The 144,179-nt window shown below is 45.5% G+C and overlaps 2 long non-coding RNA genes across 2 annotated transcripts; one reads left to right on the top strand and one right to left on the bottom strand.

Annotated features, from left to right (window-relative positions):
• Nucleotides 1-63,471: 63,471 nt before the first annotated feature.
• Nucleotides 63,472-69,559, bottom strand: LOC141094937 (uncharacterized). The gene is made up of 3 exons (XR_012233210.1): nucleotides 69,337-69,559; nucleotides 64,710-64,863; nucleotides 63,472-64,620 (listed from the first exon to the last, which is right to left on the bottom strand). It is a non-coding gene; the product is annotated as an uncharacterized lncRNA (long non-coding RNA).
• Nucleotides 69,560-70,957: 1,398 nt separating this feature from the next.
• Nucleotides 70,958-113,097, top strand: LOC141094936 (uncharacterized). The gene is made up of 3 exons (XR_012233209.1): nucleotides 70,958-70,981; nucleotides 111,596-111,704; nucleotides 112,533-113,097. It is a non-coding gene; the product is annotated as an uncharacterized lncRNA (long non-coding RNA).
• Nucleotides 113,098-144,179: the final 31,082 nt, after the last annotated feature.

Below are 144,179 nucleotides of genomic sequence, written 5' to 3'. Positions count from 1 at the left end.
CTCATCTGACCTGAGAACATTCTTCCAAAACATTTTAGGCTTTTTCAGGTAAGTTTTGGCAAACTCCAGCCTGGCTTTTTTATGTCTCGGGGTAAGAAGTGGGGTCTTCCTGGGTCTCCTACCATACAGTCCCTTTTCATTCAGACGCCGACGGATAGTACGGGTTGACACTGTTGTACCCTCGGACTGCAGGGCAGCTTGAACTTGTTTGGATGTTAGTCGAGGTTCTTTATCCAACATCTGCACAATCTTGCGTTGAAATCTCTTGTCAATTTTTCTTTTCCGTCCACATCTAGGAAGGTTAGCCACAGTGCCATGGGCTTTAAACTTCTTGATGACACTGCGCACGGTAGACACAGGAACATTCAGGTCTTTGGAGATGGACTTGTAGCCTTGAGATTGCTCATGTTTCCTCACAATTTGGTTTCTCAAGTCCTCATACAGTTATTTGGTCTTCTTTCTTTTCTCCATGCTCAATGTTGTACACACAAGGACACAGGACAGAGGTTGAGTCAACTTTAATCCATGTCAATTGGCTGCAAGTGTGATTTAGTTATTGCCAACACCTGTTAGGTGCCACAGGTAAGTTACAGGTGCTGTTAATTACACAAATTAGAGAAGCATCACGTTTTTTTTCAAACAGTGCCAATACTTTTGTCCACCCTCTTTTTTATGTTTGGTGTTGAATTATATCCAATTTGGCTTTAGGACAATTCTTTTTGTGTTTTTTCATTTAAGACAAATTAAATGAAGATAATAATGACAAAGAATTTGTGTTTGCAATAATTTTCAAGAAGAAACTGAGTATTATCTGACAAAATGGCAGGGGTGTCAATACTTTTGGCCACAACTGTATGTGTATATACACACACTGCACATACACATGTACTGTATATACACACACACTGCACATAAGGTACATACCAGCCTGTCTCTTCTCAAGTTCCTCAAGATTCCCACAGTTAAAGGAACTTTTTTGTGCAATCAACACTGTGATGTCACCAGAGGTCCATAAGCAGTCTTAACCTCGGAATAGAAATGCTGGGGATCCCTAAGAGTGTGGGATCCATAAGCAATTGCTCAGTTTACCCTCCTCCCAACACTGGCACTGACTTTAACTAGGGCTTATTTTTGGAGTAGGGCTTATATTTTGAGCATACTCCAAAATACAAGAAAAAAAATAATAGGACTTATTTTCATAGAAACACAGTATAAAGAAGAAAGAGAAATAGAAAGTCCACTTGAGACCTTCCCCGGTCCCAAAACCTTAAAACACTGTGAAGCCGCTCAGGGTCCTATATGCCTCAAGCAAACCAAACGTGGTAAACAATAGAGAGGAGCGAAACTACTGAGATTTGAATTTGTCAGAGTCACTCAAATTTGTCAGTGGAATTCGATTCTCATCAAAGTTTTCCAATACAAATCAAATGTTCCTTATTATGTTGTGGGGTCTATTAATAATGGAGTGAACAAAAATACCTCACAGCTTATTTGCCCTAGTTGCCGCAGCCCGCTTTCCAGTGTTCCGCACTTCCTCTTGTGTCTCCTTCTCCTCCTTCTGCAATCTTCGCTTAGTATTGGGCTTCTGGTGCCGAGTAGGCCTCAGACGTCACAACTATGTCTATGCACATCTTGACTAGAGATGCGCAAACCCAAACAGTAAAGTTTGGCAACCGTATTGAACACCTACTGCTTTTTTTAGGCTGGGGGGGAATATCCGTGGCCCCTTACCAGCCTGAGAATACCAGCCTCCAGCTGTCTGCTTTAGATTGGTGGGCTGTCAAAAATGGAGGGGACCCCACAACGTTTTTTAAAATTACAGTTGGAAGGAACCTCCAGGATCATTGTGTCCAACCCCTTGTTTGATGCAGGACTCACTAAACCATCCCAGACAGATGTCTGTCCAGCCTCTGAAGACTTCTATTGAAGTAGAACTCACTACCTCTCATGGTAGCCTTTTCTACTTATTGATCACCCTCACTATCAAAAAGTTTTTTTTTTCCAACATGTAATCTGTATCTTCTCCCTTTCAGTTTAATTCCATTGCTTCTTGTGTTTCCATGTGCAAATGAAAATAAAGATGATCCCGCTATACTATGACAGCACTTCAAATATTTGTAGACAGCGACTAAGTCTCCTCTTAGCCTTCTTTTTTGCAAGCTTGTAATACCATGGCCGCTGGGGGGTAGCTTCTGCGGTCACTCCAGTACTCACTGTGCTGGAGGCTGTTTCATCACCCGTATACTGTTCACTCTGGGGACTCAAATGACTGCAGATGGAGGCTGGAAACAACTTTAACAACTCGGTTTTATTCTCTTCAGGGCACAGCATATCCACAATGGCTACCGGACTCTTTACTCGATAACAGCAATACATATGCATCTACAGCAGTACGTTACTTCTTCCTTCACTTCACACGTATGAACCACGCAGACAAGCTGACACATCACACGGACACATCACACGGAGCACGATGAACACGGAACTCTTCCCTTCTTCCTGAGCCCGACTTCAGCCCACGAAGGTACCTGACTTATCCGTTACAGCTCACCCCTTTACGGCACTGTTGCTCCTGTTCATGTCCTAGGTTCGCAGCTCACTAGACTCTCCATAAAGTTCCCGTATTCCAGCTGCTACTTCCACAGGGGGCTCACCCACGGACCTCCCTGGCTTGCACTACTCCAGACACGGGCTGGATTCAATAGATTGGCTTGGTTGTCACTTCAGCTCTTCCTTGCTAGCTGACTTGACCACTGCGACTCCTTCTTCGGTCTCCCTAGCCCTGCAATTCCCAGTCTCTAACTGCAGAACCTCCAGCGACTTCCTCGCTGGCTACTGCTGTAGGCATTCGCTGTGCTTCACTTCTGTCCAGTATAGTTACCCCCCACGGCTTAACTAACTCTGGAGGGGAAACTATCTCCCTTTTGCTCCTGTCTGGCCACTCCTCTAAGTTAACCCTTCTAATGGTCTTCTCACTAGTTGAGCTCAGTGCCCCCATCTAGTGGCCCTTTTCTAATATAACACCTACCTAACAACCTAATGTCATGTGGACGCAAACACATACATGTACATGACATGCAATGGCGGATCCTAATAGGGGCGGATGGGGTGGTCGCCCCGGGCCCAAGGTTTTTTGGGGGTCCAGGGGCAGGGGCAGGGGCGGGCTGGGCCGGGTGGCAGAGAGGCAAATGCCACCCGGACCGCTCCCCCAGCACCTGTACAGGGCCGGCCGTGCCCTGTGCTGCCTGTGTCGCCGCCGGCAGCAGACAGCCGCCCGCGTCACATTCTATGAGGGGCCGGGAGCTGTGCACGGCCGTCACCTTGACGGCTGCTCAGCTCCGGCTCCCTCCGGCTGTACTTCCGGGTCAGATGTCGGGCGTGCGCGATGACGTCATCATGCACGCGCCGACATGTCCCGGAGGATGCTGAAAGCAGAGGCGCTGCTGGGGAGCGAGCCGGCTGTGAGGTAAGTATGGGGAACTTTTTTTATTTTTTTTTATTTATAAAATGAATTAAATGGGGGAGGGGGTGAGTGGGGGCTGTACACAATGAAGGGGGGGTGACTGGGGCCTGTATATGATGACGGGGGGGTGACTGGGGGCTGTATATGATGAAGGGGGGTGAGTGGGCGCTGTATATGATGAAGGGGGGGTGACTGGGGGCTGTATATGATGAAGGGGGGTGACTGGGGGCTGTATATGATGAAGGGGGGGTGACTGGGGGCTGTATATGATGAAGGGGGGTGACTGGGGGCTGTATATGATGAAGGGGGGTGAGTGGGGGCTGTATATGATGAAGGGGGAGTGACTGGGGGCTGTATATGATGAAGGGGGGTGACTGGGGGCTGTATATGATGAAGGGGGGTGACTGGGGGCTGTATATGATGAAGGGGGGTGACTGGGGGCTGTATATGAAGAAGGGGGGTGACTGGGGGCTGTATATGAAGAAGGGGGGTGACTGGGGGCTGTATATGATGAAGGGGGGTGACTGGGGGCTGTATATGATGAAGGGGGGTGACTGGGGGCTGTATATGAAGAAGGGGGGTGACTGGGGGCTGTATATGATGAAGGGGGGTGACTGGGGGCTGTATATGATGACGGGGGGGTGACTGGGGGCTGTATATGATGACGGGGGGGTGACTGGGGGCTGTATATGATGACGGGGGGGTGACTGGGGGCTGTATATGATGAAGGGGGGTGACTGGGGTTGTACAGGATGAAGGGGGTGAGTGGGGGCTTCACAGGATGAAGGGGGGATGAGTGGGGGCTTCACATGGTGGAATGGTGGCGGGTTTTCCGTATGGACCCGCAGCAAACCAAGTGCTGCGGTCCGTACGGCTGTCAATTCCCGCACGGGGACCGCAGCGCTCAGGTGGGAAGGGGGGTACAGGGGCCCAAGTTTTATGAACAGCCCCGGGCCCATAGTCCACTTAATCCGCCACTGACGACATGCATACTGCACACAAAATATATAACAGCATCAATATTTGCAGGGCGAAGCCCTTGACCTTCTTAAAAGCTAAACGTTCCCAGATTCTTTAACCCCTTTCCGATATCGGGCGTAATAGTACGCCGATGTCGGTCTCCCTCACTTTGATGTGGGTTCCAGTGGTGAGCATTTAACAAGCACTTCCGGCAATCGCGCCAGAAATACGCACACCGGTGACCTGTGCCACGTGATTACGCGTCACCAGTGTGTTGGCATGACAACCGGAGGTCTCCTGGAGACATCTATGGTTGTCAGTGCTGGATTGCTGTGAGCGCCACCCAGTGATCGGCGCTCATAGCAAGTGAACAATTCTACTACGTCGAGGAGATCTGACCATCGCCTCTATGTAGCAGAGCCGATCGGGTTTTGGCAGCTTCTAGCCTTCCATGGAGACTATTGAAGCATGCTAAAGGTAAAAAGAAAATGTTTTTACAAATATTTAAAAAATATAAAAGTTCAAGTCACGCCCCTTTTGCCTCATTCAAAATAAAACAATAAAAATAAAATCAAACAAACACATATTTGGTATCGCTGGGTTGAGAATCACCCGATCGATCAATAAGAAAAAAAGTAAACCTGATCGTTAAACGGTGTAAAGAGAAAAAAATCAAAACCCCAGAATTACGTTTTTTTGGTCGCTGCAACATTGCATTTAAATGCAATAACGGGCGATCAAAAGATTGTATCTGCACCAAAATGGCATCATTAAAAATGTCAGCACAGCACGCAAAAAATAAGTCCTCACCCAACCCGAGATCACGGGTATCGGAAAATGGCACAATTTTTTTTAACAGAGTTTGGAATTTTTTTCACCACTTGGATAATAAAGAGCCTAGACATGTTTGGTGTCTTTGAACTCGTAATGACCTAGAGAATCATAATGGCAGGTCAGTTTTAGCATTTAGTGAACCTTTTAAATAAAACAGACAAAAAACAAGTGTGGGATTGTACTATTTTTGCAATTTCACCACACTTGGATTTTTTCCCGTTTTCTAGTACACGACATGGTAAAACCAATGCTATTGTTTAAAAGTACAACTTGTCCCGCAAAAAACAAGCCCTCACATGGCCATATTGACAGAAAAGTAAAAAAGTTATGTCTCTGGGAAGGAGGGGAGCGAAAAACGAAACCGCAAAACCGAAAAAAGTTTTGGGGGTTAAAGGGTTAACTGTTCCCTGTAGGACATACTTTGCAGTCCGCTCACCATACTGATAGCTTTTCTCTGAACTTGTTCCAGTTTTTCAATGTCTTTTTTAAAATGTGGTGCCCAGAACTGGACACAATGTTGCAAATGAGGAGTGGAGGGGAATAGTTACTTCACGTGATCTAGGCTCTATGCTTCTCTTAATAAATCGTAGAATTGTTTGCCTTTTTTGCTGCTGCATCACACTGTTGACTCAAGTACATTCTGGGATCTATTAGTATACCCAAGTCTTTTTCACACGTGATATTGCTTAATTCAATTCCTCCCATTTTGTAGATGTAATTTTAGTTTTTCTTGCCTAGATGTAGAATTTTGTATTTTTCCCTGTTAAATACCATTCTATTAGTCGCTGCCCATTGTTTAAGCTTATCTAGATCCTTCTGAATCCATTTTCTGTCTTCTCTAGTGTAAGGCTAGCTTCAGACTAGCGTTTTTGCCTGCAGCACACGGCGCTGCTAAGCCCCGCCCCCTGCTGCGCCCCCTCCGGTCATCTCCGCCTAGTGTCGCACATCACTGCTTGCGATCTGCACACCCTATCTTTAGCATAGGGTGCGCAGACCGAGCACTGGCCATGCGCTAGTAGGATTTTGCGCGCACTGCACCCTTTTGACGGTGCGCCGACATGCGCCGAACGCACCATGTTGCATTTTGGTGCGCTCGGAGCATGGTCAAAAGGGCACAGCGCACGCAAAATCCTACTAGCGCATGGCCAGCGCACGGTCTGCGCACCCCATGCTAAAGATAGGGTGTGCAGATCGCATGCAGCGATGTGCGACACTAGGTGGAGATGACCGGAGGGGGCGTGGCAGGGGCGGGGCTTAGCGGCGCTGTGCGCTGCGAGCTAAAACGCTAGTCTGAACTAGCCTAAGGCTGGGTTCATACTGCGCTATGACAATCCGTTTAATGAATCATCAGCGCTAGCGGTATAGCATAACGCATATCGCGTTATGCTATAGCGTTAACGCAGCCCATCAACGCTATGCATTGATAGGGCTGGTTAACGCTATGTGAACCCGGCCTTAGCTATCCCTCCTAACTTTGCACCATCTGCAAATTTGATTATTTTATCTTCAGTTCCCTTATCTAGACCATTTATAAAAAAAATGTTGAGCAACACTGGGACCAAGACAGAGCCTTAAGGTATCCCACTGGTCAGATTCAGTCTTCTGCCAGAAATCACCATCATATCAGAGTCTCAAATCTGTAATCCCGTGTAGTTTTAATCTAAAATTGTGTGAAGTCTAAGGGTCATTTTACCTTGGAATTATTTTGTAAATTAACCCGAAAAGTAATAGACCCCTATAATGTTCTTAAATGTAAAAAACTAGAACTACAGACTCCCTGGTCGGCAGACCAACACGAGTACAATGACCATGAAAATGTGGAAAGCAAACTCAAGTTGACCTCACCCCCAAACCCAGGTACAGTTGAAACCTGTGTAGGGCTTCTCTTTTCACAAGTATGACAACATTAAAAAACATAGAAGGGAGAGATCGTTCAATGATATGTTATCATAGTACTTTTGCAAGTTATCCCAAAAAGTGATAGAGTCCAGTCATCTTCTTTAAGATCAAATTCAACTTTCTGGAAAATCTAGACTCTCTGTTGCTGTGGTGGGCCACAGTAGCTCTGCGTAGGACCTAATGGTCATGTTACTCTAAACCTGGAACTTGTGGACGAGATACAAGTCTTTGTGTAGGCCATTTAAATGTACAAAGCTCAGCACTTGGTAATTCCAGACTCGGACCCATAAAAGTGATTAGTACTAAAAAACTAGTAAACAAGGAGGTCTAACCATCCCATGCCATACTGCTCTTCGAAAAAATACAAATAGGTATAACATACCAGGGATAAATGTGTGAAGTATTATGGATGCTTACATGGAGAACATCTGTTCTACACAGTTGTTACAGTGAAAGAGGATGATTCTAGATTTAAACATAATTTTATTTGATTTTGAATTTGATAAAATATTTGCAATTTGCATTCAACAACTGCAAATTTTCCCACAGTCTGTGTTTACTGTGAGTCAATTGGTGCATGACACGGTGGTGAAACACGGGTCACAATCATTACAGCTAGAACCTAAATTAGCTTTCTGCATCTAACAAATGATCCATAATTGCTGAAAATCACCCTATTTTTCACTGTCAAGTTTCCTATTATTCAGAGTTGTACGTCCATAAACTCAGTGCTGGGAATACAGCCGCCACCATAGTCACCTCTTCACTTTGTCTTTTTATTTGTCTTTTTAGTTGTTGTGCCAGTGGATTGATATTCTGTACATTTTTCATAAAAAAGAGATTTGTCCCTTTTAGAGTAAACAGGCAAAACAAAATAAGCAAGATGAAGAATGTACATAGTGCCGAGTGATTCAGAGGAAAGTGGATTCTCATCTGATCACCCACAGGTGTGGAAGGAGAATGTCACATGAAGTAACAGGATTAAAATGTAAGAAATTTAAGATAAAGTGAAAAATAAAGAGATAAATAGAATAATAAAAAATAATAATAAATAAATTCAAATATTAATTTTCAAATTAAAGCAAATCACAGGTCTACAAAAAAGATTTTTTGTAATCATCGCAGGTGACTTTGTACTTTTCTGAATCATCTTTTTGTCCTGGTTTAAAAAATGTATATAGTTTTTCTGTAGCACGTATAGTTTCCATGGAGCAGCATCATTATTATAAGGTATAGGAAATATACTGGCGACATTAAGAAACCAGTAATCTACATATCAGAAAAAAATGCTTCACCTTTCTGAGCCAGCTGGCACGGGAAGGGAAAAGAAGGGGAAAGACATAGAACTGCAACCTAAGCTTCCATAAGAGAGAGAAGGATCAGTACGGAACGAAGGAGTAGGAGAACAGAGAGGACGTGGTTTGGAAGAGGAACCCTGCCTATAGGTTCTCAGTGCAAGGCCGGGTCCCGGTCCCCGAGGTTTTATGGACACTTATGGTTCTGCAGCAGACACCGGTGGAGTAGTTGGCTGTAAATGCACTACTCCCATCTAAGACTTGGGGCACAACAGCAACACGGATAGAGAGCCGGGACTCAGGAGAAGGGAGTCCCCGAAGCAGGCTACAGCTGTCTACCATACGAGTAGAGTTCTTGGGAACATCTGAGAGGAGGAACTCCAGAGTACCACGGTACTGGAGATCTTCACACTTTAAGGCGCAATAGAGGAGTCGTTCAGGAAAGGTACATGTTGGCGGAGTGTTGGAGAGGAGCTTTCCATCTGGCATGGAGGTTGGCTGAGTCTCTGACCCGGAGGACACGGTGCGGAGGCAGGCACCCTTGTGTACCGCAGACTGTGAGTAAAGCTTTGGAACTGCAAGCCTCGGTGTCCTCCATTCATTCTTACGCCAACCTGCTCAGCACCGCTACATCTGGGTACCATTCTTTACACTGCCTGCGCCTTTCCACAACCATTACCACTACACTGCCCTGGGACATCAGCCCTGCCTGTGGAGGGCTATACCATCACTGCTGCACCCTACCATCTGTCCCAGAGGATCTGTCTGCAGCGCCGACTTAACACCTCCCTTGCTGAGCACCACAGGTGGTGTCACGAACTATTCCATTCTATTAACTACATTCCCCCATTACTTGGGCGCCCAGGGCCACAGACCGGGTCACCGCTGCTGTGACACATTCCCCTGACACCGGCCCGGTACCGAGTACCCCACAGTCCTGGGAGGGCGACCCACTTATATTGTATAACATCCAAAACCACTGACAGATTTTCATAGCTTTCCTTTAGATGACATGGGTGAGCAATAGGGATTGATGGTTTCATATCTCCATTTTGAAGCAACACTGCTTTCAAACTTCTCTGGCATGAGTCAATAAACAATCGCCAATCTGCAACAAAAAACCTTTGATTCAGTTCTTCAAAGAGGCCATTCACATTGTTACAGTACACCAATGGTCCATCAACTGTGAAAAATTGTGTTAAAGTGTTACTTCTGTTTTGGTAATAACACACTTTAACATCATCATGTAGAAGATTCTTCTGTTTCAATCTAGATGCAAGAAGTTCAGCTTTATCTTTTGACAACGAAAGGACTCTGATGAGATCATTAAATTCATGTTGAGTAAAGCGTTCTGGCTGCTCGGCTGCTCCATCAGGTACATACTCATCTTGACTTGAGGTCTCCATGTCTTCACCAGTAGCTTCAGCTCCATAGTCTTCATATCCTACTTCATTTTCATCCAATCTAGACAACGGTGGTACAGAAACTGGCAAGGTACCATCATGTGGAACTGGCCTAATTGCAGATTCAAGTTCAGGGTAATTAATTTTATGTTTGTTCTTTGTAGAAAATCCCTTCAGTTTGACAAAACAAAAGCAGCAGTCATCACTATGATTTTTGGGTTCTCTCCGAATCATGGGAACAGCAAATAACATAGCCACTTTCCCCATATTCAACCAGTCACAAAGACCATTTGAACAACTTATGCATATTGCACGAGGGACCCAGCTTTTGTCTTGATCACCAAGTGGACTCTTAAAGCACATCTGGTGCATCTTTTTAATATCACGAGTAGTGTTGAGCATTCCGATACCGCAAGTATCGGGTATCGGCCGATACTTGCTGTATCGGAATTCCGATACCGACTTCCGATATTTTTTCAATATCGGAATTCGGCATCGGAATCGGAAGTTCAGTTGATTGACGGCCTGACGTCATCATGATGCGCGGTGTGTGCGCATCATGATGCGCCGTCATTTCGGGCCTTCCGGGGGTCTCTGCCGGCCTGCCGGGGGGCTGTGCCGGCCTGCCGGGGGGCTGTGTGGACTGCCCGGGGTCTGTACCGGCCTGCCGGGGGGCTGTGCCGGCCTGCCGGTGGTCTGTGCACCCTGTGGGGGTCTGTACCGGCCTGCCGGGGGGCTGTGCCGGCCTGCCGGGGGGCTGTGCTGATGTCCGGGGGTCTGTGCAAGCATCGTCCGATGGGACTACAAGTCCCATCGGGCGATGCCTGCTACCATGACAGTGATTGACACATTAGCCAATGATGGGACAGTAGTAGTCCCATCATCCGGCTAATGTGTTAAATGTTAAAAAAAAAAAAAAAAATACTACATGCATGCTACATACATACTACATGCATGCTACATATATACTACATACATACTACATACATGCTACATACATACTGCATGCTACATACATACATACTACATACATACTACATATATACTACATACATACTACATACATACTGCATGCTACATACATACTACATACATACATACTACATACATACTACATACATACTACATATATACTACATACATACTACATACATGCTACATACATACTACATACATGCTACATACATACTGCATGCTACATACATACTACATACATACTACATGCATACTACATATATACTACATACATACTACATACATGCTGCATGCTACATACATACTACATACATACTACATACATGCTACATGCATGCTACATACATACTACATATATACTACATGCATGCTACATACATACTACATATATACTACATACATACTACATATATACTACATACATACTGCATGCTACATACATGCTACATACATACTACATACATACTACATACATACTACATGCATGCTACATGCATGCTACATGCATGCTACATACATACTACATGCATGCTACATACATACCACATACATACTACATGCTACATACATACCACATATATACTACATACATACAATACATTCATACAATACATACATAGACATACAGTACATATAACATAGAGTAACATACTTACCAATACTTGTCACATTGTTCCCCGAAGCCATTGTCTATTCCGGGATAAATATTAACATAACAAACCACAAAAATACTCACCCACGATCCGAAGCAGTCCACGAGTGTGTCCCACGACGATCTTGGGTAGAGAACTGCAGCATCAGATGATGCTGCCGTTCTCTACGGGCTGTAGGAATCCAATGACGGAAGGTAGGTATCCTTCCGCACTGTATTCCTCCGCCACTTAAAAAAAAAAAGTCCCTAGTCTCACTTTATGCCATTGCTGTGTGGGAATTTCCCACACAGCAATGGCATAAAGTGAGACTAGGGACTTTTTTTTTTTTAAGTGGCGGAGGAATACAGTGCGGAAGGATACCTACCTTCCGTCATTGGATTCCTGCAGCCCGTAGAGAACGGCAGCATCATCTGATGCTGCAGTTCTCTACCCAAGATCGTCGTGGGACACACTCGTGGACTGCTTCGGATCGTGGGTGAGTATTTTTGTGGTTTGTTATGTTAATATTTATCCCGGAATAGACAATGGCTTCGGGGAACAATGTGACAAGTATTGGTAAGTATGTTACTCTATGTTATATGTACTGTATGTCTATGTATGTATTGTATGAATGTATTGTATGTATGTAGTATATATGTGGTATGTATGTAGCATGTAGTATGTATGTGGTATGTATGTAGCATGCATGTAGTATGTATGTAGCATGCATGTAGTATGTATGTAGTATGTATGTAGTATGTATGTAGTATATATGTAGTATGTAGTATGAATGTAGTATATATGTAGTATGTATGTAGCATGTAGTATGTAGCATGCATGTAGTATATATGTAGTATGTATGTAGTATGTATGTAGCATGCATGTAGTATATATGTAGTATGTAGCATGTAGTATGTATGTAGCATGCATGTAGTATGTAGCATGTAGTATGTATGTAGCATGCATGTAGTATATATGTAGTATGTATGTAGTATGTATGTAGCATGCATGTAGTATGTATGTAGCATGTAGTATGTAGCATGCATGTAGTATATATGTAGTATGTAGCATGTAGTATGTATGTAGCATGCATGTAGTATATATGTGTTATGTATGTAGCATGTAGCATGCATGTAGCATGCATGTAGTATGTATGTAGTATATATGTGGTATGTATGTAGCATGCAGTATGTATGTAGCATGCATGTAGTATATATGTAGTATGTATGTTGCATGTAGTATTTATGTAGTATGAATGTAGCATGTATGTAGTATGTAGTATGAATGTAGCATGTATGTAGTATGCATGTTGTATGTATGTAGCATGTAATTTTTTTTTTTTTTTTTTTTTTTACATTTAACACATTAGCCGGATGATGGGACTACTACTGTCCCATCATTGGCTAATGTGTCAATCACTGTCATGGTAGCAGGCATCGCCCGATGGGACTTGTAGTCCCATCGGACGATGCCTGCACAGACCCCCGGAGCCTGCACAGACCACCGGCAGGCCGGCACAGCCCCCCGGCAGGCCGGCACAGCCCCCCGGCAGGCCGGCACAGCCCCCCGGAGCCTGCACAGCCCCCCGGCAGGCCGGCACAGCCCCCCGGCAGGCCGGCACAGCCCCCCGGAGCCTGCACAGACCACCGGCAGGCCGGCACAGACCACCGGAGCCTGCACAGACCCCCTGGCAGGCCGGCACAGCCCCCCGAAAGGCCCGTACAGACCCCAGAGAGGCTGTACAAGGGCAGGAAAGGGTTTTTCTTATTCCGATACCGGAAGTCCCATAGACTTGAATGGGACTTCCGGTATCGGAATCGGCGATACCGATACTTTTTTTAAAGATCGGCCGATACCATCCGATACGATACTTTGAAGTATCGGACGGTATCGCTCAACTCTAATCACGAGTGATTGAATGTACTTGGCCTTTTTGGTGTAAAAGAACCGCACACATAGCAGAATCTGCTCGGATGATTGATACACTGTTGGGGCATTTTTCTCCTTTAAATCAGATCAAACAGTAGAGTAAATTCAGTTCAATGGTGGTGACAAACTAAAACAAAAATGCGATGAGCTGACCGACTATATGCTGATATTTCGCCAGTGATGACAGAGGCAGCTTGTATTTAGAATTGAGTTTACTGGAGGTAATCTGGTAGACAGCTATATACAGTTGTGAGGTAAATAGGTCAACCTATTCCTTACAGATGAATATTTGCAGACAGGCAGTTTCTCCGTGTGATATTTGCTGCTTTCAGGTTCTCTATCTGTGGAGACCCTCACTCAGATACACCTCAGTGGCTGAGCTGTTTTCTTCCCTCTGAGGTGACTTGCCCTCCCAGAAATGCAATGTAAATCCTCTCACAATGGCGGCTGTCCACTTCCTTCCCTTCTATCTCCCTGTGGCAGGGTTCAGATCCCTGTAGAGGCCTGTCTCCTGTCAGAGTCTCACATACCAGTCCTTGCTGCCATCACCATCTTTTTCTAACTGACTCAAATCTTACCACCTCATAACAGTTAGCTCCTCCCCATAACATGTGACTTCCCGAGAAGCAGTCATTGGTTGACTACTCTGTCAATACTTCTTCCCATAGAACTCAATAAAACATATACTGATGTTTTCCCTAAAAGAAAATTCAAAATTAAGTAAGACAAGCAAAGAAATGGGAATAACATAGGAAAAACCACATACATTGAAAATGCAGAAATAAGGTAATAACAAAAATACTTCTATCTCAGAAACTTTATGTGATAGAGCAAAACTAAGCATATTTTTGGAATCAGCACATCAAACTCCATAAAACAGACACATTACCTGTTCTGCCTTCATACATGTTGACACAGTGTGCAATCTAGCATACAGCATAAACCACCTTCTACCTTCCAAAATAAGCAGATCGTTCTCTGTAGTCTAACTTGTTTATTGGTGAAGAATATAGAACATGCGGTAAAACTATAAAGAGATTACTGAACAACATCAAAACATTAATATGTTAAAATAGAGGTACACCATTCGGGTACCACATAAAGTGTATGGGACAGGGGCGTAACTAGAACTGATTGGGCCCCATAGCAAACTTTTAAACGGGCCCCCTCAAAGACACACCCCCTCAAAGACACACCCCCTTCAAGACATTCCAAGAGGTCCATGCGGCAGGCAGCTCTGCAGAGAGCTAATAGACAGCGAGGGCTCAGGGAAGGGGCGGGACTGAACTAGTCTGAAGCAATACACTCTGTGACTGGCTGCAGGCAGGGAGGGGGGTCTGTTATGAATGAGTCGCCGATGAGGAAAAAACAAAAGCAAATTAAGCCCAGAAAACCGGAGAGGTTGGTAACTAGCGGACTGCAGACCCCTGATCCTATCCACAACAACTAGCAGTAGCCGTGGAGTGTGCCTACGGTGGTCCTAGACGCCTCGTCACGGCTGGAGAACTAAATAAGCCTAAAGAAACAAAAGGGAAAATCTAAACTGCCCCAGAGCAGACCCCAAAGCAATAGACAGCCCTCAAAATGTATTGTCGGTGAAACAAGATGAAAACACAAACACAGATAGAAAGATAGGCTGAGCAAACGATGGAGCCCTCACTAACTAGAAAGGACAGGAAAGAAAAGCTGCTGTCTGCAATCACGCAAAAAACCCTGCCAAAAAATGTCCAACACGTCTGATAGAAAAAGGCCCTGAAGTCGCTAGACTTCAATTCCCTATATCATCACTCAGGTATATTCTGAAGACAGAGCAAAAGAGATCAACTGATCAGAGACAAAATGGGGATTCAGCGCAGTCCCAGCCAGGGCTGGCTGAACACCAAAACTAAGTAAACCAGACAAAAACTCATATGAACAATAGCAGAGAAAACTTAGCTTTAGGAAGGCAGGAACCAAACTGTAAACCAGAAGCCACAGTCAGGAAAAATCACCAGCAAGAAACTAGGGAGTCGGCTGCCTTAAATCCAATCAGAAACTCCTGATGTCCAATCGTAGTCCTCTTCCTCAGGTGGCTGGTCTCTGCCATTTAGATCAGCTTCATTACCTCCCTTCACCAACAGAGGGAGTCCAGATAGAGAACTCACTACTCCTCTGTCAGCACAGCCAGCTCCATATCCCTCACCAGAAGCCAGAGGCAAACCCGAAAATGAGCTCACAACAGTACCCCCCCCTTGAGGAGGGGTCACCGAACCCTCATCCACGCCACCAGGCCGATCAGGATTGGCCCAATGAAAAGCACGAACCAATCTATCGGCATGAATATCAGAGGCAGAGACCCAAGAATTGTCCTCCTGGCCATAACCCTTCCACTTGACCAAATACTGGAGTCTCCGTCTAGCCAGACGAGAATCCAGTATTTTCTCTACCTCATATTCCACATTACCTTCAACCAATACAGGGTCAGGAAGTGCCACCATAGGAACTACTGGCTCAACATATTTCTTCAACAGCCACTTATGAAACACGTTATGGATCTTAAACGTAACAGGAAGAGCCAATCGAAAAGAAACCGGATTAAGAATCTCCAAAATCTTGTAAGGTCCAATAAATCTTGGCTTGAACTTTGGAGAAACCACCTTCATAGAGATATTCTTTGATGACAACCAAACCATATCACCCACTTTAAACCGGGGACCAATGGTCCTATGCCGGTTAGAAAACCGCTGGGCCTTTTCCTGGGAGAGAGACAACTTATCCACTACTTGGTCCCAAATCTGCTGCATTCTCTCTACCACAGTGACAACACCTGGGCAGGCTGAAGATTCCATTTGCCCTGAAGAAAATTGAGGATGAAACCCAAAGTTACAGAAAAAGGGCGACATCAAGGTGGCAGAACTAGCTCTACTATTTAAAGCAAATTCGGCCAAGGGCAAAAATGAAACCCAATCATCCTGATCAGCAGATAGAAAACATCTCAAATAGGACTCCAAAGTCCGGTTTGTTCTCTCCGTCTGCCCATTGGTCTGAGGGTGAAACACAGGGGAGAAGGACAACTGAATTCCCAGCTTGGAACAAAAGGCTTTCCAGAATCTGGAAACAAACTGGACTCCTCTGTCTGATACAATGTTCTCAGGAATCCCATGCAACCGAACCACCTGTTGTAAAAACAAGGGTACCAACTCTGAGGAAGATGGCAACTTTGGGAGTGGTACAAGATGGACCATCTTAGAGAATCTATCACAAATCACCCAGATAACAGTCATTCTCTGAGAGATAGGAAGATCAGAAATAAAATCCATTGAAATATGGGTCCATGGCCTCTTAGGCATTGGCAAGGGCATCGACAACCCACTAGAGCAAGAACAGGGTTTAGACCGGGAACAAGTCCCATAGGACTGCACAAAATTCCTGACATCACGAGATAAGGCAGGCCACCAAAAAGACCGACTCACCAAATCTCTGGTACCAAAAATACCTGGATGACCAGCCAATGCGGAGCAATGAACTTCAGACATCACTCTCTTCCTCCACTGGTCAGGAACATACAATTTTCCCATAGGACAACGCTCAGGTTTGTCCTCCTGGAATTCTTCCAGAGCACGTCTCAAATCGGGCGAGATGGCAGAAAGAACTACCCCCTCACCTAGGATGGTAGTAGGCTTGGTCACAATAGCAGAATCAGCAAAGAAACTCAGAGAAAGGGCGTCTGCCTTAACATTCTTAGTGCCTGGAAGAAAGGAGACCGCAAAATCAAAACGCGTAAAAAAACAAGGCCCACCTAGCCTTTCTAGGATTCAAGCGTTTGGCCGACTCCAGGTAAATCAAATTCTTGTGGTCAGTGAGGACCACAACTTGATGTCTAGCTCCATCCAACCAATGCCTCCACTCCTCAAATGCCCATTTCATGGCTAACAATTCCCGATTCCCCACATCATAGTTGCGTTCAGATGGGGAGAACTTTCGGCAAAAGAAGGCACAGGGATTCATTTTAGACGTCACCGGATCTTTTTTGGACAAAACAGCTCCTGCACCAATCTCTGAAGCGTCTACCTCCACCTGAAAAGGAAGTGAGGCATCAGGTTGCCGCAAAACCGGAGCAGAAGTGAACCTCCACTTCAGCTCCTGAAAGGCCTGAAACAGCCTCTGAAGACCAATTCAGCACATCAGCACCCTTCTTAGTTAAATCAGTCAGTGGTTTAGCAATACCAGAAAAATTAGCTATAAATTTACGATAAAAATTAGCAAATCCCAAAAACTTCTGGAGAGCCTTCAAAGAAGTGGGTTGAACCCAATCATAAATGGCCTGTACCTTGGCCGGGTCCATTTCAATAGTTGACGGAGACAAAATAAATCCCAAAAATGAAATCCTCTGTACACCAAAAAGGCACTTAGATCCCTTAACATACAAGGAATTTTCCCTCAAAATCCGGAACACAGTCCGAACATGTTCCACATGAGAATCCCAATCCTTGGAAAAGATCAAAATACCGTCCAGATAGATGATCAAAAACTTATCCACAAAGTCCCGGAAAATATCATTCATGAAGGATTGGAAGACAGAAGGGGCATTAGTGAGCCCAAAAGGCATCACCAGGTACTCAAAAAGTCCCTCCGGAGTATTAAACGCCGTCTTCCATTCATCCCCATGCTTGATGCGAATAAGATTATACGCCCCCCTGAGGTTAAGTTTAGTAAACCAGCAAGCACCTTTAACTCTGGAGAATAAATCAGAAATCAGGGGTAACGGATACTGAAATTTAACCGTAATTTTGTTGAGGGAACGATAGTCAGTACAAGGCCTTAATGAACCATCTTTCTTGGCCACGAAAAAAAAAGCAGCACCTAAGGGCGAAGAGGATGGTCCAATATGACTCTTCTCCAACGACTCGTTAATATAAGATCGCATAGCCTCGTGTTCGGGTACAGATAAATTGAAAAGTCGACCCTTGGGAAATTTACACCCAGGTCTCAACTCAATTGCACAGTCATAACTCCTATGAGGAGGCAAAGATGCAGACTTGCTCTCACTAAATACATCATAAAAATCAGCCAAATAGTCAGGAACATCATGCGACTGGGGAGAGGTGGAGAAAACAGGAGTGTCGCCAAGAGCACACCGACAACCCCAACTCACCACAGACACAGATTTCCAATCCAAAACCGGATTATGGATTTGCAACCAGAGAAAACCCAGAACAATGGTATCATGTAAATTATGCAACACCAAAAATCTGCAATTTTCTTGGTGGTCTGGGGCGACCCGCATTATCACCTGGGTCCAAAACTGAGGTTTATTCTTCGCCAAAGGAGTAGCATCAATACCCCTCAAAGGAATAGGTGTTCGCAGAGGTGTCATAGGAAAACCACAACGTTTAGCAAAATCCAAGTCCATCAGATTCAAGGCCGCTCCTGAATCCACAAAAGCCTTCGCGGAAACTGTGGATAAGGAGCAGATCAGAGTAATTGCCAAAAGAAACTTAGGTTGTACACCACCCACAGCAAATGTGTGTGCAAAACGTTTCTCTCGTTTAGGGCAGACAGAAATAACATGAGAGGCATCTCCACAGAAAAAACACAGCTTATTACGCCTTCTAAACTCCTGATGTTGCGCCCTAGACAAAACTCCATCACATTGCATAGGTTCAGACATTTGTTCAAAATGTGGCAGCGCCTCCCGTGTAGTCTTGCATTCACGTAAACGCTGATCAACTTGAATGGCTAATGACATACAATCGTCAAGACCAGAGGGAACAGGAAATCCCAATATAGTATCTTTTAAAGTCTCAGACAAACCCTTCCGAAAGAGAGCTGCCAATGCACTATCATTCTATGTAGTAAGGACCGCCCACTTTCAGAATTTCTGACAGTATAACTCTGCAGGATCCTGACCCTGGTTCAATGCCAATAGGGCTCTCTCAGCTTGATCAATAGCATTAGGTTCATCATATAACAACCCCAAGGCTTGAAAAAATGCATCCATATTTGTCAAAACAGGATCTTCAGGTGTCAAAGAAAACGCCCAATCCTGGAGATCGCCGCGCAGCAAGGAGAGGACAATTTTAACCTGCTGCGCAGAGCTCCCCGATGAGTTAGGCTTCAAGGCAAGAAATAATTTACAATTATTCTTAAAATTCAAAAATTTAGACCGATCCCCAAAAAACACATCAGGAGCAGGGATCCTTGGTTCAACAGCATGTGAATGAGTGAGATAGGCAGAAATTCCCCGCACTTCAGCAGCGAGCTGCTCCACACGATCAGACAACTGCTTAATCTCCATCAAGGAGAAAAAGAAAAAAAAATCCTCCTACGGCCCCAGAGAAAAAGAGGAGAAAACATATATATATATATATATATAAAAAAAAACAATTCTGAAACTTTTTATTTATTTTTTTTTTTACAATTCTCTCCTGCTTTTGAGTACCCTAGAATCTGCAGTATGGCTGGTGATTCTGTTATGAATGAGTCACCGAGGAGGAAAAAGCAAAAGCAATCTAAGCCCAGAAAACTGGAGAGGTTGGTAACTAGCGGACTGCAGACCCCTGATCCTATCCACAACAACTAGCAGTAGCCGTGGAGTGTGCCTACGGTGGTCCTAGACACCTCGTCACGGCCGGAGAACTAAATAAGCCTAAAGAAAGAAAGGGAAAATCTATACCGCCCCAGAGCAAACCCCAAAGCAATAGACAGCCCCCAACATGTATTGTCGGTGAAACAAGATGAAAACACAAACACAGATAGAAAGATAGGCTGAGCAAACGATGGAGCCCTCACTAACTAGAAAGGACAGGAAAGAAAAGCTGCTGTCTGCAATCACGCAAAAAACTCTGCCAAAAAATGTCCAACACGTCTGATAGAAAAAGGCCCTGAAGTCGCTAGACTTCAATTCCCTATATCATCACTCAGGTATATTTTGAAGACAGAGCAAAAGAGATCAACTGATCAGAGACAAAATGGGGATTCAGCCCAGTCCCAGCCAGGGCTGGCTGAACACCAAAACTAAGTAAACCAGACAAAAACTCATATGAACAATAGCAGAGAAAACTTAGCTTTAGGAAGGCAGGAACCAAACTGGAAACCAGAAGCCACAGTCAGGAAAAATCACCAGCAAGAAACTAGGGAGTCGGCTGCCTTAAATCCAATCAGAAACTCCTGATGTCCAATCGCAGTCCTCTTCCTCAGGTGGCCGGTCTCTGCCATTTAGATCAGCTTCATTACCTCCCTTCACCAACAGAGGGAGTCCAGATAGAGAATTCACTACTCCTCTGTCAGCACAGCCAGCTCCATATCCCTCACCAGAAGCCAGAGGCAAACCCGAAAATGAGCTCACAACAGGGGTCCAATATGTGCTTTGCTCTGCACAGCAGGCACAGAAATGCAGCGTAGGCTACGAAATCATAGTGGACATTTTTTTCCGCCGGGGCCCTGGATCCCCCCCTACACCAGTGGTCCCCAACCTTTTTTGCACCAGGGACCGGCTTCAAGCAAGACCATTCTTCCGTGTCCCGGCAGGGCGGGGATGGAGGTGTGACAGGGGCGGGGCTTTGGTCATAAGGGGGTGGGGCTATGGACGCGGTTGTAGTTTAGCAGTGCATACTTATCATTTAATTATAACATTTATAATGTAACTCAACTCACCATAGGTTTTGAATGAGTGGGAGTACCTGGTTTGTTTCTGTTTCAGTGGGAGCACTGGGCTACTTCTACTGATGACCGTCACTTCTAATGATGATTGGAACCTACAAGGAAATGGAGCATTGAGCACTTAAGAAAAATTGTACTGGAGTACTGTTCATGCTGATTATTTTCTAATCATCAGAAAATGTATGTGTGGTTCCCCCCGTCCTGTCCAGCTCTGTGTGTCTCCCCCTGTTGTATGCATGGCTCCCCTGTCCCATCCTTGTATACATGGCTCTGCTCCCATCCTCCCATCCTTGCATACATGGCTACGCTCCCACTCTCCCATCCTGTATGCATGGCTCTGCTCCCACTCTCCCATCCTGTATACATGGCTCCCCTCTCCCATCCTGTATACATGGCTCCCCTCCCACTCTCTCTCCCTTGTATATATGGCACTGGTCCCACTCTCCCTCCCTTGTATATATGGCTCCGCTCCCACTCTCGCTCCCTTGTATGCATGGCTCCGCTCCCACTCTCCCTCCCCTGTATACATGGCTCCCCTCCCACTCTCCCTCCCTTGTATGCATGGCTCCACTCCCACTCTCCCTCCCCTGTATATATGGCTCTGCTCCAACTCTCCCTCCATTGTATATATGGCTCCGCTCCCATTCTCCCTCCCCTGTATATATGGCTCCGCTCCCACCCTGATCCCCTGTATATATGGCTCCGCTCCCACTCTCCCTCCCCTGTATATATGGCTCCACTCCCACCCTCCCTCCCTTGTTTATATGGCTCTGCACCCGCCGGAGCGCCGCAGTAATGTAATTAAATTGCACTACCGGGTAGCGCTGATCGGAGCTGGGGACCCGGGCCCCTACATGGGCCAGGCCCCATAGCAACCATTTCGGGCTGCTACCCCAGTAGTTACGCCAGTGGTACGGGACAAGCACATAGGAGAGAGAGGAGACAGTGAGGTTCTCCGCCACCTCCTTACTCAGTCTCCATCCAATGCTGCAAAGAGACAGCTTTACCTCTGCATCATTGGAGGAACACAGGGGCACTGAAGTTATGATGCTGAGTCACTTCTCGAGGACAAGCCAAAAGTCAGGGAAGTCAAGAAGCTCGAGGTCAAAAGCCAGGAGGGTACGTCCTAAACAGAGGGAAAAGACAAAAAAGACAAAAGACGAGGTCACGATACCAGGAGGAAAGCGGCTCAGAGTAAAGGGACCAGGAACAACGGGTGGTCAGAATGAGGTGCAAGGTCAGGCAACAAAATATCCACAAACAGTACACAAAGCACAGAGAGACAAACCACACAAAGCTGAATGTAAAGCCCCCTTCACACATAGCGAGATCGCTAGTGATATCGCTAAAGCGTCACTGATTTTGTGACGCAACAGCGATATCGCTAGCGATCTCGCTACATGTGACACTTACCTCCGACCAGCCACCCCGCTGGATATCGCTGATCACACAAGAATGGGATGGTCCATTTTCTCATCGCCGGCTTCCTGCTGGCGCCGACGAGCGACGGGGGCAGAAGACGTCAGCAAAGCTGCGTGTGACAGGTAAGTAACGACCGCTGACCACTGCTGCATCGCTGGTGAGATCTGCCTGTTTGGCAACTCACTAGCGACCATTTAGCGATGCACCAGCGATCCTGACCGGGTCGTATTGTTGTCGGGATCGCTGGTGCATCGCTAAATGTAACGGGACCTTAAGTCTGGCAGAGATCTGGAACTGACAGCCCAGCTAAGTAGCTGGGCAGTCACCTGGGACAGGACACACCTGAAAGCAATCCAGAACCTCCCAGTCTCAGAATAGACAGCCAAGCCATCAATCAAAACATTGACAGCTCAGCATGCTGTTGCACCTGACTGGATGACTGAGCTGTCAATCAAAGTACTGACAGATTCAGCACGCCCCTGCACCAGATTGGATGGCCGAGTTATCAATAGCTGCATCCCAGACATATTGAGGGGTGAAATCGTGACTGAAGTTTAAGTTGTCTAAGTTGGCCACCGCTCATAGACTGCACAGTTGACTGGAATCCAGTAAACAATAAAATTTAAAAAAATCCTTTATTCTTGAAAACACAGAGGTTTTACAATACCACTACACTGCATAGTTACTTGTTTTTACAATCACTTTGCAATTTTACCAATTTATTATGATGAAATTAACCCTTTAAAGCAATTATGCATCCTACATATTTAGAAAGGATGTGTAACATTTTTTTTGCTGGAAGTGCTACTTTAATGCAATCATTCAATTTTCTGTATTATTTTATTACTGTTTTGTATATTCTAATAATCTTTTATTTTATTATCTAAATAATCATGATTTTCTTGTATCTAGTTATTCATTCTATTAGTATAATTCTGTATTTATTTCTTCTATTCTCATGATTCCGTATATTTTTTTTTGTTGGACCTGCTCTGTCTGTCATTGAGACAACGCCAATTTCTTCATATTGTTGCCAAGCTAAAGAGGAACTGGCCTGGAAATAACCATCTGGGTCCATGGTCATCTTCCCATTGGGCACTGGTTGATGTTTCTATGTAACTTTCTTTGTGTGACAGTAACAGAGGTCTCACAAGTCACAGCGAACCTGGGGGCTGCCCCTCTTAATCCTCAATATATGACTAACTAATTTAATTAAAATGGATCTTACATTTCATGAAGTAAGGGGGAGGACGATGACAACAACAAGGCCGCTGGGCCGAAAAACAAAATTAGAAAAAAATGATGCTATATATGCCGATGTCTGACAGGCTAAAATCCGTTCTGTAAATGATCACAAGTGGACAGCAACGGCTTAAGGCAACCCCAAAAGATGGAGCAATTAGTGTCAGGATTCGGGTGCGATGCATCGGGAACATGCACCGTTGTGGGCAGTAAGATCTCGTCCTGAGAACCCGGGGAAACATAATTAGTCATTTCATTTGTGTGGTTCAAAAATCACATTTGTCAAACATTCAAAGTAAATAAGGACAATTGTAAATGTTATTTTCTATGTAAATATGTCACCAGCCCTTAAATATTTACTCCCCAATTAGAAGGGAATTTCAATGTTGATTCTGGATTTAGAAATGTATGGTCTATTTTTATATATATATATTTTTTACTGTTTGTGTTATTGATATGTATAATATAGCAGATGTGTTACTTGTAAATTTACTTTATTTCCCCAGGTGCAAACAGACATGTTTTACCAGGTTCATGATAGTTTATTATAGGGCAGCGAGGTAGCACCGATGTACATAATGGAGAGGGGGTATAAATCACCATGCCGCACGCCGCAATACTTGTCTTTGCCAGGCATTCTCAGGCTGAGACAGAAGAGTATGCTGTATGTCTGTTGCAAAAGGCATAGTCAAACCATTTGGGCATAAGTGTAAGGCCTACAGCCAGGATTAACCCACAGCTCTTAAAGGGTACTTCACACATAGCGAGATCACAGGTTTTGTGACGCAACAGCGACCTCGCCAGCAATCTCGCTACGTATGACACATAACGGCGACCGGCCCTCCACTGCGATATCGCTGATCGTGCTTGAATGTCCTAGGCCATTTTTTGATGGGTGGTGTCGCGCCGGCCAGCGCACATCGCTGTGTTTGACACCATAACAACGACGAGCGACCTCGTTGGCGACTCAGAACTCAGGGGCGCAGGCATGATTTTGCTTTGTCTTTTCAACGCCCCCTCAGCTTCGATTGGTGGGCGCTACTGTGCTATCATTCTCTGATTGGGCGACCTCGTCATCAAAGAAGACAACGTACTAGCGCTTCCATCCTTTGTTACAGAGCGCTGTGGATCGTATTATACGGTTTTCAGACAGGGATGCTGAAGCAAACTGCGTAGTGAAATCCACGAATAATAACGCACTAGCGACCCCGTGTCAGTGACTGTGGATCCACGAATAAATAGCGCACTAGCGACTCAGACAGGGACGCTGAAGCAAACTGCGTAGTGAAATCCACGAATAATAACGCACTAGCGACCCCGTGTCAGTGACTGTGGATCCACGAATAAATAGCGCACTAGCGACTCAGACAGGGACGCTGAAGCAAACCGCGTAGTGATAGCGCAGTAGTGGCCACCAATCGGAGCAGAGGAGCATGGAAAAGGCAATGCTGAAGCACGCCTAACGAGGTCTGAGTCGTCAGAATAGCTGCTGTGTGACAAGGTCCCAACGACCGCAGAGGTCGTAATACGGATCGCCGTATCATTGTTGCTTCATTGAGTAGATCTGCCTGTTTGACAGCTTACTAGTGGCCATGTAGCGACGCACCAGCGATCCTTACAGGTCGTATTGATGTCGGGATCGCTGGACCGTCGGTATGTATAACGGGACCCTAAGTTAGATGTGTGCAAGAATTTTGAAACACAATAGTCGCATTCAGTAGATGAATGACAACCAAACCCGTCAATTTTGGCGGGACAAGCCAACCATCTTTGTGCAAAGAGGTGTTAAGATTCTGGGGTCAGATGTCATGGCAAAGAAGGATGGGCCAAAGTGGATTTTACATGTCAGACCCTATGAGCTCAAGGACAATAAGCAGCTGACTTTGGTTTTAGGAAGCGTCTCACTTCCCTCTCCCTATTGAAAGAACATACCGTGACAAATCGCACAGGGGAAGTGGGTGTAGACTTCGCTCACCTCGGGGGAGGGGAGAGAAGGACCCAGCAGGGAATGGTTATCTGGTGCCACCACTTGCTCCAGGTCAGTCAGGGAACTGCACCGAGTGCAAATAGTTGCCGGAAAGGCTTCCCTTATTGGTACGAGTTATTGAGGCGCTCCCAGTGAGGGTGGATATATATTACCAGTCCAGGTTGAGGATATGTATATAAACCTCCCGACTGTCACTTCCCGAGTTCCTCACTAAAACAGTGCGGTCTGCTGCCACCAGTTCCTCAATCGAAATAAGCCCCGTCCGTCAGCAGGCTTATATCAGGTCAGAAACCAACCCAGGTAGCGTATAATAACCAACGGAGCATGCGGACATGGGGCTTCGTGTATCGAGATAAAAGAGCAGCCCAAGATTAATTTTATATTTAATCGCCAAAAGGCGCACTAGAAATATACAGGCATATATTTACAGAACAATATACAGGTATATAGAGTGTAGTACAAGAATAGGATATAGATAGTTTGCAATTACCATGTTATGTAGCTTGTGACCACAGCGAGGCCCTGAAGGATTACAGGTCTAAATCTTAGTTACGTGGTTTCCTTGGCCGTGTCAGCTAACGGATCCTCCTGCCAGTAGAAACCTAAGCTCAAAATTAGGAGCTATCTCTTATCTCCTAGGCTGCTCCCTCCCACACTCTGTGCGCACCCCTGGGCTTGTGCAGCCTGTCTCCTCCCATCTCTGAGAGTATGATTTTTCAGGTAGAACTGTGGATGGCCCTTAACTTTCTGCCCGTAGCTCCAAAAGGGTCAGTGGAGCCACCACTGGGTTCCACTGGATTATATCTGTGCAGAGAGAGACCAAATATGCCTACCGTATGTAATTCCTGGTAGCTATGCTTCATAACTCCATAAAGCAGAGTGCTACAGGTGGCTGACAGGCACAGGTATGTGGGGGAAAGAATGTTGGTTCCGATTATGTGCTTGGCTAGTCTCAGAGATATGGCATTCTGTTATTATAGGTCATTTTCCAGATTCAATACCTCAGAGCCTTGCTGTGACCTGTGGTGTGTGAGTTAGACAAAGGAATCCAATTTGGCTGTAGCTGCATTAGAACTCAAACCCTTGTGCTAATTGCTAATCACTGAGCTTCAAAGGACTCGTCCTTGGAGTTAATTAAAGGAAAACAATGACCTTGTGGAATCCTAAGGGTGGGGGCACAATTCAGGAGTGGAGTGACATGTCCTGAACCTTTAATCCAAAATGGAGTCTCCCTCGTATCTAACACCTCCCTGCTTTAGAGGGCGCAAGGGGGTATCACACTCCTGTGTTCCACCGCATGCCCTTCCGCAACCTCTCCTTGCCGGGATAACCCACCAGCATTCCCATGGTCGTGCCCCCTTTTGTGGCGAATGGTGAAATGTTATTGCTGGAGCGCGAGGCTCCTGCATAGCAACATCTCATTCGCCCCGGAGACAGTGTGCAACCAGCTGAGGGGGTTGTGGTCTGTCTCCATGATGAAGGGGTGCCCATACAAGTAGGGTTGCAGATGCTGCAGGGTCCATACAATTGTCAGGCATTCCTTTTCCATCTTCTAGCAGGCCATCTCTCTCGGAAATAGCTTTCTGCTCAGGCACAGGATGGGGTGCTCCTGGACCATGGTGTTGACCTGGCTGAGCACAGCACCAAGGCCAAAGTCGCTGATGTCGGTCTGTAGTACAAACAGCTGCACAAAGTCAGCAGCTTGTAGTACTGGGGAGCTGGAGAGAACGGTCTTGAGTGCCCGAAAAGCGGTCTCGCAGGCGACTGACCAGTCTATTGCGAGAAGCAGCTTTTCTTGGTCAGGTCCATCAGGGGCTTGGCCAGGGTACTATAGTGTGGAACAAACCTCGTATAGTACCCAGCGGTCCTGAGGACGGACATCACCTGTTTCTGGGTCCTGGGGGTGGGCCAGGATGTGACGGTATACACTTTCCAGAGCTCTGGCTTCAGAACCCCCCCGCCTACCCAGTGACCCAGTGACCCTTTTCCGGCTTGATGGTCAAACCTGCCCAGTGGATCCGCCTAAGCACCTGGGTCAGATGAACTAGATGATCCTCCCATGTGGGACTGAAGATAGAAATATCTTCCAGGTACGCAGCCGCATACCCTTCAAGTCCCTGAAGCAGCATGTTGAATGCATCACAGTGGACTCGTAAAGTCCAAACGGAGTGATAAAGGTAGAGTGCTCCCAGGCCTCGTGGGTCAGAGGGATCTGCCAATAGCCCCAGACAACTGATCGAGCAGGTCATCGATGCGTTGCATAGTGAACACATCGGTGTCCGTGATGGCGCTGAGACCCCGGTAGTCCACGCAGAACTGGGTTGTTTGGTCCTTTTTGGGGACGAGGACTACGGGCGACACCCACACGTTGTTGGATGCCTGGATCATCCCCAGCTTCAGCATCTCATCAATCTCCTGGCGCATCTGCTGCTGCCCCTTGAGAGAGAGACCCAATATGCTGGCCACCGGATCGGGGGGTGATCCCCAGTGTCCATGTGATGGACAGCCAACTTGGTCCTTCTGGGAAGGCTGCTGAACATCTCCCAGGAAGGGGTGTAGCGTATCCGCCTGCTGGGACAGTTGGTCCTCGGAGAGCTGGTGGCCAACCTCTATGTCCTCAATGGATCCACCCACTTTGAGTTGGGTGAGCAGATCCAGGAGAGTTTCAGCCTCTCCTTCCTGGGGAAGGGTGCACACAGGGGGCGAAGGCCTCCCGCTCATGATGGGCCTTCATCATGTTCACATGGAAGGCCTTCTTTCTTCCATGGGCAAAAAAGAACCAGTAGAATTGGAAGGAAGCACAGTAACAAGGAACGGAAAAAGATGTAAAAGCACACAATCTAATATATAAAGCTCAAAGTGTGTATGTATGTATGTATGTGTGTGTGTGTATGTCCGGGATAGGCATCCGCACCGTCGCAGCTACAGCCAGAAAATTTGGCACAGTCACACGTCTGGACCCCAAGAGCGTCCTAAGCTATGTTGTGAGGCGAAATTTTAACCCCGCGCGTTCCAATTCACCAATCAATTTTGCCCCTATCTACATACTGGGGGAAAAGTGTGTGTGCGTCAAGCCCCGCCCCTCATTATGATGTCATAATGCCCCTATCTACATAATGGGGAAACAGTGTGTGCGTATCAAGCCCCACCCCTCATTATGATGTCACAATGGTTGCCATGGCGACGCTGATGTCATCATGCCCCACCGCTAATTATGATGTCATAATGGTTGACTATGGGATGGAGGATGAGTGACGGGTATATGGGCACGGGACTATGGGATGGAGAATATGTTTGACGGGTATATGGGCACGGGACTATGGGATGGAGGATGTGTGATGGGTATATGGGCACTGGACTATGGGATGGAGGATATGTATGACGGGTATATGGGCACGGGACTATGGGATGGCAGATATGTATGATGGGTATATGGGCACGGGACTATGGGATGGAGGATATGTATAATGGGTATATGGGCATTGGACTATGAGATGAAGGATGTGTGATGGGTATATGGGCACTCGACTATGGGATGGCGAATATGAATGATGGGTATATGGGCATGGGACTATGGGATGGAGAACATGTATGATGGGTATATGGGCATGGGACTATGGGATGGAGAATATGTATGATGGGTATATGGGCACTCAACTATGGGATAGAGGATATGTATGATGGGTATATGGGCACAGGCCTATGGGATGGTGGATATGTATGATGGGTATATGGGCACGGGACTATGGGATGGAGGATAATTATAATTTGTTATAACTAACCACAGTTAGTTACTATGCCCGGGCAGCGCCAGGCTCTTCAGCTAGTATATAATAATAAAAGTTCTTCTACGGGCATGGTCTAGGATGCCCAGGTACGTGATGTCATTGAGCTGCTGGTGCACGAGGTATGGGCCCTCCCAGGCTGCTTGAAGCTTGTCCTGTGATACGTGATATGTGATACCCACACTTTCTGACCCACCTGGTAGGTCCTTTCATAAAAGTTCTGGTCATACCAGCGCTTCTAGTCAGCCAGAGCCTGGGCCATATTGTCCTGCACCAGCCGCGACAAGGCCGTCATTTTGTCCCGGAAGCGCATGACGTACTCAACAACAGACACTCCACAAGGTGGCCAAGTCTCCTTTCCATGCCTCTTTCACCAGTGCAAGAGGCCCTCGTACACGCCACCCATACTGCAGCTCGAAGGGGCGAACCCTGTTGAGGCCTGTGGAGCCTCCGGTAGGCAAATAGTAGGTGTGGGAGGTACCGCTCCCAGTCGCTCCTATGGGAGTTAACCAACATCTTAAGCATCTGCTTGAGGGTGCCATTGAAACACTCACACAGACCATTAGTCTGTGGATGGTACGGGCTGGCCACCAGATGTTGCACCTGTATTTGCTTCAAAGGGACTCCATCAGCTGCGACATGAACTGGGTCCCTCGGTTGGTGAGTATTGTTGCACCTGTATTTGCTTCAAAGGGACTCCATCAGCTGCGACATGAACTGGGTCCCTTGGTCGGTGAGTATTTCCTAGGGAAATCACACTCTGGAGAAAATCTCCAGTAAAGCAGTGGCCACCTTGTTGGCCTGAGTGGATGACAAGGCTACGGCTTCCGGGTACCGGGTGGCATAATCCACTACTGTTAGTATGTAGCATTTACCAGAGCGTCTGGGGACAGACAGTGGTCCAATGAGATCTACAGCCACCCTCCGAAAAACCTTGTCAAAGATGGGCAATTGTTATGAATGGGTCACCGAGGAGAAAAAAAAAACAAAACACGCTAAGCCACAGAAAACCAGATGCCTCGTCACGGCCGGAGGACTACATAAGCCTAAAGCAAGAAAAGGGAAAACTAACTGCCCCAGAGCAGACCCCAAAGGAATAGATAGCCCCCACACATGTATTGATGGTGAAACAAGATGAAGGCACAAACACAGGCAGGAAAATAGGCTGAGCAAATGATGGGGCCCAAACTAACTAGACAGGAAAGGAAAGGCAAGTCACTGTCTGCAACCTGCAAAAAACCCTACAAAAATAATGTCCAACATTTCTGATAGCAAAATTAACCCTGAAGTCACTAGACTTCTCCCACTATATCAGCACTCTGGAATATTCTGAGGCAGCGCAAAAAGAGACCGAACTAGTAAGGGACAAAAAGCCAATTGGCAAAATACTGATAAATAAGAGTGGAAATTCAGCTCAGCCCCCAGCCGGGTCTGGCAGACCACACAAAAAACTGAATAGATCAACAAAATCAAGTGTGAACATTAGCAGAAAAACTTAGCCTTAGATGACTGGAACAGAGCTGAAAACCAAGAGCTAACAAGCCAGAAGGAATCACCAGCAACTGAATAGGGCGTCGGCTGTCTTAAATCCAATCTGAGAATCCCGAGATTCAATCATCATCCCCATCCTCAGGTAGCAGATCACCACCGATCAAACCAGCCGCACCACCTCCCGACACCACCAGAGGGAGTTCAGAAGGGGAACCCGAGAATGAACTCACAACAGGCAATGGCACCAGTGGGGCTTTGGGTGCCGCTCCACATTCCCCACTCTCTGACAGGTGTCACACGAACGTAGTCAGCCACATTGGCCCCCATTTTAGGCCAGTAGAAATGCTGGGCTAGCCTGACCTTGGTCTTAGCAATCCCTAAGTGTCCGGCCATTGGAACCTCATGAGCGATCCACAACAACTCCACCCAGAACAGATAAGGTACCACTAACTGTCGGTCCCTAGGCCACGCCTCTGGTGACTCTTGCTGAACCGACACCCAGTACAGCTGTCCCTGGTCCCAGACCACCCGCTCAAGGTCTGAGTCCATGAAAGACTGTGCCGCCTGCTCCTTAAGGGCCTTCAGGCTGTCGTCAGCCTTCAACGCTGCCTGAAACCCCTGACTAGAAGTAGCCAGAATGGACAAAACTGCCACATCTTCTGTCAGTTCCCCGGGACTTTTCTCCAGGCCTCCCTCTAGCTCAACCGCCACTTGGTCGGAAGTCGGAAGGCTTACTTTCCTAAAACTGCTGGGCCTGTGAGAAGAATCAGCCAGAGATGTTCAATGTGAAATATTGAGTATCTGTGATTTTTGTAAGTAGTCACAGTCTATCCTGGATTTGGAAGTCAAGAAACATACCAATGTTACTTATGACCCATATTAGGCATTATATGTCATTAAAGGCCCCTTTACATTCAGCGATGCACCAGCGATCCGACCAGCGATACGACCCGGTCAGGATCACTGGTACATCGCTAAATGATCGCTAGTGAGCTGTCACACAGGCAGATCTCACCAGCGATGCAGCAGCGACGCAGCGCACGATACTCACCTTTCACACACAGCGATCCTGACGTCCTCCCGCCTGCCTCCACGCATCGCTCGTCAGCGCCAGCAGGAAGCTGACGACGAGAAATGGAGCCGGACATTCTCGCGCGATCAGCGATGGACAGCGGGGGAGCCGGTCGGAGGTAAGTATCACACATAGCGATATCGCTAGCAATATCGCTATAACGTCACAAAATCGGTGATGTTATAGCGATATCAATAGCGATATCGCTATGTGTAAAACCCCCTTAAGGAACATAATATTTCCATTAAAACAACAACTCCCATGTCAAGCAAGAGAATCAATAGATTATGTGTTTGCATTCACTAGATCTATGATCAAGCCTTACACTTTACTTTAGCCAAGTGACCCTCCCCCCAAAAGCCATGCCTCAAGCGATCCTATTCAGATGCCCCCAGTGGAATTCACTGTCCCTTGCTGGACACCTGGGACCTGCATCTGTCCATTTCTTCCATCTGGGATCTTGGCTAGAGTAGACACGAAAGATTCATCTGCGTCCGAGCAGGAGAAACCACCAAACACCATCCAAATGCCAGTCTGTGCCACATACACAGTGCTGTGCAGCCAGGCGTTATAAGAGGCCTATGAGCTTCCCAAGTGGTATACAGCAGAAATAATAGAAGATTCTCTTTCCAGAAATTTACCCTTCCACTGCCGGCTGGCTGTTTTGTTTTTTTTTAAATCCTTGTATTCCCAAACCAGGGACATTTGGGTTGAAACTCCCTGAGCTGTAAATGATGCACAGATGGAAACTATTGGCATTGGATGGGCGGTGATTCCCTATGAAACCATGCTGTGTAGAAACAAACATGTGTGAGGTTGTAGTTGGGTACAGTAAGAGCCAAACTCAAGGTTAATGCTGTACAACCGGACAAGGTGTGTGTAAAAAAAACTCCAGTGACAACAAACATACACTATATAGACAAAAATGTTGGGACACCTACACATTACACCAACAGAAGTTTTTATGACCTCTCATTATAAACCCATAGGCATTAATATTGAGTTATTCACCCATTTGCCGCTATGAACCAGAATTTGTGCACTGTTTCGAATCATGCTGGAATTGAAAATTGCCTTTCACAAACTGTTCCCATAAACTTGTCCAAAAGGACTTGTATGCTGAGACTTTAAAGGGAGTCCATCAGCCCCAAAATGCATTATAAATAAGCTATGCAGTGTTGTGGGGGACTTAGCCCCTGGAACAACAACTTTTTAATTCATATTGAAATGAGGAGGCTCAAGTGTATCATGAGGCTACGTTCCCAGGATCCGGAATGGGCAGCGGCCCTGAAAGACGCGCCACATATCAGTTTCCACGGGTGCACATAAAGTAGATGTATAGTGGACATGGGGTTTCTATAAATTCCATCCTCCATGCTGTAACATCTGCGGTTTTGACGCACTATCTGAATGCTGCAATTGTGTGTGCAGCCGTGCACTCATGCAGTGGCCAGGCACGTTCTCTTCAGTGTCTCCTTTCTCCTGACGCCACTGGCTGCACTTCTGGGTGTATTAGTACGTGTGGCAATGGGATTGAATGAAAAACTCAAATCCAATAACTAAGACTCAAATGATATCAAATCACATCATACTCCACCCTTTCCAACATTTAACCCCTTCCCCCCAAAGCCTATTTTCACCTTCCTGACCAGGCCAATTTTTACAAGTCTGACCACTGTCATTTTATGAGATCATAACTCTGGAACACTTCAACGGATCCTGGTGATTCTGAGATTGTTTTCTCGTGACATATTGTACTTTATGATAGTGTTAAAATTTCTTTGAGTTCTTTGATTTCTATGACTTGTGTTTATTTGTGAAAAAAAATGAAAACTTGGCAAAAATTTCACAATTTTCAAACTTTTAATTTTTATGCCCTTAAATCAGAGAGTCATATCGCACAAAATAATTAGGCTACTTTCACACATCAGGTTTTCGGCGTCAGGCGCGATCCGGCGTCATGCCGGAGCGCCGGATCCGGCAAATATTTCGTAAAACCGGATGTGACGGATCCGTTTTTTTGCCGGATCCGTCTTGTTCTTGACAGACAAAACCGGATCCGTCTCATCCGGTTAATCCGGTTTTTGTTCCGTTTTTCGACGGATTACGCCGGATCCGGTTTTTAAAATCGCCCCTTGTGGCCTTCCGAACGGGATTGGCTACTGAAAAACTATATATAGCGTGTTCCTACAGCCCTTCTTTGACAGGTTGTAGAGGAGAAAGTGCAGGTTGGAGAGAAGAGCAAGTTACTGGCGAAGATGGATGTTGTGATTGGAAATATTTTGAAGAATTTGGCGGATTTTACAGCGGAGGCGAATCGTTTGAGGGTGATTGTTCTGGAGAAGGAGAGAGCGAGACAGCAGCGCATCAGGCATCGTAGACGACGTTTGTGGATCCACCCCATCACAGCCAAGAGAATGACGCGTGGGGTCTATTCTACACTCTGCATGGACCTTAGACGAAACCCGGATAAATTTTTTGGATATGTTCGGATGAAAATGGAGAATTTTGATTACTTGGTGGAGCGCATTGCACACCTCATAAGAAAAGCAGACACCTATTGCGGCTTCTCTGTTTCACCCGCAGAGTGTCTGATGGTGACTTTAAGGTAAGCCACATTTATTGGATGTGCTCGCATCAGAGCACACTTTCACTGCAATCTTGTTGGTGGTAGTTTGTATCTCCAAGTGTTATAGCTGAGTTTTGGTATGTAATGCTGTGATTTAAAACTAATTGATTGTTTTTTAATTCCCCACAGATTTCTTGCAACTGGAGAATCCCTTTCGTCACTGCAATTCCAGTACAGACTCGGGATTTCCACCATATCTGGAATAGTGAAGTACACATGCCGTGCACTGTGGGACTCCTTAGCTGAAGAGTTTTTACCAGAGCCCACAACAGAGAGGTGGATTGAAATTTCAGAAAAGTTTCAACAGATATGTCAGTTTCCGAACTGCTTGGGCGCTGTGGACGGGAAACATATCCGCATTGTAAAGCCAGCCGGATCGGGATCGGAATATTTCAATTACAAGAAATATTTTTCAATTGTCCTCATGGCCATCGCTGATGCGGAATACAAATTTATTGCTGTTGATATTGGGGCCTATGGCCGCTCCAATGACTCTCAAGTTTTCAAACTGTCTGCCATGGGGCGTAAACTGTATGGAAACACCTTCCAGTTCCCACCCCCTAGACCGCTGCAGCAAACATCTGGTCCACCTATGCCATTTGTCTGTGTAGGGGATGAAGCCTTCCAGCTGTCAGAACACCTTTTGAAACCGTACTCTAGCAGAGGATTGACAAGAACAAAACGCATTTTTAATTACCGCCTCACAAGAGCAAGAAGAATGGTTGAATGTACCTTTGGTATTCTGACAGCCAAATGGCGGGTCCTATTGACTGCGATCAACCTCAAGACAGAAACTGTGGACGAGGTGATCAGAGCTTGCGTGGTACTCCACAATTTTGTTATCTGCAAGGAACCCATTTCCATTGAGGACACCTCTGAAGAAACCACCTTGCAAGATTACCATGACATTACCACTAGAAGTTCTGTGACGGTTTCAGTAATGAGGGACAATTTTGCACTATACTTTATGTTACCTCAAGGCAGAGTACACTGGCAGGATGACAGAGTGTGAAAGATTTGTGCCCTTAACCAAACTTGTGTACCTTCTGTACCAACAGTATATACCTTTGCCAACCAAAGTTGGCTATCTTGTCATGGTCTTACTATTTTTACCTTTAGGCCACAGGTGTGTACCTGGTTGTGTTTTATGCAAAGTATTTCACCTTGTAACAAAAGTTGTGTACATTGTTAGGAAATCACCAACAATAAACACAACTTTTTAGGTGAAATACTTTGCTTCAAACACAACCAGGAACACAACTGTGGCAAAAAGGTAAAATTTACCCACAGTTATATACCTGGTTTTGAATACATTTTTACCTTTGAAATACCCTGTATTTAACCTTTTTTTTAAACATAGTTCGCCGCAGAAAGAAATGACAGACAACCATTGTGAAACGATAATTAAACTTTTATTTAAAATATTTTTTTTTTGTAAAATGTTTTTAATGTGCAAAAAACTTTTTTAATAAAGGTTTTAAAACCAATAGGCATTTTTATTAAAAAACACATTATAAATCTGTGTAGTGTGGGGTGGAAATACTGCTGGAGGGGCTGTGGGACACTTCGACACTGGGAGTGTGGAGAGAGGACTGGGATCGTGGTGGGGAAGGAACAGTTAGAGGTGAAGGTGTGGAAAAAGCTACAGAATGGGTGGACATGTGGGAGGCAGAAGAGGTGGTGGGCGGTGGAGTGGACGGTTGGGCAGGGACTGTAGGAGCAGATGATGTTGATGGCAAGTTGTATGGGGAAGGAGTTTGGTACGGGGAAGGAGTTTGGTACGGGGCAGGTTGCTGGAAGTGGGGAGATGTCTGGTACTGGGGAGGTTGCTGGTACTGGGGAGGTTGCTGGTACTGGGGAGGTTGCTGGTACTGGGGGGGTGGCTGGTATGTAATAGGAGGGGGAGGATGGAAAGTGGCTGGAGGGGGTGCAGGTGGAGGAACTATTGTGGTGGGAGGAGGAGGTTGGGAGGTAACGTGCTGGAGAGCACCGTGGCATGAATGCATTACATGTATCTGCTGGGTAGGAGAGAGCGTTTCCATGCGCTCCACAACAGACCTGAAAAAGGTGTGGTTTGGCGAAGATCTTGCTTCTGAATGCATGGTTTGCAGAAGTTTCTTCACCTCCAGAATGCTGGAGTTGATCTGCTGAAAGCCTGCGGAGATTTGCTCTGACAAGACTTTTAGACAGTTCTGGAAAGATGCATTCAGATGCAAGAACTCTGGCGCATAAGTCTTTTCCTGACCCCTCTGCCGCTGTCGCCCAGTACTGGCAGGTGTACTAGAGGTGGCAGGGGCAGAAGGGTGGGGTAAAGGGAAAGCGATCTCCTCACCAGCAGCTTCATGTAATGTAGGCGGCCACGATGCTCCTGTGCTGGTGGATGGGACAGATGGGTCGAATGTGTGGGAAGGCTGGGAAGGTGCAGATGTACCGGGGCGGTCGAAGTGTCCCTCGGTGCCGGTCTCCTCAGGGATCGCCTCAGAAGGGTCCAATCGTGCAGGCTCCCGAGTGCTGCTCACCGTGCTGTGGAATAAAGAGAAAAAAAAACAATTTAAATAGTGACATGGTATGGCCCTGGCTGAAAAAAAAAAGTTACATCTAAACATTTTTTTTCACATGTGGTGTGTAATATTTACCTTCTGGTGACCATTGTTTCCCGGAGGAACGACAGGGCTTGTGCGTACTTGTACTTGCTCCTGCGTCCTCCAGATCCACTTGGGGCCCGCATCTCTTTATTGAACTCCTTCTTGAAACGATCCCTCACAGACCGCCACCGCTTCACAATTCTGTCCCCTGAAACGAGAAAGGAGTGGTTAGTATACAACATCAGTGTTTCCCAAACTCCAGTCCTCATGGTCCCCAGGGGTCATGTTTTCAGGATTTCCATAGTAAATGGAAATCCTGAACACATGATCCGTGGGGACAACGAGGACTGGAGTTCGGGAAACACTGGTTTACATCAAGCAACCGGTACTGGTTCCATGACAATTGTGTACAAGATAATTGTGTACGGACAATTGTGTACAGAAAATTGTGTACAGGCCAATTGTGTCCAAGGACAATTGTGTACAAGGACAATTGTGTACAGGGCAATCGCCTTGTACACAATTGCCTTGTACACAATTGTCATTGTACACAATTGGCCTGTACACAATTGTCTGTACACAATAGTCCGTACACAATTATCTTGTACACAATTGTCCTGTCACCACCGGTACTGTATATACTTACGCTCTTTAATCTGGGCCCGAGCATCGAGGTCCTCCCAGCGGTCCACAAGGAGCGAACAGATTTCCTCCCAGAGTCGTCGGGTAACGATCAGGTCAGCATGGCGGCGGTCAGCCATATTCCATAGCGGCTCCCTTTCTCTGACGAGATCGGTGAGGTGGTCCACATCAATCCCTCCATCCTCACCGTCAGAGTCGGGAGCACGCTGTGAAGGCTGTTAAAGAAAAAGACAAAAATAACATAATTAGCTTCCACAAAAGAAATGAAATAAAAAGTGCAAAAAAACAAAGCAAAAATATTTATACTTACACGCTGGTGACCGCCGCGTTGCTGTCGCCGACGACCCTGGGAGGCACTGCGAGGACCTCTTGGCCGAGCACCAGATTGGGAAGACTAGAGAAGAAAACAAAAAATGTTATGTCTTTGGATGTAGGCATTTGTTTGCTGTGTGTGGTCTGCAGAACATTGTTTTCTATGTGTTGTGTGTAGTGTGATGTTGTGTTTCTGCGTTTGATGCAAAAAACTTACCAATTGTGAGCCCACTCCAGGTGTCTGTCCACCCCTTCCTTCTACTTCTGGGAGCTCCTCTTCATCTTGTGATTCCTGTTTTGAAATAAAAGGCAATGAATAGACATATATTACAGAGATGATGGATTTTGGAAATAAAAACTTACCGTCAAACGCTGACGATGCGAGAGAGGGCTCCCAGAAGAAGATGTGCTGTCTTCCTGCTGGCCAGACTCCATGCCTGTGGGTGGTGTTACTGCTGCTGCCAGTGCTGCCACTGTTGCTGCTGCTGCATCTCTTGGGCGGCTGTTGAATAAAGAGAAACAAAGGGCCAATGAATATCTTGATATTCCATGGCCCTAGTTTGGAGGAATGGGGGATTTGATAATTACCATCTCTCATCTGCTGCTGGACTCCCCTCCCGTTGTTCAGCATGCTGCTCCATTTGGGGTGGTGGTGGTGCTGATGGTGCTGCTGCAGTGGTCTCCTGCCTTCTCCTGTGCCTGGTTGCTGTCTTGGGTGGCATGTTGGGTATGGCTGAGGGTCCCACTGTCATGCTTTTATATATGTGTCTTGTGGGCAGAGCTACTGAGCATGCTCAGACCAAAAAAAACGGATCCGGCGCATTGCGGCGCTCATAGGCTTTCATTGTGTGAAAAAGCCGGACACGCCGGATCCGGCGTGTCCGGCTTTTTCGCCGGAGACAAAAAACGTTACAGTAGCCGTTTTTTCCAGACGCCGGATCGCGACACATTGCCGGATCCGGCGAAAACCGGATGAAACGCATGGCCATCCGGCTCGATCCGGCTCTAATGCAAGTCAATGGGGGGGAAACCGGATCCGGCATTGCATTTCGCCGGATCCGGTTTTTGTCAAAAGCGCCGGATCGCGCCTGACGGCGAAAACCTGATGTGTGAAAGAGGCCTTAATAAGTAACATTTCCCACATGTCTACTTTACATCAGCATAAGTTTTGAAATATAATTTTTTTGTTAGGAAGTTATAAGGGTTAAAAGTTGACCAGCGATACCCTTATGAAGGTAAAAAAGGCAAAAGAGGGACTTGAAAAAATAGTAGATCAAGGTGTTACCATATACAGGGAAACAATGAAGGGTTTCTTTTACGAGTTTGCTGACAAGTGCGGGGGCCCGATGGCTAGACGTATTCATCCAAGGAGCCCCCATACCCTCTATTCACAATACCGGAGGGGTAGAGGTGAATTAATCAGGTCAGATTGCTCAGTCATTCAGGGACTATTATGAAGCGCTCTATAACATCACAGGCCACTATGCAGACATGTCCCCCCAAACGTGAGCAAACGAAAATAGATCAATATATCAGAGAGACTGCCCTTCCCTCGTTATCGGCGGACCTTATGTCCCACAGTAAAACGACAGTCATCCACATGTATTCTATCGGTCGATGCTGAAATGGCATTTGACCGGGTGAAATGGTCCTTTCTCCATAATTTAGGGCGGCACGGTGGCTCAGTGGTTAGCACTGCAGCCTTGCAGCGCTGGGGTCCTGGGTTCTAATCACACCAAGGACAACATCTGCAAGGAGTTTGTATGTTCTCCCCGTGTTTGCGTGGGTTTCCTCCGGGCACTCCGGTTTCCTCCTACATTCTAAAGACATACTAATAGGGAATTTAGATTGTGAGCCCCATCGGGGACAGTGATGATGATGTGTGCAAACTGTAAAGCGCTGCGGAATATGTTAGCGCTATATAAAAATAAAGATTATTATTATTAGTGCACTCCGTCAGATCAATATGGGACCTAACCTACAGGAGAAGATACTGGCTCTATATCATAACCCCACAGCTAAAGTAAAATGCAATGGTGTCTTTTCAGATTCTTTTAAGGTATCAAATGGAACGAGACAGGGTTGCCCGCTGTCACCGCTGCTGTATATTATAGTGATGGAGCATCTAGCGGTAGCCCTTAGAAGCAACCCCAATATTACTGGTATACAGGTTGGGCCTAGAATACATAAACTCTCCTTATATGCAGATGACTTATTGCTGTATATCACGAACCTGAGACTTTTGCTACCCATGGTCATGAGTTTGATAGGTATAGCAGGGTAAGTAACTTTAAAATCAATCCATCTGGTGGTGCTACAAAACTCATTTCCCTTTCGGTGGTGTTCCACATCAATGCAATATCTGGGGGTACAATTGACATCAGAGACTTCCCAATTATATCAGGCCAACTTTGCCCCTCTTTTAACAGGTATTACAGCCGACCTTCAAAGATATGGGAGAGCTAGGTTGTCCTGGTTTGGTAGAATAAATGTCATCAAAATGGATATTCTCCCCAGACTGTAGTATCTGTTCCAGGCAGTCCCGGTGACACTCATAGGTAAATTTTTTAAGCATATAGACACAGTCTATAGTAAGTTCATATGGGGACTGAAGAGGCCTCAACTTGCTCGCTCACTGCTTGGCAAACCCAAATCAGAGGGTAGTACGGGCATGCCGAACTTGAGAAACTACCTTCGGGCAGCCATAGTGATATGGGCCTTGTATTGGTTTCATGATCAGGGAGGAAAACAATGGGTCTTGATAGAAAGGTCTCTTTCACTACTGGCACTGGCTTCGCTACTTTGGACCCCTAAGATACATCATAACTGGACCAACTCCCTACCTTTTCTGACACGTGATCTACTTAAAATATGGGACTCCTCTATTTAGGCACGGAGTTTCTCAAACAGCCCCGGTCCCATGACCCCAGTATTTGACAATCCCGAGTTTCTCCCCGGGTGTTGGAGTAGGGCTGTTTTTGGTGTGGTGCAACACACCTATACTCCAAGTGATGTGCATCTCTAGGACGTTAGAGAGACAGTAATTACTGGCAGAACTGAGGTAGGAATTTCCAGATCTCTACATCTCATGGCTTGCATATTTGCAACTAGGTTCCTTCATGTCGTACCTCCTTTAAACGAGACAGATCTGACGCCACTGGAATAATTGATGATACAAGAGATGAGCCCTGCACACTCAGTCTCACAAGTATACTCAATTCTTATGTCAGAGAGAGCTGAGAAAAGTCATGGTTAGGTGTGTCTTCATCCCATCTCTAACACACCTCTTCAACCTTTCACTTACAAATGGTGTCTTTCCCTCATCCTTCAAACATGCCTCAATCACACCCATCCTCAAAAAGCCCTCCCTTGACCCATCCTCTGTGTCTAACTATCGCCCGATATCTCTTCTCCCTTACGCCTCAAAACTACTGGAACAGCATGTATATCTTGAACTGTCCTCCCACCTCTCCTCCTGTTCCCTCTTTGACCGGTTACAATCTGGCTTCTGACCGCATCACTCAACTGAACCTGCCCTAACTAAAGTCACTAACGACTTACTAATTGCCAAGAGCAAGCGACACTACTCTGTCCTCCTTCTCCTGGACCTGTCCTATGCGTTCGACACCGTAGACCATTCCCTCCTGCTTAGACTCTCTCATCTCCTGGCATCACAGACTTGGCCCTATCCTGGATCCCATCATACCTAACAGACCGAACATCTAGTGTCTCCCTCTCACACACCACCTCCTCACCTCGCCCCCTGTCTGTCGGTGTTCCTCAAGGCTCTGTCCTAGGACCCCTACTATTCTCCATCTACACCTTTGGCTTGGGACAGCTCATAGAATCCCACGGTTTGCAGTATCACCTCTATGCCGATGACACGCAGATCTACCTATCTGGACCCAACCTCGCCTCCTTACTGACTGAAATCCCACAATGTCTGTCTGCTATCTCAGCCTTCTTCTCTGCTCGCTTTCTCAAACTGAACATGGACAAAACAGAATTCATCATCTTTCCTCCATCTCACTCTACCCCTCCACCAGACCTATCCATCAATGTCAATGGCTGCTCTCTTTCCCCAGTCCCGTACACTCGGTGCCTTGGGGTGATCCTCGACTCTGCGCTCTCTTTCAAACCACATATCCAAGCCGTCGCCTCCTCCTGCCACCTCAAACTCAAAAATATTTCCCGGATCCGCTCATTCCTCAACCACGAAACCACAAAAATACTAGTGTATGCTCTGATCATCTCCCGCCTCGACTATTGCAACCTCCTACTCTCTGGCCTCCCCTCTAACACACTGGCACCGCTCCAGTCCATCCTACACTCTGCTGCCCGACTAATCCACCTGTCTCCCCACTATTCCCCAGCCCCCCTTATGCCAGGCCCTTCACTGGCTTCCTATTGCCCTGAGGCTCCAATTCAAAACCCTAACCATGACATACAAAGCCATCCACAACCTGTCTCCTCCATACATCTGTGACATGGTCTCTAGGTACTGTGGCAGGGCTAAGGGTCATGTAATCGATGGGAGATATGTGTCTCATAAATGGCTTGTCTCCATAATGTAAGGCATAACAAATATTGCTCTATTATTATTGTTTTGAAGGACCTGTGGTGAGGTCACAGTCATGTGACCAGTCAGCTGCTGGGTTTGTGGGTGTGGCTACACCCTTATAATGTGGCCTGCTCTTGAACCAGGCAGCTGTATGTGAGGGGGGGTATACACCTCCTGTGTGCGCTGAGGCTCGCGTACTGAGCCTGAAGGAAAGGACATGTGATGTTACTTTGTCTCCTGAAGTGATGGCTGTTTATTTTGGTGACGTGCTGTTTGATTTATGACTTAATAAACCACATGAACTTTAAGGGAACCTGCCTCCTGACTGTCTCCCGTCGCACCTAAGCGAGTAGAAGCCCTACAATTGGTGCTAGACGTGTGGGCAGAGTTCCCAGCAGAGACTTGAGACCGTTGCTGCATGTCCTGGGTAAAGTTTTCAGCGAGGCAGCAAGATCTACCCGGAATATTGGAGGACCTGCTGAAACACCTGGTCCAGGCCCAGACACAGCAACAGGAGGCCAACAGGCTGTTCTTACAGCAGCTCCAGCAGAGCCAGCAGGAGCAACGGCAGCAAAGCCAGCTGGAGCTTCTGGCAACCGCCATCCAGGAGGTCAGGACGAGCGCCCCAACCCCAGGTCCGGCTGATGCCACCCACGTCACATCACGCATTGCAAAAAATGACCCCTGAGGATGATGTGGATGCCGAGGTACTGGCCCCATACCTAACGGGGAGCCCTAGAAGGCATACTTTGACCTGATTGTACAAGACGCCAGAGAGTATCCCAAATGAAAAGAGGAAATTCTCGCACGCTTGGGGGTAACAATGACTACCAGGGCACAGCGAGTTAATCGCTGGGCCTATCACCGGGACAAACCGCTGCGCTCCCAAATGTTCGACCTGTTGCACCTGGTCCAGAAATGGCTACAGCCAGAGTCGTCTTCCCCGACACAGATGGTAGAGTGGTCATGGATCAGTTTGTGCATTCTCTGCCGAGACCCTTACAGACTTGGGTTGCCCAGGGTGATCCCCAAAATGCCGATGAACTGGTTGGGCTGGTTGAGAAAAACCAGAGGATGGAAGGTTCCTTGGGGAAGCAGCCCATTCCATATTGGGGGTCCCAGCAGGGGGCGGAGACCCAAAAAGGGGTGGCGCGTCCAAGGTCAAAAGGGGCGGGGGAGGCGGTGCCCAAGGTCCCCACGGGTGATATTATTTGCTGGAAGTGCCACAGGCCTGGACATATAGCTGCCCGTTGTTCCCAGACCACCGAGCAGATGGACTGCAGCATGGGATGCCGTAGTTCATACTTCGCATATCCAGCTTGCAGTGTGAATTCGCCACCTAACGAGGGGCCACAAGCGTGTCCCCATGAAGGTGAACGGGCGAGCAGCAATGGCACTTTTAGACTCCGGGATCTTGATGACCCTTGTGAGGGCCAGTTTTCCTCTCAACATACTCCCGGGTAAAAAGGTTGGCGTTCGGTGCATACTTGGCGATGCAAAGGACTACCCTATGGCCAGGGTGAACATTGAAACGGCGCATGGCACCGAGTCACATGAAGTTGGTGTTGTTCGAGATTTGTTGCATCCTATAATTATTGGCCGGGATTTCTGTCTGTTTTGGGATCTGTGGGGGAAGGGTTCTGAGTGTGCTAGCAAGAGCAGGGAACCAATCCACCCCAATGAGGTATCGCCACCACCAGAGGCAGACGGGTTTCCTTTATGTGTCCTTGTTGGGGATGAAGAGGAAGGGTCCCCTGTACCTGACATCCCGGAGTTAGGGGTGGCCGGGGAGAATTTTGGGACTGCCCAACATAGGGACCCCACGCTGAGGGAAGCCTTTAACGATGTCACCATCATTAATGGGGTTGCACAAGAGCCGGGAGCAGACACAAGGTTTCCCTATTTTATGTTGAGTGGGGAATTGTACCGGGTCACTAAAATATGGGAGGAGGTGGTAGAGCAGTTAATAGTACCAGGCCCCTATAGACGGAAAGTGTTGGACATGGCCCATTCACACATCTTGGGCGGACACCTGGGGGTGGAAAAAACACAGGAACGGATTGTACAGAGGTTCTATTGGCCTGGGTGTCACCGGGAAATAGCAAACTATTGCAGGTCCTGCCCGACATGTCAGTTAACTGCCCCCACATCTCATTTTCGGAACCCTCTTGTACCACTGCCCATTTTTGAGGTGCCATTTGAGAGAATTGCCATGGACTTGGTCGGTCCCTTAGTTAAATCAGCTCGGGGCCATCAGTATATATTAGTCATCCTGGACTATGCCACACGCTATCCTGAGGCCATTCCCCTCAGGAACTCCTCCGCAAAGAGTATAGCCCGCGAGCTGGTCCATGTGTTTTCCCAGACGGGTTTGCCGAAGGAGATCCTGACTGACCAGGGGACACCTTTTATGAGCAAGGTGATGAGGGAATTGTGCAGAGTCTTGCAAATCTCCCAGTTGAGGACTTCAGTGTACCATCCACAGACAGATGGCCTTGTTGAGAGGTTTAACAAGACACTGAAGAGCATGCTGAGGAAAGTCATAGAGAAAGATGGTAGAGACTGGGATTGTCTCTTACCGTATTTACTGTTTTCTATCCGTGAAGTTCCCCAGGCCTCCAGTTAAAAACAACTGTTTGGGCGCACGGCAAGGCTTGGAAGAGAAAGAGCACTATATGACTTTTGGAATGCAAAATTTGATGGAGTAATTAGTTGACACCATGTCACGTTTGAAGAGCCACTGATGTGCCTAAACAGAGGAAACCCCCCACAATTGACACAATTTTGGAAACTAGACCCCACAGGGAACTTATCTAGATGTGTATTGAGCACCTTGAACCCCCAGGTGCTTCACAGAAGTTTATAACGTTAAGCTGTGAGAATGAAAAAAATCAAATTTTTCCTGCAAAAATCCTTTTTTTAGCCACAAATTTTGTATTTTCACAAGGACAAAAGGAGATAATGGACCCCAAAGTTTGTTGTGCAATTTCTCTTGAGTTCACCGATACCCCATATGTGGTTGAAAACTACTTTTGAGGCACAGTGCAAATCTCAGAAGGGAAGTAGCGCCATATTACAGTGCAGATTTTGCTGCACTTGTTTGAGGGTGCCATGTTACATTGACAGAGCCCCTGAGGTGCCAGAACAGCAGAACCCCCATAAGTGACCACATTTTACCAATTAAACCTCTCCATGAATTCATCTAGGGGTGCAGTGATTATATTGACACCACAGGTGTATCACAATAATCATACCACAGGTGTGTCACAAACTTTTATATCTTTGGGCAGTGAAGAAAAAATAATTAACATTTTTGCCGCCAAGATTGTGTGTTAGCCCCAAGTTTTACATTTTCACACTGGGAAATTGGTAAAAATTGCATCAGAATTTGTCCCAAAATTTCTGCTGAATGTAGAAATACCCCATACTTTGCCATACAGAGAGACTCAGGAGGGACAGGGCACTATTTGGCTCCTGGATGCAGATTTTCCTAGACTAGTTTGTGGATTCCATATAAAGAGCCCCTAAGTGCTAGAAAAGCAGGATACCCCCTCAAGTGACCCCATTTTGGAAATTATACTTCTTTGGGAATTTACAGTATCTACAGGTGTTGTGACAATTTTGACTTCATGGGTATTTTCCAGAAACAGGCAGCAGTGGATGTTCCTGAGTGAAAATTGCAAACTGCTGTTGTAGTGACCAGTACATTATGGCCAGCTCATGCTTCTGGAGACATGCACCTGTAAATTAGGTGGGCTTATTTGCTACAGAATTGCCAAACATGTGGGCGCTATATGTGGTTTAGGCGCACTGGGGCTCAGAAGGGAGGGGAGCATTTGGATTTGGAGCGGAGAAATTGCTTAATTTCTTTTGGGGGCGAGGAGCCATTTAGGTTTTCTCAAGCCTTTGTGCAACGAATCACATGGAAGCCCCCTATATTTCCGTTAACAAATGACAGACCTGACTGGGGACTTGCTTTTTTTGTGAATTGAGTTGAAGCTTTTATTGGGAACATTTTACACAACGTTTGGGATCACAGTTATCCGGGGCACTAGACTGAGCACATACTTAGTGGTTTCCATCTAAATTTCTGAGTGATGTAACAGATGAAACCCCCGATGCATCCATTCACTATAGTGAGGCAGCAGAGTTACTCTTCACTCCGTCTGGCCTCTGTTCCGCGGTTTCCTTCTTTTCAGAAGTGCACAAAACCGTGCCTTACGGCACTTTTATACAATCCCAAAAAGACGGACACTGCCGGATCACAGGTCAGACGGTGTCCACAGTGCCTCCATCTGCCTCATTATAGGGAATCTTCCACCGGGGTTTCTGTCTGAGTCACGTATTTCAGAGACTTACATGGAAACCCCAGTGTAAGCGCTCAGCACAAAGTGCAGGAAAAATGTGTGCCGAGCCTTACTGCGATCTTTGGGAAACAGAATGAAAAAATGAACAGCAGGTGAAGAATTTGTTTGATTTATTTTTTACACTGTTCCTCGTGCGGTATAAGTAATTAGGCGACTTTATTCTTCGGGTTGGTGCGATTACAGTGATACCAGATTTATATCAGGTATTTATGTTTGACTGCTGTCACACACTACAAGACGCTTATTATAACTAGTTTTTGCCTCACCACATTTTGAGAGCTATAATTTTTTCATATTTCGGCCGACAAAGTCATGTGAGGGCTTGTTTTTTGCGGGACGAGCTGACGTTTTAATTGGTACCATTTTCGGGCACATGACATTTTTTGATCGCTTTCCATTCCGATTTTTGGGAGACAGAATGAACAAAAAACAGCAATTCAGGAATTGCTTTTTTATACCATTCCACGTGTGGTAAAATTGTTAAGGCAGTTTTATTCTTCAGGTCTGTACGATTACAGTGATACCTCTTTTATATTTTTTTATGTTTTGGTGCTTTTACACAATAAAAACTATGTTATAGAAAAAATAATTATTTTTTGCATTGCTTTATTCTGAGAGCTATAACTTTTTTATTTTTCTGCGGATGGAGCAGTATGGCAGCTTGTTTTATGCGGGACAAGATGACGTTTTCAGCCGTACCATTTTTATTTACATCCGTCTTTTTAACCAATTTTTATTGCACTTTTTGTTCGGCGGTATGATGATAAAGCATTGTTTTTTGCTTTGTTTTTTGTTTTTTTTACAGTGTTCACTGAAGGGATTAACGAGTGGGACAGTTTTAGAGAGCGGGACATTACGGACATGTAATATTACAGGTTATATACACTAGTTTCCTTAATATTGCGTTGATCCAGGGAGCTAGTCTGATTGCCGTATGTGGAATTAGGAAGGAATTTTTTTCCCCAATGTGAAGCTTACTGATTGCCACTTGAGGTTTTTTTTGCCTTCCTCTGGATCAACATGTTAGGGCAGGTTAGGATAGGATATGGGTTGAACTAGATGGACTTAAAGTCTTCCTTCAGCCTTAATAATTACGTTATCTTATGGCGATACCAAATATGTGTCCTTTTATTGCTTTTTTTATTTACATGAATAAATGTATTTATTGGAGAGATATTTATTTCTTTTTTCTTTCTTTAGGGATTTTTAAAAAAATATTTTTACACATTATAATTTTTTTTACTTTTTTACATTGTGCCAGTTTGGGACATTACTATTTCCATCAGATCGCTGATCTAATACTCTGCACTGCAGAATTTCAGATCAGGATCTGACAGGCAGGGAAGGAGGCATGCCGGCGCCTGCTCTCACAAGCCACCTTACCTGCAGGATTTTGAAGGACCCCGCAGCCATCTTGGTGCCGGGAGACTCCATGGAGACCATCAGGACAACGCGATCGCATTGCGTTGTCCTGATGGAAGAGCGCAGGGAGCCCCCTCCCTGCACGATGCTTCTCTATGCTGCTGTCACTATTGACAGCTGCATCAGAGGGGTTAAATGGCCACAATCGATGCTACCACTGATCGTGGGTGTTGCTGTGGGGTGTCAGCTCTCACACAGAGCTCTCACACCCTCTTCCTGGGGTGAAGAGCAACCGCAGATGAGAGATGCTCCCCGCTGAGGTCAACGATCCAGACCAAAGCGCCCACCAGACAGACACAGACGTGAGTGCTGGGTATGCAGAAGGATGGGGCATCTGGCCAGAAATTGCCCTACCCGAGAAATGCGGTGGCAGAGATCCGCTCACCCCTCTGAGGGTCCTGCTAATTGGAGAGATCGTCGCCCCGGAGGGAATGGTACGGTGGGAGAAAGAGAGCTCCACTCAGAGCAAGACAGTGTTACGGTGTCGGACGCCGAGAAGAGATAGAGAGGATGTCGACTGTCCACGATCAAATGTTTGTACTGTCCCGACACGTGGAGGCGGGATTAGTAGAACCCCAACCTGGGTCTAGAGGTCTCGATGTTGAGGTTCAACTCGAAGAGGAGGAAGAGACGATTGCCCGAGTGGCTCATCAAAGTGAATTACTATCAGGCCCGCCACAAGCTACTGGCAAAGGAGAAGAGGTGACAAGAGTCTGAGACACATGCTCCTACGGTTCTGGTCAATGAAAAGAAAGAGCCGCTAGTGTCGTCCTCTGAGGAGCAGCGTGTGCCGGCTGTCAGCTCACAAGATCCTGATCAGACAGAGGAGATGGAACAGCGGTGTGAGACAGGGAATGTGGCTGAGAAGCCCTGGGAAGTGACACCCGCAGAGTCCGGCGCAGATGAAGTTTCTGGCTTGCATGGTCTAAATCCATGCAGTCCTAGTTTGGATGAGAGTCCCCCTGTCAAAGAGGGGGGGAGCTATGGAGAAGAGTCACCTGTATCAAGCTCCCAGACCGAGGAACCCGAGAAAGGAACCCCCCGAGGTTGCCAATAACGACAGAGGAATGGACGAATCGTCTAATAAGGGTCTGGTAGCGGCAATGCAAAAAGAAAGCGGAAAAAGAAGACTAATCCCAGTTCATCCAAGGCATTCTCTTCTGCAGCTGATGAGGATGAGAATAATCTTAACGACCAGCCTTACTTCAAGGACTTGGGGCCAGAAAGATGAAGGGAGTGTGAAAGGATTTGTGAAGCTGTACGTTCTCGGGAGGGCATAGTGGAATACGACCTCTCACCCGTGGAATAGCGAGATTTTAGAGAGGGGGAATGTAAGGGGGTGAAGAATAAGAAGAGCCCAAAGGAGATAACCTTCCCTGCTCCTGATCCGGAACCACTTAGCCAGACAGAAGGGTTGCCAGGGGGGAAGACTTTCTGCCCTGGACGTACTGGACCATGTGACTGCTGGGGGGAGAGAGGAAGCAGGGCAGGGAGAGAGCGCACGCCGCTCAGAGCAGCATGTGCAGGGGACAGAGCAGGTTGCAGCTGCATGCAAGGGAGAAGAGAGAACTCCCTGTCAGAGGGAAAAGACAGGAGGACGGGACATACTTACTGCTGTCTGTGAGTACGTGAACACAGAGTCCCCTGTGATTAGAGTAAGACGTCCTCCTGACCGTGCAGAGACGAAGACCCGTGTGCATAGTCACGGTGGCTGTGGTGACAGGTCAGAGCCCTGATTCCGGAAGAGAGACTGAGTATTGTTCCAGCAGAGAGACTGAAAATTGTTCCAGCAGAGAGACTGAACATTGTTCCGGCTAAGAGACTGTTAGCTTGAAAGCAGAGATTCAGAGCAGGGGAGACCCAGTTTATCCCAGTGTCCCCCTTCTTTCTACCTTAACCCTGGAGATCCCGGCTACCATCTAACAGAGACTACAGCGTATACAGTGACTACAGAGCCTACAAGTGCCAGTGCTGATGGCGCCGACGTTGGAGAAGACGACCCTTCAAACAAGATACCTTCAGACTGATAAGTTTCATGAAAACCCGTTAATTACCATTATCTGCCTTGACTGTTTGATAACTTTGCCTAAGTTTCATAAACCGTTATTTCATCATTCTTTTGCCAGTTTAACCCCCACTGTTTCCTCCCTGCGAGGAGGTTTAGACCCTTGTAAATACTCTGTTCTGTGGTGACATACCCAGCACCTGCACGTTATTACAGGGTCAACACATAGGAGAGCAAGAGGTTCCTGCCACCTCCTTACACAATCTCATTTTATCTAATCCATTGGGGAAAGAGGAAAGGCTATCGGATTATAACACAGAAGATTGACAAGCACAGAGAATGGAGGAAGCAGAAAAGTGTTTGGGTACAGATATATTTAGAGTGAACAAAGACAGTTCTCTATATTTTCCAACTGACTTTGTCCAAAGAATTACAGCTCTGAAGCACAAACTGCTTCTCTTTTAAATGGAAAAACTAACTAGACCAATAAAAAGTGGAGAGTTGTGAAGCAGGAATCTGCAGATGCTTTGGATGATGCTGAAAACGAAAGAGAGGATCTGATGAGAGGCTCACTACGACCTCGAAAAAACTTTCACAACTGTAGCTCAATTAGATTGAACTCCATCCTGGGATGTAACGATCACGGTCCAGAGGGTGTGACTATGACTGGACCCATGCAGATGGGGGCCCGCCAACCTCAGTGCTTATTTCACCTGGATATGCATCCTCAAACGCACTTTCAGCTGAAATGTACAGCGGGGCAGAGTCCCGTCGACTCACCGCACTGCAGTACATGCTGCTGGCTAATCTGAGGCTGGCAGCAGACGTTAGCTTGCCAATAACGGGTGGCATATGGCAGTGACATCAGGTGCTGTCCGTGCTGAAACGCCAAAGTCAGCTGCTAACTTCTGTGCCATCTATTGAGGAGGACGTACGTCACACATTGTGGGAGCAGTGGAAGGTAAGAAGAATTGTTAGTTCTAATTCACCACATCTAAAAAAAAGACATTATTACTGGAAGGGGCCCAGGATGAGGGACATTATACCAGGCACCGGCCTAGGATAGGAGGCATTATACCAGGAAGGTGGGGGGAAAGGATGGGCCCAGGATGAGGGGTATTATTACTGGAAGGGCCCAGGATAGGAGTCATTATTACTGGAAGGGGCCCAAGATGAGGGACATTATACGAGGCATGGGCCCAGGTTAGGAGGCATTATACCAGGAAGATGGGGGAAAGGATGGGCCAGGATGAAGGATATTATTACTGGAAAGGCCCAGGATAGGGGTCATTATTACTGGAAGGGGCCCAGGATGAGGGACATTATACCAGGAAGGTGGGGGAAAGGATGGGCCCATGATGAGGGATATTATTACTGGAAGGGCCCAGGACAGGAGTCATTATTGCTGGCAGGAGCACACAATGAGGGACATTATACCAGGCACAGGCTCAGGTTAGGAGGCATTATACCAGGAAGAAGGGGGAAAGGATGGGCCCAGGATGAAGGATATTATTACTGGAAGGGCCCAAGACAGGGGACATTATTACAGGAAGGGGCCCAGGTCGTGAGACATTATTACTGGAAGGGGCCAGCATGGGGGAGATTATTACAGGAATGATCCAGGATGGGGGACATTATTACATGGTGGGCAACATGTCTTCATAGGATCTATAATGCTGCAAGGGCCCATACATCTGACCAGCATGCAGATGGGTGGCCAGGTCCAAATTTTGTGCCAGGGCCCATTGGATTCTAGTTACGCTTCTGCCTCCATGCCGTGTCTCACAATGTTACCATCCAACGTAAATTTTCAGCTATACATATAAATATATCACATAAAGGATCATGTGGTCTTAGTGGAGCGCTGCCAGGAGTGAGCAGTGATCCGGGGATCAAGTGTCTGCTCTTGAGTATGTCAGCAGTGAATGCACGTAGCCGCCATCGGTTTAATTAATGTCTTTATTGACAGCACCTCTCACTGGCAGGAATGGGATGAGCCAGGTGTTACAGGGCTGCTGATAACAGAGAGCAATGACGTACTGTACCTCATAGAGCACATCAGGTCGAACTGACAGTATTACACATGATAGGCTTAGATACAACAGCTCAGCAAACAATATCACAAATGAAAGGCTTAGATGCAATGGCTCAGCAAATAGTTTTCCCACATAACAGGCTTAGATACAAAGGCTAAATGAACAGTATTATACATGGTAAGCTTAGATACAATGGCTCAGCAAATAGTTTTCCCACATGACAGGCTTAGATACAAAGGCTCAATGAACAGTATTAGACATGGTAAGCTTAGATACAATGGCACAGCAAATAGTATTGCACATGATAGGTTTAGATACAATGGCTTAGCAACAGTATCGCACATGATAAGCTTAAATACAGTGGCTGAGCAGACAGTATTACACATGATAGGTTTAGATACAATGGCACAGCAAATAGTTGTACACATGATAGGCTTAGATACAATGGCTTAGCAACAGTATCACACATAAGCTTAGATACAATGGCGCTGCAAACAGTATCACACATGATAGACTTAGATACAGAATTTCGACAGACAGTATTGCACATGATAAGCTTAGATACAATGGCACAGCAAATAGTATCATACATTATAGGCTTAGATACAGTGGTGCTGCAGACAGTATTCCATATGCTGGGCTTACACACAATGGCTCAGCAGGCGGTAACACATACAATAGACTAAAGGGTGTCTTACACATAGCGATATCGCTAGCGATATCGCTATAACGTCAACGATTTTGTGACGTTATAGCGATATCGCTATGTGTGATACTTACCAACGACCGGCTCCCCCGCTGTCCGTCGCTGATCGCGTGAGAACGTCCGGCTCCATTTCTCGTCGTCAGCTTCCTGCTGGGCTTCCTGCTGTGTGAGACGAGCGACGCTGGACGCGGGCGGGAGGACGTCAGGAGCGCTGTGTGTGAAAGGTGAGTATCGTGCGCTGCGTCGCTGCTGCATCACTGTGAGATCTTTCTGTGTGAAAGCTCACTAGCGATCATTTAGCGATGCACCAGCGATCCTGACCGGGTCGGATCGCTGGTCGGATCGCTGGTCAGATCGCTGGTGCATCGCTAAATGTAAAAGGGCCTTAAGATACAACATCTCGGCGACAGTATCACACTTGATAAGCTTAGATATAGTGGCTCTGCAGACAGTATCACACATGATGGGCTTAGAACACAGCTCTGCAGACAGTATCACAGTTGATGGGCTTAGATACACTGCCTCTGGAGATAATTGGTATATTTAGAGCTGTGTTATGCAGATATCATCATCATACATTTTATCACCTTGGTGATCAGGAGTTGAGGTGTACATACTGAGGTGTTTTCTAGGTGAGGAGAAAGAAGACAAATAATTCAGTGATAATGTAGACATTGCCATCCAGTGCCGATGAGGATATGAATGATGTATACCACCGCTATAACCTGCTGACGCCCCCTGTCAATAGGTTAGACGGGGCTAAATCACTGTTAGAGCTCTATCAGATAAGTGAATTTTATGTCTATGTGAAGTCCGTATGCAGAATGGATTGTATAGCCGACAGCACATGGATCATTGAAAGCCAAAAGGGTAGTTCACAGAAGTGTTTTTACACATGGCTGATGAATGTAAAAAAATTGCAGCATTCACTAGTGCGGTCTGAATTTTTTGTATCAGACTCACCCATTTAAACTCAATGGGTGTGTTATAAAACGGATGCCTTACGGACACCATCCAAATAACATCCACGTTTTTACTGATCCATTGCAATTATTAACATAGAACACTGCATTTGGCTTCTTATTGTTTCTTAAATTGTTAATGGTAAATGGATGTTAAAAACGGACGTACAGATGACATACAGTATGATTCTGACAATGCACCATCTCATGCTGCAAAGAATACCTCTGAGCTATTGGATGCTATGGGCATAAACGGAAGGAAACTCATGGTGTGGCCACCATCCTCCCCTGACTTCAACCCTATCGAGAACCTTTGGAGTAATTGTAAGGTGGCCAGAATGGTAGTCGTGGCAACGGGCTATATGGTTCCCACACCCTGGCGCCCCACAGATAAAATACAATGTCCTTTCTGCTGCATGTGCAGCGTGCGCAGCAGAACACTTATGGTCACTGTCAGAGTCCTTTCCAGTTCTGTCACTCCGGCTCCACAAAACATCACAGAGTCACAGTTCTTTTCTAACAGCTGAACTTTACTAAACAATAGGGCATCCATCACATTGGCAGCACAGGTTATACACAAAGATGTCTTCTTATCTTTCCCAGCTGTCCGGGCAGGCCCTATTCTCTCTATCAGCTTCATTTTCCCATCAATCCCTGCCGTATCTCTGGACAGTCTGTGTCCCATCCATGTCTTCAACATCACCAGCTCCTTGTCAGCCCCTTGTCCGGTTCAAACTGGGAAAGGAGACAGAAACTCCATCTCAGCTGCTTCCGCCCCGGTTTTAGACCCCAGATCATTCTTGGGGATGGTCCCGTTGAGCTGGTGCCTGACTGCACTATTCTCCTCCTGGGGCCTTTTACTGCTGTCGCAGCTTTATCCCCATGGTTAGCAATCCGTCTGGACTCACTACTGCATGCACCCTGCTCTGGGCAAGGCTGCCTGGGCTCTGCTGTCTAAACAGGAAGTCCCTTTCCTATATTCCTGGCTCTGCACTGCCCTGCCCTGTAACTCCTCCCAGCTGCCAAACCTCTATGCTAATCTCCTTAAGGTCATATCCTAGCCCTAAGCTTAAACACAATACATGACAGACACATGACATTACAGTACGTAAACATTACATTTCACATTAATAAACAATGAGGTGCCACGCATAATCCTGTGAGCAGCTACCAGGGGGGAGAGGAGGCACGTGATGATCCCCACCACGTCCTTACACTCCTCCCTCCTAGAATATGGTCATCCCCGACCATGGCTGCACCTGTAAATTTAAAACTGCTAGATTTTTTCTTTTAAGCATATTTGTAATCAATACAATCTTTATCTGATGACTTTGGTGGGTCAACCATGAACTCAGCTACACTCAGTTGGAGCCCTGGAACAAAGGCATTCAAGTTTTTTTCATATGGGTCTGACTGACCCTGGTCCCTTGGCTTTTGGGACCTGTAACACACACACTGGCCCGACGGCCAACTCTACAACAGTCCTTTTAGTCCTGACCTGGCTCGCTCCTCGGGTCCTCCTGTTCAGATTTTCCCCCTCCCTCCTGGAGTATAGTACAGGCCCGTTAAAACAAGTGCGCTGCTTCTGTTAAGGGAGAACAGTCCAGAATAGTAACAGGTAAAATTCAGGGGTAATACAGGTAAAATGCAGGGCTAAAACAGTTCAGTTCTTAAAGAGGCCGCACACATAGTCCATTTTTCTCGAGGGTGATTAACCCCTTAAGGGCCTCGGTCCCACTCCTGTAATGGACCATTAAAATCAATGGACCCGACATTCACATATACCTTGTCCCCAGTCTCGGCCTCGTGAATGAATCCATACCCCTGGGTGGGATTGAAGTACTTGATGAGGCCACGTGTTATCCGGCCATACATGGCTCCCCCGCCAGGACGTCGCATCTCCTTTAAGATTCGGTGCTCCCACCATTTCTTTTTTTCAATAACTTCCCTCACCCACTGAGCCTCTTCCACCATCAGAGCCCGGGGTTGGTCCGGATAGATGTTGCAGGAGGACGCTGTGCCAGGGAAGGTGATGGGGCAGGAGCCGGTGCGGGAACTAAAGTGAGTGCAGGTCTTTCACTCACAGAAGCTGCAACCAGATGTGATGGTCCTCCATGGCAGCTGCGACGATTCCCCTCTGTACGGCTTCTGGCATCTCCATTACCCCTTCTGCTTCCAGCTGCTCTGTGTCCACTATCTCAGCTGCTTCTACCCGTCGTGGATCCTGAATCCTTCTTGGGGATGGTCCCATTGAGCAGGTGCCCGACCGCACTATTCTCCTCCTGGGGCCCCTAACTGCTGTCGCAGCCTTATCCCCACAGCTAGAAATCTGTCTGGACTCACTACTGCATGTACCCTGCCCTGGGCAAGGCTGCCCAGGCTCTGCTGCCTAAACAGGAAGTCCCTTTCCTATATTCTTGGCTCTGCACTGTCCTGCGCTATAACTCCTCCCAGCTGCTAAACCTCTATGCTATCCCCCTACGGTCCTATCCTAGCCCTAAACCTATACACAGTACCTGACAGACACATGACATTACAGTATATAAACATTACATTTCACATTAATAAACAATGAGGTGCTGTGCATAATCTGAGCAACTACCAGGGGAGAAGAGGCATGTGAGGGTCCCCGCCACCTCCTTACATAATCTCAGGCAAAAGATCTACAAAGGTTAGATGCTTTTCACTTTAAAACGGCAGCTCTGGGAGGCTATCCTGGCATCCTGCAAAGGAATTCAAGCAGAAACTTTCCAAAACTCACAAGTTCAATGAATGCAAAAATTGTGAAGGTGGTGTCAAAGAAGTATCTTATGTTACATGTAACTCGGCCGGTTATGATGATTTTTATTTAAGAAGGGGCGGACACTGACAGCTTGGGGCCCCTGTTCAAGAAATGTCTGCCCCCCCGTTTATGGTGACAAAGCTACAGATATTTATTTATTTATAGCCACACACACACATACATATATATATATATATACATATATATCTCTCTTACATAGTCAGTCATTTTATATCTAACAAGAGAGGGCGCTATGTAAAAAAGAGGGTGCTGTGACTAACAAAAATAACAAGAATACATTATGACACAATGTAAGAGACAGAGCTATACATAACAGCAGAGGAAGCTATATAATAGGAGATGGCACCATATATAACAGAGAGGAAGGGACTGTGTTATACATAATAAAAGAGGAAACTATGTATCTAAGAATGGCACTATACATAATAAGTGAGTACACTATATACTAAGGGACCGGGCTATACATAACAAGTGAATACACTATATACTATGGGACTGTGCTATACATAGCAAGTGAGTACACTATATACTAAGGCACTGTGCTATACCTAACAAGTGAGTACACTATATACTAAGGGACTGTGCTATACATAAGTGAGTACACTATGTACAAAGGGTCTGTGCTATACAGTACATAACAAGTGAGTACACCATATACTAAGGGACTGTGCTATACATAACAAGTGAGCACACCATATACTAAGGGACTGTGCTATACATAACAAGTGTTAGGGCTGGTGGAACGCACCAAATAATAAAGATGGTAATAAGGTGCGTTCGCAGCCCGGGGTCCACCGTGCAGGGGTTGTAAACTGCTGCTCAGTAATGGCGGGCGCTATATGGCGGTATAATAGAGGAACACATGCGGGTTAACGTCACCCGGTGTGTACAGGGTCGGACTCTGTTGCTTCACAGAGCCGCACTACCGCTGAACATAAATGCCGAAGCCTGTTAAAGCTCACAGAGCTCGGCAAGGTAAATGCTCAGTATCAGGTCACAGAACTTAGCCCCAAGGACACAGGGTCAGAGTCCCTCTAGACCTACTAATTGTGCGGCGTCGCAACTGCAGACGCCACTAAGTGACGCTGGCGACCGTAGAGTGTCGACCAAGTGAACCATGGCGTACAGACCAAGCCACCACTTGGCGTTGATGCCAGTCTCTGACTCTGCCTCCTACTTGCTCCTCAGCCTGGGCGCTAACAGGCTAGGCTACACAATACATGTGTACCAAGGGTAGGGGTTTCCAATGAGTCATTCACCAGAGACATTCATACATGCATACAACTCTCGCTCCACATGGTCTAAATCTTTCTCTATATTAGCCAACCTTTTATAGCCGCGTCCTTCCGGGACCTTCCTGACCTTCCTGACCTTCCTGATGGTCCAATCTGAGCTGGAGAAGGACTCCAATGAGAGATCGTCCCACGGGCATGCTCAGTGGACTGAAAGGAGGATTTAGTCCCTGGAGTAGCTTGTTGCTGACCAGCATGCGTTGCTATAGCTGGACCAGAGGTGACAGCAGCAACCAAACCTACAGAGCTGGTCTGAGCAGAGCGCCTGGATTGACAAGTCTGCTAAGCAGCCTCCTCTGCGGCCGGAGAGGAATGGGAGACTGCCGAATGCAAGGCTTGGGATTCCTGCTGTGCTGCGACAGGAACCTGATGCCTAACATTGGCCCCCTCCCCTCTGAGCCTCGCTACGCTCACATGCTGCAATGAGAAGCTGAGCGTGGATGTTCTCCACTGGCTCCCAGGTCCGAGCTTCTGGACCATAACCCTTCCAGGCCACCAAATAAAACTTTTTTCCACATACCACCCTGCATCCCACAATGGCATTAACCTCAAACTCGTCTGAGGACAGGTCTGATGTTCCGGCAGATGACTCGGAGAGCTGAGACATGTGGACCGGCTTAAGAAGGGGCACGTGGAAGGTGTCAGAGATAGCCAAGTGTGGTGGAAGGGCCAGCCGATAGACTACAGAACTGATCTGCTCGAGGACCGTAAAGGGACCAATGTAGCGAGGAGCGAACTTAGTGGACTCGACTCGCAGCCTGATGTTAGAGGCGGAGAGCCACACTAAGTTGCCAGGGGAGAAGGTTGGAGCAAGACGCCGGTGTGCATCCGCAGAGACCCTCATTCTCTCCTTAGAGGCCCGAATAGCATCCTGGGTGCGGTCCCAAATATCACGTGCCTCCACCGCCCAGTCTGCCACCCTAGAGTCGGTGGAAGACACGGGCATGGGCACCGAGACACGAGGATGTAGGCCGTAGTTAAGGAGGAATGGGGTTTTGCCGGTGGAATCGGCCACAGTGTTGTTCAAGGCGAACTCTGCCCATGGCAATAAGGATACCCAGTCATCCTGCCTGGCCAAGACAAAATGTCAGAGATATGTGACCAGGGTCTGGTTGGCCCTCTCTACCAACCCGTTCGTCTCGGGATAATTGGCCGAGGAGAGATTCAGCTCAATACTGAGCAAGCGACAGAGCTCTCTCCAGAACCGAGACGCGAACTGGGGACCCCGGTCACTGACCATCTTGTCTGGCATGCCGTGTAACCAGAAAACGAGTTTAACGAACAACACTGCTAGGCCCCGTGCGGAAGGTAGCCGACAGAGAGGCACCAAGTGCACCATTTTAGAAAAATGGTCAGGGACGACCCAAATAATTGTGCTGCCACTGGACTTGGGTAGACCCACCACAAAGTCCATGCCAACCATCTCCCAGGGCCTGTCTGCCACGGGTAAGGGGTAAAGTAACCCAGCGGGTCATTGCCGGGAAGACTTACTCTTGGCACTGGAGACGCATGCCTGAATATAGTCCCTGACGTCACGGGCCATATGCGGCCACCAGTACGTTCTCGCCAAAAGCTCAACTGTCCCCTTTGTACCAAAGTGTCCACCCACCTTGGACGCGTGAGCCCAATAGAGGACCTCCGGGCGCAAACGGGCAGGGGCAAAAGTCTTGCCCGGGGGTACAGAGTCAAGGGCGACCGGAGCCACTGTCCTCAGGCTATCGGATGGTACAATTAACTGAGGCTCCTCCTCTTCCTTCTCTACTGACACCACAGAGCGAGAGAGCGCATTGGCCCGGACATTCTTCTCACCGGAAAGAAAATGTAGGGTGAAGTGGAAACAGGAGAAAAAGAGAGACCATCGGGCTTGGCGAGAATTTAGCCGCTGGGCGGTTTGTAAATACACTAAATTTTTGTGGTCAGTGTACAGTAGACTTGGAAGGGGTAACGGGCCCCCTCCAGGAGATGTCTCCATTCAGAAAAGGCCAATTTCATGGCCAGCAACTCCCTGTCCCCAATGGAATAGTTCCTCTCCGCCGGTGAGAAGGTCTTAGAAAAGAAGAAGCAAGGGTGCTTCCGACCTTGAGCGTCCTTCTGGAACAGGACCGCTCCAGCAGCGACGGATGAGGCATCCACCTCTAAAATAAACGGTTTATCTACATCGGGGCAGTGTAAAATGGGAGCGCTGGCAAAATGAGACTTAATAGAGAGGACAGCCTTGGAGACCTCCTCTGACCACAATTTAGGATTTGCTCCCTTCTTGGTGAGGGCCACCAAGGGAGCTACTAAGGTTGAGAAGTGAGGAATGAATTGGCGGTAATAGTTAATAAATCCGATAAAGCGCTGCACCGCCTTGAGGGAATGAGGTTCCTGCCAATCCATAACTGCCAGTAGCTTAGCAGGATCCATGGCCAATCCCTGGGCGGAGATGATATAGCCCTGGAATGGCAAGGACTCCTGCTCAAACGCACTCTTCTCCAACTTGGTGTAGAGTGAGTTTGCCCGTAGGAGGTCGAAGACTTTGCAAACATCTCTGGTGGGAGTCTATATCTGGAGAGTAGAAGAGGATATCATCCATATAGACTACAACTGAGGTGGTGAGCATATCCCGGAAGATGTCATTCACAAAGTCTTGGAAGGCGGCCGGAGCATTACAGAGCCCGAAGGGCATCACCAGATATTCATAGCGCCCATCCCTGGTGTTAAATGCTGTCTTCCATTCGTCCCCCTGTGATGGTAGTGTCGACCCATTTATCACCCATGTGGTCACTGGCTTGGCAAGCATAACTAGTGGAATTGCGTGCCGTCGGGTGAAGGCAGAGTACATTAAGTTGCCTGGAGCCCCGGAATCCACGCAAAGCTCTACCACATGGGTGGATGGGCCAATAGAAACTGTCCCCTTAAAGGTCAACTTAGAAGAAGACACCGCTGCGTTTAGAGAACCAGCTCCCAAGGTCACCAAAAGGGGACGCTCTCCCAGTTGCCAAGAATATCTGGAGGCGAGATGTCTTGTCCTGGCTGCCTCGATTCTGTCCATTTGTGACCTTGCCTTGACTAGGTGTGTTGGTGTTGTATGTGCAACATGGCAGACAGTCTGAGTTTCAACACAACTGAGCAGGTTCTCTTCAACTGGCTTTTGTCACGCCGCTTTGGTCAACTATACCCAATGATAGTGGATCCGCGGAGGAGGAGATGAATGTGGGTCCATCCACTTTTGAGGCAACGACTCACAAGAGGTCATTTTCACTGCCTCTATTCTTTTCTGCGGGAGCATCCGGAAAAATTTTACCAATACTGTTGCATGAGCCTTGCAACATTTGATCTACTCTTGGAGACAGTGCACCCTGGGATAACCTTTCAGGACACAAGGATGCGCAAAGCTATATCTGCAGAGGAGCGACTTCTACTCACATTACGGTATGTACTACACCACCACATTCTCTATGTTCATGTTGTGTTGCCCAAAGTATGTATTTTTTGCTTCTTGGACTTGTTTAATGCCCTCATCTTATTCCAGATATGATTAAACTTACAGACCAGAATGTTATGTGTAATATGTACTGAATATCATTTAGTCATTGTGCGACCAAATATATGTGTGTTAGTAGATCTGAATCACTAACAAGTTTGGTATGTATGTACCTGGTCTTTTGTTAATTTGTGCATTCTAAAATGTTCCATTTCTGTTGTTCTTCAGCTTCCTGTCCACTAGCCTGTCTTATGCCGCCCTCCACCATGAGTTTCTCATTGGAAGATCTACCATTTCTGGCATAGTCAGGTCGACATGTAGTGAAATATGGTCAAGACTACATCAACTCATCATGCCCGTGTCCAGGATGGAAGACTGGTTGAGGATATCAAGGGACTTTAAGGAGGAATGCCAGTTTCCTAATTGTATTGAGGCCCTTGATGGCAAACATATCCGGGTGCGTAAGCCGCCGAACTCTGGCTCCCAATTCTTCAATTAAAAACAATACTTTTCTGTTGTATTGTTGGCTCTGGCCGACCCTCAATACAAGTTTATAATTGTTGACATTGGGGCCTATGGAAGGACGGGAGACTCTCGAGTCTTCAATACTTCTATGATGGGTCGGCGGCTACGCACCAACCAGTTGGATCTACCACCACCACGCCAGCTACCAGGCTCCACTCAAGAATCAGTCCCTTATGTCCTTGTTGCAGATGAGGCGTTTCAGTTAATGCGCAATGTCATGAGGCCATATCCCCGGCGCAACCTGGACCACCGGCGCAGAATTTTTAACTTGCGCCTATCACGTGCTCAGCAACTGGTGGAGTGTTCCTTTGGCATTCTTTGTGCCAAATGGCAGGTACTCCAGTCTGCCATTCAGCTGAGTGAACAAAATGTTAATGAAGTTGTTAAAGCCTGTGTGGTTCTTCATAACTTCACCAGGATACATGATTGTTCCTCCTCTGTTGGTGTGCGTGGGTCGGACAATGTGCGCAGAGCGAGACCACCTATCAACCCTCAACGTAGACCGCTCTCTGGGCTCAAAGTGCGTGATAATTTCACAAATTACTTTATTTCACCTGAGGGGGAAACTTCTTGGCAAGAGCATGCTGTGTCTATGTTATAGTTTTTTGGTTTATGTCTGTCTATATATATATATATATTTAAACCCCTTAGGCTATGTGCACACGTTGCGGATTCCGCTGCGTTTTTTTCCGCGCGGAAACGCAGGTAAAACCGCAGGTAAAGTGACCTGCGGTTTTCCTGCGGTTTGGTCTGCAGTTTTGCCCTGCGGTTTCACACCTCTACTATGGTAGAGATATGAAAACGCTGTGGAAACCGCACAAACAATTGACATGCTGCGGTTTGTAAACCGCAGCAAAACCGCGCGGAAAAAACCGCACCGTCAGCACAGCGTTTTTGAAACCCCATAGGGTTTCATTTTACTGTACTTGGTCAGCGGAACTGCTGCGTTTCCACAGGGGCAAAACCGCTGCGGAAACGCAGCAGAAACCGCATCGTGTGCACACAGCCTTATGATTCTATGACTGTTTAATTGCATTGGTAAGCGTATGTTAGTATGCTGACAACTTTTTTTAGAATTGAGACAGAGACGTAAAATGTAATAGACAAATGTTTACTTTTGCCTTTTTTTTTTTTTTAAAGAAAAACATATTACCATATGATAAATGTGGCAATGGGCCAAATTGGCCTTTGTGCAGATGTGAACATTGGGTACAAATAACATTTTCTGACATACAAAACAACCACAAAACCATTAGGCAATACCAAAATGGCAACATTATAAATTTTGGTAGGTTGGAGGAGGAGAAGGCGGAAGACCAGCCTGTGTTTGCTGCTGGCTACTTTGCCCAACTTGGTCATCGCCCTGTGTGGGGGCATACTGTTGCCCATGATGTGGGTAGTGTACTGCCTCCTGGGATTGTGGTTGGTACTGGCCAGAGTGTTACTGGAGATGGGGCCTCTTGTTGGGGCTGGTAGGCCTGTGTCTCATACCCACCAAAATAGCCATGTCGTCCCCAACCAGGTTGGGACCAGCCTCCAACACTGGGTGAGAACAAGTGGCCATATTGGTGAGGTTGGCTAGAGCCAGACATATGTGGCTGCTGTTGGAAAGGTTGGGTAGGGGGAGGAAGGGGGTGAGGTGTAGGCCCACATATTTGAGGATCCTCAGAGCCTGCTTGAGCAAGCATGTGTGTGGGGTGTCTAAGGCGCATCAGATTTCTGGGTGAAAGCTGCCACCTCTCCAGATATTCAAATAAATCATATGGGGTATTGGGGTGTGTGCTTGGATCAAGCAGAATCTGAAAACATCCTCGAATACGTAGCCTCACCTCATGGGAAAGGGCACGAAGATAAAGGGCCAGGCTGCGTGAGTATGCCTCCTCGCCATCCTCATTATTGACTCTAGCCAGATAGTTCAGTACCCCTGTGTCAACATTGGTACGGGTATCTTGGACAGGGATATGGCACCTTCTTCTTCCTCACTGGGATGGTCCAGCAGACTGTGGGGAGCCCCGGATCTGGGCAGTTGGGCTGCTGTTGATGTTGCCCTGCTCCACCTGTATGGCTGATGGTGCAGCAGCAGACGGTCCTGCTTGTGGATGTGGTCCTGGTGGTGGGGTTTGTGGTGCAGGCACTGGGTTTTCCTGAGAGGAATCTTCACCCATGCTTCTTGGAGGGAGAGAAGATGGGCCAGCCACCTCTTCCCCTGCAGACCCAGGATCAATGATGGGCTCAGTATCTGAGCCAGTTTCTCTCTCCGTAAGGTTGGACTGAGTTCTGTTATGAAATAGAACAGAGCCAAAAATAAATCACTTTTTTGGGCCCTGTAAAGTATCTGTGTAATGTGGTGTGAGGTATCTACTTACGGTCTCAGATCCAGAATAGGAGTGAGGAAGGAGAGGCACTCATAATAAATATATTTTCACTTTGTGTGGCCCGCATCACCACTCCTGGCCCGCTGCTGACGTTCCCGCCTGTATTGGTTGCGGATGCTGCGCCAGCGTCTCATCACATCTTCCACTGCAATGTGACAGGAAATATTCTCAATTTCACATATTTGCTAGGTCAAATTTGCTACCAGTAGCCTAGGCATGTGGCCTTCTAGGGTGTGCTTTCTATCCAGGGTGGCATATATAATTGGGCCATCCAGGCCAGATACACAGGATCACAATAGTTCAGGCAGGGTCGGCGTTATGGGCAGGCAGACCAGGCAGCTGCCTAGGGCCCCCGCTCCTCCAGGGGCCCCCAGCCAGCGGCACATCACACAGCCACTATGGGGCCCCTGTGAGGCAGGAGGGCCCGCCTGCCCCCAGCGCCGACTCCCGCCGCCGCACTGAAGGAGGCAGTGATGGGGGAGAGAGCGTCAGCTGACGCTCCCTCTCCCATCATTCCCCGCTCTGCCTCTGACACAGCGGGGGCGCAATGACCTCATCGCGCTCTCACTGTGTGCAGGAGGAGACAGGAGCAGCCAGCAGCGCGGGCATGAGGAGAAGGTGAGGAGTGTTGTTGTTTTTTTTTTTTTTTTTTTTTTTAAATCAGTGCGAGTACTAGACTGTGGGGCCACTTTGGGGGGACTATAAAACCATGCTTGGGGGCGCTATATACCATGCTGGGGGGCTATATACCATGCTGGGAGGGCCATATACCATGCTGGGCTGTATTATACCATGCTGGGGGGACTATATGTATACCATGCTCGACTGTATCATACCATGCTGGGGGGCTATATACCATGCTCGGCTGTATTATACCATGCTGGGGGGGCTATATACCATGCAGGGCTGTATTATACCAGGCTGGGGGGGGCTATATACAATGCTGGGCTGTATTATACCGTGCTGGGGGCTATATACCATGCTGGGCTGTATTATACCATTCTGGGGGGGCTATATACCATGCTGGGCTGTATTATACCGTGCTGGGCTGTATTATACCATTCTGGGGGGCTATATACCATGCTGGGCTGTATTATACCATTTTGGGGGGGGGCTATATACCATGCTGGGCTGTATTACACCATTCTGGGGGGACTATATACCATGCTCGGCTGTATCATACCATGCTGGGGGGGGGGCTATATACCATGCTGGGCTGTATTACACCATTCTGGGGGGACTATATACCATGCTCGGCTGTATCATACCATGCTCGGCTGTATTATACCATGCTGGGGGGGGCTATATACCATACTGGGCTGTATTATACCAGGCTGGGGGGGGCTATATACAATGCTGGGCTATATTATACCATGCTGGGCTGTATTATACCATTCTGGGGGGGCTATATACCATGCAGGGTTGTATTATACCATTCTGGGGGGGCTATATACCATGCAGGGCTGTATTATACTATGCTGGGGGGGCTATATACCATGCTGGGCGGTATTATACCGTCCTGGGCTGTATTATACCATTTTGGGGGGGCTATATACCATGCTGGGCTCTATTATACCATTCTGTGGGGGGATATATACCATGCTAGGCTGTATTATACCATGCTGGCCTGTATTACACCATTCTGGGGGGTGCTATATACCGTGCTGGGCTGTATCATACCATGCTGGGGGGCTATATGCCATGCTGGGCTGTATTATACCGTGCTGGGCTGTATCATACCGTGCTGGGGGGCTATATGCCATGCCGGGCTGTATTATACCGTGCTGGGCTGTATCATACCGTGCTGAGGGGCTATATACCATGCTGGGCTGTATTATACCATTTTGGGGGGGCTATATACCTTGCTGGACTGTATTATACCATGCTGGGCTGTATAATACCATTCTGGGGGGGGCTATATACCATGCTGGGCTGTATTATACCATTTTGGGGGGCTATATACCATGCAGGGCTGTATTATACCATACTGGGCTGTATTATTCCATTCTGGGGTGCTATATACCATGCTGGGCTGTATTATACCATGCTGGGGGGATATATACCATGCTGGGCTGTATTATACCATACTGGGCTGTATTATTCCATTCTGGGGTGCTATATACCATGCTGGGCTGTATTATACCATGCTGGCCTGTATTACACCATTCTGGGGGGGGGGCTATATACAGTACCATGCTGGGCTGTATTATACCATACTGGGCTGTATTATTCCATTCTGGGGTGCTATATATCATGCTGGGCTGTATTATACCATGCTGGGGGGATATATACCATGCTGGGCTGTATTATACCATACTGGGCTGTATTATTCCATTCTGGGGTGCTATATACCATGCTGGGCTGTATTATACCATGCTGGGCTGTATTATACCATGCTGGGCTGTATTATACCATGCTGGGCAGGCTATATTATACAATGCTGGGCTGTATTATACAGCCCAGCATGGTATACAGCCTGTATACCATGGTGGGCTGTATACCATGGTGGGCTGGGCTGTATACTATGCGGTGTGTTATATACCATGTAGGGTACAGTTTACACTATATTCTATAGGGGGAGGCTGTGTTAAATAATATGAAGGGCTACATTATATTCTATGGGGAGGTGGGCTGTATTATATTCTATGGGGGACGCTGTATTATAGTTATTATATGAGGAGGGCTACATTGTATTCTATGGAGGGGCTACATTATACTATATAAGGGGCTTCATTATATCCCATGAGGGGGTTGCCATATATTCTATGGAGGGGCTGCATTATACTATATGGGGGGTGGGACTGCATTATATACTATGGGGAGTTACATTATATTCTGTGGAGTGGCTGCATTATATTCTATGGGGGTTACATTATATTGTATGGCGGGGCTGCATTATACTCTGTGGGGTGGCTGCATTATACTATATGTGGGCTGCATTATGCTGTATCGAGGACTATGGGGAATACATTATATGAAGAACTATGGGGTGCATTATGCTATGGGAAGTGATTTGTACTACATGGGTGACTATGGCGGTGCATTATACTATATGGAGTGTATTATACGGAGGACTGAGCAGTGTATTTTAATATATGGAGGGCTATGAGGAGTGTAGTATACTATATGGAGGACTGAGCAGTGTATTTTAATATATGGAGAGCTATAAGGAGTGTATTATACTATATGGAGGACTTTGGGGCAGATTATATTATATGGAGGACTATGGGGTGTAAACTGTAGATGTCCTGCTGATAACATGATACTGTATGGTGATCTGTTAGGGTGGTTTCACATTAACGTTGCAGGCCGCTAAGCCCCCCGCTCTCTGCCGCACCTCCTTCGGTAGCTCCGCCTACGGGTGCATGACGCTTTAGCACTGGGGACGCACACAGCCGCCGCTAAGCCCCGCCACCTGCCGCGCCTCCTCTGGTAGCTCCGCCTATGTGCGCATGACGCTGCATGCGTCCTGCATCCCCTATCTTTAGCACTGGGGACGCAGGCTGTGCGCAGGTATGTGTTTGGCGGTGCATGCGTCCTTTTGACGGTGCGCCGAGCGCACCAAATTGCAACAGGTTGCGTTTGGCGCTGGTCGGCGCACCGTCAAAAGGACGCATGCGCCGCCAAACGCATATATGCGCACGGCCTGCGTCCCCAGTGCTAAAGATAGGGGACGCAGGACGCATGCAGCGTCATGCGCCCGTAGGCGGAGCTACCGGAGGAGGCGCAGCAGGTGGCGGGGCTTAGCGGCGGCCGTGTGCAGGCCGATGCTGCGGCCTGAAACGCTAATGTGAAACCACCCTTAGGGTGTGTGCACACGTTGTGGATTAGTCTGCGGCTTTTTCTGCAGAGAATCCATATCTCTTGGCAGAAACTGCAGGGTAAAACACATGCATTTTTTCTGCGGATTCCTAGCATGTGTACAGCGGATTTGATGCAGGTTCTAGTGCGGTTTGGCAGTGTGAATGAGAGAGAGATTGATTTGTATGTCCTGGAACATACACTGCAGCTGCGGTCCCGCAAAAAAGACGTAACATGCTGCGGAAAATAAACCGCAGCAAATCGGCGCGGAATTTTCCGCAGCATGTGCACGGCGGATTTGGTTTTCCATAGGTTTACATTGTACTGTAAACTGCATGGAAACTGCGGCGTAACCGCAGCAAAAACCGCAACGTGTGCACACACCCTTAGTGATCGTTCTGTTCCCATCATTCTTTCTCAGATGGTGGAAAGAGGCCGGGAAACAAGCATTGAACAACTTCAATTTTGACGATCATTTAGCGGCCCGAACTCAGTGCATGTAAATACAATCGAAATGCTTCTGTGTGATGTGCAGTATGTTAGCATTTGGGGCCCCATTTTAAACTTTGCCTAGGGCCCCACTTTGCCTAAAACCGGCCCTGAGTTCAGGTATCAAGTAAATACACTTAATAACTTGGTTGGCTAGGAGGATGAGGAGCTTGTGGCATGGGCCAAATTATGGCAGTGTAAAACCATGGGTCACATAAAAATCTATCCGCATCATGAGGCAAAAAGTCCAAGAACAGGAAGGGAAGGGGGGCTGATTCTAAATGCCTTTTTTGATGTGAGGTAATTTTAAACAGTTTTTGGGTTGTACTTAGTTGCTGCTGCTCGTGACGTGGCCGATCACCAAAATCGTGGAATATCTGGCGACATATGCGCCTCCATGACGCCTCCTTTCTTGCCTGGTTGGCATGATGGGCATCACGTTGGTCCCAGATTTCTGGCCGCTCCTGCACTAATACAATAAGCATCTCCACATTGAGGAAATATGGCGCCATGACGCTGATGTACTCCGTGGAGGCGTACTTCCTGGATGTCTGGAGCGCTTTTTGAGCTCATTTGCATGTCTAAGCTTCCTGATGATGGATTAGCCTATTTCCTGTCACCTGCCAAAGGACCTGCGTATTTCTCGCAAGTCACACGTGTGGTCCGTGTGTAATCCGTATTCGCACCCATAGACTTACATTGGCGTACTACGGGCGTAGTACGCTGACAATCGCAGCATGCTGCGATTGGCACGGACCGTAGAATACGGACGAGAATTATATGGCTGTTGTGAGCTATCCCATAGAGAATCATTTGTCCATGTGTAATGCGTGCTTTTAACGCCTCTCACTCGTCTGTATTCCTCTCTAGTGTGACCCCGGCCTTATTATGAACCCCACCTTGGCCCGCTCTGAGGGAAAATGTGCAGCCAGGAGCTCAAGGTGTATTGCACACTGGCTCAGAAATCCCCCTACATGCCTTACTATCGCCAGAAAATTTATCTGGCAGCGGGAGGTGGGATAATGTCGGGACAGGGGTGGCAGTGGACAAAGTAGCTGCAGTAGAGCTAGCAGTCTGAACAGCTATTGCGGTAACATCCACGGCTGAGGTTTTGCGCTCAAGAGCCGCCAACCTACCCTCCAGCTGCTGGATGTGCCGCTGCAATCACTGTTCGTCTGCCATTACTAGCCAGACCATGGCGCTAATATAATGTTAGGGCTGGCGGAACGCACCAAATAATAAAGATGGTAATAAGGTGCGTTTGCAGCCTGGGGTCCACCGTGCAGGGGTGGTAAACTGCTGCTCAGTAATGGCAGACGCTATATGGCGGTATAATAGAGGAACACATGCGGGTTAACGTCACCCAGTGTGTACAGGGGCGGACTCTGTTGCTTCACAGAGCCGCACTACCGCTGGACATAAATGCCGGAGCCTGTTAAAGCTCACAGAGCTCGGCAAGGTAAACTCTCAGTATCAGGTCACAGAACTCAGCCCGAAGGACACAGGGTCAGAGTCCCTCTAGACCTACTAAGCGTGCGGCGTCGCAACTGCGGACACCACTAACTGATGCTGGCGACCGTGGAGTGTCGACCAAGTGAACCATGGCATACAGACCAAGCCACCACTTGGCGTTGATGCCAGTCTCTGACTCCTACTTGCTCCTCAGCCTGGGCGCTAACAGGCTAGGCTACACAACAAGGGTAGGGGTTTCCAATGAGTCATTCACCAGAGACATTCATACATGCATGCATACAACTCTCACTCCACATGGTCTAAATCTTTCTCTATATTAGCACATGGCCGCTCGGCCATGCGAACCTTTTATAGCCACGTCCTTCTGGGGCCTTCCTGATGGTCCAATCCGAGCTGGAGAAGGACATGAGCATGTGACCTCCGATCTCCAAAGAAAGATTGTCCCACGGGCATGCTCAGTGGACCGAAAGGAGCTCCAGAAACCCGACGCCTAACAATAAGTGAGTACACCATATACATAGGGACTGTGTGATACCTAATAAGTGACTATATTATATACTTGTCTTAGGGACTGTGCTATATATAATAAGTGAATACACAATATACTAAGGGACTGTGCTGTAGATAATGTGTAAGTACACTATATACTAAGGGACTGCGCTATACATAATAAGGCTACATTCCTGTATCTGTAGTGTCAGAGGGCTGTGCGCTTTTATGGATGCATTGAGCATGTCCTATTCTGATCCTCAAAATTGTTTCATTAGAGGACATTCTCTGAACCTCACTGATCTCATTCTCAGATTTGTGATTTTCACAGATGTGTGAATGGACCTATAAAACTCTACAAGTGTGTGTGCTGTCTAATAAAAAAAAATCTGGAAGCACACAGACATTATACACAAATGTGAAAATGTAGAATAAGGGATTTTACAGATAATATTATTATTACTTCACGTCACACAGTGCAGATACAGAATAATATCTACATCCAGGCACTTTCTGCTGTCTTGTCTAATTAAAGCCGATTTCTGCTGTTTCTTCTCCATCTAGTCAGACCTTAATGTCTACATCTCCCAACCACGACTCGTCTTGTCATGATTGATGATTGTTACAGCCCTGAAAATAACAAGGTCACATCCATTGTGTACGTACATTTGTCTTCTCCCTGAATATACATGTAGCTATGTGCCCCACCATTAAAAATATAAAATGATAAGCAGTAATGTGTCCCCCATTAACTATAATCTCCGCAACCCAATAATATAAATGATTCAGTCTTATCATCGTCTTCTGAGCTATATGACAGTAAGGGCACGTGCATGCGGCAGATTTTCTCGTACATGTGCTATCCATGGTTTTCACAGATAGCACTCGAACCTGTTCTATGGGGCTGTGCTCGCGTCTCCACAAGATAAATACACATGGTGCGGTCTGGAGAGACATGCCGCATGTCAGTCTCCGCAGGTGAGCCAAGGGCGTCTCTGGACGCATAGTGGGCATGGGATTTCTTGAAATCCCATCCACTATGCTGTAACATCTGGCCGCTGCACTTTGGACACTGCATAAGTATGCAGCATCCATCCCGCTGCCAGTTCGGATCGTGGGCACATACCGTATGAGAGCCCCAACATTATGATGCATTAAGATGTGAAGGTAATCGGCGAACGAGCATACTCGTTACCCGATTCAGGCCATCCTTGACAAAATTTTCAGCTCTGGATACGCTGCTATGTACTGTACATCTAAATATATTTCTTTGCAATACAGGTGTTACGTCCCGTAGAATGCACCCTATAAATCTGAACCGAGCCTTAGCCAGACAGGCCAAAAACTATAGCTACTGCTAACGCCAATCTAATTGGAGTTTTACACAATTTTTTCACAAAAATTCTAAAGGGGTTCTAGCCGCTCAAAATGTAAGAAATTTTTTGAAATTTTGGATGTTTCACTATAGTTTGGATTCTAAGGTGCAGATGAGCGTATTTGCTCTCCAAGCGCGATCCGACAAAAAATCAGATCGCACTCGGACCGATATTAAAATGGGGCCATGCACATATCCAAATTTTTTCTTGGTCAGAATCTGGCGAGGAAAAATTTCCAGCATACCCGAGTTTGATCTGAGCCATGCAAGTCAGTGAGTGCTTGGAAAACTTCGGACTGCACTTGTATGACACCTGAGTGCAGTCTGGTTTCTGCGCTCTCATAGAATGAAACAGTAGAAATTTTATTCTCCATCTTCTCCTCATCCAAGAGAATCGGACACTGATCCGAGTTTTATCATAGTGTCTTTTGCATAATCGGCCTGGTAATCTCAGATGGAAGAACCTACGGCGATCTGCAACTGCCCTAAAATTGTATTTGGTTCTTAGCAATCAGGCTGGAGGATGTGACACAGATAAAGGACATTATATGACCGTCTTCCATAGAAGAAGAGTTTGGGTTAATGCTGGGGCGGGCCGTAGCCCTGGTGATGACTGTGCAGGTATTATGATGTGACTCACGCTGTACTGGGAGGGGCTGCTCGGAGAAAGTTGAGAATGTCCTCTCCATGGGCAGGTTCGGATCTCCCTTCCTATTGTGACTTATCTGTGACTAAATGACTTTCTGTCACCTCTGATTCATCGTCTTGTTTTCTGCCATATTTCTCATGAAAATTATTTGCTTAAAAATTTGTTCTGAATTTTTTTTGCATTACAGTGAACAGACATAAAAAAAGTCTTGGGGAAACATGTCAAAGAGCAGCAATTTACTGATCTTATCAACATGTGGGAACGTCTAAACAAGAAAATACTGTATATACCACTGAAAATGGATTCTAGTGACCCAAAAGATGGAATTGTATGATCCACTGATCACCAGGGACCATGAACTGTATATACCACTGACAACCAGGGACCATGAACTGTATATATCAATGACCATGAAGGACCATGAACTGTATATACCACTGACCACCAGGGACCATGAACTGTATATATCAATGACCACGAAGGACCAAAAATATTCAGAATTGAGAGTCCTCAGTGGATGATACCTTTTAATGGCTAACTGAAAAGATGGTAACACATTGCAAGCTTTCGAGACAACTCAGGTCTCTTCATCAGGCATAGACTAATACAAAATCTGAAGAGTCACATATTTATGCACAATACAGCACAGAATATATGCAATAGATGAGACAAGTGAAGTCAAGCAGAATTATGATTATGGGAGAGGGAGAAACATTAATATTGGACCAGTTCATAGATAAGGAGTCCGGATGTTTTATTGTCTTCTGATTGGGGTCTCCTAATGTGTTGTGATGCCCCCACAAGGTCTTAGGAGCAAATTCCTTAATTGATGTAAATTGATGTAATTGAAGGACCATGAACTGTATATACCGCTGACCACCAGGGACCGTGAACTGTATATATACCACGGACAATCAGGGACCATGAACTGTATACATGACTGACCACCACATAAAAATAAGTGTTATACATACTTGTGACTCCATCAAGAATCATTGGTCTGATTTATCTCAGGATTGTCCCACAAAATAAGCCTAAAAGGAGGCTAGACTGTGTACCCCAGAAAGTTGGAGTTAAGAGAATTTTTGTAAGTCCTCTTAGATAGAGGGATGGTGCTTTAAATGTCACACAAATGGAGAATAAAATGTATGTAGGAATCCTGTATATACCAGTAAAATCTACAGCACTGCACGGCTAATGTAACAGACCTCTACCCTAAAGGTCTCTAAATACATTAGAACAATGTTGGCTAAACCACCAAGACCGACGGGTTCAGCCAACAGTATAGTCTCCTGATGATTGAGAGATATGTCAATCGTGTGTCCAATTTTGGATAGCCAATTGAATTGTTCTTCTGAAGGTAAGCCGCCAGCCCAGCCGACATGTCAATTGACAGCTTTCTCTTAGAGTAATGGTTGAAGAGACGCTTACACCGGCCCTTTCTGTTTCCCAGTGGGTAGTGGTTGAAGAGACGATGAATGAAACCAAGGGTCATCCCACCACAATTTCCTACTGGAGAGAGTTCAGTGTGGTCCTTATTACCTTAAAATATAAAGGGGTGTTGAGGTGTAAACCATCAAAAAGAGATGACTCCTCCTTATATATGTAATCAGAAAACATGACAGAAATACTCTTTTTAGACCAACTCTGCTACAGTAAGTTCTTAAAGTGCATCCATTGTTTTGGGTGAGCTATGTTTTAGAATAAACTGTCATATGTGAGTACATGAGGATTAACACTTTTTCTGACTATTAACGTGCAGTCAGACGGCTGTATAACATAATACATGCTGTCACTCTTGGGTGAGGAAAGCCGCTGGCCTGTCCCAGCATTGCAATGCAATTATTGTCCGTGTTACACAGCCTGACTGTGCCCTTACATGACTTGTATCCTGCATTTTTCACCAGGAACCCCCATTGGCAGACTCTATCACTAATTTTCATTTGTCTCTGAACAGGCGAGTGGATCCTAGCTGCTGTGATGTCTTGTCTATGTTTAGCACATGTTCATAAGTGACAACAGCATGGATGGCATTATACAGAAGTATTGAGCAGTGTAGATGCTAATCCAGCTCCTGGGTGAGAATAAACAGTAAGAAAGCAGCACCATCTGGGTGTTTTGTGCCTCTCACTCTGCTCATCCCCTCTTCATAGACTTTAATAGGCAACTTGAGCAGACTGATTTTAACTGATTTTCTGAGTGGATGATGAGTTCAGGATATAAAGAAACCAGTGGCGTAACTAGAGTCTGATGGGCCATTATGGAAAAGTTGGACCGATCCCCTTCATCACTCGCATGTCGGTTACATGTATGGGCCGTTGTAGCTTTCTAAATCTTATAAGGACATGTTGAACCCCCTCTCCCATTATGTAGTAATGTCCCCCATCCTGGTCTCCATCATGGTATAATGTCCCCCATACTGGGCCCCTTCCTGGTATACATGTCCCCCTCTCCTGGGCCCCTACATGGTAAAATGTCCCACATCCTGGTCCCCATCATGGTATAATGTCCTCCACATGTCCAGGTCCGTTTGAAGTTCGCCAATGACCATCTGGATGACCTAGACTTCTGGAGGAAGTGTAAGAGAATGTCAGCAACAACCATGCTCTTTGTCTATCCCTAAGAAAAAAAACAGGTACACTTTAGTTTAAATGTGAATTGTGCTATAGGATGTTTACAAATTTATGTAACAGTTTTATGACTATTTTATACGTGGATAACTCAAGTTTATTTCTCATATGTGTTTTGTGATATTGTAATAAGATTATGGAAAGTATTAGGGTAAGAGATTAGGACATAGATATAAGGATAAGACGGAGTAATAAGTATAGTTAAAATAGATAATAATGGGAAGTGTAGTGGAGGGCAATGTAGTTCAGGAAGTTTGTATGTTCTCCCCGTGTTTGTGTGGGTTTCCTCCGGGTTCTCCGGTTTCCTCCCACTCTCCAAAGACATACTGATAGGGAATTTAGATTGTGAGCCCCATCGGGGACAGTGATGAAAATGTGTGCAAACTGTAAAGCGCTGCGGAATATGTTAGCACTATATAAAAATAAAGATTATTATTATTATTAGATAGGATCATTACAGAAGTTAGGGAATTTCCCCAGTTGGGAGAGGTAGGAGTAAACATAAGAGGGACACTTCCTAGTTTAGGGCAGATAGTTGAAGATAAGAAAGATTGCGTTAGATAAGAGTTTTGTAGGAACATTAGTTAAGGGCCATAGGGCTGAAAGTCACACGAATATGAGGGAAAACGGAAAGAGAAAAAGGGAGCAGCATGAGAACGGCTGAGACCAGGTTCAGTGGTTCATCCCGAAATGCCCGAGGCCAACGGCCTGAAAAAGGTGTGGAAGAGCCAGCTTTGCTTTCGCCCCCAAAGGGGAAAACAGATGGGGATTCACAAACAGGAATCGGGTTGGGTTCTGAGAAGCTGTGGCACCGGACAGTACGTCCCAGGGGCAAGGAGTGCCATCAGAGGAAGGGACAGCACAGGTGGAAAGAACTGTTACCAATGCTATCTACTGTGCGGAATCTGTGACTAAGACTGAACTACACTTGTTGAGTAAAGTTGATCTGTTGAAAATTAACACATAGTCTGTCAATGAGTGTGAGGTGGCGTCCTGATCTGTTATTGCGGGACCTAGAAGCGCAAGCGAGTGTTATACACTACACGCTAACTAGACAGGATATTATTTGTTAGAAGGCGCCAGGGCGTAGGAGAACAGCAGCCCCTTGCCCATGACTACCGCCCTGTGCCTGTCATGCACAGTGTGGGAAGACTAAGTGCAACACAAGGGGAAGAGGGCAAGTAAGCCCAAACGTCAGGGAAAGGGGGAGTGGAGACCGCTAGGCAGATCTACTAGCACCCTGCGTCCCCTACCATCCCTATATTGGTTCCACACCAATTGCTGAGCAGGAACCTAAGCCCAGTATATCCCTAGAGCTAGACCCTGAATAGGAAAGGGGGGGTGAGCACTAGTCAGTCCCCACTGTACACTAACGAGAAGAAGGGAGAGAAACAAGGGGGAAGCAACTTAGCTTGAGCAGACTCAGAGAGGTAATACTAAACATCCTCCAACACCAGAGAGGAAGTTCGCTGACTGCTATTGCTCCAAACCTTCACAAGGGAAAATGTGAATATCACCGGTGACTCCCTGAAGCAGACTGGGAGTCTATAAACATCCAAGTCCAGATGTGTCAATGAGAGTCACTAGGTCCAAAAGTCAGAAGTATTAAGAAGGTGTTTGCAATGCCAGACGCAGAGACCTTCTGCAGCCAGATGCAGAGTGACTGTCTGTAGCATCTGACACATAGTACCCACCCTTCTAGGAGTGGCCTTTGCACACTCTGGGCCAGATATCTCAGGATAAGAGGTGTGGAATGAACGAACCAGCTTGTGGGCATTCACCTCCAATGCTGAAACACACATCCTTTCCTCTGGGCCATAACCCTGCCAGTGTACCAAGTATTGTAGTGAACAACGTTGGAGGTGTGAATCTACAATCCTTGAAATCTGAAACTCTAGATTTTCATCAAACATTACTGGGGGCAGCAGTAGGGGTGAGGACTCAAGAAGTTCCACATATTTCTTGATCAGAGGCCTGTAAAAAATATCTTAAGGGCCTGGGGTAGCTCAAGACAAAACGCTGCTGGGATAATGATGGCGGTTATTTTATAGGGGCCAATAAATCTAGGACCCAAGTTCCAGGAAGGAACCCTCAACTTGATATTCCTGGTAGACAACCACACAAAGTGATTCACATTCAGGTCCAAACCTGGCATTTTCTGTCAGCCATAGGATTGTACAATGCCTTGCGAAAGTATTCGGCCCCCTGGAACTTTTAAACCTTTTCCCACATATCATGCTTCAAACATAAAGATACCAAATGTAAATTTTTGGTGAAGAATCAACCACAAGTGGGACATAATTGTGAATTTGAATGAAGTTTATTGGTTATTTTAAATTTTTGTGGAAATTCAAAAACTGAAAAGTGGGGAGTGCAATATTATTCGGCCCCTTTAACTTAATACTTTGTTACGCCACCTTTTGCTGTGATTACAGCTGCAAGTCACTTGGGGTAAGTCTCTATCAGTTTTGTACATCGAGAGACTGAAATTCTTGCCCATTCTTCCTTGGCAAACAGCTCGAGCTCAGTGAGGTTTGATGGAGATCGTTTGTAAACAGCTGTTTTCAGCTCTTTTCACAGATTTACATTTGGTATCTTTATGTTTGAAGCATGATATGTGGGAAAAGATTGAAAAGTTCAAGGGGGCCGAATACTTTCGCAAGGCACTTGTCATGATCCAGTCCGGAGTTTATTTTCTGCTGTCTTCACTCCAGACTGGTCATGCGGGAGTTAATCTCCTCAGCCTCGTTCTGGAGCTAGCTGGGCTACTTCAGTCTCTCACAGCCTGCTGACCAGTGTTAGTGATAGCTCAAGCTTCCAGTTTAGAGCCTCTGACCCTTGTACCTTGGTGTTCCTCCTGCCTTTGACTGATATTCACGTGTATGACCCGGACTGATTTCTGACCCCGTCTCTTGGTATTCGTCTCTGCTGTTACGCTCCCTCTCTGGCATCTGACTCCCCGGCTTGTACCCCGACCACGTATTTCGTCTCACGTTTTGGACCCCGTGCTCATGTTCTGGCTTTCTGACCCTCGGCTTGGTATTTTGACTACGTGTATTGCTGCTCCTTCTGGTACGTCTGCTCCTGCTAGTTTCTGACTCGGTTCGTCTGACTATTCTCTCTCGTTACCTGTGCTGCCTGTGCTGTTGTTCAGGGTTGCTGCTCTTAGTGTGTAACCTCTCTTCCCTCACCAGCTCCCCCCTGGTGGAGGTTTCACTACAGCACTGTACCTGTCTACTGTGATTTTCAAATTACTCAGAACTCCCTGCCACACCAAAGAGAGCAATGAAGCAAAACGTTCCTCCTCAGGAACTCCCGAAGCCCCTCCTCTGCTAAAAGTACCAAACTGTGGATGGCAACCATTTGTATCAAAGAACAATGACCTGCTCGTAGACTCCTGATGATGAATATTAATAGCAAATTTTGGCAGCAGTAAGTCGGATGCCCAATCCTCCTGATTCTCAGAGACAAAACACCGGAGGTAAATCTCCAAATTCTGATTAACGCACTCAGTCTGCCAATTAGACTGGGGATAGAAGGCAGAGGAAAAGGACAGCTGCACCACCAGTCGAGAACAGAACGCCCTCCAGAACTTGAAAACAAACTGGGTCCCCCTGATCTGACACCACATTGGAGGGAACCCCTTGAAGCTTCATAATCTCATTTATAAACACCTGAGCAAGAGTCTTGGCATTCAGCAGTGCCGGTAATGTGACGAAACGAACCATCTTACTGAACCTATCTACAACCACCAAAACCACAGACTTGCCAGCAGATACTGGTAGGTCAGTAATAAAATCCATAGACAAGTGCGCCCTTGGTCTGCTAGGAATAAGTAGCGGAAGAAGAGTACCAGATGGACGGGTATGAGACACCTTAGAATGCGTGCAGATACTACAAGCAGATACGTGTTAAAACCACTTCCCGATACAACCCCGGCCACCAAAAACGATGAGAAATGAGATCCGCAGTTGCCTTACCACCTGGATGGCCAGCAAGCACAGAGTTGTGATGTTCCTTAATTACTTTGTGGCACAGATTAGATGGTATAAATAACCTTCCTGAAGGGCTGGAGGCTGGAACATCCCCCTGGGACTCCAACACCTCACCCTCCAGCTCAGGTTACAATGCTGAAATGACTACGCCCTTCTGCAAAATCGGGGCAGGGTTCTCATGGTCACCCCCATCAGGGAAGACCTGGGACAAAGCATCAGCCTTGACATTTTGACCCCTGGATGGAAAGTGACAATAAAATTGAACCTAGTAAAAAACAGGGAACATCTAGCTTGCCTAGGGTTGAAAAGTTTAGCCGATTGAAGATATGAGAGGTTCTTATGGTCAGTAATAACAGTAATGGGATGGACAGCCCCTCCAACCAATGTCGCCATTCTTCAAATGGCAATTTAATCACCAAAAGTTCCCTATTGCACACGTCATAGTTTCTCTCAGCCGATGACAATTTCTTAGAAAAGAAAGCGCATGGATGCTATTTACCTAGGTACTGACCCTGAGACAACACAGCCCCAACCTCCAGCTCCGAGGCATCAACCTCCACATTAAAGGGTTGGGAAACATCAGGTTGACGGAGTATAGGGGCCATGGCAAAACAGCTCTTTAGGGAGGGAAAAACCTGCAGAGCAGCATCTGACCATTGGGAAAAATCAGACCCCTTCCTTGTCATGTCAGTAAGTGGTTTCACAACTACAGAATAATTTTGGAATAATTTCTGGTAAAAATTAGTAAAGCCCAGAAAATATTGTAGAGACTTCAGGTTTCTCGGGACGGTCCCAATCAAGGACAGCATGGACCCTCTCTGGACCCATCCGAAAACCCGAAGATGACAACAGGTTCCCCAAAAACTGTATCTTCTGGATGGCGAAAACACATTTTTCTAGATTGGTACATAGTTGCTATCCCTTAATATTTACAACACTTGTTTAACATGCCTGCTTATGTGTCTCAAAATCTGGTGAGTAAGCCAAAATATCGTCCAGATAGACCACCACAAACTTGCCCACCAAATGATGGAAAATATAATTAATGAAATGTTGGAATAACGCAGGTGCATTGGTCAGACCGAAAGGCATGACAAGACTCTCGAAATAACCCTCAGGGGCATTGAACCCTATTTTCCATTCATCCCCTTCTCTGATTCTAACCAGGTTGTAGGCCCCCCTTAAGTTCAACTTGGAGAACACCTTAGCTCTCCCGATCTGGCTGAACAGATCCACAATCAGAGGAAGAGGGTATGGATCTTGGATGTAATCTGATTTCATTTCCGGAAATCTAAACAGAGACGTAGACCACCATCTTGTTTCTTCACAAAGAAGAACCCTGAGGTCACGGGCAAAGATGAGGGTCGGATATGTCCCTTCTCCAGACTTTCGGCAATGAAATCCTTCATGGCTTTTTTCTCAGGGCCAGGAAGATTATACATTCTGGACTTTGGAAGTTTAGCTCCAGGGTTCAGGTTAATAGGACAGTCATATGTACGGTGAGGAGGCAAATCCTGACACCCCATTCGAGAAAAAACATCCTCAAAACCCAACAAAAATGCAGGTACAGTTACTGTACAGACTGTAGAAAGAGAAATATTTAAACAGTTCTCATGGCAGTAATCGCCGCACTCAACGATATTCCTGGTTTCCCAATCCACCAACAGATTATGTTTCACCAACCAGGGAAGACTCAACACAATTGGAGTGGGAAGACCATCCAGGACATAGCAAGGAATTATTTCATAATGAATCGACCCCACACTCAGCCTTACATTATGTAAAATCTGAGTCAGAGCTTTCTGTGCAAGTGGCGCTGAGCCGATGGCAAAGATGGGAATGGGCTTACCTAAAGTACAGCAAGCCAGCCCACGAGTTCTAGCAAACTCAGCATCAATCATGCTGACTCCAGCTCCACTGTCAACAAACAGAAATCTCCCCGGTTTTGCTCTCCAGCACCACCTCTGCTGTCAGGACAAACCGGAACTGCAGGACTGCAGGTTGACAATAAATGCACCCCTTGCTTATACAACTCCAGGCTACCAAGGGTTAAACGAGTCTCCTTTTGCTTAGACATCAAAGGACAGGCCCAATAAAAGCATCCTTCAACCTTTCAGTAAGGCCCTGAAGAAATTTTATTCTGAGAGCCAGGTCATTCGATTTTGTATCAGTTTCCCATTTGTGGAATTCAGAGCTGTACATTTCCAGTGACCGATTCCCCTGCTGAAGGCAAAGCAACCTGGACTCAACCAGGGAGACTCAGTCAGGGTCATCATAGAAAAGGGCTAGAGCCCCAAAAAATCCCTCCACAAACTGGAGACAAACCGAATCCTGCAGCAAAGAGAAAGCCCAGGATTGAGGATCTCCTTGCAGTAGAGAGATCACAATACCAACTCTTTGCTCCTCATTTCCAGAGGAGTGAGGGCAAAGTTCAAAATACAGTTTGCAAGCTTTGTTGAACACAAAAAACTTGTCTCTACCTCTGGAAAACCTGTCTGGGAGGGCAACCTTGGGTTCCAGCTGGACCGGCCTACCTGCAGAGACTCCATCAGCAACCTGCAGCTGCTGTTCCTCTGCTGAAAATCATAGTGGAGGTAATTCACCTCCAGAGACAGACAGCGTAACTGCTGTGCCAGCCCTGAAAATGGATCCATAACCAAGTGAGAAAAGTAAAAAAAAAAGCACAAGGGAAAAAAAACATACCCAAATAGAACCACGTTTCAGTTTTTTTTCTCCTAAATATGAACGGCCGATGATAGTGTCACGCACAGTGTGGTAAGACTAAGTGCAACACGAGGGGAAGAGGGGAAGGAAGCCCGAACATTAAAGAAAGGGAGAATGGAGACCCCTAGGCAGATCTAATAGCACCCTTCCTCCTTTACCATCCATATATTGGTTCCACACCAATCACCGAGCAGGAACCTAAGCCCTCTATATCCCTAAAGCTAGGCCCTGAATAGGGAAGGGGGGTGAGCACTGGTCAGTCCCCACTGTACACTAAAGAGAAAAAGGGAGACAAACAAGGGGGAAGCAACTTAACTTGAACACCAAACGTCCTCCAACAGCACTAGATAGGAAGTTAGCTGACTGCTCTCACTCCAAGCATTCACAAAGGAAAATGTGAATATCACCGTTGACTCCCTGAAGCAGACAGGGAGTCTATAAACACCCAGGTCCATGTGTGTCAATTAGAGCTGGGTCCAAAAGTCAGAAGGATTAAGAAGGAGTCTGCAATGCCAAACACAGAGACCTTCTGCAGCCAAATGCAGAACGAATGTCTGTAGCATCTGACACACCAGTGAAAGTGCCCCTTACAGAGGCATGGGAGAAGGTCATGTCATCAGATGATACCAAAATAGAGCTTTTTGGTATCCACTCCACTTGCCATGTTTGGAGGAAGAAGGTTGAGTACAACCCCAAGAACACCATTTCAAGAGTGAAGCATCGTGGGGAAACATCATACTTCAGAGGTGCTTTTCTGCAAAGGGGACATGACAAATGCACTATATTGAATGGAGGATGGATAGGGTCATGTATGGCAAAATTTTGGGCAACAACCGCCTTTCCTCAGTGAGAGCAATGAAGATAGGTCATGGCTGGGTCTTCCAGCATGACAATGATCAGAAACATACAGCCAAGTCAACTAATTAGTGGCTCTGTAAGAAGAATTTCAAGGTCCTGGAGTGTCCTAGCCAGTCTCCAGACCTGAACCCAATTGAAAATCTTTGGAGGGAGATGGTACTCAATGTTCCCAGTCACAGCCACGAAATCTGAAAGATCTGTATGGAGAAGTCAGCCAAAATCCCTGCTGCAGTGAGTGCAAACTTGGTCAAGAGCTACAGGAAACACCTGACCTCTCTAATTGCAAACAAAGGTTTCTGTTCCAAATATTACCGTAAGTTCTGTTTTTCAATAGTATCAAATACTTATTTCATCCAATAAAATGCAAATTAATTATGTCAAAATCATACAGTGTGTTTTCTGGATTTTTTTTTAAGATTCTGTCTCTCACAGTTGAAGTGTTCTTACAATAAAAATTACAGACCTCTCCATTCTTTGTAGATGTGAAAAACTTGCAAAATCGGTAGTGTATCACATTCCTATTTTCCCCACTGTATGTCCCTCATCCTGGTATATGTGTCTTTCGTTCTGGGCTCATCCTGGTATATGTGTCTCTCATTCTGATATATACAGTCATATGTAAAAGTTTGGGCACCCCTATTAATGTTAACCTTTTTTCTTTATAACAATTTTGGTTTTTGCAACAGGTATTTCAGTTTCATATATCTAATAACTGATGGACTCAGTTACATTTCTGGATTCAAATGAGGTTTATTGTACTAACAGAAAATGTGCAATCTGCATTTAAACAAAATTTGACCGGTGCAAAAGTATAGGCACCCTTATCATTTTCTTGATTTGAACACTCCTAACTACTTTTTACTGACTTCCTGAAGCACTAAATTGGTTTTGTAACCTCATTGAGCTTTGAACTTCATAGTCAGGTGTATCAAATCATGAGAAAAGGTATTTAAAGTGGCCACTTGCAAGTAGTTCTCCTATTTGATCCTCCTATGAAGAGTGGCATCATGGGCTCCTCAAAACAACTCTCAAATGATCTGAAAACAAAGATTATTCAACATAGCTTTTCAGGGGAAGGATACAAAAAGTTGTCTCAGAGATTTAACCAGTCAGTTTCCACTGTGAGGAACATAGTAAGGAAATGGAAGAACACAGGTACAGTTCTTGTTAAGCCCAGAAGTGGCAGGCCAAGAAAAATATCAGAAAGGCAGAGAAGAAGAATGGTGAGAACAGTCAAGGACAATCCACAGACCACCTCCAAAGACCTGCAGCATCATCTTGCTGCAGATGGTGTCACTGTGCATCGGTCAACAATACAGCGCATGCATAACGCCTTTTTGTATGACCAAACAACTCAATCTTTGTTTCATCAGTTCACAGGACCTTCTTCCAAAATGTAACTGGCTTGTCCAAATGTGCTTTTGCATACCTCAGGCGACTCTGTTTGTGGCGTGCTTGCAGAAACGGCTTCTTTCGCATCACTCTCCCATACAGCTTCTCCTTGTGCAAAGTGCGCTGTATTGTTGACCGATGCACAGTCTGGAAACTGACTGGTTAAATCTCTGAGACAACTTTTTGTATCCTTCCCCTGAAAAGCTATGTTGAATAATCTTTGTTTTCAGATCATTTGAGAGTTGTTTTGAGGAGCCCATGATGCCACTCTTCATAAGAGAATCAAATAAGAGAACTACTTGCAAGTGGCCACCTTAAATACCTTTTCTCATGATTTGATACACCTGGCTATGAAGTTCAAAGCTCAATGAGGTTACAAAACCAATTTAGTGCTTCAGGAAGTCAGTAAAAAGTAGTTAGGAGTGTTCAAATCAAGAAAATGATAAGGGTGCCCATACTTTTGCATCGGTCAAATTTTGTTTAAATGCAGATTGCACATTTTCTGTTAGTACAATAAACCTCATTTGAATCCACAAATATAACTGAGTCCATCAGTTATTAGATATATGAAACTGAAATACCTGTTGCAAAAACCAAAATTGTTATAAATAAAAAGGGTTAACATTAATAGGGGTGCCCAAACTTTTACATATGACTGCATGTACCCCTATCCTGTGCCCATCCTGGTATATACTGTATTTCCTTCTTCCTGGTATATGCAAATGCTTCTCACTAATTTAGAATATCATCAAAAAGTTAATTTACTTCAGTTCTTCAATATAAAAAGTGAAACTCATATATTATATAGAGTCATTACAGACAGAGTGATCTATTTCACGTGTTTATTTCTGTTAATGTTGATGATTATGGCTTACAGCCAATGAAAACCCAAAAGTCATTATCTCAGTAAATTAGAATACTTTATAACACCAGCTTGAAATATGATTTTAAAATCTGAAATGTTGGCCTACTGAAATGTATTTTCAGTAAATGCACTCAGTACTTGGTCGGGGCTCCTTTTGCTTCAATTACTGCATCAATGCGGCGTGGCATGGAGGTGATCAGCCTGTGGCACTGCTGAGGTGTTATGGAAGCCCAGGTTGCTTTGATAGCAGCCTTCAGCTCGTCTGCATTGTTGGGTCTGGTGTCTCTCATCTTCCTCTTGACAATACCCCATAGATCTTCTATGGGGTTAAGGTCAGGCGAGTTTGCTGGCCAATCAGGCACAGTGATACTGTTGTTTTTAAACCAGGTATTGGTATTTTTGGCAGGGTGAACAGGAGAATGAAATTTCCATCTACAAACAGAGGGAAGCATGAAGTGCTCTAAAATTTCCTGGTAGACGGCTGCACTGACTTTGGTCTTGATAAAACACAGTGGACCTACACCAGCAGATGACATGGCTCCCAAAACCATCACTGATTATGGATACTTCACACTAGACCTCAAGCAGCTTGGATTGTGGCCTCTCCACTCTTCCTTCAGACTCAATGACTTTTGGGTTTTCATTGGCTGTAAGCCATAATCATCAACATTAACAGAAATAAACACGTGAAATAGATCACTCTGTTTGTAATGACTCTATATAATATATGAGTTTCACTTTTTGTATTTCAGAACTGAAATAAATTAACTTTTTGATGATATTCTAATTAACTGAGAAGCACTAGTATGTATGTCCCCATTTCTGCTGATTGCTAAAAATTCTGCTCAACTTCCTTCACTCCCATGCAACACGCGTCCTCTTTTGTAGCTAGCGCAGGAGGCGGCAGCTGACTTCAGCGTGAAAACGATGGGCAGTACCATGTCCAGCCAGTGACTTGCATGCCGTCATCATCAGGTGCAAGCCTCTGATTGGCTGGCTGTGTGCATTCTGGTGAAGGGACCCAGTGGGTCTCTGCATCACAATGCATTTCAGCTGAAGGTCCATCCTGGACACACATCCAGCTGAAATATGCGCTAGTGTCAGAGGGGACCTTTCCTGCATGGGCCCGGTCATGATCGCACCATATGTGAACTCAATCATTATGCCCCTGAAAGGAAAGGAATAAGTGGTTCATATGTCAAGAGAGAAGGATATTTCTGTAGCAGAATTACAAATTGTTTTATTATTTAAACACCATTTGATGAAACAACCATGACGATAAGGAAAAAAAACTTATTTTGTTGTATGGAGGACTTGATAAAACTGTTTGAAAATTTACGATGACTCCCAAAATTTAATTGTTCCCAAAATATTCAAATGCATTATGAAAAGATGTTGGAAGTAAAAGTCAATGCTTGGGGGTATTATTTAATGGTATTGAGATAAATCCTATTTTTTTTATTTGCCCCCAAGGTCCCATTCTTGCACAATCCTCTTATTACTTACCCTGATTTAGCTGCTGTGATAGGCTCCAGTGGCAATTATGCTAATGCTGTAAAGTAAGTGACCCCACCCTTGGTTTCTTTTCATCTGATTTACTATGCTTACATTGACTGTCCTCAGTGACTCACTCATCACGCTGCTAGAAGACAAATTAATTGGAGTCCCATTGGCCTGTTTACAACTGCCTGATGGTAAAGAAGTGAACATTTAAGGCATTAGTCTAGAAGATTTTTGCTCTAGTAATCCTGCCTCTATTTACATCCCAGAAAAAGCAGTTTTGGTTGGATTGGTGAAATATTTTACCCTGGGGCCGTACAATCTGCACAGCAAAAGACTTTCTGGTAATGTCACTCCTGTTTATACTTTGACAGAATAATTCATGCCAACCTCTCCTCCTCACTGCAAAGTTCTAGCAAATGCATTAGGCTTTCAGTGTGATTTAAGAAGAAAGTTTCCACTAGCCTAAATAAATTATTTATATATATATATATATATATATATATATATATATATACATACATACAGGGCCGGCATCACCACCCAGTGCACCCGGGCAAGTGGGGGGCCCGCTCGCCGTCAGGGACACCGGCACACTATGAGCCAATGAGTCCCGCTCTTCAAATACTCACCTCCCCACTGCTCCTGCCTCTACAGCACCTTCTGACATTCTGCGACTTCTCTGGGCAGAAGACGCGATGACGTCACTGCAGCGCAACCTCTGTGCTGAGCACTGCAGACAGTTAGAAGACACTCATGAGACCGGAGCTGTAGGGTACTGGTGAGGTGAGTTTTTGATTGTTTTTATGTATGGAGCTTTATATGGGGTGCATTATACAGTATGGTGCAATATATATGGGAGCCATTATACTGTATGGAGAACTATATGGGGCCCATTATACTGTATGGAGCAATATGTGGGGCCCATTAAACTGTATGGAGGACTATATGGGGCCCATTATAATATATGGAACAATATATATTGGGCCCATTATACTGTATGGGGGACTATATGGACCCCATTATACTGTATGGAGCACTATGTGGGGCCCATTATACTATATGGAGCATTATATGGGGCCTATAATAGTGTATGTAGCAATATATGGGGACCATTATATTATATGAAGCATTACAGGGAGCCCATTATACTGTATGGAGCACTATGTGGTGCTAATTATACTGTATGAAGCAATATATGGGGCCCATAATACTATACGGAGAACTATATGATGCCCATAATACTGTATGAAGGACTATGTCGTGTCCATAACACTGTATTGAGGACTATGTGGTGCCCATAATACTGTATAGAGGACTATGCGGTGCCCATAATACTGTAGAGAGGACTATGCAGTGCCCATATTACTGTGTGGAGGAATATACTGTTCAATCTAAAATGAAAAGACTTTTAAAAACCCACAGCGCATATGCACTGCGCGCTGTGAGGATTCGCCAGTTTCTGAGCTATTGTACAATTTACAATAGATATCACTCATGTAATGTAAGAAGTATGTGAAATCTTTGGCATTGTACTATACCTATATTTGCTATCTGTGCATCATGAATCATAGTATGTGTTAAAGGGGCCCACTGAGACTCTTTGCCCTGGGCCTACAAAAACCTGGAGTCTGCCCTGTATTTATATTTTTCTTCACGTGCCTCCTTATTGTGCATCTTGAAACAGCCACACCGCTAGTTTTCAGAGAGTCCAGTATTTCACCTGATGTTATTTGTGGGTATTTCTTTGCATCCTGAACAATTTTCCTGGCATAGGTCACAGGTAGGATGTTACCTTTAGTAGCCATTCAAACCCATTATTGACACAGCATGGTCAAGTGCCTTTGATCATCTAACCATCCACTTGTGTGCTGGCCCCAGCTGCCAAATTATACCCAACCAGCTCCCACAATCCCTCTCTCCTGACCCTGTAGTGTGGCCTATATATGTAGTAGTTCCTAAGGGGAAGCACACAGTGTGGGGTGCAGCACGCAAGCATCCCATAAGCAAAGCATCACAGAAGCTAAGCATCATGAAAACGTCAGTTATACATGGCAGTTAATCAGGGCAGGAATCAGGTAACCCACACTTTGCTCTCCCCTTTAACCATGTGATTTATTTTTATCCTCCTGTGTTCCCTTGCCATCCACATTCACCACCCTATCCCCCTCCATCACGACTTATACACATCAGCCCCTCTATACTTCCATCTCCCATGTACAGCTCCCATGCACTCCTCACCTTGCTGAGAAACCTCAGCCCATCTTGCCCAAACACATCGCAGAAAAAAACTACTTACATTTCCAACAACTATTTGCTCTTTATCTTCCTACTCCTACTGATTTCAGGGGACATCCCCCCCCAACCCTGGCCCACCATCCCCCAACCCCTACCTTACCTCATATCGAAACCATAATAATCTTATTAATATTACTTGCACTCCCTCATCTCCATCTTTTAATTGTGCCCTCTGGAATCCACGGTCTGCTTGTAACAAGCTTCCTTACCTACACAACTACTTTCTGAACAACTCTCTTAATCTGTTGGCCCTCACTGAAACCTGGATTCAGGATTCTGACACTGCCTCTCCTGCTGCCATTTCCTATAGTGGCTTACAATTCTCCCACTCCCCGAAACCCACAAACAGACATGGTGGTGGAGTCGGCATACTCCTGCCCCCACAATGCACTTTCCTGGTCATCCCCCCCAGTTCAATCACTCTTATTCCCTTCTTTTGAGGTCCACACCATCAGGCTCTTTCGTCCCCTTTCCTTCAGAGTAGCAGTCATATACCGGCCCCCAGGCTCACCCACCCACTTCCTTGACCACTTTTCAGCCTAGCTGCCGCACTTCATGTCCTCAGAACTTCCAACCCTTATCCTGGGACACTTCAACATCCCCATTAACAGCCCTATCTCACATCCATATACAATCTCTTGCCCACTCTTGCAACTTACACCTAAAGAACATCTCTAAAATCTGTCCTTTTCTCACCATGGAAACAGCAAAAACCCTCACTGTAGCATTGAGCCACTCCCACTTGGATTACTGCAACGCTCTTTTAATTGGCCTCCCCGTCACTCGACTATCCCATCTCCAGTCCATACTTAATGCAGCAGCCATGGTTGTCCATCTGGCTAATCGGTACTTGGATGTGTCCTCTCTTCGTTAGTAATTACACTGGCTGCCCATTCATTATAGGATCCAATTCAAAGTACTTGTTCTCACCCACAAAGCTCTCCACGGTGCGGCACCCTCTACATCTCCTCCCTCGTTTCTGTCTATCGGCCTAGCCGATCGCTGCGCTCTGCAAACGACTTTCGACTAACCTCTGCACTAATCCGTACCTCCCACTCCCGACTCCAAGACTTCTCCCGTGCTGCTCCTATCCTCTGGAATGCTCTACCCCAAGAAATTAGGACTAACCACAATTTGCATAGTTTTAGGCGCTCCCTCAAAACACATTTGTTCAGAGTGGCTTATCACGTTCACTAATCAAAGTCATTCTATGTGTAAGTGTGCGTGTGTAGCCCATTCACTATATCCATCCATCCTTCACTCCCTCAAGATGGCTGGACCTTCAATGTAAATATACAATTGTAAATACACACCTGTACTCTGTATCTCCCTCACCTCATTGTAGATTGTAAGCTCTCACGAGCAGGGTCATCTTATTTCGTCTTATTTTGCTTTAATTGTTGTATTGTTAACGTTGTTACTTATGGCTTGTGTTTTGAAACTGTTAAACTGTAAAGCGCTGCGGAATGTGTTGGTGCTATATGAGTATAAATAAAGATTATTATTATTACTATTATTATTATTATTTGTGTCAAACCCTGTGCATGTTATCAGGCCAAAATCACCAGGGTATGTGAACTTTTGATCAGGGTCATTTGGATGTTTTGGGTTGTGATTATGATCTAAAAAGAGAAAAAACAGTAGTTTGACAATAAATGGCTTCACCCATCCACTAACCACGAGTGGACATAAAGTTTTGGTGTTAGCATTCATATTCTCTGAAAAAAGGCCAAGAAAGAAAACATGGGCTCATATTTGCCTATAAAATACAGTCTAAATATTATGTAAATAAAGAAATCTGAGACACAACAGAAGTTGGCGTAAAGGCCGTGGTGTTTATTTTAGGGTTACCCAAAGTAAATTCATATAATAATACATTTTAATCAAATATGTAGTAAATAATTATACCAAAATTACCTCAATACATTAAAATCCTGTCCACCCAGCATTAGCTGGGCGACCCCCCCCCCCCCTCAAAAGAAACACCGCGGCAAGAAAACAAATAAAATAAAATAGGGGCGGGTGGGCGGCGAGATGCTTCCATGTAGAAATCTTCAGTCAGACAGCTTCAGATCCAGAAAGCAGAGGTTTAAATAGATGCCCGTTTCCCGCCTAAACTGCCAACTGCCAATCAAATTCCTGTTACCAAAATCTGCCATATCACATGACATACTGAAGAAACCTCTAGAAGGTTGATACCACAGAACCTTATGAAACAGGGGGGGGTGGATGAAATTGAATGATAAATGGAACGTACCACATTAATAAAAACTAATAACATTAAATTAATAAAGGCAAAATGATCCCAAGTGCCCCCTTTAAATATATATTATGGGTGCTCAAATTCTGCCGGGGTATGTAAACTTTTGAGCACAACTATATATATACATGTGTGTCTCTAGTCTCCCTGCTCTTCCACAGAGTTTAACTGTATGGGCGCACTGTGCACGCCCATACGGTTAACAGTAGCGTAGCTCCGGGTGGGCCCCTCAGAGTATGGGTCCCGGGACGACCTCTGCCCCCCCTGGTAGCTACAGAGTGCTCCTCTAGTGTAAGGGCAGAAGCGCAGAACTGCTACGTTATTTTAGATAGCACTTACTCTCACTAAAAGACCTTTGTCAATTATAACAAGGAAATGGCTTTAATATGCAAATAGGAGGGTGTACCAGTGCACCAAGGCATAGGCCATGCCAAGGGAGTACAGAAGCATCCTCATTTGCATACAAAAATAAATGTATATAAATGTGTATGCAGAATAATTGGCATTTTGGGGGTGAAAGACTCCTTTTAGATATCATCTTTCTCAGCAACACATTGTCTTGGGTACACATGTGCTGCTGAGAACAATGCTTTTCTAGGTGCACAAGACAATCATGTTAATGTTCGTTAAGTGCACATGAAAGTGAGGTCACATCCTTACAAACAGGCTATTAAAGGGTTTGTCCACTACTAGGACAACCCCTTCTTGAAGTAAATGTTCGGCCCCAATAAAATAAACAAACCTATACTCACCTTCTGTGCTGGCTCTGTTCCAGTGGTGTCTGCACTTGTGGTCCTGGAGCTGTGATGCGGTGGAATGACACGGTGCTTGGTGCCCAATCAGCGCTGGTGTCACTGTTCCCGCTTCCTGTCGAAATGAATATGAAGAGAAAGTCCGAGATCAGCTATAGCCCAGACTTCCCCTTCATGTTCAGTTCATAAGAAGGCGGGACAGTGATGCCAGCGCTCATGGGAGGTGAGTATAGCTTTGTTTACTTTATCGGGGCCAAACATTTAATTTAAGAAGGGGTTGTCCTAGTAGTGGACAACCCCTTTAAGCCACTGCTGATCAGCTTCATATAGCAGGTAAGCAGTCATTTAAAGGCTGCAACTGACCCATGTAAATGCACCTTAGATCTAAGTACCTGACTCCATGATGACTTCTGACATCTAAATAAACTCAATGTTGTGCCACTAAATAAATAATTGCCCCTCCCTGTGCTCCCTGCACAAAAAAATTACCCCACACTGTCTCACTTATGGTACCCATTCTCCACACTGTTCGCTCCAATAAAATATTCCCACTACACTGCCCTAGTGAAAAATGACAGTCACAACACCTCCTCATAAATGAAAATCACCACACTGTTCTCTCCATAATGAATTATACATACCACACCTTCTTGACTTGTTAACAATGTAGAGATCTACATTGTCCCCACTCCATATTGCTCCCTCTTTACTGTCCCCCTCATATTGTCCCAACTCCATACCGAGCTCTCCCTCTCCAAATTGAATCCCCCTCCTCCTCATGTTCTCCATATCGAGTCCCACTCCCCCTCATGTTCTCCATACCAATCTTCCCCCCTCATGTTCTACATATCGAGCTCAAGCCTCAGGTTCTCCATACCGATTCTCCCTCATGTTCTCCATACCGTGCTTGCCCCCTTTTGTTCTCCATAACTTGCATCCCCCTCATGTTTTCCATAACGTGCATCCCCCTCATGTTCTCCATGTGTTTCACCCTCATGTTCTTCATATCGTGCTTCCTCCTCATGTTCTCCATAATGTGCTTCCCCATGTTCTCCATACCGTGCTTCTCCCCTCATGTTCTCTATGCTGTTCTTTTCCCATGTCCTCCATACCTGCTTCCCCTCTTATTTTCGCTATACTGTGCTTCCCCCTAATGTTCTCCATATAGTGCTCCCCCACTCATGTTCTCCATACCATGCTTCCCCCTCTATGATCACTCTACTATGCTTCCCCTCTGCATGTTCTCCATACTGTGCTTTCCACTCCTAATGTTCTCCATAATGAAACACCCCCGCCAGGCTGCATCTTTGGCTCTGTGAGCACTTACCTGCTCTAGGAGACAGCTTGTCCTTTACTTTGCATTGTTGTTGGCAACCTGATGAGATCTCCTCATCGCACGGCCATGACATCAGGAGCGTGCGCATGACACTGCATGCCAGGTCAGGGTTCTGATTTCAGCTCCACTGAAAAAAAAGTTTGAATCTTTACCCAGGCGTCGCCCCCCTGCAACCCGCCACCCTAGACACCGGACCCACATGATGGCTTCTCTCCTGGCAGCAGGGATGCAGCCTTTTCAGTTCCGTCCCGGCACGCAGGTACCCACGGTCTGGCCATCCCCCTTACACTCCCCCTCTTGTTGTGAGTTCATTTTCCCCTTCACCGTCGATGTCTGATGAACTCCCTCTTCTGGTGAAGGAAGGTAGTGAGGCTGATTACCAAACACCTGATCTGATAGATGATGACTGGGTAACAGGAAATTCTGACTGGATATAAGGCAGCCGACGCCCTTCTGAGTCGCTGGTGATTTCTCTGCTGGATTCTTGGAGACCAGTCTGATTCCTGCTTCCAAAGATAAGTTTTTGCTCTGCTATTGAACTTATTAGTTTAGTTTTGCTTACCTTGTTTTTTGGAGTTCAGCCATCCCCGGTCGGGGGTGTGCTGAGTTCCATTTTTGTCTCTGATCAGTTTGTCTCTTTGCTCTGTCTTCAGAATTTACCTGAGTGCTGATATAGTCTTTTTGAAGTCCTAGCAACTTCAGGGCCTGTTTTTCCTATCAGACGGTTGGGACATTTTTTGGTAGGGTTTTTTACGGATTGCAGACAGCAGCTTTTCTATCCTGTCCTTTTTAGTTAGCTTGGGCCCCATCATTTGCTCAACCTATCTTTCTATCTGTGTTAGTGTTTTCATCTTGCTTCACCGTCATTATATGTTGGGGGCTGCCTATTGCTTTGGGGTCTGCTCTGGGGCAGTTTAGATTTCCCCTTTCTTTCTTTAGGCCTATTTAGTTCTCTGGCTGTGTTCGAGGGGTCTAGGGCATCGTAGGAACCCCCCACGGCTACTGTTAGTTGTTGTGGATAGGATCAGGGGTCTGCAATCCGATAGCTACCAACCTCTCCGGTTTTCTGGACTTAGCTTGTATTTTTGTTTTTTCCTCCTTCGGTGACTCAATCATAACAGAATCACCAGCTATACTGCAGATCCTAGGGTACTCAATAGCAGGAAAGAATTGTAAAAAAAAAAAAAGGAGTTTGTCAGAATTTTTTTTGTGTATATTTTTTCCTCTATGTCTCTGAGGCCGTAGGGGGAATTGTTCTCTCAATGGAGATGAAGCAATTGTCTGATCGTGTGGAGCAGCTCACTGCTGAAGTGCGGGGAATTTCCGCCTACCTTGCTCATTCACATGCTGCTGAACCAAAGATCCCTACTCTTGATGTGTTTTTTGGGGATCGGTCTAAATTTTTGAATTTTAAGAATAATTGTAAACTATTTTTTGCCTTGAAGCCTAACTCGTCAGGGAGCTCCGCGCAGCAGGTTAAAATTGTCATCTCTATGCTGCGCGGCGATCCCCAGGATTGGGCATTTTCTTTGAAACCTGATGATCCTATTCTTACTAATGTGAATGCATTTTTTCAAGCCTTGGGGTTGTTGTATGATGAACCTAATGCTATTGATCAGGCTGAAAAGGCCCTGTTGGCATTGAGCCAGGGTCGGGAATCTGCAGAGTTGTTCTGTCAAAAATTCCGAAGGTGGGCGGTCCTTACTACCTGGAATGATGGTGCCTTGGCAGCTCTCTTTCGGAAGGGTTTGTCAGAAACCGTAAAAGATACCATGGTGGGATTTCCTGTTCCCTCTGGTTTTGACGATTCTATGTCATTAGCCATTCAGGTTGATCGGCGTTTGCATGAACGCAAAACCGCACGAGAGGTGTTGCCACCTGTTGAACAAATGTCTGAACCTATGCAATGTGATAGAGTTTTGTCTAGGGCGCAACGTCAGGAGTTCAGAAGGTGTAATAAGCTGTGTTTCTTCTGTGGTGATGCCTCGCATATTATTTCTGTCTGCCCTAAACGAGAGAAACGTTTTGCACACACATTTGCTGTGGGTGGTGTTCAACCTAAGTTTCTTCTGGCAATTACTCTGATCTGCTCCCTGTCCACATTTTCCGCTAAGGCTTTTGTGGATTCGGGAGCAGCTCTGAACCTGATGGACTTGGATTTTGCTAAACATTGTGGGTTTCCTATGACACCTCTGCGGACGCCTATCCCTTTGAGGGGTATTGGTGCTACTCCTTTGGCGAAGAATAAACCTCAGTTTTGGACCCAGGTGGTAATGCGGGTCGCCCCAGACCATCAAGAGAATTGCAGATTTTTGGTGTTGCATAATTTGCATGGTACCATTGTTCTGGGGTTTCCCTGGTTGCAAATCCATAATCCAGTTTTGGATTGGAAATCTGTGTCTGTGGTGAGTTGGGGTTGTCGGTGTGCCCTTAGTGATGCTCCTGTTTTCTCCACCTCTCCCCAGTCGCATGATGTTCCTGACTATTTGGCTGATTATTATGATGTATTTAGTGAGAATGAGTCTGCGTCTTTGCCTCCTCATAGGAGTTATGACTGTGCAATTGAGCTGAGCCCTGGGTGTAAATTTCCCAAGGGTCGACTTTTCAATTTATCTGTACCCGAGCACGAGGCTATGCGATCCAATATTAAGGAGTTGTTGGAGAAGGGTCATATTAGACCATCCTCTTCACCCTTAGGTGCTGGGTTTTTTTTCGTGGCTAAGAAAGATGGGTCATTAAGGCCTTGTATTGACTATCGTTCCCTCAACAAAATTACTGTTAAATATTAGTATCCGTTACCCCTGATTTCTGATCTATTCTCCAGAGTTAAAGGTGCTTGCTGGTTTACAAAGCTTGACCTCAGGGGGCGTATAATCTTATTCGCATTAAGCATGGGGATGAATGGAAGACGGCGTTTAATACTCCGGAGGGACATTTTGAGTACCTGGTGATTCCTTTTGGGCTCACTAATGCCCCTTCTGTCTTCCAGTGCTTCATGAATGATATTTTCCGAGACTTGGTGGATAAATTTTTGATCATCTATCTGGATGACATTTTGATCTTTTCCAAGGATTGGGACTCTCATGTGGAACATGTTCGGACTGTGTTCCGGATTTTGAGGGAGAATTCCCTGTATGTCAAAGGATCGAAATGCCTTTTTGGTGTACAGAGGATTTCATTTTTGGGATTTATTTTGTCTCCGTCAACTATTGAAATGGACCCAGCCAAGGTACAGGCCATTTATGATTGGTTTCAGCCCACTTCTTTGAAGCCCCTCCAGAAGTTTTTGGGTTTTGCTAATTTTTATCGTAAATTTATAGCTAATTTTTCTGGTATTGCCAAACCATTGACTGATTTGACTAAGAAGGGTGCTGATGTGCTGAATTGGTCTCCGGAGGCTGTTTCTTCTTTTCAGGAGCTGAAGCGAAGGTTCACTTCTGCTCCGGTTTTGCGGCAACCTGATGTCTCACTCCCGTTTCAGGTAGAGGTGGACGCTTCTGAGATTGGTGCAGGAGCTGTTTTGTCCCAAAAAGATCCTGTAACATCTAAAATGAATCCCTGTGCTTTCTTTTCCCGAAAGTTCTCCCCATCCGAACGTAACTATGATGTGGGGAATCGGGAACTGTTAGCCATGAAATGGGCATTTGAGGAGTGGAGACATTGGTTGGAGGGAGCTAAACATCAAGTCGTGGTCCTTACTGACCACAAGAATTTGATTTACCTGGAGTCGGCCAAACGCTTGAATCCTAGACAGGCTAGGTGGGCCTTGTTTTTCACACGTTTTGATTTTGTGGTCTCTTTTCTTCCGGGCACTAAGAATGTCAAGGCAGACGCCCTCTCTAGGAGTTTCATTGCTGATTCTCTTGTTGTGACCAAGCCTGCTACCATCTTAGGTGAGGGGGTAGTTCTTCCTGCCATCTCGCCCGATTTGAGACTTGCTCTGGAAGAGTTTCAGGAGGACAAACCTGAGCGTTGTCCCATTGGAAAATTGTATGTTCCTGACCAGTGGAGGAAGAGAGTGATGTCTGAAGTTCATTGCTCTGCATTGGCTGCTCATCCAGGTATTTTTGGTACTTGAGATTTGGTGAGTCGGTCTTTTTGGTGGCCCGCCTTCTCTCGTGATGTCAGGAATTTTGTGCAGTCCTGTGGGACTTGCTCTCGGTCTAAACCTTGTTCTTGCTCTAGTGGGTTGTTGATGCCTTTGCCGGTGCCCAGGAGGCCATGGACCCATATTTCAATGGATTTTATCTCTGATATGCCTGTCTCTCAGAGAATTACTGTTATTTGGGTGATTTGTGATAGATTCTCTAAGATGGTCCATCTTGTACCACTCCCTAAGTTGCCATCTTCCTCAGAGTTGGTGCCCTTGTTTTTGCAACAGGTGGTTCGCTTGCACGGGATTCCTGAGAACATTGTATCTGACAGAGGAGTTCAGTTTGTGTCTAGATTTTGGAGGACTTTCTGTTCCAAGCTGGGAATTCAGTTGTCCTTCTCCTCTGCGTTTCACCCTCAGACCAATGGGCAGACGGAGAGAACAAACCAGACTTTGGAGTCGTATTTGAGATGTTTTATTTCTGCTGATCAGGATGATTGGGTTTCATTTTTGCCCTTGGCCAAATTTGCTTTAAATAATAGAGCTAGTTCTGCCACTTTGATGTCACCTTTTTTTTGTAACTTTGGGTTTCATCCTCGATTCTCTTCAGGGCAGGTGGAGCCTTCTGCCTGCCCAGGTGTTGACACTGTGGTGGAGAGAATGCACCAGATCTGGGACCAAGTGGTGGATAAGTTGTCTCTCTCCCAGGAAAAGGCCCAGCGGTTTTCCAACCGGCATAGGACCATTGGTCCCCAGTTTAAGGTGGGTGATATGGTTTGGTTGTCATCAAAGAATATCGCTATGAAGGTGGCTTCTCCAAAGTTTAAACCTAGATTTATTGGACCTTACAAGATTTTGGAGATTCTTAATCCAGTCTCTTTTCGATTGGCTCTTCCTGTTACATTTAAGATCCATAACGTGTTTCATAAGTCTCTGTTAAAGAGGTTTGTTGAGCCAGTAGTTCCTGTGGTGGCACCTCCTGACCCAGTATTGGTTGAAGGTAATGTGGAATATGAGGTTGAGAAGATACTGGATTCTCGCCTGGCTAGATGGAGACTCCAGTATTTGGTTAAATGGAAGGGTTATGGCCAGGAGGATAATTCTTGGGTCCCTGCATCCGATATTCATGCCGAAAGATTGGTTCTTGCCTTTCATCGGGCCCATCCTGATCACCCTGGTGGCGTGGATGAGGGTTCGGTGACCCCTCCTCAAGGGGGAGGCACTGTTGTGAGTTCATTTTCCCCTTCACCGTCGATGTCTGATGAACTCCCTCTTCTGGTGAAGGAAGGTAGTGAGGCTGATTACCAAACACCTGATCTGATAGATGATGACTGGGTAACAGGAAATTCTGACTGGATATAAGGCAGCCTACGCCATTCTGAGTCGCTGGTGATTTCTCTGCTGGATTCTTGGAGACCAGTCTGATTCCTGCTTCCAAAGATAAGTTCAATAGCAGAGCAAAAACTTATTAGTTTAGGTTTGTTTACCTTGTTTTTTGGAGTTCAGCCATCCCCGGTCGGGGGTGTGCTGAGTTCCATTTTGGTCTCTGATCAGTTTGTCTCTTTGCTCTGTCTTCAGAATTTACCTGAGTGCTGATATAGTCTTTTTGAAGTCCTAGCAACTTCAGGGCCTGTTTTTCCTATCAGACGGTTGGGACATTTTTTGGTAGGGTTTTTTACGGATTGCAGACAGCAGCTTTTCTATCCTGTCCTTTTTAGTTAGCTTGGGCCCCATCATTTGCTCAACCTATCTTTCTATCTGTGTTAGTGTTTTCATCTTGCTTCACCGTCATTATATGTTGGGGGCTGCCTATTGCTTTGGGGTCTGCTCTGGGGCAGTTTAGATTTCCCCTTTCTTTCTTTAGGCCTATTTAGTTCTCCGGCTGTGTTCGAGGGGTCTAGGGCATCGTAGGAACCCCCCACGGCTACTGTTAGTTGTTGTGGATAGGATCAGGGGTCTGAAATCCGATAGCTACCAACCTCTCCGGGTTTCTGGACTTAGCTTGTATTTTTGTTTTTTCCTCCTTCGGTGACTCAATCATAACACCCTCTCCTTTAACTCGCCATTCCACAGGAGAGAGTTCTTTGTGCTCCTCTATATCCTCCTGAAGTGAGACAGATGCTCACAGTTCGCTCATCCTTTTCTGTCTCTCATGCACTACTTTCTGCCAAAAGAAATCGTCTTGTGCATTCCTCAGGGACGAATTACCAGCACGGTAACACGGAGTACTCGGAACTTCAGGTTGAGAGGGCGGGGACGAACCCAAATCTGATGGAGCAGTAATTCCAGGAGCCTATTCCTCTTCTGGGTCAACACGTGGAGGGGCGAGAAATTCCTCCTCTTCACAATTGACGACTGCAGAAGGAGATATCTCAGGTCCACATTGCATCTCTTCTAATTGGTCAGGTTCCCTTGGGCTCGGGGGCTGTTAACTATCCAATTCAGAGAACGAAGCAAGGGATTCTTCTTCATTACAATGTGGAACCATGGGAGTGGGCGTTTGAGGAACACTTGTCACTTTCTCCCCTCCGTCGGGAATTTGTGGCAGGCAAGGTAGTGAGATACTTCGGTGGACTACTCGCGTAGGCGTCCCTTCTTCCATTTCAGATTGAACCTTGCAGATGGGAACTTTGGATCCAATTTAGAGTTTCACCAGATTCGCCTCCACGCTCAAGAGCAGCACAGTCATCTCACTGTAGACAGTCAATACCTTCTCCCTTTATTCTCGGCGTCCGATGTCGTGGCTCTGGCTGGCTCTGGGTGTGGCTCCTCTCTTCTCGCCATACCATTTCTCCCAGGGGTGGCATTCTCTACAATTAGCAGAACCTTCAGAGGGGTGAGTAGATCTTCGCCGTCGGCTCTCTTGGTTGGAGCAACTTCGGGACTGGTGTCCCAGTCTTCCACACGTCCAACACCCACTTCTGCGCCTCTCTGGTGGGCACTTTGGTCAGGATCGCCGTCCTCTATGGGAAGCAAAAGCCCTCTGCAAAAGCTCTCCACCCCACGATATGGGGTTAAATTCTGAAGCTGCTGCTGAGGTTTTCTGCATGCTGCGCACCTCTCCTCTAACTTCTTTCATTTTTTGCCGCGAGTTACCTTGGGATATGACGTTGGACTCCAGGACAGCAGCAAGGGCTTCCTTCAGGCTCTCGAATTCTTCCCATATTTTTTGCATTCCCTGCCATAATTCGCGGGACCACTTCGGCTCTTCCTCGTTTGGGGTGGATGCCTTGCAGCTCTGGACCATCCCCACTAAGGCTGCAGCCCCCTGCTCCTGCTCTCTTTTGTGCGCTTCTGCCCCCATCTCTGAAAAAGTCATGCACAGGTTAGCTTGCAGGCGCTCATGCAAGGCTTGCTTAAGCAGCGCATCTCTACAGCCTGTCACTAGCTGGTCTCGCAGCACTATCTCAGGGGGTCTTACGCCTATGACATCTCGCTTAGCAGTTGCAGGAAGGTCCGCCTCGCTATTGCTTCCCCCAGGCAGCAGGAGAAGGTCCGCCTCACTCAAGCCTCCCTCCAGGTACAGGGGATGCAGCCTTTTCAGTTCCGGACCCGGCATGCAGGTACCCGCGGTCTGGTCATCCCCCTTACAACTTCATCAAATATGTACTACAAAAAATAATTGTTTCCCCATTGTATTCACCTTGTATCTGCATTCATAGAGTGCAGGTATCAATGAAATTGAGATGCTGGTTGGAAGGCTAGCCATGTGATGCAGTACACCACTTTTTTCAGCCCTTTGAATGGCCTAGTGCATGGGCCGGAAAGCAATTGCCAAAACTCTGGACCTTACAAGTTAGTGACCAACATGGACTGGTGGTCACTGATTACTAGAGACTGGGTACTGTACTGTACATAAGACACCACTAATCAGTGGCTGGGTACTTTACATAAGATGCCAATTACCAAGGACTGGATACTATACAGAAGATACCACTAACATAGTCATCCATATAGTATAATACACAGCCCATAGTCATTCATATAGTATAATGCACCTAATAATCATCCACAAAGTATACTGCACAGCCCATAGTTATCTATAAAGTATAATGCACCTCAGTCATCTATAAAGTATAATACACAGCCTATAGTTATCCATATAGTATAATGCACAGCCTATAGTAATCCATGTAGTGTAATGCATGGCTCATAGTCATTCATAAAGTATAATGCACAGCCCATAATCACCCCTAAAGTATAATGCACTCAGACGCACATCCGGTTGAAGATTTTGATGGAATCGGAAGGCCTCTTGCCGGCCAGGCCCTAGTCGCAGTGGTGACCGCTGTGACCACGGTCGTTACGCCACACCTAATTACAATGGACTGGGTACTGAACTTGCTAATAACAAGGGACTGGGTACTGAACTTGCTAATTACAAGGGACTTGGTACTGTACATGCCACTGGTTACCATGGACTGGCTACTGTACATACCATTCATTACAGGGACAGTTACTGTACTTAATAATTATAAGGAACTGGGTACTGTATCACTGGTTACCAGAGACTCATACTGTACATCACACTGATTTCCAATAAAGAGTATTGCGTATACCACAGATTACCAGAGACCAGATCATATAATTACCACTGATTACCAGAGACTGGGTACTGCACTTATTACTGATCACCAGGCACTGTACATACCACTGAATACCAGGGACTGGACACTGTACATACCAATACTTTATATACCGCTGATAGCCATGGTCTAGGCACTGTACTTATTACCAGAGGTTAGGTACTGTATATACCACTGATTACCAGAGACTGGAGACTGTACAAGCCACTAATTACCAAGGACTGGGTACGGCACACACTACTAATTACCGAGGACTGAGTACTGTACTTATTACCAGGGACTGGGTACTGTATATACCACTGATTATCAGCGACTGAGTTCTGCACACACTACTAATTAAGGGGGACTGGTTACTGTATATACCATTAACTACCGAGGACTGGGTACTGTACTTATTACCGGAGACTGGGCACTGTCTATACTGCTGATTACCAGGGGCTGAGTACTGTACAGACCATTGACCACCTGGACCTCAAAGAGCCACAGTCTTGCACAACCTGTAGGGACAATGGGCATAGGATGTTCTTTTTTTCTATGTGTTTTTTAACATTTACAGGAAATCCCGCTTTGATCCCACAATGTTCCCGTAAAACTTTTCTGCCTTTTCACTGAAATCTCTGTTTTGTTTCTCTGTCTTTTTTTGCGAAAAAAAAAATTCTAAATCAACAACGTGAATAAACTTTTCCCTCAGACATCACATTTATCTGATCCACCTAATATAACATCAAATATTTTCCCAGAGATTATAACTTAGAGGTGGGGGGGTTACTCGCAGTTAGCCCCCCACACACACCTTTTACAGGAGTCCATTTGTTTATTTTCCTATAACAACAGTGGTTCGTGCCTTTGCCTTGCTGTTTGAGGACGGAGCACCGGTTGGCATAAGCACACAATGCTGTTTGCGCTCCTATTCTGAGCAAACTGCTACCTGAGCGGTCATCAAATAATAAAACTGCATTTATATAGAATGCGGACCTGTCGAGACAAGAGCAGCATCTGCCGTGCCATTCCTCAACTTGCAGCGTAGTTGAACAGTTAGGTAAACGGCCCTTTAAAATCTTACATTTCTTAGGTTGTTTTGCTACAAAGAATGCTCTTATGCTCAAGTCACATCCAAAGCTGCATCCAAAGTTCTGTTGGCTTCTTGTTAGCTTCCAAGATCATGTCACTATGTTCTTCGTTGTTTGATTACCGCAGGGGTGTAGCTGGGGTTGAGTAACTGAGCCCTGTGCTGACTGCCAGCGGAGTACCAATAAGCAAATTTATATAAAGGGCTTGGGGCAAGCAAACTGAACATTTGCCCTAGGTGATGGAAGGTTGAGCTATGGCTTTGGATCAGTACTTGGAGCATTTATGTCAGGTTTTACCAGGAGTACTTTAACCTACCAGGTGACAATAGCCACCTTGTAGGTTAGGGTACTCCTTCAGAATTATGTCCACTTTCACAACCAGTGTATGGTTCTGATGCATCAAAAATGCAAACTGTGGGACGTGTGGAATACTTCTCACCTTACTATATCAACATGTAGACAATAGTTTGATACCATCATAATAGCTGTAGTGAAGAATACTGTTAGGGCTGGCGGAATGCACCAAATAATAAAGATGGTAATAAGGTGCGTTCACAGCCCGGGGTCCAACGTGCAGGGGTGGTAACCTGCTGCTCAGTAATGGCGAATGCTATATGGCGGTATACTATAAGAACACACGCGGGTTATCGTCACCCGGTGTGTACAGAGGCAGACTCTGTTGCTTCACAGAGCCACACTACCACTGAACAAACGCCAGAGCCTGTTTGTGCTCACAGAGCTTGGCTAAAAGAGCGCACAGTGTATGGCCACAGAACGCTACCCCAAGGACATGAGGTTGGAGTCCCTCTAGGCCCACTGAGAGCGCGGCGTCACTGCCGAGAGCGCCGCTAAAGACGCTGGCTGTGAAGTGTGAGTGTGAAGCACGTGCACTGAGGCGTGCTGTGCTGGATCACTGGTGAGGACCAATGTCTGACTCAAACCCTGACCTACCTACACCTAAGCCTGGGCGCTAGCAGGCTATGCTGCACAACACATGCGTACCAAGGGTAGGGGTTTCATAATGAGTCAATCACCAGACACATTCATACGTGCATACATCTCTCACACCTCATAGTAAATACAGTCTATCCTAGCGCATTCCACTGCGTCTGAAGAAGAATGGGAGACCGCTGGGTGCAAGGCTCTGGATTCCTGCTGTGCAGTGGCAGGAACCCAACGCCTAACATTACCCCCCTCCTAGGGCCCCCTCCCCTCTGAGCCTCGCTACGCTCAAACGCCGCAATGAGGAGCGGAGCGTGGAAGTTCTCCACTGGCTCCCAGGTCCGAGCCTCTGGACCATGACCCTTCCAATCCACCAGATAAAACTTTTTGCCCCGCATCACCTTGCATCCCACGATGGCATTGACCTCAAACTTGTCCGAAGACAAGTCTGATGTCCCGGCAGATGACTCGGAGAACCGGGACAAGTGAACAGGCTTAAGGAGGGACACGTGGAATGTATCAGAGATAGCCAAGTGTGGTGGAAGGGCCAGACGGTAGACCACAGAGCTGATCTGCTTCTGCTCGAGGACCTTGAAGGGGCCAATGTAGCGCGGAGGAACTTAGCGGACTCTACCCACAGCCTGATGTTTCGGGAGGAGAGCCACACCAAGTCGCTAGGGGCAAAAGTAGGAGCAGGGCGCCGGTGTGCGTCAACGGAGGTCCTCACTCTCTCCTTGGAAGCCCAGATAGAATCCTGGGTGCGATCCCAAATGTCGCGTGCCTCCACCGCCCAGTCAGTGGATGACACGGGCATGGGCACAGGGACGCATGGATGCTGACCATAATTCAGGAGGAATGGGGTCTGACCGGTGGAGTCGGCCACAGCATTGTTCAAAGCGAACTCTGCCCACGGCAGCAAGGATGCCCAGTAGTCCTGCCTGGCCGAGACAAAATGTCGAAGATATGTGATCAGGGTCAGGTTAGTTCTCTCTACCAACCCGTTTGTCTTGGGATGATAGGCCAAGGAGAGATTCAGCTCAATGCTGAACAGGGGACAAAGCTCTCTCCAAAATTGGGACGCAAACTGAGGACCCCGGTTACTGACAATTTTGTCCGGCATGACATGCAGGCGGAAAACGTGCTTAATGAAGAACACTGCCAGGCCCCACGCAGAAGGTAACCGGGAGAGAGGTACCAAGTGCACTATCTTAGAGAAATGTTCGGTAACAACCCAAATGACCGTGCTGCCACTGGACTTGGGTAGCCCCACCACAAAGTCCATACTGACCATCTCCCAGGGCCTGTCCGCTACAGGCAGAGGAAAAAGAAGCCCACTGCCGAGAGGACCTATTCTGGGCGCAAGAGACGCACGCCTGAATATAGTCTCTGACGTCACGGGCCATATGCGGCCAGCAGTACGTCCTCGCCAAAAGCTCAGAGGTCCGTTTTGTCCCGAAATGTCCACCCACCCTGGACGAATGAGCCCAAGAGAGGACCTCCGGTCGCAGACGGGCAGGGACAAATGTCTTGCCCGGAGGTACTGACTCAAGGGCAACCGGAGCCACAGTCCTCAGGCTCTCGGATGGGACGATCAGCCGAGGCTCCTCCTCCTCTTCCTCCGATGACACCACAGAGCGGGAGAGAGCATTGGCCCGGACGTTCTCCCCGGAGAGAAAATGGAGGGTGAAGTGGAACCGGGAAAAGAACAAAGACCATCTGGCCTGGCGAGGGTTTAGCCGCTGGGCTGTTTGCAAATACACCAAGTTTTTGTGGTGGGTGAACACCTGGAAAGGGTGGCGAGCCCCCTCCAGGAGGTGTCTCCACTCCGAGAAGGCCAACTTCATCGCTAGCAACTCCCTGTCCCCGATGGCATAATTCCTCTCCGCCGGTGTGAAGGTCTTGGAGAAAAAGAAGCATGGGTGCTTCCGACCTTGCGTGTCCTTCTGAAACAGGACCGCTCCAGCACCGACGGAAGAGGCATCCACTTCCAGAATGAAGGGTTTATATACAACGGGGCGATGTAGAATGGGAGCGCTAGCGAAATGGGACTTAATGGGGGAGAAGGCCTTGGAGACTGGTTACGGCCACAACTTGGGATTTGCACCCTTCTTAGTGAGGGCTACCAAGGGTGCTACCAAAGTCGAGAAGTGGGGAATGAATTGGCGATAGTAATTTATGAACCCCATAAAGCGCTGCACCGCTTTGCGAGAATGAGGTTCCTGCCAATCCATCACCGCCTATAGCTTGGCAGGATCCATGGCCAATCCCCGGGCAGAGATGATATAGCACAGGAAAGGCAAGGACTCCTGTTCAAACACACACTTCTCCAACTTGGCATAGAGGGAGTTTGACCGCAGGCGATCGAAAACTTTGCAAACATCTCTCCGGTGGGAGTCAATATCTGGAGAGTAGATGAGAATATCATCCAGATAGACTACAACCGAGGAGGTAAGCATATCCCGGAAGATATCGTTCATAAAGTCTTGGAAGACGGCTGGGGCATTACAGAGGCCGAAGGGCATCACCAGGTATACATAGTGCCCATCCCTGGTGTTAAATGCCGTCTTCCATTCGTCCCCATCACGGATGCGAATCAGGTTGTAAGCCCCCCGCAGATCAAGTTTGGAAAACACCCTCGCTCCCCGTAGCCTATCAAACAGCTCTGATATCAGGGGCAGAGGATACTTATTCTTAACGGTGATAGCGTTAAGACCCCTGTAATCAATGCAAGGACGTAGTTCCTCACTCTTCTTCTGGACGAAGAAGAATCCCGCCTCCGCTGGTGACACTGACTTCCTAATGAATCCTCTTGCCAGATTCTCCCTGATGTATTGAGACATGGCCTCTGTCTCCGGGAGAGATAGGGGATAGACTCGACCCTGGGGAGGCTCAGCACCAGGCAAGAGGTCAATAGGACAGTCATAGGGGCGATGCAGTGGAAGGGTCTCTGCCGCCTTTTTGGAGAACACGTCCGCATACTTTCGATAGTGTTTGGGGAGTGAGGAGAGATCAGCGGGAACCTCGGTGGAGGCAACCTGAACGCACTCCCTCAGACATCTACCCTCACATGATTTACTCCACCCAATAATCCTCCCTGAGGACCACTCTATATTGGGGGAGTGGTACCGCAGCCAGGGGACCCCTAGGAGTACCTGGTCAATACCCTCGGGCATGTCGAGGAGGGATATCGTCTCCTGATGAGATGGAGCCACTGAGAGTAACAAGGGGACGGTTATCTGTGAGGGTAGAGTGGCGCCGTTCACCACTCTAATGGTGACTGGTGTAGACATCATAACCAGGGGTATAGCATGCCATTGAGCGAAGGCTGATGACATAAAATTGCCCTCTGCCTCGGAATCCACGCAAACCTTCACCGCCAGAGTGGAAGAATCAAACTCAAGTGTCCCCTTAAGGACAGCTTGGAGGAAAACGTCGCTGATTCTAGTGCGCCGCCTCCTATGGCCACTAGGCGCGAGTGTTCTCCCAGCTGCTGTGGGCACCGGTTGCAAAGGTGACCGGACTGCCGGCAAACATGACAGCTCACAGGAGCTCGAGCGGACCGGGGCCTGGATCCCTCACGGGAAGCCCCCTGATGCTCGGACGCCCGATCGGGAGATTCCAGAGGTTTAGCCAAACTAGGTGCCAACCTAAACCTCTGCCTACACTGGTCCCGCTCCAACCTTCGCTCGGAGAAGCGAAGATCTATACGGGTGGAGACAGTGATAAGCTCCTCCAGTGTAGCGGGAATCTCCCTGGTGGCCAGAGCGTCCTTCACATGGCCAGCCAAACCTCTCCAGAATGCCGGAATGAGGACCTTATCTGGCCACTCTAACTCTGAGGCCAGCGTCTGGAACTGGATGGCAAAGTGGCTGACCATGGACGAGCCCTGTGACAATGCCAGCAGCCGGAGCACGGTGTCATGGTCCCAGGAAGACCTGCTTCAGAGTGTCCAAGAACCGCGAGACACTCTGCACCACATGATCACCACGCTCCCACAGCAGTGTGGCCCACTCCAAAGCCCTGCCCGTCAAGAGGGGAATAATCCCACTTTAGTCCGCTCAGAGGGGAATCGTGTGGCCAGCAGCTCCAGCTGTATAGAGCACTGGCTTACGAAACCCTTACAAGAAGCACCATCACCCGAGAACATCTCGGGCAGCGGGAGGCGGGACAAAGTCGGGGCAGGAATGGCTTTGGTCACACGGGAGACAGCCTCCGTGGCTGCTTGAACAGCGACCGCAGTAACATCCGCAGCTGAGGCTGAACGCTCGAGAGCCGCCAACCTGCCCTGCAGCTGCCGGATGTACTGCAGCAGTCGCTGTTCATCCGCCATTACTAGCCAGACCCTGGTGCTAGGATAATGTTAGGGCTGGCGGAACGCACCAAATAATAAAGATGGTAATAAGGTGCATTCGCAGCCCGGGGTCCACCGTGCAAGGGTGGTAATCTGCTGCTCAGTAATGGCGGATGCTATTTGGCGGTATACTATAAGAACACACACAGGTTATTGTCACCCGGTGTGTACAGGGGAAGACTCTGTTGCTTCACAGAGCCGCACTACCACTGAACATAAACGCTGGAGCCTGTTTGTGCTCACAGAGCTCGGCTAAAAGAGCGCACAGTGTACGGCCACAGAACGCTACCCCAAGGACACGGGGTTAGAGTCCCTCTAGGCCCACTGAGAATGCGGCGTCGCTGCCACGAGCACCGCCAAAGACGCTGGCAGTGAAGTGTGGAGCACGTGCACTGAGGCGTGCTGTGCTGGATTACTGGTGAGGACCAATGTTTGACTCAAACCCTGACCTACCTACATCTAAGCCTGGGCACTAGCAGGCCAGGCTGCACAACACATGCGTACCAAGGGTAGGGGTTTCATAATGAGTCAATCACCAGATACATTCATACGTGCATAATCTCTCACACCTCATAGTCTGTAAATACAGTCTATCCTAGCGCATGGGCGTGCGGCCATGCGAACCTTTTATAGCCACGGGCGTCCGAGACCTTCCTGGCTTCTCGGATGGGCCAATCCGAACACGAGCAGGACCTGAACACGTGACCCTCGATCTCCAATGGGAGATCACTCCACAGGCATGCTCAGTGGCCCGACATGAGGACTTAGTCCCTGGAGAATCTTGCTGCTGAGCAGCATGCATTGTCATACCTGTGCCAGAGGTGGCAGTAGCAAGCAAACCCACGGAGTTGGCCTGGGCAGAACGTCGGGACTGACTAATCTGCTGAGCAGACTCCACTGCGGCTGAAGAATGGGAGACCGCTGGGTGCAAGGCTCTGGATTCCTGCTGTGCAGTGGCAGGAACCCGACGCCTAACAAATACATTGATTCACGCTTTATAGTTTCATAATATCATTAGCATTGTGGTGGTTCTTTATGGCGGTAGGATAGTAATAGTCTTAGGTTTATGTTCGATATGTTGAATATAATGTATCACTTTGAGCTATGCATAGCCAAACATATAGAATAATCAACAATGCCCGGAAGCTTTACTCCGGAAAGCATTTTAACCATGAAATGCCGTTCCGGAAGCGGCGAAAAAATCTCTCTCTCTCTCCTTCCAGACCGCGGTCGCTTTAAATTTGCTGCACTTTTCATCTTCGGCGGATCCGAACAAATTAGCGTCCGCTGACATCCATATGTCACAACAGAGGCAGATCCGTTAATTTTCGTTTTTGGCGGATGTCAGCTGTCAGCTGGCGGAAGTGTGAAACAGGCCTTACTTAACAATTATTTGCTGTTTTGTTTATAGAGCTCCTATGCAGACCTATGCATCTACATTATAATCGCCCACAAGCAATCTCATTGAAGTCCAATGCCTAACATTTAGGGATGTCTCTAATCCAACAATGCAAATTTTGTTGGGGAAGTGGGACTTAGCAACCCAGATGTGAGTGTGAAGAGCAATCCAAGTGGTGTGGCTTAAAGGGGATTACCTTTTAAATTAAATTGCCTCCATTGCCATTAAAAAAGCAAACCTCTTTGTACTCACCTTCCCTGGGTCCATCGGAAAGTCTCCGCCACTGTTCCCCGGTGTTTGGCATTGACTGCAGTGCTGGTGACAGCTTGAGAGTGTGCATAAGACAATCAGTGAGCTCAGTGGCTCTAGTGCCACTCGTGTAGATGGAAAGCACTGTTCAGGGCCGCAGAGCTCATTTATTGAGTGCTGTGCTTTCAACATCGTAGCCTGTTGTGTATTCCCTTGCTCGGATTTCTGAGTCGAAGCTCCCTCTGCTCCCTCTGATGGTTACTGAGAGTAGTGGAGCTGGCCAGGTTGATGGAAGTTCCCCACCTGATGATGATAATTGGGAACCTGGGATTACTGGCTGGGAGCATATAATTGAGCTGGCTGCTCTTGAAAGTTGCTGGTGAATTTCCTCCTTGTGCATTTGGAGTTCTTTTGTCCCCTGCCTCATCTGCATGGTTTAGTTAAGTGATTCTTTTGCTAATCCTTTGCATCTAATCTGGTTGTGCCTTTTTTTTTTGCTTTCTGCTTTGTTGCTAGGGTTCAGCGTGCTCCCTGCTGGGCCCTGCTTCATATGTTACAGCCTGTTCTGTCCCCTGTGGTAGTATCTTTTTGCTTTGCTTCCAGTTTATACCAGAGTGCTGATCTAGAGGGGGTGAGGTCGTGTGGCCTCAGGTTTTTTGTATATCAGAAGTGTTGGACTTTTTTAGGGTTTTGTGCGTGATTGCAGACAGTATCTTTTCTGTCCTGTCCTGTCCTGTCCTGTCTAGACAGCTTGGGCCCCACCGTTTGCTCAGTCTGTTCTCTGTCTGTGTTTGTGTCTCATCTTGTCTCACCGACAATATATGTTTGGGGACTGTCTATTCCTTTGGGGATCTTCTCCGGGGCAGTTTAGATTTCACCTTTCTGTCTTTAGGCTTAGTTAGTTCTCCGGCTGTGACGAAGCGTCTAGGGCATCGTAGGAACGCTCCACGGCTACTGCTAGTTGTGTTGATAGGATCAGGGGTCTGCAATCCACTTAGTTACCAACCTTTCTGGTCTTCTGGTGGCTTAGCCTGTTCCTGCCATCCTCCTCGGTGACCCATTCATAACAGTAGCCAATGGCAGACATGTTTTTATAGCAAACTGAAGCCAGGAAATAAATGTTGTTGCAATCTGAATTTTTGGTTTTACGTGTTAAGTATAGTATAAAATTCTTTCCAACATTTTGGTTGAAAAAACAGGAATGTTTATGCCCAGGCTCCAAGGACCACCATGGAATGTGTCTACCTGGATTGAAACATCCAGGTTTAACCCTAACCCTTTTTATTTACCATATCCTATAGCAACAAGCGTAGATGGAATGAAGGACATATTACAGAGTGTGAAGATGGAAAGTTCGAACATGGGATTGGTACTCAATACAAAGAGGACAAAGATATTGACTACTGCCAGGTACGACCAGGACACATTTGAAATGGACTTAGACAAACTGAAAGTTGTAAGGGACTTGAACCTACTCGGACCAATGATAACCCAAGATTAGTGATAAGTGAGTATACTCGTTACACGGGTTTCTCTGAGCATGTTCGGGTGGTCTCCAGTATTTTGGCCTGCTCGGAGATTTAGTTTGTGTCGAAGTAGCATGATTTATGGCTGCTAGCCAGCCTGAATACATGTGAGGAATGCTTGTTTGTTAGGAAATCTCCACATGTATTCAGGCTGTCCTGCAACCATAAATCATGCAGCTGAGACGATGAAAACTAAATCCCTGAACACGCCAAAATACTCGGAGGGCACCCGAGCATGCTTGGGAAAACCCGAGTAACGAGTATACTCGCTCATCACTACTCAAGATGCAAATCAAGGAACATTTCACTGGCAACAAAGACATTGCTCATACATAGTCTGAGCTTTTCTGCAGTAACATGGATGCTAAACCTGGATGATAAAGAAACAAGACAGAAGAAGAAACAACACTTTTGAAATATGACGCTGTAGAATTACAGTATGTTATCAATACCATGGATGGCAAGAAGAACTATCAAATCAATTTTGGAATAAATCAAGCCACACATGTCACTGAAATGACTATATCTCTAGTAAGCTATATTTATATTGTATGCTGTTTATTATACACCATAATTTGGGTATTTTTCTGCTCAGTATCCCTTGGACAGCATTGTGCTTTTTAATATATTTTTATTATTATATTTTAAATATTCATCAATAAAGTTCATTGATTTTACTTTTTTGGGATCTCTTCCTTTTCCCTTATCATAGCACTGTATGGGATAATAGTGATATGTCACTGAAAGCAAGGATCACCGAGCTACGACTTGCCTACTTCAGACACATCATATGAAGAAATCAATCACTGGAGAAGGACATCATGGTCAGAAGAATAGAAGGATCAAGGAGAAGACCAGCAACCCGTTGGCTTGATACAATCAAAATAACGACCCTGATCAACCTATCTAGGCTTGTAGGAAGATAAATCTTCCTACAGATTGTTCATTCATCAAGCTACTACTGATCAACTTCAAGCCGAGCGTCGTTAAGTATATAGTCCTATTTTGGACACAAGCATTATAGAATTTCCTAGTCGATATAAAGAGCATTCTAGGGGAGTGGGGCTGAAAATGTGTCACTTATTAGGTTGTGTGCTGTTGTTTCAAAACTATCAATGTTTTATGAGCAGGAGATTGTCACTACCTGACTTGACTGGCTGCCCATGTGCCTTCTGGTCCAACCATGCCTCCAGCACTGACATGCAGCTTACTGTCAATATACAATGTACATAAAAAGCTTCTAATCAGTAGTGCGGTAGGGGGGCTTAGCTTTCTGAGTACTGCTACACCTACATAAGAGGAAACTCTTATTTCTGCACCTAGTAAAGTAAGTGATACATCAATAAAATCATGGTCTTTTTTCTTGCGTAATGTTGCCCTCAGATGAGGTAGCAAACACCTGGAGACAGATTCCTTTTAAATGGTATGAATGTTGATTTTTCATTGTTGGTAAGGGTAAAGTCTGTCATAGGCTGTCAGCTCAAAAAGTTGAACCCGGATAGTCTTGGCACTTAACCATTTCATCTTGCATATGTAAGGCAGCCACGGTTGTAGTCATGGCAACTGGCTGTTCTGTTCCCACACCCTGGCGCCTCACAGATGAAACAAGTCCTTTCAGCTCTGTATGCAATACTGTAACCCCTTCAGCTGCTGGAGTTTCCACGTTCCCTGTTACTTCAGCCTCTGATGCATAAATCCCATAAATCACTCAGTACTCCATATTACTGCCCAACAGTGCAAATTTACTTAACAATAAAACAGTCTTTACTTTGGCGGTACACATCACATACAGAGTCATTTTCCTTTCTTTCCTGGTCATCTGGACAGGCCCCGTTCTCACTAGCAACTTCCTCTGCCTGGCAATCCCGGCTGTATCTTTTGAGACAATCCGTATCCCTCCTGTCCTTCCTGTTACCAGCTTTGTGTCAGCCCCGTGTCCGGCTCCAATAGGAAGAGGTGCCAGGAATGCTTTCACTGCAGCTCCCCCCAGTCATAGACCCTGGGTCCTAATTAGGGATGATCCATTTGAGCTGGTGCCCATCTGCACTGTTCTCTGCCTGGGGCCCCTTACTGTCACCACAGCTTTATCCCCATGGCTATGATCCTTTGTTTTATCTCTCTGCTCACAAGTCCAGCCCTTGGGAAGGCTGCCCGGGTGTCTGACACAACCAGAAAGTATCCTGACTAAACTCCCCTGCTCTGTGCTGCCCCTCCCATCTAGTTAGCCACTGTGCTGCCTATCTCCTAACCTATTCTATAATACTCTCCAGTCATTTTCTCTATAATGTCCCCCCTTTATTCTACCCCACTATGGTCCTATACTACCTAAGATTCCATTCTATCCCTAAGCCTATAAACAGTGTATGACAGATACAATATCTAAACATTACATTACACGTTACAGGACATGACATTACAGTGTATAAACATTCATAAACAATGAGGTGCCGCATGTGATTGTGTGAACAGCATCCCGAAGAGAGGAGGCACGTGAGGTTCCCCACCACCTCCTTACACATATTCCAGGGCAAAAATTCTTTAAAAACCTGGACTAACAATGGGGCCACCTGGATTGCATCCATGGAATTGTAGCTGGCTGAAGGAGGGAGCCTGAAGCAAAGAGGGTCAAACAAGCCAGATCAGTTTCAGAAAGGACAAAACTGAAATAGAATCATAAGACAAAACCGTAGTCAGTGGAATAGCCAAGGTTATGTACCAGAAGGACAGATAAAAAATAAGGTCAGACATATTGGAGTTAGAGTCAGGAAGGAATACAGATCAATGGAGGTCAGGATAGAGTCAGGTTAGTAATAGGATATCACCTGTAATAGCATAAAAGATGCCAAAGGAAAACTGAGTACCATATCTGGCAACTGCCAGTAGACTGCTAGTAGTTTAAGTAGAGTGTGGTGCTGCCCCATTTGTACAGCATTGAGCAGGTTCGCGGTTGAGTGGAACCATAGATCCTAGCCACATCAGTATCTCTTGGTCAACATCTGCATCGCCCATAGGTACTGGCTGTGACTACTCTATCACCTGTACCACTCTCAGAATGAAAACAATGGTGCCTGGCGACATAGGCAGATGTTTCTGAAGCAGACTGGGTTGGGATATGACAGGTAGATATGATTTTGCTTATACTAACATTTTAGTTGGAAAATAAAAATGTTTTAGTTCCACTTCCAGGAACAACCCAAATTTGGAGGAAATGCTCACTTTGGGAAGGGTTTATGTAACCCCATCCTCTTTCGGTCTGGGACATGCAAGAATTTGTCAGGATTGTTTGCAAAAATTCAGGGCAATTCTGGGAAATTTGGAACTGATGGCAGCTACAAGATTAACAGATTATATGTGTAGCTCTGGAAGTAGCTCTATTATTGGACAAGATGTCTTTCAAGATTTCCAAAGTTTTTCCAAAATGTCTCAATATTATTGGCCTTATTTATCAAAATCGTCTTACAGTAAGATGGCGTTTGTTGCTCATGGCAACCAATCGGTGCTTAGCTTTCATTTTTCCAAAGCAGTTAAAGAAATGTAATGTCACAGTATGTCTGGCTCTGCGTGACGCGACCCAATGATCGGTCGGTCACAAAACAACAAGACTGACAAGGGGACACCGTGGAAACAATTACAACACTGGGCCCTATGATAGGGAACGGGGAAGTGGACACCTCCTCCACTCTCCTAAGGAAGAGCCCTGACTCTCCTCAAGTTCCCTATACAGGTTCTTTTAACCTGTCTCTGACCAGGATACCTCAGTCCCTCACTTGCCCTGCACCTATCCCTTTCTAGGGAACTGGCAAGTGCGGACACTGGTCCTCACCGCTGTACTAATAAACACCAGGGAAAATAAAAAACAGGGAAAAATAAGCAAACTTAGCTTGCTTTGCAGTCATGCACAGGACCGCAGAGTAAGGCACCAGGACACAGCTTCCAGCAGAAACACCAAGGCTCCAGATAAGCTGCAACAGCACTGTTCCAGATAGCTCCTCTCTTCTCAAAGGTTGGTTAGCAAATGACGAGTATTACCAACAGCTAGCTGGTGTACCAGGTGACCTTATATAGGAAGAAGGGAGTGGTCACCAGCAGCTGACTAAACTTAACATGCAGTAACACCAGCGGCCACAAGGGGCAAAAACCCACAAGCAGACCAACTACAGTTGTAGTAACACCAGCGGCCACGGGGGGAAAAACAGGTTATATCAGAGAATCCAGAATCTGATGGATCGTGACATGTAAGCTAAGTTATGATTGGAGCTGGGGGGATCACTGGAGGGTCCCATGGTTTCAAGAGGCAACACTGGCCCAAGTTCATCAAAGTAATTGCGCTAGAACTCTGGAGTAAAAGCATTGAAAAGTTGAGAAATTTTGGCATAGAACGAGGCTTTGATTTTTGGTGGTCTCAAGCCACTTTTGCCCAGCTCTGACTAAGTGTTTGGAGCTAGGGTGAGACATTAGTGAGGTAGCTCCGTAACATCAAATTCATGACGAGCGGCCACAAACCTTACCCAGTCTCTGTAGAGAGGTGCGCATGGAGGTGCACAACACTTTTCAGATATGCTGGATTTATTAAGAGGCGCCCTTTACGTGTAGATGGCTCCTGAAGTCATCAGATCCTCTTGCTCTCTGCTCAGATGTTTTCATTACCTTGACACAGGCAGCCATTACCTTTTTTAAAGAAACAGTGCCAAATCAATATTTCCATAGCAGTACTATAAGCAAAACCTGTGAAAACTTTTTATAATTTTATTAATACTATGATTATCAATAAAAGAAACACACCCAAACCACAGCTAAGCTGAAGCACACGATGTTCCCTGAAAACCCACGCAAAAATAACCTGCGCCATAAATCTTTACAAAATTCCAAACAGGATTTCAGGGTGCAGGTAAGGAAGAGGTTAAACGCGCTATATGTAATATTGTTATTATCATCCGCCCTTGCAGGAAGTGCCTGACGTGTCTTATGATGAAGCGTTTGGAAAGACATAAAGGAAGATCTTAATGATCAGCCCAGGTGCGCGGCACACAGGTAGATTTATTGGAGATGTACATTAAGTGGATGCATTAAAATTTGCTGACAGGACATTTTTTTATTGTAGTTTTTTTAGGGGGAGGTTCAGAGCTTATCCTTAAGGAAAGGTTCACTGAGCCTTCCCACAATCATTTGGTCCTGAGACTACGGCTGGATTTAGGGTATTAAATCATGTATGGAAATCATTTTTTATATTGGCGAGATTATACTTTGTTTTTCCAAAGGTCTGCTTGCTTTTAGAGAATAGGAACATTCATTATTTACAGCCAGAAACTGATAATCTATCCTGAACCAATTCTGCTTACATAACTGAGCTTTTTGGGTTTTTTTGAATGCAGAGGCTACACAGCGACTTTGGCAGGTCACATGGCCAAAGATCTCTGTATGCCACTTCTACGTCACAGCAAGGGTTGCATCATGACCCATGAGGTACTGCAACAAGCAAGGTGCAAAAAGTAGGAACCAGTTAGAATTTTTGTGACTTGGTACATTTTACAACACAATGTGACCCCAATCACTTGTACTATGTTGACAATTTACTTGTTGACAATATCCAAACAGTCACAGGCAATTCTCTAATTCACTGTAGACAGAGGCGTGTAGAAACATACAATCATAGACAGTTAGAATTGGAAGGGACCTCCATGGTCATCGTGTCTCAATGCAGGATTCCATAAATCATCCCAGACAGATGTCTATCCAGCCTCTGTTTGAAGACTTCCATTGAAGGAGAACTCACCCCCTCTCATGGCAGCCTGTTCCACTCACTCATCACCCTCACTGTCAAAGCATTTTTTCTAATATCTAATCTGTATCGTCTTCCTTTCAGTTTCATCCCATTGCTTCTCGTGTTTCCAAATGCATATGAGAATAAGGATGATCCCTCTAAACTGTGACAGCCCTTCAGATATTTGTAGACATTGTAAGGTAGCGCTTGTTAATCAGATAGGGGACACTCGCTAGGCAGCCAAATAATCAGGTCCGGCATGGGTTTCTCATATAACTCCAACAGTCCTTGCGGTTTATTAAGCATCATAAACCATGAACAGCAACAGAAAGTTCATATCAGATCAGCATAGTGTCCATGGCAAAGGTCCACTCTGTTAACCCTGTAGTCACACAGGTTATACAGTGTCCAATACGCAGGCTCTCTAGCCTCACAGTAATCTCACCCCATGGCCGGGTTACCTCATGGTTGCTTCGCCACACTGCAGACGTCCATTCCCTCCCCTGGGAACTCTCAGGCACTTGCAGCCATTAAACACAGCGTCCACACATGCTGTTAGGAAGGCAGCCACGTCAGCCAGACGAGACCTTCTATACGGACCAACCAGGTCCAAGCATTCACTCATGTGACCTACCCTGGCCACATTATATGGTCCGTAGCCAAGCCCACCGGATCACATGGCTATGACCTCATCACAGGTCCTTCAATCATTCACACACATATACTTTACTATGGTGTTCTAGACATTGCCCCTAGGTGGGTTTGTAGGTAGCTGGTTATGCCCGTCTCACCAGCTACCTGGAAAGCTCTCCCGGACACAGTGTAACGAAAGCTCAGCAGTACCTCTGCTGATCAACACACATATTCAAGCTTCCATCTCAAGGCCACCTACCTTGGGATACATAACGATCATTCAGCATCCTGCCACTCATCCTCTCTCCTGGGACACCCACACAGCGCCCCCTAGTGGACACAGTGGTCACTACACCACAACAGCTATTAAGTCTCCTCTTAGGCTTCTTTTTTGCAAGCTGAACATTCCCAGATCCTTTAATTTTTCCTCATAGGACATACTTTGCAGTCCACTTACCATCCCGGTAGCTCTTCTTTGAACTTGCTCCAGTTTTTCAATGTCTATTTTAAAATGTGGTGCCCAGAACTGGACACAGTGTTCCAGATGAGGCTTGGCCAAGGAGGCATAGAGGGGGTGTTATGAATGGGTCACCGAGGAGGAAAAAACCTAAACATGCTAAGCCCAGAAAAAACAGAAAGGTTGGTAACTATGCAGATTGCAGATCCCTGATCCTACCACACAACTAGCAGCAGCCGTGGAGCGTGCCTATGATGAACCTAGACGCCTCGTCACGGCCGGAGGACTAAATAAGCTTAAAGCAAGAAAAGGGAAAACTAACTGCCCCAGAGCAGACCCCAAAGGAATAGACAGCCCCCACACATGTATTGACGGTGAAACAAGATGAAAACACAAACACAGGTAGGAAAATAGGCTGAGCAAATGATGGGGCCCAAACTAACTAGCAAGGAGAGGAAAGGAAAGACACTGTCTGCAATCTGCAAAAAAACCTACAAAAATAATGTCCAACACTTCTGATAGCAAAAGTAACCCTGAAGTCGCTAGACTTCTCCCACTATATCAGCACTCTGAAATATTCTGAGACAGAGCAAAAAGAAGCCAATCTAATAAGGGACAAAAAGCAAATTGGCAAATACAGATAAATAAGAGTGGAAATTCAGCACAGCCCAAGCCGGGGCTGGCTGACCACAAAAAACTGAATAGACCAACAAAATCAAGTGTGAACATTAACAGAGAAACTTAATTTGAGCTGACTGGAACAGAGCTGAGAACCAAGACCTGACAAGCAGAAGGAATCACCATCAACTGAATAGGGCATCGGCTGTCTTAAATCCAATCTGAGACTCCTGAAGTCCAATCGTCATCCTCATTCTCAGGTGGCAGATCTCCACCGATCAAATCAGCCTCACTACCTCCTGTTACCACCAGAGGGAGTCTGGAAGGAGAACTTACAACTGGTGTACCAGAGAGTGAACTCACAACAGGGGGATAATCACTTCACATGATCTGGACTCTATGCTTCTCCTAATACATCCTTGAACTGTTTGCCTTTTTCTGCTGCATCACACTGTTAACTCATGTGCAGTCTGTGATCTATTCATATACCCAAGTCTTTTTCACACGTGCTGTTGCTTTGCTCTATTACTCCCATTCTGTATGTAGATGTAATTTTCATTTTTCTTGCTCAGATGTAGAATCTTACCTTTCTCCCTGTTAAATATCATTCTTTTAGTTGCTGCCCATTTTTCAAGCTTATCTAGATCCTTCTGAATCCTTTGTCTGTCTTCTCTAGTGATAGCTATCCCTCCTAGCTGTGCATCATCTGCATTAGTTTACCTTCAGTTCCCTTATCCAGATCATATATAAAAATATTGATCAACACTGGGGCCAGGACAGAGCCTTGTGGTACCCCGCTTGAAACACTCTTCCTATTGGATGTGAAACCATTTATTACCACTCTTTGAGTACGATCACTGAGCCAGTTATGAATCCACCTAACCATAGCATTGTCAATCCCATAATTTGTCAATTTTTCAATAAGGATAGTATGAAATACTTTATCAAAAGATTTGCTGAAGTCGATATATACTATATTTACCGCATTTCCCTGATCTACCCAGTCAGTGACTCCATCATAGAAGGAAATTAGATTAGTCTGGCATGACTTGTTTGCTTCAAACCCATGCTGGCTTTGGTTAATTACTGTATTGTTATCCAAGTACTTACATACATGCTGTTTAATAATTTGTTTAAAGATATTTTGTTGTGTAGAAGTAAGGCTCACTGGCCTGTAATTTCCTGGCTCCATCTTCTTTCCTTTTTTGAAGATCGGAACAACATTTGCTCTTCTCAAATCTTCTGGTACTTCTCGTGTTCGCCAGGATTTTTCAAAGATTCTAGCTAGTGGTTTTGCAATTTCCTCTGCTAACTCTTTCAGTACCCTAAAATGCAATGTATCTGGACCAGGAGATTTAAATTCATTTAAATTAGCTAATTATTCCCTTACCATCTTTATGTTTATAGATAGTATGGATTCTTTTATTCCTTCAGTGGCACCGTGAAGATCAGTTGATGTTACATTTGATTTCTTAGAGAACACAGATGCAAAATAGGAATTTAAAAGTTCGGCCTTCTCAACATCATTTTTGACCACTTTGCCCTTTTTATCCATTAAAAATCCTATAGCATCTTTGACTTTTCTTTTACTTTTGACATACCCCTAGAATCTTTTTTTTTATTGGTCTCCCTTGGTCTCCCTTGCAAGCCTGACTTCAATAATGGATTTAGTTCTTCTTCTATGCTTGCCTTATATTCCCTGCAGACAGCATTATATTCTTCTTTAGCTATGCCCCCTCTTTCAATTTTTAATACACATTTTAACAAGTGATTAAGTTCTGTGCTCATCCATCCAGGTTTCTTTAAATGTTTCCAACTCTTCCTTCTTTTCGGGACTGTTGCCGATTGTGCAGTGAGAATTTCATTAAGCAAAATCTTAGAATCATAGAATCGCAGAGTTGGAAGTCACCTCCTGGGTCATCTGGTCCAACCCCCTGCTCAAAGCAGGATTCGCTAAATCATCCCAGACAGATGTCTGTCCAGCCTCTGTTTGAAGATTTCTATTGAAGGAGAACTCACCACCTCCCGTGGAAGCCTGTTCCACTCATTGATCACTCTGTCAAAAAGTTTTTTCTAATATCTAATCTGTGTCTCCTCCCATTCAGTTTCATCCCATTGTTTCTAGTCTTTCCTTGTGCAAATGAGAATAAAGATGATCCTTCTACAATGTGACAGCCCTTGAGATATTTGTAGACAGCTATTAAGTCTCCTCACAGTCTTCTCTTCCGCAAGCTAAACATTCCCAAATCCTGAAACCGTTCCTCATAAATCATAGAATCGTAGAGTTGGAAGGGACCTCCTGGGCCATCTGGTCCAACCCCCTGCTCAAAGCAGGATTTGCTAAATCATCCCAGTCAGATGTCTGTCCAGCCTCTGTTTGAAGACTTCCATTGAAGGAGAACTCACCACTTCTTGTGGCAGTCTGTTCCACTCATTGATCACTCTAACTGTCAAAAAGTTTTTTCTAATATCTAATCTGTGTCTCCTCCCATTCAGTTTCATCCCATTGCTTCTAGTCTTTCCTTGTGCAAATGAGAATAAAGTTGATCCTTCTACAATGTGACAGCCCTTGAGATATTTGTAGACCGCTATTAAGTCTCCTCTCAGTCTTCTCTTTTGCAAACTAAACATTCCCAAATCCTGCAACCTTTCCTCATAAGACAGGGTTTGCAGACCGGTCACCATTCTGGTCGCTCTTTTCTGAACTTGTTCGAGTTTGTTGATGTCTTTTTTAAAATGTGGTGCCCAAAACTGGACACAATATTCCAGATGAGGTCTGACCAAAAAGGAGTAGAGGGAAATAATGACTTCACGTGATCTAGACTGTATGCTTCTGTTAATGCATCCTAGAATTGCATTTGCCTTTTTTGCTGCTGCATCACACTGTTGACTCATATTCAGTCTGTGATCTATTAGTATACCCAAGTCTTTTTCACATGTGCTGTCACTTAGCCCTATTCCTCCCATTCTGTATATGCTTTTTTCATTTTTATTGCCCAGATGTAGTACTTTGCATTTCTCCCTGTTAAAAAACATTCTGTTAGTTGCTGCCCACTTCTCCAGTTTATTTATATCTTTTTGAATCCTCTCTCTCTCTTTTCTAGTATTAGCTATCCCTCCTAGCTTTGTGTCATCAGCAAATTTAATCAGTTTACCCTCAATTCCTTCATCTAAATCATTGATAAAGATGTTGAACAATAGAGGGCCCAGGACAGAGCCCTGTGGTACCCCACTTGAGACATTCTTCCAACTGGATGTGCAGCCATTTACGACCACTCTTTGGGTCCGATCACTAAGCCAGTTATGAATCCACCTAACAGTTGCCTTGTCCATTCCATACTTAGTCATTTTTTCAATAAGGATTGTATGAGATACTTTGTCAAATGCTTTGCTGAAGTCAAGATATACTATATCTACAGCATTTCCTTGATCCACCCAATCAGTGATTCCATCATAGAAAGAAATTAAGTTAGTCTGACATGACTTATTAGTTACAAACCCATGCTGACTCTGTTTAATCACTTCATTCTTATCCAGGTACTGACATACATGTTGTTTAATAATTTGTTCAAAGATCTTTCCTGGTATAGAAGTCAGACTCACCGGCCTATAGTTGCCTGGGTCCACCTTCTTCCCCTTTTTGAAGATAGGAACAACATTTGCTCTTCTCCAGTCTTCTGGCACTTCTCCTGTTCTCCAAGAATTTTCAAAGATTATGGAGAGGGGTTCAAAAATTTCTTCTGCTATCTCCTTCAGTACTCTGGGGTGTAATTCATCTGGACCTGGAGACTTGAATTCATTTAGGTTAGCTAAGTGTTTCCTCACTATCTTTCTGTTTATAGATACAGTATCCTGGATTCTTCTATTCCCTTAATAGGACAGTGAAGAACAGTTGATGTTACATTTCCTTTCTGAGAGAAAACAGATGCAAAATAGGAATTTAAAAGTTCAGCCTTCTCAACATCCTGTCTTACCATTTCATCATTTTCATCCTGTAAAAATCCTATAGCATCTTTGACTTTTCTTTTACTTTTAACATATCCCCAAAATCCTTTATTATTGCTTTTGTGCTTTTGACATCTCTTGCAAGCCTCAATTCATTTTCAGCTTTAGATAATCTGATTTGTGCCCTGCATGTTCTGCAGACAGCATTATATTCTTCTTTAGATATGCCTCCCTCTTTCCATTTTATAAACATTTCTTTCTTACTTTTTAGCATGTGCTTAAGTTCTGTGTTCATCCATCCTGGTTTCCTTAAATGCTTCCTATTCTTCCCTCTTTTCAGAATTGTTAACAATCGTGCTTTGAGAATTTCATTTTTCAAGATTTCCCATCCTTCCTGGACATTTTTGTCTTTAAGGATATCCAGCCATTGGATCCCTCCAATTCTTTTTCTGCATCACTTAAAATCTGCCTTTCTGAAATCTAACCTTGACATCTGAGTCTTCACAGGTCGTCCTCCTCTACTAGTTATCCAAAGTTCTAAAATAGCATGGTCGCTACCTCCTAGGGTCCCAGCCGCTTTTACCTCCTCACCCATTTCCTCCCTGTTTATAAGGATTAGATCCAAGGTAGCATTTCCCCTTGTTTTCTCCCCTACCTTTTGGAAGATAAAGTTGTCAGCAAGAGAGGATAAGAATTTCCTTGACCTGTTAGTTTTGCCTGAGAGAGATTCCCAACAAATGTCAGGATAGTTGAAATCTCCCTTGACAACTATGTCATATTTTTTGGAGAACTTGGCCATTTGATGCATAAAGAGTTCATCCATATCTTCAGCTTGCACAGGCGGCCTGTAATAAATGCCTACAATGGTGTCCTTTCCATTGTTCTTCCATCCTTCTTGGACATTTCTGTCCTTTAGACCATACAGCTATTGGACCTTTCCTACCATCTTTCTGAATCCATTAAAATCTGCCTTTCTGAAGTCTCACCTTAAAGTCTGAGTCCTCGCGGGTCTTCCTTTTCTTGAATTCCAAAATTTGAGGATATCATGATCACTGACTCCTACGTTCCAAGCCACCTTTACTTCCTCAACCATTTCTTCCGTGTTGGTAAGAATTAGGTCTAAAGGGGGCTTCACACATAGCGATATCGCTAGCAATATCGCTAAAGCGTCTCCGATTTTGTGATGCAGCAGCGATATTGCTATTGATATCGCTATGTGTGATACTTACCTCCAACCAGCTCCCCAGCTGGCTATCGCTGATCACGCGAGAACATCCTGGACCATTTCTTGTCGTCCGCTTCCTGCTGGGCTTCCTGCCGGTGCCGACGAGCGACGCGTGGATGCGGGCGGGAGGACGTCTTCATCGTCGCGTCTGACAGGTAAGTAATAACCGCCGACCGCTGTTACGTCACTGGTGAGATCTGCCTGTTTGGCAGCTCACTAGCGACCATTTAGCGATGCACCAGCGATCCTAACCGGGTCGTATCGTGGTCGGGATCGCTGGTGCATCGCTAAATGTGACGAGACCCTAAGTTTGCAGATTCTCTTGTTCACTCTTCTACCATTTGAAAGATAAAGTTGTCAGCAAGAGGAGATAAGAATTTTCTGGACCTAGTACTTTTGCATGAGATAGATTTCCAACAAATCTCTGGATAGTTTAAATCTTCCATGACCACTATGTGGTGCTTTTTTTCTTTAAACCAGAGACATCTGATGTCAAGAGTTCATCCCTAGCTTCAGTCTGTCCAGGTGGCCTATAGTAAACACCTACAATAGTGTCCTTTCTGTTCTTTTCTCCTTGTATGTCACTACATTGTGTCCGCTCTGCAAGCTGTGCTGAGCTTCAGAACACATGCTGCAGAGACCGGAGCAGCGGGGGAACGAGGAGACGTGAGCATTTTGCTTTTATTTTTTTTAATCAATGAGTACATTGTGGCGGCTCTTATACTGTTTGCAGGGCTATGTGGAGACCAATTGAATTGTTTGAAGGGCTATGTGTGGGCCATTATACTGTTTGAAGCTTTACATGGGGGGCCATTATACTGTTTGCAGGGCTATATGTGGGGGCCAGTATACTGTTTGCAGGGCTAATGGGGGCCATAATACTGTATGTGGGGAATTATATTGTGTGGGGTCCATAATATTGTGTGGAAGGTTGTGTTGGGGTCCATCATATGGTGTTTTGTATTGGGGCCATAATACTATGTGGAATGGTGGAGAGCCATTATACTGTATGGAGGGCCATTAGACTATATGAAGGGCTGTGCAGGGGGTATCATATTGCGTAGAGAACTGTGCTGGGGTCACTGTGGAGGCATCATACTATGTTGAGGTAATTTATCATTCTTTGAAAGCAGGTACTGTAGGGTCATTCGTGTGGAGGGTAATGTAGAGGAATTCACAGTGGGGCTATCATACCATGGTTGGGGAGAACACTTTTGTTGGCATTATACTTTTATGGGGCCATGAAAGAGAAATCTAAATGTTTGGGAACACTAAGGGGCTTCTGTGGCGCCCCTGAGGGTTCAGTCGCCACAGAGGTACTGCACCTCCTCCTGAGGTGTGGTACCCCATCATGCAGGTAAGGTGGAGACTCCTGACCACGCTCCAACACCTGCACCCCACACCACAAAGTAGTGTAGCAAAGCACCTTCGGTGACTCCCTGCTTGGAGTGAAGCATAGCACCCCTTGGTGGCTCCCTGCTTGGAACACGAAATGTGCTGGGAGGTGGGTGGAGTTTAGTTCACCTAAAAGAGTGGAAAGAGCTGAGTTCAGGCAGTCAGTCCTTTCACTCAGTCAGAGAGTGAGGATGCAGATGGACGGAGTGTGAGACAGAGAAGATCCTCGGGAGAGGAATGGAAGGAGGAAGTGCTGCAGCAGGCCACAGTGATCTGGGTCTGCTGGCACAGGAAAGAGACCGAGAAAGGAAGCTTGATTCTCCATTGGGAAGAAGGATTAGCATGAAACGTGAGGAGAATAAGAGAACAAGGACCAGGGTTAGAGGAGAACCCTTTTCAAGCTCAAAGCGCAAGGCCGGGGTCCAGTCCCCAAGGTTGTACGGATACTAATGGTCCTGCAGCAGACACAGGAGGAATAGAAGTAGTGACCACTTTATTCCCACACAAGACTTGGGGGCACAACAGCAACATATTACTGAGCCGGGACTTAGTAGCAAGGAATCCCCGAAGCAGGCTACAGCTGTCTGCCGTACAAGTAGAGTTCAAAGGAACATCTGACAGGAGGCACTCCAGTGTAACTCAGTACTGAGAGTACTTCATTCTTAGGCGCTATAAGAGGAGACGTTCAGAAAAGGCACATATGTTGGCGTAGTGTTGGAAAGGAGTACTTCATCTGGTCTGGAAGTTGGCTGAGCTCCTGACCCGGAGGACACGGCACGGATGCAGGCACCTGTACTTGCAACAGACTGTGAGTAAAGCTGTGGAACTACAAGCCCTGGTGTCCTCCACTTATTCCGGGGCCAACCTGCCCAGCACTGCTACATCCCTTGTGCCTGACACTACACCATCTAAGTGTCACTTCACCTACAATGCCCTGGGACTTCAGCCCTGCCTGTGGAGGGCTATAACATCGCTGCTGCACCACACCTTCTGTCCCAGAGGATCTGTCTGCAGCGTCGGCTTACATCTCTATTGCCGAACACCACATGTGGCGTCACAAATCACTTATAAACTTTCACCACCATAAGCACACTGAAACAACCCCTTTGCAATGGAGCCCGAAGGCCACGGACACGATCACTGCTGCCGTGACAACCCCCCCCGTTGAGAACATCAACCGGCCCGGTACCGAGTACCCCACGGCCCTGGTGAGTGAGGGTGCTCCACTTCAATAGGAGGAAAAAAATTACCTTGTGCGGTCTGCCAAGTTTTGAGATATGCTCTTCTGTGACCCGGTAGAATTTTCTTACTTTTGGGTAGGGGGCAGTTTGGATTTCTGCTATGGGGCTCTATGATTTCATTGTACATCCCTAACTGTAGAGATTGTAGAAAATAGGATAATTTTACACTAATCCAAACATCTTCTGCTTATGACTCTGTAGTTGTCGTGAGACTAGAATGTCCAACATGTCCACGTTTTTTGTCAAGCAACCCCTAGAATGATTGTCTTCTGAGACTTGCTGGGAATTGTGGTTTCTTTATAAATTATCACCTAAAATAACTGCCTAGCGGAGCTTGCTGGGAGTTGTAGTTTCCTTTGCAACTTCTCTTCTGATTGCCTTTTGCAAAATCCCAGGTTAACATATATACATCACATTCTATCCGCTTCTCAGCTACGACACTGTCATCAAAGGGCAAATAATATTTAAAGTGAAGCAAACATAGCTGCAGGCATGAACATTAAGAGAAGTGACATGTCGTCATTGCGCGTTTTACTCACGAGCGCATTGTACAAACGGATATTGTACACACAGTTCCCCGGTACAATGGATGCTGCTAATAATAGGATTTAGGGGGATTAGAGCAGCTTTATATGGATGTTTCAGTCATAAATCAAAAGAAAGCGTTAAAATACAGCAATGTAAAACCAAAGGAGAAGTGACCTGCGTGGGCTGTGCTCCGGTTCCGGGTCCAGTCCCATGTAAATGATACTGAATAATTGTATAATAAAAAGTTCGGAAACTTCATAATTTACTCTGGGTTCAGTTCCTCATTGCTTTTATGCCATTTTTTTTTTCCTTCAGTGTTGTGTGTTTTGCACCTATTTTTTCTTTCTGACAAATTCATCTTTTCTTTTGCTCCTTCTTTAATGTCACTTTTTTGTATGTTTGTCTTTTTTTTACCATTGTGGGCAGTGTTTAGGCTTTCCGGATTTTTTTTTAGTCTGATACATCAATTGAAACTTCTCAAAAAGTCACCAAATTTTAGCGAAAGTATTATTATTTTATTATTATTATTATTTATTGTTATAGCGCCATTTATTCCATGGCGCTTTACATGTAAGGAGGGGTATACATAATAAAAAACAAGTACAATAATGTTAAACAATACAAGTCATAACTGGTACAGGAGGAGAGAGGACCCTGCCCGCGAAGGCTCACAATCTACAAGGGATGGGTGAGAATACAGTAGGCGAGGGTAGAGCTGGTCATGCAGCGGTTTGGTCGATCGGTGGTACACACCAATCACTCCTTTCTCCCTCTTTTCTGAAGTGGCTTTTGGATAAGTCCAGAATTTTTTGGCTTCATTTGTGTGCCATTTTTGCAAACCATGCAACTTTTTTGGCAAAGAAAGGTTAAATATAAAAATAGAGATGATTTTTGACAAAATTTATGAACCAAATGGATAATTTAAAAAAATTTGGCACAAAAAATTGGCAATAAATACCACAGGACAAAAAGTGACTTAAAATAAAAGGATGCAGATGATGAATTGGGGTCGATTTCTAAGCATTTTTAATATCTTTGCTGTCAGTGAATGGGACTATTCCAGAGTACAATGTAATACATCTCACTGCTGAGTGTTTGTTATAATTATATGACATTATAATTATATGACTCAGACAAGGAACGTAACGCAATGTTTGGATGGGCAGGCGGCCCTCCCAATCAAAACATGACAGCATGTACAGTATTTCTATGCAGATGTCACGCTCAGATCGGGAGAGCCAAGCATTGCATTGCGATCTTCATCTGGGTTATATGACTCTTTCCATAGCTAAGTATATCAGCAGTGTGTATCTCTGTGTACTGGTTACATTTTACAATGTGTCGGTGCAAGAAAAAAATGTATTAGTTTAGAATTAAGGTTATTTAGGTTATAGAGGAAAGGTTAGACTCAATACCATTGTAATAAAGCTATAAAATGTATTAGATCTACAATGCTCAAGTAAATGAAGGAAACACATAAATCACACATTGGATCTAGATCATCGAAAGAATCAAGTTGAAAATCTTTATAGATATACAGTGGGTATGGAAAGTATTCAGACCCCTTTAAATTTTTCACTCTTGGTTTCATTGCAGCCATTTGGTAAATTCAAAAAAGTTCATTGAAACAAAAAGTGAAAAATTTAAAGGAGTCTGAATACTTTCCGTACACACTGTAAATTGTATAATTCATTATCAATGGTCAATGGAAACCAAAATCATCCACCAATCGATTCTTATCCACCATGAAAACCAAAATAAAGAAGTGATACAACAGTAGCATCCGATCTGCCTGAATTTCATCTTGGCAATTTATAACGTGATTCAGTAATGTATATGGCCTACTTGTGCACACCGCACAACGTCTGTTTCCATGGAGAATTGTCTCGCAGACCTGGATCGTGAGCTCCTTGGGCGTCTGTGGCACTACTTGGTGGTGTCAGATAGACTAATACAAATTGTCCCAGAGATTCTCAATTAGATTCAGATCTGTAGTGCGTGTTGGTCACTGGCATCAATGCCTTCATCATCCAGTTACTGCCTACACACTATGGCATCATGAGGCCAGGCATTGTCCTTCACCAGGAGGACCCCATGACACACAGCACTAGTGTAAGGTCTGACAATGCCTCTCAGGACTTTATACCACTACCTGCATTCCAAGGTACTGTTGGCTATGACGTGGAAGTTTGTGTGACCCTACAAGGATATGTCACCATCACAAACCCACCAACAAACCGGTCATGCTGGGTTGCAGTAGGCAGCATAATGCTCACCACATCATCTCCAGACATTTATCACATGTGCTCGGTGTGAACCTGCTTCCATCTGTGAATAGACATGACACCAGTGGCAGACCTGAGAATTCTGCTATTGTCTGATAAATGCCAATAAAGCTACTTCATGCTGGTCTACGAGCACAAGTTCCAATAATGGACGTTGGACCCTAATTCCCCACTCACGGAGGATGTTGCAGAATGTTTGGTCGGAAACATGCGCACAAGTAGCTTGATGGAGATCATTTTTAAGGGCTCTGGCAATCCTCCTCCTGTTCATTCTCTCACAAAGGAGCAGATACCGATCTTGCTGCTAAGTTGATGCACTTCTATACCCCTGTCCATCTCTCCTCATGTAGCCCTTGTCCTGGTATGTGCTCCATGCTGTTGAGGCTGTGCTGGTAGACACAGCATTCTTGAGATGATGTGTATAGATGTGCCATTCCAGAGGAGGAGAACTACCTGTGCAAACTAAATGTTGCCAGTAATGATAATGACACTAGCAAAATGCAAAACTAGAAAAAACTCAGGAAGAGTAAGGAGATAATTTTACCATCCCCTTTATGGGGGTCGTCTTACTGCTGCCGTTCTATTGAACCTGTTATCACTTTCATTTGCACCAAAGCAGGTGACATTTGATTTACAATTTCTGATGCTTCCCACTTGGAGAGATTGGTATCAGAGATGATCAAATCGAATTTATGAAATTGTTTGTTAAATTCGAACAATTTGTGATTCGATTCCAAAAAAATAAATAAAATGCCCAATGCCGTTTCACATATACCCAAGGATTGCATCAGCCAGAGAACATGCATACTTGATGTCAGATGAGACCACGTGGGCGTCCCAATATTCACGTCACATCACATTGTCTAGCGCAGGCTAGTCAATCAAGTTGGACTATCACAGCCACAATTAAAGAGAATGCAGGGATTGCAGTGGCCATTTTAGGGTTTTACAGCTTAGGGTTAGGAAGTCAGAGCCATACCTCATCATTTCAGGTAGGTATAGAAAGGCCTACATCAGAGTGTAGTGTACTACTGCAACAGTGTAGAACATAGAAAATGGAAGTGGTAGTCTCAGACTGTGAATAATAATACATAGATTCACGGGATAAGGAGGTGCAGGACCATAGATTCAAGTGATAAGCAGGTGCAGGACCTGCATAGTCTGTGAGGGCTAAAGAAAAATAATGAAACCAAGGCTAGTATGTTTTGTTTTAGTGTAGCTGTCAAGTTTTTATTATCATTTTGCTTTAGGAAAAAGGGGCGATGTCTTTTTTTTTTTTTAAATTCAACCATACAGCCCACAACAATACTACGAGCTGGTGCTACATTTTCATTTCCGCGCATCTACCTACCAAATTGCATTTTTGTTTGCGGCTCTTCAATGGGAAGGCAACATTTATTTAAAACTATATGTGATTTATTTTTGGCATCTCTATTTCACTAGTCCATATTAGTAACTGTACTCCTCAGAACAATACTGTGTGCTAGTGCTGCATCTTACTTTACGTGAGTAGCATTCTTGCTTACAACTTTTTGAAGGGGATGGGGAGAGAATGGTATTTAAAATAATAAAGTTTTAATTTTTAATTTCTGTTTTATTAGTCCGAATTGACAACTCTGCACCCCACAATTTGACAGTGAGCTGTTTCTGCATTTGGATGCCACGTGTCTCTACCTGGCATTTGTTCTATTGTAAAATGTATTTTGCCTACCAAAAAGTCTAAAATGCGTTTACACTAAAATGAAATATTTAAAGGTAAGTTCACACTATTTTTTTTTACAGCATTTTTTAGTGGATCCTCTCCTAATATAAAGCCAGAAACATCTCTCACAAAATACTCAAAATAATCTTCCTTTTTTAATTAAAAAAACGACTTGCAGTTCATACGGTCAGTCTTTTCAGCATCTTTTAAATGCTCTTTGAATTTGTTCCCAATGGAAAACACTACAGACTAGGCACTGTCCAAACAAAGGATGCAAAAAGCACTTCAGGAAAAAAAAAGCTCTGCAACATCACTTGAAAAACTGCTTCATGAAATACTTCAGTAAATTAAAACACAAAGTAACACACAAAAATCTCCCCAAAACAATAGTTTGCTGAAGCAGTTTCTACCTGAAAACACACTGTTTTTGATCACTAAAAAAACAAAAAACCTATATTGGTCAAAAAGGTCTGTTTTTCGAGTAGGAATCGCTCTTTTTTTCTGGAGTTTTGTAAACGTGAAGCATATTTGTGTGTGTATGTGTGTTTTTTGTTGGTGAGTGCTTTTTTTCTGAGCATTTTTCAGAGCTTATTAGATGTCCTTTTACTAACAGGTTTTAAAGGTTTTTTTTTTCTTTAAATCAATAAACAATTCATTAAGATGTCAGTGTGTTGTAATTTCATTAGCATTTTTAGCCACCATGTGTACTTTTCCTAAAATTTCTGGTTGATTCCATATTTTTTCAGGGTTGAATAAGAGTGGATAAACATTTTTGCCAACTTTATCAAAAAGTACTAAAATGTATGGTAAATGAAAAAAATACAATGGCATAGTACATGCTAGCGTTAGAGTAAAAAATTAAAACATGCAATGCCTGAAAATATGGGAGTCTTTAGCAGCTCCATCAGCGCTGCTGGCACCAGCAGTTGCATCATACACATGTCACGTCTGGTCTCCTTTTTCTCTGGTAGTAAGAAGCGGAGGGTATAATAGAATTTATGACACATCACTTTTCTCAGTAACGGAATTGTGATGTTACTTCTGACAGCGACACAATCAGTTCCACCACAAAGCAACAGAGCAGTGCAACTGAACTAATTTGTGAAATTGCAATATGATAGAATTCACCACTGCGTGTGTTACAGCACAGAATCATAGAATTGTAGTAGAGTTGGAAGGGACCTCCTGGGCCATCTGGTCCAACCCCCTGCTCAAAGCAGGATTCGCTAAATCATCCCAGTCAAATGTCTGTCCAGCCTCTGTTTGAAGACTTCCATTGAAGGAGAACTCACCACTTCTCGTGGCAGCCTGTTCCACTCATTGATCACTCTGTCAAAAAGTTTTTTCTAATATCTAATCTGTGTCTCCTCCCATTCAGGTTCATCCCATTGCTTCTAGTCTTTCCTTGTGCAAATGAGAATAAAGATGATCCTTCTACAATGTGACAGCCCTTGAGATATTTGTAGACAGCTATTAAGTCTCCTCTCAGTCTTCTCTTTTGCAAACTAAACATTCCCAAATCCAGCAACCTTTCCTCATAAGACAGGGTTTGCAGACCGGTCACCATTCTGGTCGCTCTTTTCTGAACTTGCTCCAGTTTGTTGATGTCGTTTTTAAATTGTGGTGCCCAAAACTGGACAAAATATTCCAGATGAGGTCTGACCAAAGAGGAGTACAGGGAAATAATGACTTCACCTGATCTAGACTGTATGCTTCTGTTAATACATCCTAGAATTGCATTTGTCTTTTTTGCTGCTGCATCACACTGTTGACTCATATTCAGTCTGTGATCTATTAGTATACCCAAGTCTTTTTCACATGTGCTGTTGCTTAGCCCTATTCCTCCCATTCTGTTTATGCTTTTTTCATTTTTATTGCCCAGATGTAGTACTTTGCATTTTTCCCTGTTAAAAACCATTCTGTTAGTTGCTGCCCACTGCTCCAGTGTATTTATATCTTTTTGAATCCTCTCTCTCTTCTCTAGTATTAGCTATCCCTCCTAGTTTTGTGTCATCAGCAAATTTAATCAGTTTACCCTCAATTCCTTCATCTAAATCGTTGATAAAGATGTTGAACAATACAGGTCCCAGGACAGAGCCCTGTGGTACCCCACTTGAGACATTCTTCCAACTGGGTGTGCAGCCATTTACGACCACTCTTTGGGTCCGATCACTAAGCCAGTTATGAATCCACCTAACAGTTGCCTTGTCCATTCCATACTTAGTCATTTTTTCAATAAGGATTGTATGAGATACTTTGTCAAATGCTTTGCTGAAGTCAAAATATACTATATCTACAGCATTTCCTTGATCCATCCAATCAGTGATTCCGTCATAGAAGGAAATTAAGTTAGTCTGACATGACTTATTAGTTACAAACCCATGCTGACTCTGTTTAATCACTTCATTCTTATCCAGGTACTGACATACATGTTGTTTAATAATTTGTTCAAAGATCTTTCCTGGTATAGAAGTCAGACTCACCGGCCTATAGTTGCCTGGGTCCACCTTCTTCCCCTTTTTTGAAGATAGGAACAACATTTGCTCTTCTCCAGTCTTCTGGGACTTCTCCTGTTCTCCAAGAATTTTCAAAGATTATGGAGAGGGGTTCAAAAATTTCTTCTGCTATCTCCTTCAGTACTCTGGGGTGTAATTCATCTGGACCTGGAGACTTGAATTCATTTAGGTTAGCTAAGTGTTTCCTCACTATTTTTCTGTTTATAGATATCCTGGATTCTTCTATTCCCTTAATAGGACAGTGAAGAACAGTTGATGTTATATTTCCTTTCTGAGAGAAAACAGATGCAATATAGGAATTTAAAAGTTCAGCCTTCTCAACATCCTGTCTTACCATTTCATCATTTTCATCCTGTAAAAATCCTATAGCATCTTTGACTTTTCTTTTACGTTTGACATATCCCCCAAATCCTTTATTATTGCTTTTGACATCTCTTGCAAGCCTCAAGTCATTGTCAGCTTTAGCTAATCTGATTTGTGCCCTGCAGGTTCAGCAGACAGCATTATATTCTTCTTTAGATATGCATCCCTCTCTCCATCTTATAAACATTTTTTTCTTCCTTTTTTAGCATGTGCTTAAGTTCTGTGTTCATCCATCCTGGTTTCCTTAAATGCTTCCTATTCTTCCCTCTTTTCAGAATTGTTAACAATTGTGCTTTGAGAATTTCATTTTTCAAGATTTCCCATCCTTCCTGGACATTTTTGTCTTAAGGATATCCAGCCATTGGATCCCTCCAATTCTCTTTCTGAATCCCTTAAAATCTGCCTTTCTGAAGTCTAACCTTGATGTCTGAGTCTTCACAGGTCTTCCTCCTCTAGTTATCCAAAATTCTAAAATAGCATGGTCACTACCTCCTAGGGTCCCAGCCACTTTTACCTCCTCAACCATTTCCTCCCTGTTTATAAGGATTAGATCCAAGGTAGCAGTTCCCCTTGTTTTCTCCCCTACCTTTTGGAAGATAAAGTTGTCAGTAAGAGAGGATAAGAATTTCCTTGACCTGTTAGTTTTGCCTGAGAGAGATTCTCAACAAATTTCTGGATAGTTGAAATCTCCCATGACAACTATGTCATATTTTTTGGAGAACTTGGCCATTTGATGCATAAAGAGTTCATCCATATCTTCAGCTTGCACAGGCGGCCTGTAGTAAATGCCTACAATGGTGTCCTTTCCATTGTTCTGTCCTTGTATTCTTACCCAAACAGTTTCCACAGAACTCCCAGTCTCTGAAGCTTCAATCTCTGTGCAGATATACGCGTTTCTAACATACAATGCGACACCTCCTCCTTGTTTATCAAGTCTGTTTCTTGCAAATAAGTTGTATCCTTCTAGTCTTGTATTCCAATCATGTGTATTGTCCCACCAAGTTTCAGAGATTCCAATGACATCATATTTCTTTTCCTGTGTTAGTAGTTCCAATTCTCCTTGTTTGTTGCCCATGCTTTGTGCATTAGTATAGAAACATTTTAGTTTGTGATTGGTTTTTATTTCTCCAATATTTTTATTAATTAGATTCTTTTGTCTTTGTTCTTCCTTTCCACTTCTAATAGCAGAGTTCTCAATAGCATTTGTCAGGTGTATGGCTTTTTCTGGTCTTTTGCTTCCCTTCCCATGTTGTTCTAGTTTAAAGCTCTCCTTACAAGTGCTACTCTCCTTACAAGTGAGTAGCATGTAGCATGAGTACTGGAACTTGTGTTATTGTAAAATCTAGCATTAGCAGGTGTTGAATGTTGTATGCCAGTTACTGAAACCCTTGAAAAAGGGAGCAAAATATATCACAAGGGATAACTGTGCCATCAGCAGACAAGGATACAGCATGGAATAGAGGAACAGCAACTTCTGAAATTTTCATGGTGTCCTTGGTGTTTTGATTCCCCATGGTGTTTCCCATTGCTTTTTCTTTGGCTGTACTCTATGAGCCTACCTCTGTTGTTTCTCATTCTCGTTTTAATTTGCTTTATACCTAAGTCATTTGGGCTTTACTTGGGATGTGGTAGTTAATAGAATTCAACATGTTAGGATGAAATGTTATTGTTGCACTGCCCAAAGAATGTTTTTTTTTTGTTTTTGTAATTTCTTGAAAAGTCATTTCTTCTATCATTAATAATTCCATCATCTGCAGTTTTGGTAAATATGAGGCTGTTTTCTGCCTTTGATTGGTCTGAATTCCCGCAGTTGGACTTGATCGGCGTCAACATCATCATCTACTGCTCGTTGTATTTACAGTAATTCTCCTTCTTTCTTCAAACCAAAATGAATGTGCATTAATTGCTAATATTTTCTACTTTCATCCTTGCTTGGGGTAAACATCATTCAATTATGACTGTCACCTGGAATGACATACAAAAACCATAACATTTTTAAAACAAATTTTCAGACTCAAATTTTCTTAATATTTCTGCGTCTTTAAGGGTGCAGCACCTGTACTGAATTCCCCAGGTAGGACCCTGAACAGGATTGAGCCCCTGACAGATATTGGCACAAAATGCTAAAAAAAATTTGTCTTTCGTTAGTCACATTTTTGGTACATCTCAGACTTCTCATTTTTAGATAAATTATTTTTTTCAGAGCAGACGTGAAATGGATTCCACAGGGAAGAACCTGCACAGGATTGAGCTCCTGTGCAGAGATGGACAAAAAAGAGCAAAAATTATTGCGAAAAAAATTGATGGGCTTCCATAATTCCCAATTTTATTTTGATCTTGGCTTTTTTTTAACTCTCCACTTAATTAATAAAATATATGTTTTTGGAGTCCACCAACTGTGATAAATTTGCCTGGTAGGCTACCGAGCAAGTTGCGCACCAATAATGGACAGGGCACTAAATGAAAAATTGTTGCAACTTAGCAAACAAAAATTCATGGGTATTCTAATAAAGGGAAGCTGACAGGTCCCCCATGGTCCACAGAACCACAAGCAGTTGTGTCTGTATATGTAGACACAGTGTCTAACAGTCCCTGTGTTATATTACACACATAAACAGATCTATTGAAAAAGTATTTCTAAAATCCATTTATGATATGCAAATGAGGGCTTTGACTAGTCAAGGTGGTGTTAGCGTCCCCAGACTGATAAGATTAATGAATTAGGTGCATGTTATTACTGCAAACATATAATTAAGACTGGAGTCTGAAGCACCAGGCTTAATGAATTGGGGCCTTCGCGTGATAATTTTTGGACAGTTTTCAATTTCAAAAAGCATGAAAAGTATGTCCAGGGTATCATTAGATATGCTGCTGGTTAAGGCCGGGTTCACATTTCGTTTGGCAGTCCGTTAGACGGACTGCGTTACGCCGCGGCATAACGCGGTATAACGCAGTCTGTTAACGCTGTCATTGCCCTCCATTGTCGGGCGCATCGCAACGCATGTTGTAAAGCAGCATGCGTTCGTGATGTGCAGTCATTCAGTGATGGAGTCTCGGAAGTGGGCTGCAGCGTCTGAGGTTCCGTCATGGCTAGCACAGATGGAGCATCTGCGCTAGTGGTATAGCATAACACATATCACGTTATGCTATAGCTTTAACGCTGCCCATCAACGCTTTGCGTCGAACGGGCTGTGTTAACGCAATGTGAACCTGGCCTAACATCCATTTACTCATACCCACATATGTTGAGACCACTTGGACATTATTAAGGTTGTCTTTTTGGACATTATTAAGGTTGTCTTTTTATTAAAGAGTTGAAAAGGGGTTTGATATAATTCTAGGGACTTCGGAGTGTTACACATGCCTTTTCTAGACAAATAGAATCTTAACAGTTTTGAGATTCACAATGAATCTGTTCACTGTGAATCAAATTAAAAAAAATAATAATAGAGAAACCTGGAAAATTTGAAATTCAATATATTTGGTCATCTCTAATTAGTATTCCTGAAATTTTAAAGACTTGGTAATATACTTTGAAGCCTAAAAGGGGACTGTACTTTCAGTCTTCCCCTGAGCTCATCATTCACTCTGAATAACAACTAAAATCTGTCTTGTTTTGCAAAAAAGGCTGCAAACACTGAAGTGTAATGTTAAAACTCATACTCTTTGGAGAAAGTGAAGAGGAGTGAAGGAGCAGAGTGAGAAAATTAACAGAGGGAGACACAGAAGATTGTGCTAAGATTTCTAATAGCTCTTTAACCTTATCCCTGAGCTGGATTTACATCTAAACTGATCATTAATTATTGCTAGAAAGGTTTGCTCCTCAGGGGCAGAGCTTCACTTCTGTGCTTAGTACTCACTTTCATATTAAAATATCTTCCTGTTGAAGCTCCAGGAGGGTAATATGTGGATGCATGTCATTCTTGGTCTCCTTAAAGGAGATGTTACTGTAACCCCAAATGGTTACCACTCAGCATGCCCATGCTTCTGAATGGCTAATGCCTGATAATTGATAATTATGCCCATCACCCCTATAACATAACATAACAAAGTAGGTATAAGATGCTCTTTACAGTAATCTGGGAAAAAATGAAATTACAACTCCTGAGGAATTTTCAATTACTTTCATATAGATTGTCACCCAGATTTCCCTGGAAAAGATAACTGAGAAAATGCTGGACAGAAGAAATCTGTCAGGAACACCGCACTGCACTTACTCACTGAGCCACTGTGCATGTCCTGAGTGCAAAAACAGTGCTCAAAGATACCTGTGGAGCGGGCAGCAGCGGTGACGATGCATGCTCCAGGACCTGAAGCACGTGACTGCTGGGGGCGTGGCCTAAGCTCCACAGAGCTAGGAGCTGCAGGGAAACTCCTAGAAAGGTAACTACAGGACAATGTTACCAAGGGGCATAGACAGAGATAGAAACCAGATCAAGCCGGGTCAAAGCACGAGATAGCAGGACAGTACCAAAGGGTTAGACAGAGCGAATAGTCAGGATGTAGCAATAGATCAGAAAACCAGAACGGGCAATGGACGGTACAATAGGGCCAAACTGCAACAGAGTAACAATAGCCAAGCCAGGGGGTCCGAACCAGAGAAGACAATAGTACCAAAACGAGAGACAGAGTACAGAGTGAGGGAACAGGCCGGGTCATACACGGGAATCAAACAAGCAATGCAGAATACACGCACACCAGGGGGGTCAGTCAGACACACAGCCAGAATAACAGTATAGCTGACAGAGAATGCTAGTCTGGAGTTAGTATAAATACCCCTCCCAGATCCAAAGAGAGGCTGGCAAACGTTAACCCTGTGAGAACAGGACATTAACCCTGTCCTAACCATGACAAAATCTTAAAAAGGTATATTCACTGTGGATTCTCACATAGCTGAATATATTGTCTTTACGATCCATAGTTGGTTTTCCACTCCTCCTGCAACCCTGATCCCGGGCGCTCAGTAATAATGGAGACTTTTGGCACGCTGTCATCTGGAGGGAGTTGGCGCAGGATGTAAGACAATTGAAGTGATACATAAATCCTCAGAAAACTGATAGTACGGCATACACCCATTCAAAAAATGTAAGTCAACAGTAAATCCTGTCTCATAATATGTACTGTATGTCATTTCATGCTATAACATGTCCTAATCCTGCTCGCTCTCAGGAAGGAGAAGAAAATATAAACTTAGGTTTTCACCTTTTTCGGACTGACTGAATCCTTTAAGCTCCGCAACTCGTCACAAATGGTATGTCCATCTCTGGTCACCAGCGAAAATATCATCTATATAGACAATGGAGCCATTGCATTACATTAAAGCTCCATCAAAACAGACCAACAATCAGCAGGACAAACATACATGCAAACACTCATTTCCATTCATTGCACATGTAGACATGCCAGTGAGTGCATCTTTTATGAGGGCATAAAAATCACTAATTGTCGCCATCATATTCCATTCTACAAACTGGGATGTGCAGTTATATATGAACAATAATGCAAATGAGGGCTCATGCCCATAATGTCTGCACACTGTCATTGATTAGCACATGTAAATTGAGAAATTAATTTTTTATATCTCAGAAAAGGAGCTACTTATTAGTACTTATCGTGAGTTACAACACTTTAGAGCTGCACTCACTATTCTGCTGGTGGAGTCACTGTGTACATACATTACATTACTTATCCTGTACTGATCCTGAGTTACATCCTGTATCATACCCCAGAGCTGCAATCACTATTCTGCTGGTGGAGTCACTGTGTACATACATTACATATCCTGTACTGGTCCTAAGTTACATCCTGTAGATCTTTTATTATAAAAATCAAAAAAATAGCAATAATAATAACAAAAACATAACAGGAATATCAGCCAGAAAATAATCCATATACTGAACACTGGTCCAGCCACTCAGTCTCTCCTCTCACACATATTATACATATATACAGAATAATAACTAATAATAACTTACACCTTCCGGTCCGGTCACCAACAATCTAATAACAAACAATAAAATAAACAAAGGCCGACATAAATATATACTTTTTTTTTTTTAAATATATACAGTGGGGAAAAAAAGTATTTAGTCAGTCAGCAATAGTGCAAGTTCCACCACTTAAAAAGATGAGAGGCGTCTGTAATTTACATCATAGGTAGACCTCAACTATGGGAGACAAACTAAGAAAAAAAAATCCAGAAAATCACATTGCTGTTTTTTTTTTTTTCATTTTATTTGCATATTATGGTTGAAAATAAGTATTTGGTCAGAAACAAAATTTCATCTCAATACTTTGTGATATATCCTTTGTTGGCAATGACAGAGGTCAAACGTTTTCTGTAAGTCTTCACAAGGTTGCCACACACTGTTGTTGGTATGTTGGCCCATTCCTCCATGCAGATCTCCTCTAGAGCAGTGATGTTTTTGGCTTTTCGCTTGGCAACACGGACTTTCAACTCCCTCCAAAGGTTTTCTATAGGGTTGAGATCTGGAGACTGGCTAGGCCACTCCAGGACCTTGAAATGCTTCTTACGAAGCCACTCCTTCGTTGCCCTGGCGGTGTGCTTTGGATCATTGTCATGTTGAAAGACCCAGCCACGTTTCATCTTCAATGCCCTTGCTGATGGAAGGAGGTTTGCACTCAAAATCTCACGATACATGGCCCCATTCATTCTTTCATGTACCCGGATCAGTCGTCCTGGCCCCTTTGCAGAGAAACAGCCCCAAAGCATGATGTTTCCACCACCATGCTTTACAGTAGGTATGGTGTTTGATGGATGCAACTCAGTATTCTTTTTCCTCCAAACACGACAAGTTGTGTTTCTACCAAACAGTTCCAGTTTGGTTTCATCAGACCATAGGACATTCTCCCAAAACTCCTCTGGATCATCCAGATGCTCTCTAGCAAACTTCAGACGGGCCCGGACATGTACAGGCTTAAGCAGTGGGACACGTCTGGCACTGCAGGATCTGAGTCCATGGTGGCGTAGTGTGTTACTTATGGTAGGCCTTGTTACATTGGTCCCAGCTCTCTGCAGTTCATTCACTAGGTCCCCCCGCGTGGTTCTGGGATTTTTGCTCACCGTTCTTGTGATCATTCTGACCCCACGGGGTGGGATTTTGCATGGAGCACCAGATCGAGGGAGATTATCAGTGGTCTTGTATGTCTTCCATTTTCTAATTATTGCTCCCACAGTTGATTTCTTCACTCCAAGCTGGTTGGCTATTGCAGATTCAGTCTTCCCAGCCTGGTGCAGGGCTACAATTTTGTTTCTGGTGTCCTTTGACAGCTCTTTGGTCTTCACCATAGTGGAGTTTGGAGTCAGACTGTTTGAGGGTGTGCACAGGTGTCTTTTTATACTGATAACAAGTTTAAACAGGTGCCATTACTACAGGTAATGAGTGGAGGAAAGAGGAGACTCTTAAAGAAGAAGTTACAGGTCTGTGAGAGCCAGAAATCTTGATTGCTTGTTTCTGACCAAATACTTATTTTCCACCATAATATGCAAATAAAATGAAAAAAAAAACAGACAATGTGATTTTCTGGTTTTTTTTTTCTCAGTTTGTCTCCCATAGTTGAGGTCTACCTATCATGTAAATTACAGACGCCTCTCATCTTTTTAAGTGGTGGAACTTGCACTATTGCTGACTGACTAAATACTTTTTTTCCCCACTGTATATATATGAAATAACCAATCTATACAAATATATACAAGACTAAACTAAACACCCCACACTCAACCCCACCAGTCCCAACCCCCGCACTGACCTGAGAACTGGTCCTGCGTCTCATGCCTCAGTCCATGTCCAACGTCCATAGGCCAGATCAGGCAGTGCCAGTGTTTCCCCAAACACCCCAGTGTCCCATAGTCCCACAAGATAAACCCCCCCCTCCCTTTTCCCACCACCCAACCTAACACCTACACCCAAATCTATATCCCTATATACAATATATACAAAAACAAACAATACAACTCCCACAAATCACAAGGCCCAAGTTCGGCTCCTGCAGCCCTACATCACTGTATACCGATCACAAAACAAAAATCTACAGTGTCAGAGGCAGCCCACCACCAAGAAAGGAGATGACCAGACTAGGGCACACTAAAAGAAAAGCCCCTCCAGAGGAGAGCGGCCCTACGTGTGCCCAGTCTCCCTTACTCCAGAGAGCGCACCTTCACCAGGTCACCGAGTATGGTCCTAAACACATCGTCCACTGGGAGGATTTTCCGTTGCGTTGATACTAAGCACCGTGCGTTCCACGTGTGATACCTTACCACTGCGCTAACTAGAAATATGGTGCAGCGGTCCCAACCACCAAGGTCTCCAAATGCTCCATAGGCCCATTCCGCATAGGAGAGACCGGCCAGCCGAGACCAGCCAATGGAGGCGACCACCCTGTTGTACACCTCTGTGTTGAAGGGACAATGAAGCAGGAAATGGTCCATGCTTTCCAGCATGGTACCACAATGCTCCTTAGGACAGTTCCTGTCCTCAGAGCTCCTACACTTCAGATTGTCCCTCACACACAGTTTCCCATGGAAGCAGCACCACGCCAAGTCCCAAAACTTCGAGGGAATGCTGATAGAATTCAAAAGATGCAAACCCACCCCAAGATCCCGACTTGGGCAATCCCTGAGCACCAGAGGACTCTGGAAATGGGTCAACAGAACCGTTTTGTCAAGGAGTTTCCTAGGCAGAGTCCTAATCTCCCACATTCCCAGACCCCACCGGCGAATTACCTTCAGAACCAAGGTAGCGCAAGCCGGAAGATGTCCATGTGGTGTGCGAAGATCCTTCACTTGCCCTCCTGTCTCCCATTCCTGGAAGAAAGGCTGAAACCATCCCCCACAGGAGAATACCCACGGAGGATCCCTCTCTTTCCAGAGGTTTGCAATTTTGATCTTAATGAAGGTATCCACAAGGAATACCACAGGGTTGACCATACCCAACCCTCCTAGGCTCCTTGTACGGTAAGTAACCTCCCTCTTGCCCAGGTTCAGTCTATTCCCCCATAATAGTTGGAAGAAGAAACTGTAGACCCGAGTCCAGAGAGACACCGGCAAGATGCACACACTGCCCAGATAAATCAGTAAAGGGAGCAGGTAAGTTTTGATCAGGTTTACCCTTTCCCTGAGGGTCAAAGACCAACCCTTCCATTGGTTCACCTTCTGAGTGGTGATCTCTAGCCTGCTATTCCAATTTTGTTTGGGGTAATCCCCATGGCCAATTCCATGCCAAGGACTTTTGCAGAGACTTTGCGCCCTAGAAGGGTGTCCGGGAGATCAAAACCAGGATCTCGTCCTCCCAGCCTGAGACTCTCACACTTATCCCGGTTGATCTTGGACCCGGATGCCTCCAAATAGCGATCTACCTCTGACATCAGCCACCCTGCCTCCTCGTGAGAGGAAACAAAACAGTGACATCATCGGCATACGCCACCACCCTCAGAGTGGCTTCCAGTGCTGCCCGGTCCATCCCGATCCTGGCCAACGGTCCACGCTCCACCCTCCTAAGAAGTGGGTCGACCGCAAACACATACAGCAGTGGGCTCAAGAGACAACCCTGGTGAACACCAGATCCAACCTCAAAAGAGCTGCCAATCCAACCGTTCACAAGCGGGAAACTCTCTGCCCCACCGTACAAGGTTGTAAGCCAATAACAAACCCCCCCGGCTGGTCATATCTCA

Source organism: Dendrobates tinctorius, unplaced genomic scaffold, assembly GCF_039654945.1.
Source record: "Dendrobates tinctorius isolate UK_male_01 unplaced genomic scaffold, ASM3965494v1 ptg000065l, whole genome shotgun sequence".
Taxonomy (NCBI): domain Eukaryota; kingdom Metazoa; phylum Chordata; class Amphibia; order Anura; family Dendrobatidae; genus Dendrobates; species Dendrobates tinctorius.
Note: the sequence above shows the minus strand (reverse complement) of the source record. Positions and strands in the feature narration are given on the sequence as shown.